This window comes from Capra hircus, chromosome 1 (assembly GCF_001704415.2).
Source record: "Capra hircus breed San Clemente chromosome 1, ASM170441v1, whole genome shotgun sequence".
NCBI classification, from domain to species: Eukaryota; Metazoa; Chordata; class Mammalia; order Artiodactyla; family Bovidae; genus Capra; species Capra hircus.
In genome coordinates, this window is record NC_030808.1 from 94364048 (window position 1) to 94508226 (window position 144179).

At 40.5% G+C, this 144179-nt stretch overlaps 1 protein-coding gene across 1 annotated transcript; it reads left to right on the forward strand.

The window, feature by feature from the left end:
• On the forward strand, positions 722-69896 carry NCEH1 (neutral cholesterol ester hydrolase 1). Its single transcript, XM_005675307.3, has 5 exons — positions 722-1037; positions 43555-43783; positions 46030-46099; positions 63863-64034; positions 65962-69896. Exons 1-5 carry the CDS (start codon positions 900-902, stop codon positions 66577-66579), a joined length of 1227 nt encoding a protein of 408 aa, XP_005675364.1. The 5' UTR covers positions 722-899; the 3' UTR covers positions 66580-69896.

Genomic DNA, 144179 nt, shown 5'->3' on the forward strand with positions numbered 1-144179 from the left:
TTCTGTTACCACTGACCCACTGAAAGAAATTTTTTCACATAGTTTTTCCCATTTATTTATATTAGTATAGACTCCTAGATATTTATTTTATTTAATGGTTTATAATCCATTATTATTATTTATTTTGATGCTAAAATTATCCCCGTTTTTGACATTGGAAGACCCTTAAAGCTGCCAACTGTGTCCTTTTGACCAAGTTCTCATCATTTTTTAGCACTTCCTCATCTTCTAGATCAGGTCCATCCTGTACTTTACCTGCCTCAGCCCTACAATCAGTCTTTTCTCCAAGGAGCCATGGCAGAGTCATGGTTCTTTTGACTGGAGAATGAGATCTGGAAACCAAGATTTGTGTGCTTGATGTATTATACTACTGGCTGATCCTTTGCTTGAGCTATAAGAATTTGTTATCTTCTCTCACTACATATCAGATAGGCTTTACATTCTGTTGCAAATCTGGCTGTAGAAGTCAGTGAATTTTTACTATCGTTTTATTATCTTTCTCACATCTGACTCCATTTTGAGTCAGATGTGCTTTAGACAGAGGGAAACTTAATGCACTTAAACTATTCCGGGACTGTTTCCGTTTGGAAACCTGCAGAAGGGAAGCCCTTGGTCACTGGTGTGCAATACACACCTGTGTCCTCCGGAGTCCGCTGTTCTTCGCCCAGCACAGCCCCACAGCTTTCTCAAACCTGGAGTGTCTGCAACACTCTGCAAGGACACAGTGGAGGGGGTAAGTCAGCGCTCCGACTTCCTCCCGACGCCGCCTCTGATTGGCTCTGGGCACACAAGAAACGGGTGAATGAGCGGCTGGCCCTCGCAGAAACTTGCTTGAGGTCTTTGGGTGGTATTGCCCTTTCCTCCTCGTCCGTCCGGCAGGCCAGCCGAGCCGGAGGAGGATGAGGTCGTCCTGTGTCCTGCTTACCGCCCTAGTGGCACTGGCTGCCTATTACATCTACATCCCTCTGCCCAGCTCCGTCTCCGATCCCTGGAAGCTGATGCTGCTGGACGCCACTTTCCGGAGCGCACAGCAAGTGGTGAGACGCAGCCCAGGGCTGATTCTCTGTCCCTTCTCTTAAGCAATATTTTAGGGGGAAAGAGAATTTCCGGCCTTTGTCCCGTGGGATGCGTATTTTTGTGGCGCAATAAAGCTATTGCTTTCTAAAGTGTTTCAGGCTGACATTTTCAGGATGTCGCATTCGCTTCTTGGCTAGCCAGCGGGTTGGGTCTGTGTCTTCGTCTGTGTTGATACCGGAGAAGGTGAAGTTCTTGAGCAGAATTTGACGACTGTTTAAATCCTTCGTCTTTCCTAAATGTCACCTTCTATCTTGGTTTGCAACGTCAAAAATCAAGGTTCCAGCGTTTTATAACCCACCCCTCCCCCCATTTTGTTCTCTCATAGAGGGCGGCAGAGAGCGAGTTAAGTGTTGTAGCAAGGCTCTGGTTCCTGGGAATGCAGCCACGTTAAGAGCAGACTTGGCATGGTGATCTCGCACTGTGTCCGACAGTGGAGCCCTCCATTGCCGCGGGCAGCAGCCTGGGCTCCCACAGTACTTAGGGAATGGCACAGATCTGCACGTCATGGCCGGCACGCCTCAGCTCAGCCCAACAAAGGAGGCGGAGAGGCCTGGCTGGCTGCGGGAGAGGCTGTGGAGGTAGTGACAGCAGGTGTTTGCATGATGCTCTTGTTTTGCACCCTGCAGCTTTCCGTTTATGTCCTTAACTGTAGAAGAGCTAACCTTTGCCTGAGTCAGGATATCCAGGCTTAGCCTGGCAGGGTGACAGTTCTCTTTACTGTACCTTGAGTGTGTATTTTTTTTAACCCCGTAGACAGAAAAATGTAACTTTCTGGTTTATTCTATGTAAGAGGCATTATTTTTAGTGCCAGACCATCTAAAATCTAGACTAGTCAGCTGTCAAGTCTGATTGTGCAAGACTAAACAGGGTTTTCTGAGCATCCTGCTCTATCTAAACTCCTACCCTCCTCCCAAACGGAGACTCCTCCCCTCCTCCAACCTTGGGCTTTAACCTCAGGTTATTTTTGTAAATTCCTTTAAAGAATGACAGCTAAGGAGAGAGAGAAAAAACAAACAAACAAATAGGATTTTCCTAGAGGATTGATATTCCTTTTCCCTGTGCATTCCAGCTGTGCGTAGGATTACCTAGTCTCTGAGGCGTTGTCCTATCACAAATCCCTTAACTAGGGTATTATAGCACATTTATAGGAAGATTTTGCTATTCTTGAATCCAGCCACGTTTCCACCCTCAAGTCCCCCATTTTCTCTTAGGAAGAGTCTATGAGGCAATAGCCTCTTCCTTCCCTCCTGCTTACTACAATGTTGACAAGACGAAAGAAAGACCATCCCCTTCTCTAGCATGGGCTCCAAGAAAGGCAGTCTTGTGCAGGATGCTCTGCAATCACTCTCTTCCTCCAGAAATTTTGTTGCTGGGGAGTAGCACTCTTTAAAGATTCTGGGATACAATGATATTTACCTGGGTGGCTTAAATGGCCTTCTGCAGTAAAAAGAATAATGCCTAATGATAAGAAAAACAGAAAGAAAGAAAAAATAAGTCACTGTGTTGGCCACAGAGATTATTCTTGCCTTTCTGATCCAAGGAAATCTTCCCTATCATAACTAATTTGAAAAAAAGCCGTGATTGGAAAAATGTCTCTCTTCCCCAACAAAGCAACCAGTCCAGTAAGGCCTTTAGACCTTACGGTCATCTGCAGAGTGTGCCCTTAGCTGGTGTTTGGGAATGATAATGTTTATAGTGCCAGGTCACAGAGACAGATAAGGTAGCAGAGTATCCTCACTGGACACTGGTTGGAGTTGGGTTAGCACACAAGTGGCTCTTATCATTTGTCTTCAGAACTGTAAAACATCAGAAAGATCATTCAGCCCACAAGAAAGCATATTCTACCCAGGAAAGCAGTTTACCAGTGTCGCTTCAAATTGTCCTGGGGAAAAGGCAATGTGCTTGACACTTGGTAGGAAACAGAGCATGACTGTCAGTCATGCCTCCCTGAATCCCTCCTCAGCCAGGCCACTTGCTGGCTGCAAGGCCAGCCCATTAACCAACCTTCTCTGACCCTCAGCTTTCCTTGTATAATAGGGCTGATAGCTATTGATGCTTTGTAAGAGTGCTGTAATGTATTTTAATAGCTGGAATTGGTTGTAGTTATTCTTCTAAGTGAACTTCCCTGGTGGCTCAGACGGTAAAAGCTTCTGCCTACAATGCGGGAGACCCGGGTTCAATCCCTGGGTTGGGAAGATCCCCTGGAGAAGGGAATGGAAACCCACTCCAATATTCTTCTAAGTATTGTCCCAAAGGGCCACTGTGGGTTGTGGGGAAAATCTGTAGTACTGCTTAACTTTGTTGAAACAATAAATGTTGAAACCTGGACTGCTACCACTAAATTGCCTGGCATAAAGTTTGTTGTCCACATCATTTTAGTTTGAATTGATTGGCTCCATTAGAAAAGCTACTTCAGTGGTAAGGCTTGGTCAATTTCCTAATACAGCAGGCACCTGCCTAATATCAAGAAATGTGAAGGCTTGGGACTTCCCTAGCGGTCCAGTGGTAAGACTCTGCGCCTTTCACTGAAGGGGGCATGGGTTTGATCCCTGGTTGGGGAACTAAGATGCCATGTGATGTGGCCAAAAAGAAAAAAAATTGAATGCTACTTTTATTCTGTTGTCATTGGCAAATGCTTCACCACTCCCTGTCCCTTCTCATCTCCTTTATCTTCTGCAGATAAGTCAGTATGGAGATTATGTTCATTGTGCTTTTCTTCCTTGGGGTCCTTCAATATTACCTAAGAAGAAGCTACTTAGGATCTTTCTCAAGTCATTTCAAACACAGATGCTACATTAGAGTCAGCTAGGAAGGCTTCAAAAATCCTAATGCCCGATTAACAATGTATACCAAATTTGTGCAGAATCTCTGGGAGAGGAGTCCCAGGAAGCAGTATTTTAAACAGTTCCCAAGGTGATTTCAGTGTGCAGCAAAAACTGATAACCACTACTCTGTAAGTTAAATACACTGCTGATGTAGATTATATTTTTCTTAAACTGTTCAAGTTATATTGCATACATGTTGCTGGAAAGGAGCCCTTTACTTTAGCATGTTTATCAGATTAGTAATCTGATACTTTGGCTCTAAGGTGATAAAATAGCTAGGCATCTTTCAGTGTGATAGCAAAGCCATCATAAGACTTGAACAGTGGAAAAACACAGACAAAAATAGTCTTGGAAGGGCAGTGGAGAGAGATGTAGATGAAGATTAGGGGAACAAAAGGAAGGAGTTTGGTGGACATTTTGAAGACATTTAAAAATGCTGTGCAAGCAAAAATTTTTATAAAATGGAAATCCTGGTACAGGTAGAGATACTGAGAAGTATACACTGCTGGAAAAAATGTAAATTTTAACAACTTTTTTGATGGCAGTTTGGCAGTGTCCATGGGAAGCTGTGGAAGTATTTATTCTTTGACCCAACAATCCCTCTGGATGAATTCACGTAATTATGCATATAGTCAAAACTATAGCTATAAAGATAGAAATATTTCATAGGTACAATAATCTTTTTAAACTAGTCCAAAATCACTGCCATTTAAGAAATATATGAGAGAACGTTCAGCAACCTTTCTTTTCTTTTTTCTATTTTCAGTGTTATTTAAAAAAATTTAAGAACTGTAAGAGACTATGTAAATATGGTAAACCCATATTTTGGAAACTATGCAGTCAAAAAATTAAGTTGTAAAAATAAAGTTTAATTATGTACAAGTGATTTATACTGGGCTTTAAGTGAGAAAATGCTACAAAAAGCATATATGCCATTATACCATTTGAAATATCTATACATCAAAACAGATAGCTTTATAAATCTATATATAGATTTATAGAAAAAGCAGGACATAATTTAAAATATACTGATTTTTTTTCTGGTCCATAAGATTCTATCTTCAGGTTTCCCATCTGTATAGTCTAGTTTTTCTGCAATGATCATGAAATAAGAAATTAATTAAAAACTTTTTTTGTAGTAGGTTTTCTACTTCTAAAGTGGAATTGAAATGCACATACATATCAATGTGACTAGTATTTCAGTAATTGTTCTATGAAGAAAATAATTTTATTTTCTTTTCTATTTTGGCTGTGCCGTGTGGCTTGTGGGATCTGACCAAAGGTGAAACTCCAGCTATGGCACTGAGGTACTGAAAGCTCTGAGCCCTAACCACTGGACCACTAGAGAATTCCCTAAAATAGATTTTTTTTAAAAAAGGCATCTTGGATCCTTTGACCGCTATCATGATAGCAGGTTTCATGTACAGTCACTTAAATGTAACACAGATTGAAAGCTTAGTGTGTGAGTCTGACCCACAGAAATTGCAGCTTAGTATGATGAAGAAGCTATGCTCATGTATAGCTATTAAAAAGGCAAGAGCTGACAAGTATCACAGAAGAGGTACAGTTACAGGAGCTCATAGGAGGGAGTGGTTTTGTACAGTTTAGAGGGGGTGGTAAAGATGATGACTGAAGGTAATAAAGGGCTAGAGTGTGACTTCTTACCTCAATCACCTCTTAACTTTCTAGTTCTTATCCTATGTATCCTTTCAGTGACATAATGTGAAAGAAAGATTATTGAAGCTGATATTTCTTCTGAATGCTTCCCCTGTTTCTTATAAATAACAGTGATTTTGGACTAGTTGAGCAAGATTTTTCATCCTGTAAAATGTCCTCGAACTTGTTGAAATCGAATGTGACCACACCTGAATTCTCTGTGCATGATGTGTCTTTGGGCTGTGTGGGTATGCTTTGAATGACAGCTCAGCTGGATGCCATGCAGAACTCCAGCTTGGTGACCTTCTTCATAAGCATTCATGAACTGGAATGTTTACTCCTAAATTTAACTTTAAAACGTTAGTATACAATAAGCGTTGCTTATTGCCTTCTAGACTTGCCTTGACACATATTTCTTCATCTAAATTAGAGATTTCACTCACTAAGCACAGTAATTTTTAGCTGATTAAGTGAAATTTTCTTTAAACACACCTGGCAGCAGAATGGCTTTAAGAATAGTTTGATTAGTATTAGTTCTGACAAGTGAGCAAAATGAGTTGGTCTTGGTAGACAGAACCTGCTGGTGGATCCAATCAAATATTAAAGTCAGGTTGATTCAAATACAAGTGTGTAAGATAATGCCTAATTTGTAGTTCTCCTTTTAATTCTTTATTCTTTTAACTTTTTATTTTGTATTGAGGTTTAGCCAGTTTCCTTTTTACTCTTCCTAAAACTCTACAAATATGGCTCTGAGCACAGAAATGCCAACCTTATTACTTTATTTTAGTGTGATATCCTATTGCTAACATGTGGCTTGAGCTTGATATGAAAATATTTCTGAGGTGTGAAAGTGTAATAATTGTTCTTAACCGTCCTATTAATGCACAATTACTTCTTTTAAATTAGTGAGCATATGTTTACTTTTACTTACAAATGAAACTATACGGTAACTGTCTACCATTTATTTTCTCCTTCATTTATGTTTATAAAGGAAGACGTGTAATTAAATTTCATGGTGACAGGCCTAACTATCTTCCCTACCTAGCCTAAGATGTGTCATAGTATGAAATTTTAAGTCTTTTAGTGTTTCCAAAATAAAATCGATATCCTAGCCTAATATCCTATCCTTAATAAAGTTAAAATTCCGAAGTCATCATTAATTCAATGAACAACAATGCTAGGAGTTGATGAAACAATAAAACACATGTCTAATCTTTACGAGTTTACAGTCCAGTGAAGGGAGATAAGTCTACTGACAGTTACAGAATGTGACTTGAATGATAGAAGAATTATGATAGAGGCATTTATGGATTGCTGCCTTAAAAAGGACATCTAATGTTAACCTGTGAGAAGGAAATGGCAACCCACTCCAGTATTCTTGCCTGGGAAATCCCATGGACAGAGGAGCCTGGCGGGCTACAGTCAATGAGGTCTGAAAGAGTCGGACATGACCGAGCAACTAAACAACAACTACAGTGTTGACCTTAGCATCAGGAGCAGATGTTTCCCTTTCACACTGATATCAGCTCTGAATTATCAAGGCTGAATGAGCATTTACAGTAACGAAAGAAAGTCGCTCAGTCATGTCCAACTCTTTGCAACCTCATGGACTGTAGCCTGCCAGGCTCCTCTGATCATGGGATTTTCCAGGCAAGAATACTGGAGTGGGTTGTCATTTCCTTCTCCAGGGAATCTTGCTGACCCAGGGATCAAACCTGGGTCTCCCATACTGCAGGCAGACTCTTTACCATCTGAGCCACCAGGGAAGCTCATTTACAGTAAAAATAACATCTATTAAGCATATCCTGAGCATTTACTCTGTGCCAGATACTGTGCTGTGTCCTTTACATACAGTTCATTTAGTTTGTGCTATAGTTCTATGAGATAGATGTTCTTATTTTCCTTATTTTATAAAGGAGGAAACTGAACTATAAAGAAAAGTAACTTGCTTTTGATAACAAAGCTTGTAAGAGGTGGAGCCTGTGTTACTGTGAGTTTAAGAGCTCAACCATTATGTTAGGTTGACTTTCCATAGGAGCCAGCCTAGTGAAAGAGGTAAGGAAGAGAAGAAGGAGAGAAACGAGGGGAAAAAGGGCATCCCAGACAAAGGGAATGTTCCAGTGGGAGAAGATGTTACAAGCTAAGGCCCTAAAAGTAGTTCCGAGAGGCTGGAGTGTAAAGCTCAGAAGCCAGAGAGGTGAGGTAGAAAGGAAGCACAGACCAGGTAATGAAGTGTTCTGTGGGCCAGGAAAGGAGCTGCTGAAAGGATTTTAGCAGGGAAATCACATGGTCAGATCTGTATTTGGGAACAGTTTTCTCAGTGGCAGTATAGAGACTAGAGTTTAAGAAAATAAATGAGGGAAAAGACCACTTGAGAAGCAATTATCCAGATGAGAGGGGAGAGCATGAACTAATAAAATGGGATGGGTTTGGAGTGAGGCTGGCCAGAGTTGCTGACTACAAGAGTAAAGGAGAGAAAGGAGTCAAAGATGACTTCCGGGACAGACTCTGCCGTAACTGAGTGAATGGTGATGATGAGCCTGATTAGGAAAAGGAGCAGGTCTGAGGGTGAAGGTCATAGAGTTTGGTACCTCGCTTTGAAGTCCATGGGACCAATTTAAGGGTAGCTGTTCATAAATAGTTTGCATATATAGACCAGAATCTGGGGGAGAGAGAGAGAGCTGGGCTTAAGATATGGGCTTGGCAGAGGTCAGTGAATGGGTAATGGTGGGAGCAGTGGGAATGAATGTGTTTAGAGTGAGAGGAGGACTGGGGGATCCTACCAAGAAAACCCCAGGAGCTCACCAGTGAGAGGAAGAGAAGGCCAGCCCTAAGAGAATGAGACCCTGAAGAACATAATTCTTTGGTTATACCTTACATTTTTATAGCACTGCAGGTTTTACAGAGGGTTTCACTTACATGATCTCATTTTATTTTTACAATAAATAACCACCTGATGTTAGTTATTTCCATTTGTTGAGTGAGGAAACAGGTTCTGAAAGGGTCAATGATACTCCCAAGTTCACATGAGTAATAGTCGCAAAACAGGACTGGAATGAAAATCACTAGACTCTTAATTTCGTGTTTTCACTGCTGGGCCAAGTGACCTGAAAACAAAGTCCTGCGTGATGGACTTGCCCGTTTTTGTCTCTGGTGCTGTCTCCCTGACGGGTACTCATAGCTGCAGGTATGCATGTGGGTATGCGCACGATAACTTTATTACAGGTACATTGTATCCTGACTTTTTTTGATCTCCTGCTATTAAATAAATCTACACTGGTGTTTTCCAGTCTTTTTTCCTGTAAGAGATTTGATGACCTTTGTAAAACACGCCAGAGGAACATAGAGGAAATACTAGGGGAATCTGTAAGGACTTGAATGACAGAATTCACAGGATTCATAAAGAAAATTATACAGAGGGTTCTCAAAGAGAATGCCAACTCTGATAGATTTTGAATAGTTATAAAAAATGCTTTTAAGTTTTTACCTCTATAAAACACCTAATTTTCAGTGTCTTATAGCTCATCTGCAACCCGTTAACAGCCTATCTGTTGGCTGCTAATGGTACAGCATGCAAACTGTAAGGAAGCTCTTTCCTATCGTTTGTATTCTCAGTCACTCAGTCATTCTTTGCTATTACATGGACTGTAGCCTACCAGGCTCCTCTGTCCATTGAATTTTCCAGGCAAGAATACTGGAGTGGGTTGCCATGCTCTCCTCCAGGGGATCTTCCCAACCCCAGGGATTGAACTCACATCTTTTGTGTTTCCTGCTTTGGCAGGCAGATTCTTTACCATTGCACCACCTGGGAAGCCCTATAGTTTGTAACTATTTAAATACATGTATATTGCTACTAAACACAGAGAGATTGTCCCCAAGTTCCATGTACCTAGGGTAGCCTCAAAATTTATTATTCAAACCATGCCATGTCCGAGAGTAATAGGGGTTGCTATTAATAATCATGGCAGGACAACCATTTGAAACCAGAACTATTCCCAGACGAATTTGGACGTATGCTCAGCCTGCATTTATGTGACATGCATTCATCAGCATAATCAACTCAAAGTTGTGGAATGATTTCTGTGCTCCCTGCTGTGCTCAGATTTTACTGTTAATCCTCCAGGAAACCAGCTCCCACCCCTCACACCGGTGGAATTCCTGTTCCCTAGGATAGCGGCAGAATGAAAGCACTGAGTTCTTTGGCACTTAGGGCCTGCTCCAAACTGGTACCACTCTGCTGAATCTAGCCTCACAGTGTCCCCATGACCATCGTGACACCTCTCCTCCTGTCGTCACCTCTGCCTCACATGCCCTCCCACCCTCTTACTTTAGCCAACATCCCACACATCTTTCAACACCCACTCAAAGATAATTTCTTTTGGAAACTTCCCCCCTTTCCCCAGTCAACCTTCATCTCTCTCTCCTTCATACTCTGCTAGCATTTTGTTTTTCTTTTATGGCCCTTGTATGTTTCCTAATGTTGATATTTCTTTACATACAAACTCCCCACCAAATCATAAGCTTCCTCACCTATCATAGACATAATTTTTCTCTTACTATTTTAGTATTTTTGGTTTTTGGGTTTTTGAGTGGGGAGAGGGCTTTGAAGATAATGCATGTTAGAGGAAGTAAGAATTCATAGTTCTGCTTTCTTTCAGTCCTCCCTGTTACTTCATTTGCCCCAAACACCAAAACTGGTGCTTTCTTGTGCTTCTGACTCTGAACTTTCCAAAAATGGCTTTTTGTTGTCCTTTGCAATTTTTTCGTTTGTTTGTTTTTTGCAAGCCTTGCTGTTTTCTGGGTTTTTTATTTCCTCAGAATGTTTTTGTAGATTTATGGCTGTTTTTGAATTTGTAATGAATCATGTGTTTCTAGCTAAATGTTAGTTATACTACAGGCCACCTCCTTAAAAGATAACTGGCAAATTCCCACATTCATTTGTTATCATTCTCTTTTTCTCTTTTCTCCAGAATGGATAATTGATGAATGCCCCATGAGAAATTAATTTGGCTGACACTTTTCTGTGCCATCTGTCCTATAATATTGTCCCTGCCCTGGGACACAAATTACCTTTTTCTTGACCATTCTGAAGTCTACTTTCCTAAAACACAAGATGTTTATTTCACTGTTGCTACTTTATGCATCAGTTCTAAAATAGAGTCACTCTATCCTAAGGTTTCAGTCACTTCCATTTCATGGCTGTTGGAGAGAAGCAAGTCCAGAGGAGCCATAATCCCTGCTTCCTTGATTTTCTTCGCAAGACAAATCAATTTTGCTTTTAAAAGATGATTGACTTTTAATAGAATAAGATTACTGGTAGGTGTCTGCATAATAATAGATACATTTATTGAATAATAAACACAGTCACTTTGTGAAATAGTAGTTAATGTCCTCAGTTAAGGGAGATAGAAACTCAGTGAGGTTGAGTGGTTCACAGACATGGGACTGACTGGGAGTCTGGCTGTGAACCTGGTCTGCTGATTTCCATAACCCTTTCCGCTGTCTTCCACAGCTTCCCGTTAGACTGTTCAGTCTCCCTTCTTCCCCTTCTTATTCCACCCACAAATCTTTTGTGTAAATCCACATTGAAAAAGCATCTCGTGGGCAAGGAGCCTGCTATCTACTGTTTACAAATTTTAGTCCTAGAGGGTTTTAGTATATGTTACCCATTGAAAAGTGTTCCATGGTAAGTAAGACTAGGAAATGCCGAGTTAAACAGAGTTAATCAGGATTTCTTTTTTAACGGTGAAACATTTCAGAATCCCTATCATACTGACATGTATTTTGAATTTTAAAGAAAGAATATTTAATTGAGTCCCATATTTAATTGACTTATCAATCCTTATTTGAACTTCATGGTACTGGTGGTATATTTACAGAATTTGGGGTTCCATTTTCATAGTGTTCTAGAGCATGGATTTGGGGGTCAGGGAGACTTATGCTCAAATCCCAACTTGAGCTATACTAGCTGTGTGACTATGACCTTGTATTTAACCTATGAGTGTTTCCTAATCTAGTAACTGGTCATGATACTTAGCTCCTGAAGTTATTTTGAAGGTTGCAAATGATAATGTATACAAAGCTTTATTGTTTGTCATCATCCCACAGTAGTTAATATGTAAAACACTTGGAATAATAAGCTGTCACAAAATAAATATGTTTGGTCCTAATCTGATTTTTGGCAGTCGTCTGCAGTATACTCCAATAGTAGTGTGCAGTTTTTTATTTTTTAATTTTCACCTTTATTCTTGTCAATCTGCTTCTGCTCTTAAATTCGTGGATTTCTATACAACTGTAGATCATTTTTACCTGGCCTGCTGTTGGCTCCTGCTGCTGGGCTTAAATCATAACTTTACCATTTACTAGTCATGAGACTAACAGGGCAAGTTCCTTAAACTCTTAAGTAACTTAAAACTTAAAAGGTTTAGTTTCCTTATCTATAAAAGTGGAATAATGACAGTGCTTCCCTCAAGACTTGTTGTTTTTATTGTTCAATTGCTAAGTTGTGTCCAATTATTCGCAACCCCATCGACTGTAGCATGCCAGGCTTCTCAGTCCTTCACTCTCTCCCAGAGTTTGCTCAAACTATGTCCATTGAGTTGGTGATGCCATCCAGTCATTTCATCCTCTTTTTCTCCTTGTGCCCTCAGTCTTTTGCAGCATCAGGGTCTTTTCCAATGAGTCAGCTCTTTGCATCAGGTAGCCAAAGTATTAGAGCTTCAGCTTCAGCATCAGTCCTTCCAATGAATATTCAAGGTTGATATCCTTTAGGATTGACTGGTTTGATCTCCTTGCTGTCCAGGGGACTCTCAGAAGTCTTCTCCATACCACCATTCAAAAGCATCAATTCTTCAGTGCTTACTCTTCTTAATGGTCCAACTCTCACATCCATTCATGACTACTGGAAAAACCATAGCTTTGACTATATGGACCTTTGTCAGTAAAGTGATGTCTCTGCTTCTTAATATGCTGTCTAGGTTTGTCATAGCTTTGCTTCTAAGGAGCAAGCGTCTTTTAATTTTGTGGCTGCAGTCACCATCTGCAGTGATTTTGGAGCCCAAGAAAATAAAATCTGCCACTGTTTTCATTTTTTCCCCATCTATTTGGCATGAAGTAATGGGACTGGACGCCATGATCTTAGTTTTTTGAATGTTGAGTTTTAAGCTAGGTTTTTTACTCTTCTCTTTCACTGTCATCAAGAGGCTCTTTAGTTCTTCTTTGTTTTCTGCCATTAGAGTGATATCATCTGCATATCTGAGGATGTTGATATTTCTCCCGGCAATCTTGATTCCAGCTTGTGATTTATCCAGCCCAGCATTTCACATGATGTACTCTGCATATAAGTTAAATAAGCAGGGTGACAATATACAGCCTTGAAATACTTCTTTCCCAATTTTGAACCAGTTCGTTGTTCCATGTCCGGTTCTAACTGTTGCTTCTTGACCTGCATACAGGTTTCTCAGGAGGCAAGTGCTGGGAGCCAGCGTGAGGAATCTCGCTCATGGCAAAGGTCATGAGGAAGGAAGCCAGACATACACAAAGGCGTGATCTGGCTTCAGGGGTTCCCCCTGGGTTTTCTTGAATATCTACCCCGCAAAACCAGAGTCTGCCTGCCTTATTGTACTGTGCTTTCCACTCTTCTGACATAACAGGGGGCCATCCCCAATCACCTTCCTCTAAAAGGAATTAACTTAGGGCTCCAGTTAACAGTCTCCTGCATATAAAAAGAATGTCTTGGCTTAAACCCCTCTGATAGCTTTCTAACTTACCTGACTGGTCTGTCCGGACTTTTACAACTTGTGATTGTTTACGGCCCCCCAACCGCGAGAGGCACGAAGCTTTAAGCATCTTAAAGATACAAAGCCTTTTTTAAAGAGCTAAAAATTATATTGGTGACAGGTTTCACTGTTGAGTCAATGACTGCTGCCAGGCCTCCATATTCTTTATCTTTTAGACACCTGAAGGATATTAATCAATGTAATTGGGATATAGAAAAAGGAATATAGTAGTTTTGATGTTAGCAACACTAGACTTTTGAGTTAATTACTTTTCTCTTTGTTATAAATCACTGTACTTCTTTTATTGTTATAAATTGTTGTGTCCTTTCTATGTAAGAATGTAACTTTATTTAGTGCTTTCTGAGAGTGGCACCAGACTTTGGGAAGAACAACACAAATAAGTTCTCTGGTTGACAGACCCTTATCAGAAAAGGGCCGTAAAATGTTAATTGGCCTTCTGGCCAGAAGATGATGTAAATCACCTAAGACTTGTGTATACAACTGGGTATGCAGAGAGAAAGCCTGGTCTCGATAAGAGTCAGGGCTGCTGACGCTGCATAATTTTGTTTTATCCATTGATCTCTATGTACAATCAAAAGTATAAAAGGCCTTTCTGGACAATAGAGGATGGGCCAGTCACTGGAAAGACTGGTTTCCCCCATGTCTCTCTCTCTTCCTCCCTCTCCCTCCCTCTCCTTTTCAGGCTGAATTCCCATCTGGGGCATGGAGGCTCACCATGTATACTTACTTGCCCTGGCTTCTAAGACCCACGAGAGAGGGAGCCCAAGGCGGGGCACCCTCCTCTATTCAAAAGGGTGCCGGTGGCCTAATGTAGATGGTGCAAACCTCTTGTCCTGAGGTTTTATTAGTTCTCCACATAAACCAAGTTATTCAGCCTCTTTTCTCCACTAAATTTTCCTACTATACTATTTTTTCCTAATCTCTCTTATATTTCTAATTAAATAATTCTTTCTAAGATGCCACATCATCTCCCCTTCGAATTACCCTGGGTCCACCAGGGCTGGACCCCAGCAGGCAAGTAAGGTGGTCTGGTATTCTCTTTAAGAATTTTCCACAGTTTGTTGTGATCCACACTCTCAAAGGCTTTAGTGTAGTCAATGAAGCAGAAGTAGATGCTTTTTGGAATTCCTCTGCTTTTTCCATGATAAATGTGATTGTGTATGTAACATTCTTAGCATAGCAATTGGTATATAGCAAGAAGGAAAAACCTCTTCCTGTAGTTAAAATTTTGGCATCTATGGGCTTAGTTTGCTGATGTTCTACCTGGATATGTGAGTCATCATCATAGAGGTAACATATACCATCTAACCGTTTCACATATATATTAACTCAATCTTTATAACAACCCTGTGATTAAGTACTATTATTCCTATATTAAAAATGTAAAGATTGAGGCACAGAGAGGTTAAGTAACTTGCCCAGATTATACTCCTAGAGCCAGAACGCTAATTCAAGCAGTCTGGCTTTGAAGTTAGTACTCTAAAAACTGAAGAAATTGCAGTCTTTTAGACCATTACTGTCTTATGTCAAAGATCTTTATCAGACTCTACCAAGATATTCATTCGTTTTAGCATAATATGTGTCACCTGAAAAGAGTTCCTTAGACTTTAAGAATCTAAGGTACAGTTGGTGACGTGACATTTTGTTACATAAGTGAAAGTCCTTTACTTGAATTCTGCCCTGTTGGTGAGCCATCTGCCACTTGTGAAGATAGTGAAGAAGCACTTGCAAGCAGGGTTGATACTTTCCTAAACAAAGGGCTTTGAATTTGCTCAAATGATTGCTATCTTTTGGGCTCAGAAATCTGACCTATAAAGTTGGAAAATATAACTTTGACCTTTAAAGTTACTAAAGGCAGATGTCTTCAGTTTGACCACCATAATAAAAGAAATTCACCATGGCCTCTATCATTGGTTTAATTGAGTAATGAGTAAATGTCAGGCTCTGGGCTTATAGCAATTCACAAAACAAACAGCACTTGGCCTTCCTAGAGTTAAAACCCTAAGCCAAAAATATGTGGCAAGTAATATAAAGGAATGGAGAAGGAAATGGCAACCAACTCCAATATACTTGCCTGGGAAATCTCATGGACAGAAGAAACAGTCCATTGGGTTGCAAAAGAGTCAAACATCACTTAGCGACTAAAACACCACCAATATAAAGGAAATATAAGAAATAGGAGAAACTTGTTGGCAGGTCAATGTAATTGAAATTCCCTAAAGACCTGGAATCCCCTAAGGAAACAGGGTTGAATAAGAGAGTGGTTTTAGAGTTGGCAAGAAGAGGTGGAGCCAACAAAGGAGACAGAGCAGTCGTGGAACAAAGGAAAACTAGGGAAACAGAGTGTCAAAGAAACCAAAACCCACAAAGGCTCCACCAGGAGGGGGTGGTCAACTGTGTCAGTTTTCTGAGAAATGAGAAATCTGAGGATGGAATCAAGCCCTTTCCTTAGGCATCCTGGTGGACCTTTTAGTGGATCAGCCACAAAACGTACTTTCAGTTAACAGTGGCTTTTACATTTCAGCGTCTCAACCTTTTGCCTCTTTGTTGGAATGATTTCAAGGATGTTTGCCAAAAATAATGTTTTGACTTTGGCTGTGTTATTACTGAGCTATCACTTATGACAGAAGATAGCCAAAAACTCCTTCATAGCTTGTAATTAAAAGAACCTGACATGGAGTTTACCAATGTATATTACTGAGGTGCTAAATAGGTTTATATATAAATATATAAAAATTATCAATATATAACTACTAGTATTACATTAAAGAAGTAAATGTATATTTGAAAATAAAAAATATATTTATAAAACTAAGAAACAAGAGGAAATAAAAAGTCAAGAAGCTCTTCTTCCTCAAATGACTATCTTTAAATTTGGGTTGGTTGATTCAACTATGTGGAAACATATTTTAAAATCTGAACTCTTATAGACTAAGTAGCTTTTCCTGTCTGCTTCCCAATGAGGGTCACACCAGATGAATATTAAACTTGCTCCCTACAGATTGATGCCTATTAATTCTGTAATTAGCAGTGTACAATTTAAATGCATGTACTGTATGTTCATCAAGGAGAGTGGGCCAGAATTTTACCAGACACAGAGTGTGCCAGATTCAGGGCTTAGTGGCCATAGAAGCGCCTACTGACCAAAACCAATACCTTCTGTCTGATTGCCTCACATAGCCAATCCAAATGGCACCATCTTGCAACTTAAATGAAGATGTATCTTGGATGAAAAGAACATTGTTATTGGTCATGTCTACAGAAGGAACCTGTTTAGAAATGATTTTCAATTACTCTAAAACAGTAACATGATTTCCTGGCTCCCTAAAAGCATGTTTTGGGGAAAACCTTAGAATTTGATTAAAAAGTTGGAATTTTATTTGATTGTTGTTAGTGATTAAATATCTTCTGCCATTGTCTTCCCCATCCCCATTTTTTGTTTTTGTTTAATTTTATTTCCATTTTCAGATTTCGGAGAACCTGAAACAGTCCTGGGTAGCATGTTTTAAGTTCCGTATACTTGTGATCCTTAAAGATGTCTCATTAAAGATTGGTTCTTGTGGTTTTTAGTGCATGTGGGAGAGCTAGGTTTCCTTAAGGTCTTTTATAACCACTGAAATGATGCTTAATGTATAGTGTTATGCTCTGTTACACTTCTTTCTGTTTCTGTTTATGGAGGAAAATGGTGCATTGTGCTTTCTCTAAAGTGCCAGTATGCTTTCAGCAATTTATTGATCACCCAGGAGGTGTCACACATTGTGGAGACCTTGAAGTGCTCACATTTCTAGTTTGGAAAAACCAAGGAAACACTTCCAACAAGGCCTACTAAGTGCTATGGTTCGTAGTGGGTGCTGTGGGAGCCCAGCAGAGAAGCCTCTGTGTGTGTGCCACGGGGGAACTCAGGCAGAGGATCCCAGAGAGAGTGCAAGATCAGCTGAGTCTGGAAGGATGAAAAGAAGCACATCACACAGATGTGGATAGAAGGGCATTCCAGGAAAAGAAAACAGCAGGTGCAAATCCCTCAGATGGGACAGCATGGACACATACCCAGGAGTTCTTTCTTTTGTATTTCAGAGAGCTATGAAACATGTAAAGGAGATCTTTGCATAACTAGGACATAGGTGGAACTAGTCTCAGTCTTGTGTCATTAAGATATATTTCACTGTTTTAATTATGGTAACTTTAAGTAAGCCAATATGATAATGAAAACATACAACCAGTATATGATTTTTCAGGAATATGTACTACTTGGTGAAATAAGCTTTAAACTACTTATTAAAAATATTCTGTGGTACAGACTAGTAGAATAACATTTAAATTCTAGTGGCCAAATACATAATTTGATTGAAAAACAGTTTGTCTTTCTACTGTTGTTTGGTTTTAGATGCTTTTTGCCTTAGACCAACTTAAAGAAATTTCTGTTTTTCTTGTTGTGTTCCTAAAGTGCTGCTTCAGAAAGTATTTCTTTGCTTAAAGTTTGAAAGAAACACTGCAGTTGTTGGCAGTTGTTGGTGCCTTATGAGACGAGAACTTCTTGTACGTTCATCAAACAGGTTAGGTGTCTGTGATTAGAAACCTCTTGTTTTAACCACCCAGTCTAATTTCTATCTCACCCCTATTTTCCTCTCTCATTCTACCCTGATTTTTCCCTCCATAGAACATATTGCTATTGGCGATTGTTTATTTTATTCCTTCTAAATAGTTTCTCTCTCTAAGTAATGGTCTCCTCTGCTAGGTTGGAAGCTCTGTGAGGGGAGGAAGGAAGTCTGTGGGCTTCCTGCTGTGTACCCAGCTCCTAAAAGTACCTGGCAGAAAATAAACACTCTCATAATTGCTAAGTGAATTGATGATGAGTAATTCAAAGCCCCTGGACAGCTTCCACAATAAAGAGTATTGGTGATAAAAACCAGACAGGAAATTTTCCCCGTACATCCTACTTCTCAAATAAGGCATCATCATCAATAGGACCAACCAGCAAAATGTGCTTGCTTTGGCCCAGGATTCCTATTTCCTGTCTGTGAAGAGCCCAAATAGAAAATGATAAGGAGTAAAGTTTCTGAGAAAGCAGGAATTTGAAGCAACAGTGAAAGAAAGTATAGTCAGCAATATAAGCCATTCATTCAGCAGTTACTAAGTGGTGTCTGACTTTTTATGACCCCGAACTGCAGCATGCCAGGCTTCCCTGTCCTTCACTATCTCCCAGAGTTTGCTCAAATTTATATCCATTGAATAGGTGATGCTATCTAGCCATCTTATCCTCTATCACCCTCTTTCCCTTTTGCCTTCAGTCTTTCCCGGTTTCAGGGTCTTTGCATCAGGCGGTCAAACAACTGGAGATTCATCATGAGTCCTTCCCATGAATATGCAGGGTTGATTTCATTTAGAATTGACTGGTTTGATCTCCTTGCAGTCCAGGGGACTCTCAAGAGTCTTCTGGATGCCATGATCTTAGTTTTTTCAATGTTGAGTTTAAAGTAGTTTTCTCACTCTCCTCTTTCACTCTCATCAAGAGGCTCTTTAGTTACTCTTCACTTTCTGCCGTTAGAGTGGTATCATCAGCAACTATACTGAGCACTAATCATGTACCAGGCATAATAATAGACCAAGGGGGACAAAGATGGAGACCTTGAAACTCATAATGACAATACAGCAAGTGTCAAAAATAGAAACTTGAACCAGGTCCTAGAGAGCATTGAGGCAGGAGCAACTGTCTGAGAAGTGAGCTGGACAAGGTGTCACAGAGGAGGGGACATTTGAGATGGTCACTGAAGGAGGAACTGGAATTTGGTAAAGCAGGAGAAATTCCGTTAGAAGATGGAGCCCTGCAGTTCAGCTTTCTGTACCTTTGAGGAAAGTAAATACTACGTGGGCAAGACAGGCAAGTTTTACAGGCAGAGGTGTGTACTGGTCAGTGGTGTGTAGGAATATGAGTAGGTAAAAGGTTGCTTGAGCAGTAGGTAGATGTCAGAGGGTGGAGAATGTAATCTCTGACTATCACAGCCACTGAAATTTTTTTCTCCCTTAAAGTATATTTCCTTTAGTAAATAGGAAGACTGAATTATTTTATATAGCATGAGGTACATAATTATGCTATAAAAATTTAGAAAATAGAAAAATTTACCTACAGTCTCACTGTAACACCATAAAGAAACTTTCATTAAAAAAAATGCTTGACAAGTAAAATATCTTTGCAAAACTCATACAGCTGGTAAGCAGCTAAGAAGGAATTTAGACTTGTTTGTTTTTATTTCAGTCCTTTGGTCTTTGCAATCTGCTATGCTGCCCTTCAAAGGGAAATATAGGAGCTTGTTCTTGTTCCTCCAGGTATCTTCCTCTAAGCTTTAATCTAATGATGATACCTTGCTTGTACTCAGAACTTGTCTAAAATATTTTTTAAGAAATTTCATTTCAAGTCATTTCATGAGGTGCTTGTGAACGTCCATCTCATTACTTTATAGTCTTATCTTGTTTATGAATGAAATGTGATCCTCAGCTTCATCACACATCTTGTTATCTAGAGGAACTTTGGCTTTACCAGGAATAAAATCCAACTTCAAGGAAAGAGGATTTACCCCTGTTAAGGGTATAAAGGAGTGAACCAAAGTCTTGTAAAAGTACTTTCACAAGAAAGTAGTTGTAAAAAGTATTTTTGGTCAGTTAGATTACATATATGAACTCCTTACTTCTTTGCAAGGGTTAGATTTACATGCTATGAAAGCTGCTTTGGTTTTCAGTTTGTGTGAGGACTGTCAACTTCCACTCCTGTTGGAATTACGGGATCTGCATGTCCAGAGCACCTGTGGGTTATCACCAAATGCTTAACACATCTGTCAACTTCAATAATCCTATCTGACTGAGTGTTCTAAACCTTTTTGATATTTGTTGACAAAGCTTCCTAAATCATTCTAATGAAGAAGATTTCTAGCTAACTTTGGGATGCTTCAGAGGGTCCATGAAACATCCCAAAGAGAGATATTACACTAATTAGATTCATTTTGTATACAGAATTATATGGAGAGTATTGTCAAGTAATAAGTCTCTGGTTATATTGCATGGTGGACTTCCCTTGTGGCTCAGCTGATAAAGAATCTGCTTGCAGCATGGGAGACCTGGGTTCGATCTCTGGGTTGGGATGATCCCTGGAGAAGGGAAAGGCTACTGACTCCAGTATTCTGGCCTGGAGAATTCCATGGACTGTATAGTCCATGGGTTTGCAAAGAGTCAGACATGACTGAGTGACTTTCACTTTCACAACTTCAAGGAGAAGGGCCAGTGACCCTTAGCACAGTACTGGGCACCGATCATTGTAACACCCAGTTATGAACAGCTGGATGTCACTTCCTGGCATCCTTGGGATGGGAGGGCCAAGAAGGAGGTAGCATTAAGGCAGTTTGGACCTCCTTTCATTCTCATATGTCATATCATATTAGAGTCTCTTAAACATAGTTTCCTTTTATCCTCTTACTCTAACCCAATTAATTGTCTCAGAAAAATTAGTCTTTATCCCTCTTTTTTTTTGTGATCCCTCAAGAATGACCATAATTACTGCTAAAAAGACTGTAGTCAAGGACAAGGAAATCTGTATGGTTTTAAGTGAAAAAGAATTTTTTAATTTGAAGTATAGTTGATTTACAGTGTTGTGTTAGTTTCAAGTGTACAGCAAAGTGATTCAGTTATGCATATTTTTTCAGATTATTTTTGATTATAAGTTATTACAAAAAATTAAATAGAGTTCCCTGTGGTATATAATAAACCCTTGTTGCTAACCTATTTTTTGTATAGTAGTTTGTGTCTGTTAATCCCATATTCCTATTTTTATCCTTCCCCAACTCCCTTTCTCCTTTGGTAACCATAAATTTGTTTGCTGTGTCTGTGAGTCTGTTTCTGTTTTGTGTATACATTGATTTGTATTGTTTTTTAGATTCAATATAAGTGATATCATATATTTGTCTTTGTCTGACTTACTTAGTGTGATATTTTCTAGGTCCATCCATATTGCCAGAGATGGCAATATTTCTTTATTTTTATTGTTGAGTAATATTCCACTGTATATATGTACCACATCTTCTTTAAGGGAAAATAATTTTTAAAAAGAGACAGATGCATCAGCCTGTACAGTCCTTGGGATGGTCCATAGCTCTCATTCAGTTCAGTTCAGTTCATTTCAGTCACTCAGTCACGTCCGAGTCTTTGCGACCCCATGAATCGCAGCACGCCAGGCCTCCCTGTCCATCACCAACTCCCGGAGTTCACTCAGATTCATGTCCATCGAGTCAGTGATGCCATCCAGCCATCTCATCCTTGGTCGTCCCCTTCTCCTCCTGCCCCTAATCCCTCCCAGCACCAAAGTCTTTTTCAATGAGTCAACTCTTCGCATGAGGTGGCCAAAGTACTGGAGTTTCAGCTTTAGCATCATTCCTTCCAAAGAAATCCCAGGGTTGATCTTCAGAATGGACTGGTTGGATCTCCTTGCAGTCCAAGGGACTCTCAAGAGTCTTCTCCAACACCGCAGTTTAAAAGCATCAATTCTTCAGCATTCAGCCTTCTTCATGGTCCAACTCTCACATCCATACATGACTACTGGAAAAACCCTAGCCTTGACTAGATGGACCTTAGCAAAGTAATGTCTCTGCTTTTGAATATGCTATCTAGGTTGCTCATAACTTTTCTTCCAAGGAGTAAGCGTCATTTAATTTCATGGCTGCAGTCACCATCTATGGTGATTTTGGAGCCCCCAAAAATAAAGTCTGACACTCTTTCACTGTTTCCCCATCTATTTCCCATGAAGTCATGGGACTGGATGCCATGATCTTCGTTTTCTGAATGTTGAGCTTTAAGCCAACTTTTTCACTCTCCTTTTTCACTTTCATCAAGAGGCTTTTGAGTTCCTCTTCACTTTCTGCCATAAGGGTGGTGTCATCTGCATATCTGAGGTTATTGATATGCTCCATAATTCCCATGTCCATTGTCACTACTTTCTAGTTAAACTACTATGTGTCACTGCAATTTAAAATGTGAAATAAAACCAAAAAAAGTCAAAGATATCTATTTTTATGCCTTAATTTTGTTATTATTGTCCAAGTTTTGGAATAGGACATTGTCAATTATGCACATGGTCTATGAAAAAAAAAAGTGATCTGACTTTGAAACAGCAAGCTTGAGAACTACAGATTGACATGCAGATATGTTATTTTTGGCCCATACTGCTTATTAAACATTTAAAATTTCATTGCCAACGCCTAAAATTAAAAATATCTCACACAATAATCTGGACTTCCTACTTTCTTGAAAACTCAGATCATCTGATAACACTGGGCCAGAATTGCCACATCACACAGTCACCTGGGAAGGCCCACAGCTTCTTCCTTATTCAGGGCATTTTTTTTTTCCAGTTTACCACAAAACTCCCCACTCCCTGATATATTACATCTGTTTTACTTATTTGTGTGCACTATCTTGACCCCTGAAGACATGAGTTCATGACCTATTTTCTACAGTTAACACTCGTTTAATGTTTCATTTGGTTAACAAATATTTTTCATTTTGCACAAGTGTTCCAAAAGGTTCCCATGCTTGAATGGTTCAGAATCTATGTCTTGGGGAAACAAGACATAATTTACACAGCCAGTAAAATCATACAGATGCATAAACCTAGAGGTGTCAGGAGGCAATAAGTATACATGGGTAATTTTCAAATGGGCAGTGGAGTTAACAAGGGCTGTAAGCTCAGAGAAGGACTGGATCAACCTTGAGAGGGTTAAGATCAAAGATGTGTCTTGAAGAATGGGTCAGAATAACATTGCAGGCAGCCGAGTGGAAGGGGAAAGAGGAAGAAAAGAATATAAAATATGAACAACAGCAAGTTGGTAAGAATGAACAGTTAGTAGTATGAACTGTAAGTAGGCCTGAGAGTTTGGTTGGATAAAGGAGCTGTTTAGCAGACTTTGGGCTGCCCCTCATCAGTGAATACTATCTGACATCCATTCTTTAATTCTTCCCATCATTGTCTATTGTTCTGGAAATGCCCATACCAAAAGTAGCAAGCAGCTTGTGCAAACACTTGGCCCATCTCTCTTTATGCAAAGCACATTTTCTACTTTTTTAAAACTCCTTCTTTGTGTTATTGCTTCTTAGCTCTCCTTCCCTCAAGAAAAAATGGACAGGAGACCTTGATTTTTAGCCTAGTAAGGTCTCTAGAATCAACTAGGAAAACTTGGAGAAAATGAAAAGGAAGTGTGGATAGGAAGGGAGGGTAGTTTGGCAAGCACCAGCAAGTTTTAGGAGAGACCCAGGTTTACCTAACTCTTTCACCTAGAGACTAAAGCCCCTATCTGGAGAGTCACCCTCAAATCGCCTCAAATCGTCAAATGCAGGACATTATGTTCTGCACTTGTTCCTCTAATTCCCTGTAACCTCTGGGAAGGATCCTTAGGATGGCTTTGCAGGCCTGTGTTCCAGTGTTCAGTGTTACATAAAGTTGTATAACTGAGGAAACCCAGCACAGTCCTATATTGAATAGATGTAGGATTAAAATGAAATAATATGGGACTTTGCTGTTGGTCCAGTGGTTAAGACTCCACATTCCCAGTGCGGAGGGCCTGGGTTAGATATCAGTTCAGCTTTGATTGTAAAACAAAGGGGTTGAACTAGGCAATTCTTCCCAAATCAGTTTTTAAGGAAATTTAATAGATACGAAAAAATGAAGGTGGCGCTAGTGGTAAGGAATCCGCCTGCCCATGCAGGAGACGCAAGAGGTGGGTTCAATCGCTGGATTGCGAAGATGCTTTGGAGTAAGAAACTGCACCCTACTCTGGTATTCTTGCCTGGAGAATTCAATGGACAGAGGATCCTGGCAGGCCACAGTCCATGGGGTTGCAAAAAGTTGGGCACGACTGAGCACAGCATGCAACACAGCACAGCAATGTCATAACAAGTTCACATTGTATTTTAATGAAAAACCTGAGGCTTTCTTAAGTCCAGCCATGTTTCTAAATGCTTCAGTTGCGTTTTGTTTTTTCCTTTGGTTTTCTTTCTCTTCAACCTCTGTCCCTTCTTACTTCTCTGAGTCATCAGACACTTCGGAGTGGAGATCCTGGGCTCACTGTGTTTGTCTTCCTCTTCCTTCTCCCACCTCTTTGTCCCTGAGTCCTTAGCCTCCAAGGTCTATGCCTGTCCCTCCATTTTGCCAGTATTCTCGTGGATCTTGACAAGTAAGAATTTATAGACATCATTATGCTTGTTGCCAGAGATTGAAATTCTTTCAAATTTAGCTTCTATCTGATCTTGTTGCTTCTGCAGCTTTTGAAGGGAATGACTCGGCTTTTCACAGAGTGAGTCAAGCTCTCACTGAAGTCATTTTTAGGCTTTGGTATATTCTCTTCCAGGGCCTGAGGCTCCTCTACCAAGTGACCAGCACAGCCTCATCTTCCAGGATGCACTGGGCATCACATCACTACCTCCTTCACCATCTGGCCCGGCTCCGAGGGCCCCTTGTTCCCTGAATCTGTGATGTTAGAGAAGTGGCCAAGGGGAGGGTGGCTCCTGTGGGGGCCCAGCTGCAGGGAAAGAATCTGGTCCAAGCCTGGGAGGGGCTGGAGGACTGGAAGAAGGCAAGCTTGTGACCGGATCTCCTGCACAAAGGAGGCAGGGAAATAGAAGTCTCTCCTGTTCAGCAACTTTGAAGCAGCCCTCAGGCCTGCTCTGCATCCGTTCATCTCTGCGCACCAGCTGCTCGAATATGCAGACGTCTTCAAATGGGTTTCTACTCTCAAAAAGTTGATGGGGGAGCAGGATATAAATCAAACCTCACACTGAAAGAGGAGAGGTGCAGAAATGGAGATACATCTTGACACACAGTCTGACACACAGAGTGCAAAGAAATCAGTTCCGTGCCAAGGGCGGAAGGGGAGCCGACTTTAGAGAGGAAGTGTCTTGAAGGATAGGAAGGGTTCGGGGAAGGGATCATTCAAGCCTGAGGGAGGCCAGTGTGGGCCAGATGTTCCTCTATGGCTTGTCATTTGCAAGCAGCTCTGTCCCAGGACTTTCACACATTGCAAAGAAAATCAGTCACAACAAAAGCAGCCTGATGAGAGACTGTTGCACACTTTGAATGTAGTATGCGTGCATGTTAAATCACTTCAGTTATGTCTGACTCTGCGACGTTATGGACTGCAGCCTGCTGGGCTCTTCTGTCCATGGGATTCTCCAGGCGAGAATACTGGAGTGGGTTGCCATTTTCTTCTCCAGGGGGTCTTCCCAACCCAGGGATCAAACCCACATCTCTTAAGTCTCCTGCATTGGCAGGCGGGTTCTTTACCACTAGCACCACCTGGGAAGCCCTCAAATACATAGTGTCAGTTCAGTTCAGTCACTCAGTCATGTCCGACTCTTTGCGACCCGATGAATCGCAGCATGCCGGGCCTCCCTGTCCATCACCAACTCCTGGAGTTTACCCAAACTCATGTCCATTGAGTCAGTGATGCCATCTAGCCATCTCATCCTCTGTCGTCCCCTTCTCCTCCTGCCCCCAATCCCTCCCAGCATCAGGGTCTTTTCCAGTGAGTCAACTCTTCACATGAGGTGGCCAAAATATTGGAGTTTCATCAGTCCTACCAATGAACATCCAGGATTGATCTCCTTTAGGATGGACTGGTTGGATCTCCTTGCAGTCCAAGGGACTCTCACGTCTTCTCCAACACCACAATTCAAAAGCATCAATTCTTCAGTGCTGTTTTCTTCACAGTCCAACTCTCACATCCATACATGACCACTGGAAAAAACATAGCCTTGACTAGACAGACCTTTGTTGGCAAAGCAATGTCTCTGCTTTTGAATATGCTATCTAGGTTGGTCATAACTTTCCTTCCAAGGAATAAGCATCTTTTAATTTCATGGCTGCAGTCACCATCTGCAGTGATTTTGGAGCCCCAAAAAATAAAGTCTGCCACTGTTTCCGCATCTGTTTCCCATGAAGTGATGCGACCAGATGTCATGATCTTAGTTTTCTGAATGTTTGAGCTTTAAGCCAACTTCTTCACTCTTCTCTTTCACTTTCATCAAGAGGCTTTTTAGTTCCTCTTCACTTTCTGCCATAAGGGTGGTGTCATCTGCATATCTGAGGTTACTGATATTTCTCCCGGCAATCTTGATTCCAGCTTGTGCTTCTTCCAGTCCAGTGTTTCTCATGATGTACTCTGCATAGAAGTTAAATAAGCAGGGTGACAATATACAGCCTTGACGTACTCCTTTTCCTATTTGGAACCAATCTCTTGTTCCATGTCCAGTTCTAACTGTTGCTTCCTGACCTGCATATAGATTTCTCAAGAGGCAGGTCAGGTGGTCTGGTATTTCCATCTCTTTCAGAATTTTCCACAGTTTCTTGTGATCCACACAGTCAAAGGCTTTGGCATAGTCAATAAAGCAGAAATAGATGTTTTTATGGAACTCTCTTGCTTTTTCCATGATCCAGCAGATGTTGGCAATTTGATCTCTGGTTCCTCTGCCTTTTCTAAAACCAGCTTGAACATCTGGAAGTTCACGGTTCACGTATTGCTGAAGCCTGGCTTGGAGAATTTTGAGCATTACTTTACTAGCATGTGAGATGAGTGCAATTGTGCGGTAGTCTGAGCATTCTTTGGCATTGCCTTTCTTTGAGATTGGAATGAAAACTGACCTTTTCCAGTCCTGTGGCCACTGCTGAGTTTTCCAACCTTGCTGGCATATTGAGTGCAGCACTTTCACAGCATCATCTTTCAGGATTTGAAATAGCTCCAGTGGAATTCCATCACCTCCACTAACTTTGTTCGTAGTGATGCTTTCTAAGGCGCACTTGACTTCACATTTCAGGATGTCTGTCTCTATAGGCAATTCTAATGTGCAGAAGAACTACTTGGAGACGTTCCTGGGTCCTACTCCCAGAGGTAGGCCACAAGAATTTGTGCTCAGATGCTGCCAGTCTAGGGAACACCTTTTGTATAATCTCGGGCTAGACAGCTTGCCTGATTCTGTAATGAGGGTAATAGAGATAAGGGACAAAAGAACTGGTTCTCAACGTCCTTCTCTTAAAAATAAGTGTACTCAAAAAAAATTTTTTTATTATAGTATAGTTGATTTACAATGTTGTGTTAGTTATAGGTGTAAAGCAAAATGAATCAGTTATATATATACTTTTGTATTATTGTTAAAGCTATTGAAGTGTGAGCTGATTAAAATGTCATTTATTCTCAAAGCATTCCAAAGCAGCTGATAGGGAGGACCATCAGCTTTCCAGCTGAGAAAAACTTCTTTAAATTATTTGTTTTTACAAAAAGAATTCTCTTTTTGACACAAAATATAGAAGGACATACTATAAAATATAAATTAAATATATTGTGACCTTGCTACCTCTAAGGAACAAAGTTGCCTTAAGACATTCTATTGATTATTAAACTTTTTTATGTATTCCAGCTTTGCCCCACTCTATTATAAATAATAGATACCAGTGTATTTATAGTAAATAATGTAAGGGATCTTCTTTTAGAATTAGCCATCAAAGAATAAGTATAAATTGCTATATTGTATAAGAGTTCTCTGCTCTAGACAGCCATTCCTTCAAATGCAGTTCACAAAGAACCACATTTCCTTGGGGAAAACATAATTTAAACCATAGAGAAGTAACACTCCTTTTCAGGGAAATTACAGTGCCATCCAAGATATTGGTAGAACTACAGAGCTCCCTAAATATCACTGTTGGACTCAAAGATTTTGTTATGTTCATTAACAAGATATGTAAATTTAAAATGCAGCGTGTTAAATGAGACTATATAGCAAACAGGATATGTCTTATAACTTCTAATGTTTTTATATTATAGTTTGGATTTTGGATCTTTTTTTTTTTTAAGTGTACTTTTAAACCAAACAGTTTACTAACCTATTGGTGTGCCAAACTCCTTTTGTCTCTTCATTTGGGCTCTATATCTTTTGTTGGAACCAGACTTTCACTTCCCTAAGATTGAAATGGGGGTGGAGGAGGAGGCTCAAGCAAGAGAGGAGGAATAGATGTTCTTTAAAAATATCATAAAGAGAGATTCAAAGTCATATCATAGATATGGACCATTTTCCTTACGATGGGATATGTAACTTATAAATTCGTGTTAGGACAGAAGTACAGTCAGTCCTTAGTTTCTGCTGTTCCTTACCTGGATCAGTTTTCTATGCTTGAAGCTCTGGTTGTGGAGGGCCTACTGCACTATGCATATAATGGGCTTGAACACCCACAGTTTTTGGTATGTGCTGGGGGTGATGGTGCTGGAATCAATCCCCTGTGGGTACTGAGGACCACTGTATAGTTATCTCATCTGTTGTACAGATATTTTGACTTAGACTTAATAGGTTATACATTAACCACATTAGACTGTTGTAGCTATGAATCATGAATAAATGTTTGTGAGGAGTAAATTGTTTCAATTTCCTGAATCTGTTAAATTGAGAAGCCTCTCCTGGGGTAAAAGTAAAACCTCCAGCAGTAGGGAACCCAGATTCTTTCACAACAGCCCTGCCTTCTGCTGTCCTTCCTGAGCCTGGCGGCTCAGCCTGTCTCCTAATGCCTCAGGCCAACAAGTGACTGAGCTGTATTAACTTGAAACTGCTGGCTGTAGAAATTCCAATTGCTTGTAAAGCCATTGGCTTTTGCACTGATGCCAGTTTTCTTAGGCACTGTTTACCTAGGCAAATTGGTCCTGCTACCCAGCCCAGCAGATCTGCAGGCAAAGAGAACTTGTAGCTGGTAGGGTGGGATACATTTCATGACCTTTTTGCACTCTCCAGCCTGATTTTAGGCCTTTTTTATTTGTTTAGGTGTTCAAAACCTGTGTGATGGGAGAAACTCAGCTTTAAACAGCGGTTTAGTTGTTGATTTTCTTCTGAGCTCTAAGTAATAACATTCAGAGGGATAGGGCAGTCAGTTGGGCTTTTGGTTCTAGTACTTTGTCGCTTGGAGTTTTATGATCTTGGGCAAGGCATTTAATGTTTCTAAGCCTGAAACAAACAAAAAAAATGTAATATCTGCTCTTCTTGTTTCACAGGTTCTTGTGAAATTCAGACAACTGAAAGTTCAAATGATTATAAACTGTAAAGCAATATACAGAATAATTAGTATAAATATTTTACTTTATTATGTATTTTGTATTTTATATAGTGTCTATTAAATTATTATAATCACATGCTCAATATACACAAAGAGATCTTAGCTTCATCTGAATCTGGCTCTTATGACGTGTAGTAAATATCTATAAAAATCATTTGCCTTTTATCTTTAAGGTTTATATGCCATTTAATAAACAGTTTTTCAAAGAAATATCAAATTTTCTTCTCTGCACTTTACATAAAGCAAAAAATTAACTCAACTCCGGCAGTATCCTGTGTAACACACTTGTGAAGTCAGGCAGAGGGCATGAGTGGGCAAGCTCTGTACTGCCTATAGCAGAAGGAAGTTTAGGAGGTTTTGTTGAGAGGCTTAATTCTTTTGTGCTGCCTTGAGTCAGCTGCTATTTGGAACACTCAGATGAAAACAGATACTACTTGTCCTGGCAATAAGGGAAGCTTTTTGCAGCTTGTGTAGCCTCATGAAGGACATTTGTTTATGACCATGGACATGGGACACTGGAAAAAAAATTTGATCTCCAAGTCTCAGATCTTGTTTCAAGTTGCTAAAAGTCTTGAGAAAGAAATGTGCTGGTGAGGAAGAGCTCAGAAAAAAGGGGCAGATGGAGAGGCCTTCTCAGCCCAGAGGGTTCATGGCTAGAGCTGCTGATCTTGGGAGAGTCACATATCCATTCCAGGCCTCAGTTTCCCTTTGTGTAATATGGGAAACTAAAGGGTCATTCCAGATGTAAAAATCTCTCAGTTTAATGAAGTAGGTTTGAGAATCAATTGACTAGTGAGTGACAGTAGAGGATGATGGCTGAGGTTTCCAGAGCCAGAGTAGGTTCCAGTCCAGGCCACCACTTCATGCCTATGTGACACTTTTCATGGACTACTCTTGGCCTGAGACTTCACATGAAGAACAGTGATTTGTTGTTGTTTAGTTGCTAAGTCGTGTCTGACTCTTTGTGACTCCATTTGCCTGTGTGCAAATGTCAATATGTATGAGCTATTATCCCCCTCAAATTTAGAGGACTTTTGGAGCTAAGCAAGTACTTTGGCAATACAGAAATTGTCTTCTGTGCAATAGTGAAAAATAAACAAAAAAGTTTAGGGACTGGAAAGAGACCATCTTCTCCTTTTTGTGCTCTCCCAGCTTGAACTGCAGTGAGAGAACAAACTGAAGGCTTTAGGGAGGAGGGGTTAGGATGTCAGATCCCTCTGAGAGTTCTTGCCTTTCTCTCTTCTAGGCTATCTTATCACTGAGTGGTGATGAGGTTTTCATCAGGTTTGTTTTGTAGCTCTATAAGAAAATCTTAGATGAAGGAATGAACAAGTACAAAATGTAATAGAGCAATCTCATCAGAGAACTCTACTGTTATTAATACATAATTATAGTTGTGCTTCACAGGTTTGCTTAATAATTCCCTCCAGTGCTTTGCTAGAACTCTTTTGGTCCATGCCTATTCTCAGAGTGTGGTCCAGAAGGGTTAGTTTATAAATACTAACTAAAGGAAAATGGTTTTTCCAGTAGTCGTGTATGGATGTGAGAGTTGGGCTGTGATGAAGGCTGAATGCCGAAGAATTGATGCTTTTGAACTGTGGTGTTGGAGAAGACTCTTGAGAGTCCCTTGGACTGCAAGGAGATCCAACCAGTCCATTCTGAAGGAGATCAGCCCTGGGATTTCTTTGGAAGGAATGATGCTAAAGCTGAAACTCCAGTACTTTGGCCACCTCATGCTAAGAGCTGACTCATTGGAGAAGACTTTGATGCTGGGAGGGATTAGGGGTAGGAGGAGAAGGGAACAACAGAGGATGAGATGGCTGGATGGCATCACTGACCCCATGGACATGAATCTGAGTAAACTCCGGGAGTTGGTGATGGACAGGGAGGCCTGGCATGCTGCGATTCATAGGGTCACAAAGAGTTGGACACGGTTGAGTGACTGAACTGAACTGAAAAGGAAAAAAGGGAGAAAAGACAACTATAGGAAGGTTCCTTACCCAGATGAAAGTGAAAGTCGCTCAGTCATGTCCAACTCTTTGAGATCCCATAGACTGTACACTCCATGGAATGCTCTAGGCCAGAATACTGGAGTGGGTAGCCTATGCCTTCTCCAGGGTATCTTCCTGACCCAGGAATCGAACCGAGGTCTCCTGAATTACAGGTGGATTCTTTAGCAACTGAGCTATCGGGGAAGCCCTCCTTAACCAGATGCTGCTGCTGCTGCTAAGTCGCTTCAGTCATGTCCGACTCTGTGCAACCCCATAGATGGTAGCCCACCAGGCTCCCCTACCCCTGGGATTCTCCAGGCAAGAACACTGGAGTGGGTTGCCATTTCCTTCTCCAAAGCATGAAAATGAAAGGTGAAAGTGAAGTTGCTCAGTCGTGTCCGAATCTTCGCGACCCCATAGACTGCAGCCTACCAGGCTCCTCCATCCATGGGATTTTCCAGGCAAGAGTACTGGATGCCTACTAAAGGCCTGAGCAAGAATCCTGCCAATGCTGGTTTCCAGAGAGAAGGGACAACAAGAGATAATGTGAGTTTACTCGTCACGTGCACTCTTTTAATACCTTTTTTTTTTTTTTTTCTGAGAAACTTGGGCCCAGACAACTTAGGAAGTTTGCCTAGGTCATGTAGCTAATAAATGATTGAGCCAGGACTTGGCCTTGGGCTCTGTCCAAGTTGTGTGTTCTTATCTCACTATCATATTTCCTTAAGCCTTTCTGTTCTTGCTCAAAGAATCTCAAGGCAGGATAATGAGAAGTGATTCTTCACAAACTTTTCTTCTGAGGAATCCTTGAGGATGAAGTTTATGTCACTTAAAGGGCTCTTCTACCCTAAAGTCCTTATATAGCTCTCAGTTTAGGAATGTGCAGCTGGTGATTAGAGCTTTCCAGGTGGCGCTAGTGGTAAGGAACTTTCCTGCCAATGCCAGAGACATAAGAGACTTGGATTGGATCCCTGGGTTGGGAAGAACCGCTGGAGGAGGGCATGGCAACCCTATCCAGTTTTTTTGCCTGGAGAATCCCATGGGCAGAGGAGCCTCACAGGCTCCTGGCAGGATCCTGCAGTCCATAGGATCACAAAGAGTTGGACTGCTACTGCTAAGTCGCTTCAGTCGTGTCTGACTCTGTGCGACCCCATAGATAGAAGCCCACCAGGCTCCCCCGTCCCTGGGATTCTCCAGGCAAGATCACTGGAGTGGGTTGCCATTTCCTTCTCCAACGCATGAAAGTGAAAAGTGAAAGGGAAGTCGCCCAGTCGTGTCCGACTCTTAGCGACCCCATGGGTCACAGCCTACCAGGCTCCTCCGACAACTGAAGCGACTTAGCACACTCCCAGCTGGTGATTCAGCCTGGCTTCGAGTTAATGTGAAATTTACTTTGTGAATTACCAGAGCTAACCTAAGGTAGTGAGATTTCCCTACAGGACAAACTGAAGTGCTGTGAAGGCCTGATGTAAGCAAATAAAAAGAGGTAATATTATGAGCACTTATGTACTAAGTTCAATGTCAGATATCTTATGATCACTCCAATTTTACAGGTAAAGAAACTGAGACAAAGAGAATTTTGTGACTTGCCCAGAATTACCCAACTAGCAAGTATTAGAGCCAGGATGGAACCTTGGCTGACTGACTTTACCATCCACACTCCCAAATACTATGCTATGCTCTGGACGACTGGGGATGAGGAAGGGTCAAGCAGAGGCAGTGGAGTGCTCTCTGGGGTTGGGGATGGGGTGGAAACACTGATTTGGAGCTTTTACTGATTTCCATAATATAAATACCCCCACCATGGCTGCTTTCAAGCTACTGAATTGATGTCAAGTGACTTGTACATTTACACTGGTCTTTTGTGACATGGTAAGAGCTGGCTCCAGCAGAAAACTGAAGGGTATTGCCAAAGAGAATAGCTAGGTACAGAAAAAAAGTAAGTTATGCGAATTATGCCCAAAAAGTACAAAGGGTGGGGCAGTAAGAAATGGAGATGGAATGAAGAGAGGGACAAGATTGGAATGTCAAGTTTGGTTTTTGTTTTTGTTTTCCCAGTAAGAAACTAGAAGTCAGTGGAAGTTTTTAAGCAGCCAGGTGTTGTGATCAGTCTTTTTGGATGAGAACTCTGGTTATAGAGAATTAAAGTGCTTCTAGATTCAAGTTAGTTGGCATAAAACAATGAGCATCTAATCAAGGCAGCAGTGGGAGTCGGGAAGGAGGCTGTGGGTAGAACTAGATTCAGTAAATGCTGGCAGGTGTAATTGACATGAATTGATTGCTTGGATATCATATGCGAGAAGGAAGGAGCTGAAGAAAATACCAAGATTTCTAGCTTGGAAGCTAGATTTATGGTCAGATCATTAATGGAGAATTTAATGGAGTGAGTTGTTGAGTCAGGACTGGAGAAAAAAGTATAGAACATATTCATTTTGAAGAGTTTATAGGCTATAATCCTGGAGATGGTTGGAAATGTGGACCTGGAGCTTAAGAAAGATAGACCATGGGTAGGAGATGTGGAAGTCATCAGCACATGGATAGAGATCATAGCCATTTAATTTATTAAGCTGCTAGTTAGCACTTCCTATTTTCCAGGCATTTTGGCACAGTAGTGAGTTGCCTTGCTCAGGGAAAGCAGGAATTATGTAGATGAATAAAATATGTAATCTTGGGGAAAGCCATCATTTACAGGGCCAGTGGACAGGAAAGGAAGAAAAAAAATCAATAAAATATCCAAAAGAGAAAAAGGAGGAATTAATTATTAATGTGGCAAGAAACCAGTGAGACATAGAAGGAAGAAAGCTTCAAGAAAGAACACGTTGTTAAATACCTGCAGAAGCCAAATATGTCATCGGTGTGGGCAGCAGGGTCACGATATCATTGGTGAACCTATTGGGTTCCATCCCTGGTTCAGGAAGATCCCCTGGAGGAGGAAATGGCAACCCGCTCTAATATTTTTGCCTGGAAAATCCCAAAGACAGAGGAGCCTGGCAGGCTATAGTCCCTGGGGTTCCAAAGAGTCAGACACAACTGAACAACTGTGCATGCACGCGCCTTATGGCCTAGAGCCTCCCAACAGAGCCCGTCCTTTCATCAAAGTTGGATTGGATTAGAGATCTCCAACCCTCAGTAAATAAAAGGATGTTTTTACCCTTGTAATCTAGGCGGCAGTAGGAAAGAGGACTTCAATATATTTTCCTTACTGGAGGAGGAGGATGCTGAACATTTGTAAAGCAAAGTAAAGGTGGTGGGCAGAAAGCACCAGTGTAGAACACGTGCTCCACAACCACAAACATCTGTGTGCCTTTCCCCACCCTTCTCTCCTTATCCAGCCTACTGATCACTCACTCAGTTCAGTTAAGTTCAGTTGCTCAGTCGTGTCCCACTCTTTGCGAGCCCATGAATCACAGCATACCAGGCCTCCCTGTCCACCAACTCCTGGAGTTTACCCAAACTCATGTCCATGGAGTCGGTGATGCCATCCAGCCATCTCATCCTCTGTCGTCCCCTTTTCCTCCTGCCCCCAATCCCTCCCAGCATCAGAGTCTTTTCCAATGAGTCAACTCTTCGCATGAGGTGGCCAAAGTACTGGAGTTTCAGCTTCACCATCATTCCCTCCAAAGAAATCCCAGGGCTGATCTCCTTCAGAATGGACTGGTTGGATCTCCTTGCAGTCCAAGGGACTCTCAAGATTCTTCTCCAACACCACAATTCAAAAGCGTCAATTCTTTGGCGCTCAGCTTTCTTCGCAGTCCAACTCTCACATCCATACGTGACACTGGAAAAACCATAGCCTTGACTAGACGGATCTTTGTTGGCAAAGTAATGTCTCTATTAAACTCTGTTTAATCAGCTGATACTGCCTCCAGGCAACCAGATGAGACAGATTCTCTTTTCTCGAAGGCTAGTTATATGGTCGCAAAGAGTCGGACACCACTGAGCAACTGAACTGAACTGAACTGAACTGAGTTATACATACCTGTGTCCTTTAAGTCATGTGTCTCTACTTTTTAAGTTTCTGCATCATATCATAAGCTGATAATGGTGCTGTAATTCTTAGTATCACTTAGCCTGGACTGACACTTGTGCTGCTTGGTTTGAACAGTCATGATCATGGGAATTCTCTGCAGGTTGGAACAGAAGGCATGAGAAGATCTTGAAATACCCAGGAAGTTGGCAATCATTAGATCTCTTAAGGGAGCAGTAGTCAGAGGGCAGAGCTGGCAGTGATGAGACTATTGAAATAATTGGATTATGCCTCCACAGTGTGCCCAAAACTTCTCCTGGCTAGGAGAAAGAATATTTTCCTCCTTGGTCTATTTCCTTGTCACTGTGTTTTATTTCTTTGCTAGATCTCTTGAGTCTTACTATTATCTGCATTATTAACAGATACCTCTGAGCTCTTCCTCCAGGCCTTGCCTCCCTGAATCTCTGACCCTGTCTTTTATACCTGTCTACCTAGATGTTCCATTGACTTTAAATGGAATAATTTTAAAATGGAATTTTCTTGCCTTTCCTGATTGTTCTTCTGCCTGTATTCTGTGTTTCTCATACCCTAAGTGAAGACTTCCAGGGTCTTTCAGTCCTTTGCCTGTGTCCTACGAGCCTGCTTCCTGATACCATATCTTCTCTGTGTGCAGTTACCGAGGTGCATCAACTCTGCCTCAGTGATACCTCTTGAATATATTCCCTCCCCTATATTCTCCTGGGGCAGACCTTCATTTTCTTCCTGTAGACAGTTGCCAAATGCTACGGCTATGGTCCTCTAGTCTCTCACCAATCTACTGTGTACACCTCAGCTGCATCATTTTGCCCAAAATATAGTCTCATGAAAAAGAGTGTCCAAAATCTTTGCTGTTTAACCATTAACAACTAAGAGCATTTCATCTGCCACCATCTTTCCAGCTGCACCTTTAGTCAGACTGCATCATCTTCTACATCAGAAGTTGCAGCTGGTGGTTTAGTCCAGATTTGGCCTGCAGGCAAGTTTTATTTGGTCTGCAGCTTAAAAAAAAAATTGATCTGAATCAATGATTTAAAATCAGAGGATTTCCCTTAAAAGCTAAAGGCAGAGAAAGTTTAGTTAACTTTGAACGCTTAAAGACAGATGGAAATTTGCAGCAGTCAGTCAAGGTTTGAATTCTTAGCTGCTTTAGTTCTGAGTCCGTCTTTCACCTGTCTTTGTGTCACTGTCACATATAGCAGGATCTTTACATATAGTCTGTGTGTGCATGCGCAGTCCTCAGTCGTGTCCAACTCTTTGCGACCTCATGGGCTGTAGCCCACCAGTCTCCTTGCTCCATGGAATTTTTCCAGGCAAGAATACTGGAGTGGGTTGCCATTTTTTACTCCAGGGAATCTTTCTGACCCACGGAAGCAGATTGGCAAGCAGATTCTTTATCACTGCACCACCTGGGAAGTCCTTACACATACTAGTCAGGGCCTCATTAATACTTGTTGAATTATTGTTACCTGACTTTTGATAGTTTCTTGATACAAACATTGAAGTTGTTTGTAGAAAAAAAGTACTGCATTAGTGAGTCACAGGTGATCTGTACAGTGTTAAAAAGTGAAGGTCATGTTATTTGCACACCAATAGAAAAAAATAAATATGCATTTTAAAGTATACTCAAACTTTACAATGTTTAAAAAATGTGACCAGACTATGGCTGATTCTTGTTGATGTATGACAGAAAACCACAAAATTCTGTAAAGCAATTATCCTTCAATCAAAAAATTAAAAAAAAAATGCGACTGGGACTTCCCTGGTGGTCCAGTGGTTAAGAATCCACCTTCAGTGCAGGGGACATGGGTTCTATCCTTGATGGGGTAACTAAGCTCCCACATACCGTGAGACAACTAAGCCCATGCACCATGACTACTGAGCCCGTGGGCCACAACTAGAGAGAAGCCCAGGTGTCCTAGTGAAGAACCCATGTGCCACAGCTGAAGATCCCCAAGTGCTGCATCTAAGACCTGAAGCAGTCAAAAATAAATAAATTTTCTTTTAAATGTGACTTTATGGTCATGCAGATAAGTTTGTTCTATGAAATTGTTGTTCTATAACAGGCAGGAAAATGGCGGAATCTGGAGAGGAGAATATTAGAAAGCTGCTTGACAGGATGAAATGGCCATCACTGGAAAAGTTGGAGAACAACTTGTGTGGGATACAAAATTTTGAATGTGAGAAATGAAGCAGGTAGTGAGTTATAATAGATGCTCCAAGTATCTAATGTGGTTGGTTTGTGTTGAAATTTGATCACACACTGAGTTATTGATGTGTGTGGAGTGTACTAGGACTTTTCCCCACCTCTCCATCCCACTTTGACATGAGCATACAAGTGAACTTTTTAGAGATAACAGTTTTACATCTTTTTAACCTGTAATAATTTCAGAACTTGGTAATCATTGTGGTCCTAATAGCAAATTACGTAATGGGGAGAAAACCAATCATCTCAGTTTCCCTGGAAACATGGGGCTGTCTATCCCTGGGCTCACATTTCATCATGCTGGATTTTCCAGATCAGTGATGTGACAGTAACAATAGAAGGCTTAGTATAAACCAGGTACTATTCTAGTACCTGTTTTCACTTTTGTAAGCATCACAACAATCTTTTTAACCAATTAGCATTATTATTTCTGTTTTATATATGAGAAATTGAAGCACAGAGATTAGTAACTTGCTGGCAGTTGGGGAAGCTGGACTTTTAACCCAAGCATCACTGTGGAGTCTATGCTACTGACTTTGGTGTTTGACATGACTCTTGTTGTTATTGTTCAGTCTCTAAGTCATGTCTGACTCTGCGACTCCATGGACTCAACATGCCAGGCTTCCCTGTCCTTTACTATCTCCTGAAGTTTTTTCAAATTCATGTCCATTGAGTGATGCCATCCAACCATTTCACCTTCTGCTGCCTTCTTCTTTTGCCCTCAGTCTTTCCCAGTATCAGGGTCTTTTCTAGTGAGTTGACTGTTTGCATTAGGTGGCCAAAGTATTGGAGCTTCAGCATCAGTCCTTCCAATGAATATTCAGGGTTGATTTCCTTTAGGATTGACTGGTTGGTTTTCCTTGCAGTCCAAGGATCTCAACAGTCTTCTCCAACACCACAATTCAAAAGCATCATTCAGCCTTCTTTATGGTCCAGCTTTCACATCTGTACTTGACTACTGCAAAAGCCAAAGCTCAGACTATATGGACCTTTGTCAGTAAAGTGATGTCTTTGCTTTTTAATATACTGTCTAAGTTTGCCATAGTTTTTCTTCCAAGGAGCAAACGTCTTTTAATTTCATGGCTGAAGTTACTGTCAGCAGTGATTTTGGACCCCAAGAAAGTAAAACCTGACATTGACATGTCTCTTACATTGAGCCTCAATTGCCATGCTCTGCATACTTCCACTTCCCTTGATTACATTTTCTTCCCATAGGCATTTGTCCAACACTTTGGCATCTTGGTTTCCTATCCTTTTCCTTACTATTCACACTTCATCTTCTGTGTGTGTGTACACTCAGTCATGACTGACTCTTTGTTCCCTACGGACTAGGGCCTGCCAGGCTCCTCTGTCCATGGGATTGTCTCAGGCAAGAATGCTTTAGTGGGTTGCCATTTCATTCTCCAGGGGATCTTCCCAACCCAAGGATTAAACCCAAATCTCCTGCATTGGCAGGTGGATTCTTTACCACTGAGCCGCCTGGGAAGCCCCTTCATCTTCTGTTAAGGCACAATTCAAAATAGATGCCTTACTGAATTTCATCTCGCCAAGAAGAGGCACAAGTAATTCCTTCCTTCTCTGGGCTTGTGCAACCCTTTACCTAGGTTTCTCTTACTAAACTTGTATTACTTAACTAACTAACATCAGCTATTCATTTAGAGTTCTTGGTTCTCTTCTATTTCTCTAAGCTCCAGAAGATTGTCTTTTTCTCCCCCTTAAGTTTCCCTGTCCATTGAATATATTTTCTTATTCAAATGATGAATGAATTAACAGAGAACAATCCCATTCATAAACACAAAAATGAACAGAGTATAATTTAAGCAGAGTATAGTTTTTGCTTGACTTCCTTTCATTTTTGCTTGTCCTCTGACCTTTGGTCATCAGACCCAGGTGGGGAACCAGTGGCCAACCTATTTTGTATATCTGGTTCTACTAAGGTGTAATGAGTATCCTCAGGCAGAATTCCCTTCTAGATCCTGGAATAGTTATGGGGCAAGTTTCAAGACCTCTAACATTGCCTTAGGGTACTTAAGCTAGCCGAGACTGGGTCAATTCACAACCCATGAAACTCTTAACACTTGGAATATTTCTTTGTGCTACTGGAGTTTTCTGGCTACTTCTAAAAAGGTTTCAGGAAACAACAGCTTGAGAATGTCTCTTGGGTGGATCTGAATCTCATTTCATGAACTCAAGAATGCAAGAAGTATAACTTGATCTATATTTCAAGCCTTTATTCTTTAGGTAGAACTTAATTCCAATGAATTTAGGTATTCCTCCATCACTGTTTTCTTTCAGGTTTTGGGGTGTTTTATACATTGAGACATAATACTTTGGGTGGTGGGGGGAAGCATCTGGGTACACATCCTCAGCCCACATTCCTGTTCCACCTGGTCCTTGGTGTTTGGTTCCTACAAGTTGCCCTGGGATATCCTTTGTTCTTACCTATGAGAGCCTTTTAGATCTATTAGTGCTCTCTTCTATTCCTGCTGGACCCTTGAGAATGTGTCATGGGCCATGGATAATGGAGTTGTCTCAGAAACGTCTGCAAGACATTCATGCAACCTTGCTATTTTTGTGCCTTTTGGGCACATGGAATTCTTCTGCTGCTCCTGCCCCAGCTGGAGCCCAAGGAGCTCTCTGAGCTCATTTGAGGCACCACCTTCCTAGACATATCCTGAAGTCAGTCTTCCCAAGAGTCTTGTCTTTTTCCAGGGTTCTGTTTTGGGCATGAGACATATGTCTATTGCTCTCAGATTCCATAGATATATCCGAGGGTTGCTATGTCCCAAGATTCTTTTTTCATTGAATCTCAGATATCAATCCTTACATTCCTCATTTCATCTCCAATACTTTCTCCTTCCATCTCCCACCACCTAGTTTGGAGATTCACTCTCTATTCAGGCAACTTCTTATTCATCATGCAATCTTCTAAATCAGTGTCTGTTTTTTGTTTTAATTTTCCAAAGGATGTAGGCTTTTGAAAATTAAAAGCAGGAAAACACTCCTGTTTCTTTGCTATTTGTTCTCATATCCCTTCCTTGAGGTAACAACTACAGAAAGGCTTGGCTACTGATTTTATCTGCCGGACAGTAGGGATAGGAGCAGAGAAGGCAATGGCACCCTACTCCAGTATTCTTGCCTGGAAAATCCCATGGATGGAGGAGCCTGGTGGGCTGTGGTCCATGGGGTCGCGAAGAGTCGGACACAACTGAGCGAATTCGCTTTCACTTTTCACTTTCATGCATTGGAGAAGGAAATGGCAACCCACTCCAGTGTTCTTGCCTGGAGAATCCCAGGGATGGGGGAGCCTGGTGGGCCGCCGTCTCTGGGGTTGCACAGAGTCGGACACAACTGAAGCGACTTAGCAGCAGCAGCAGCAGCAGGGATAGGAGGGGAGTAGTGAGAAGAGCTAAGGAAAGCAATAGATATTAGAGGGAAAAGTTGGATACCATTCACAGTTTTAGCATGCCACACAATATCACATACACATGTAAATGTCATCCTATCCTGGATAGTTTTCAGAGCAGCTTCCTGGGCTCACACTGTTCTCAACAAGCATCTCTAGGGTAATTCTCTATGTCCTGCAGCCCTCTCATAGTTCCTGGAATCCAGCTTCTATACTGGTTAATCTCTAAGCTTCTTTTCTCTCTTTCCTCAGAAGGAGGAAAATAATAGAACTGTAGCCAGAATTCAACAACTCACACTGTAGGCACTCAGGCAGTAATAACTATTATTAATAATAGTAATAATAAATTGGTTAATGACAGATTACTGTTTGCTTATCTCTATTTTCAAATTTTGAAACAAACTCACTATTATCTGTAGGATAATGATTTTTCATTCTGAAATTTATCAATGAATTCCAAATATTAGCACAGTTTTTACACCCATCTAGCCTTTCTTACATGTATCTACTTACCTTTTTCTCCTTCATTAGCAAACTGTCCCTTCTCCAGTGAGCATTTTTGTCCCCTGTCAATGTTGTAAACAATGCAGATAGTTGTTCAGAAACCCCGTTCAAGTCCGTGATCGTAAGCTAATACAGCAGAAGTGCTTTAGGAAAGGTATGGGCAGATTGAGGAAAGTCTGCATGCAATCAGAGCGTGCAATGCAGAAGGGAAACCAGGGGTGGATGCTATGTAAACTGAATAATCTACTGTAATCTGTTTTGTAAAGACAGTTCACTTGTTTTACAGCTTTCCTTTAATTGAAGAAACTCATATACTTTGCTTTAAATATTTAATAAAGTCTTCATTCAGCTAAAAGCAAAAAATGTAGTCCATAAAATAACTGAGTCAAGCCTGCCGTTTCTTTCTTCATATTTTATTATTTCATGCCTATTGAGCTACTTTGGCTGTGAGAAATAGAATTGATCTTGTGGGTTCTCTGTTAATTCACAAGGGTTTGTCGTGTTAAGTCTAGAAATCTTAGTGAATACAGAGATTCTCAACTAGGCCCCAGTGAATCTCTGTATTCCCCCATTAGACTGATGTGTTACCACAAAACTCAAATGATGATTGCTGCTGCTGCTGCTGGGGCTAAGTCGCTTCAGTTGTGTCCGACTCTGTGCGACGCCGTACCTCTTCCTAATTTGCCAAAGACTTTAAACCTTTAATCTTATGACTAGACACCTCTGTATATGTGTGTGTGCACAAACACATTTGTTTGTTTCATATCAAAAACAGTAAAAGTTGTTTTAACTTTTTCAATAAATTGGTCAATTGATACACACTGAAATTGAGTTATTTTATTAATATTCATTTGCTTTGCTATTGCATATATTGGCAGCTAATAGATATTAATGGAATTGCTGGAAAAACTGTTCATTGTTAGATAAACTGCTTCTGGCTCTTGCTTTTCATGAACACTGGCTAATTGTTCTATAATGCAGTCTTTCCAGCTCTTTTCATGGCAGGGCATATGTGTACAGTAATAATATTTTATATGAGACAGTGGGGTAAACGGCTCAGGAACTTGGCTGCTCAGGGACAGAGAGCATCAGTGTCATAGCACATCTGTGTCCTCTTCAAGACATAACAGTGTGCTCCATGCATGTGCTGGGAAGCTGTATTATGGTGTATTGCAGACTACATATAGCTCTTAATTCTACTCATGACATTGTCTTCTTGATCTTATGATGGCATTAAATATTTCACTAATCATCAGTGTTCTGTTTAATATTCTACAGAAGCACACTGTTAAATCTTCAGCTGCTCCCCTTCAAGGTTTGAGAGCCACTAGGAGATACAGTTGAGATCTTCCCTGGTAGCTCAGATGGTAAAGCGTCTTCCTACAATGCGGGAGACCTAGGTTCAATCCCTGGGCCAGGAAGATCCCCTGGAGAAGGAAATGGCAAACCACTCCAGTACTCTTGCCTGGGAAATCCCATGGACAGAGGAGCCTGGTAGGCTATAGTCCATGGGGTCACAAAGAATCTTTTATGTGTATTCAAATAAAGTACTCTTCCTTCCCTCCTAGTATGTTATTGGAAATGTGGTGTGCTAATTTAGGGTGAGGAAAGGGACTAAAAACTGGAATTTACAGTTCCCAGGTTTGAGTTGAAGAACTTCCAGTTAACCAGCAAGATGGGCACATTCAGCTAATTCCTAAGCCTGCTTGATAAAACAAGACTAGTGACACATTTCCTGCTCAGAGATTATCTGAAGATCAAAGAAGATCTCATATAAGAAAACACTCTGGAAGCTCAAGGAATGAAAGATAGATACATTGTGTTATCTTATTGAAAGTGGCTAGTGAGTCCTCAAGGGTAGTGGCAATTGCATGTAAGAATTCAAATGCTGAGGGTTGGTGAGTGTGGCTCAGGTGACGACAAAGCTGACGCACACTCTCCTTCATCTTCCCCTCATCCTCCAGAGCAACCTGATACACTACCTGGGCCTCAGCCATCATCTGCTTGCGCTGAACTTCATCATCGTTTCTTTTGGCAAGAAAAGTGCATGGTCGTCTGCTCGGGTGAAGGTGACTGACACTGACTTTGATGGTGTGGAAGTCAGAGTGTTTGAAGGCCCTCCAAAGCCAGAAGAGCCTCTGAAACGCAGCGTTGTTTACATCCATGGAGGAGGCTGGGCCTTGGCAAGCGCAAGTATGTCCTCACCTTTAGGTTGTTTGGGGTTGTGGCCGGCCCTGGCAGAGATATATGACTGGGTTGACTTTCTTACTGCGTGAGGAGAAAGGGACCACTGGACTTGGTCCCTTGGCAGTCCCAGTTACCCTACCATCCCAGCAAAGTTATTCATAGCACCCCTTCCTCCCCACTTGTCATTCTTGAAAGGATCCTGGTTTGGATGATTAATTATATAGCTACCCTACACCAAGAGTTTTGCCTGTTTGTTAATTCAGGCAGACTGTTTTGAAAATATTTCCTGTAATCTAAATAATACACTAACTTATTGTGAAGTAGTGAAGTTGCTTTCTATACCCAAACAAGGTAAAGTTGGGCCAGAATATGAGGCAGGTATCTGTAGCTCTAGACTAACTTGTGTTTTGAAGACATCTTTCTATGAAATAGAACAAGGATGTCTGTGTATACAGGTTAATTCGTTAACAGTTCATCTGCTTATGAAACCAAAGATGAAAATATAAAATGTATGCCCCAGTTAAAGGGAAATGACCTTGAAAATTTCAAGAACATTCTTTTTAGCATTGGATAACTTTCATGAGCAGAATACACATTAAAAATGGCAGGCAGCCAAGTGGAGCAGCCAGTGAAAAGCATACTAAGGAGGAGGGATAAGGGCCTTACCTCTGCTCATAATTATTATGGAGCTACTTTCTTATCTTCAGCCCAGAGATTATTTTCATCCATTAAGTTTAAAGGCAATGGGACTTCCGTGGGACTTCATGGGACTTCCTTGGTGGTCTAGTAGCTAAGACTCCACACTGCCAATACAGGGCGCCTAGCTTTAGGGAACTACACTCCACATGCTGCAACATGCCACAGTTAAAATCCAGTGCAGGCAAATAAATAAATGTTGCTTTTAGTCACTCAGATATGTCCAACTCTTTGCAACCCCATGAGCTGTGGCCCACCAGGCTTCTGTGTCCATGGAATTCCAGGCCAGAATACTGGAGTGGGTTGTCATACCCTTCTCCAGGGGGTCTTCCCGATCCAAGGATTGAGCCTGGGTCACCTCCTTTGCAGGCAGATTCTTTACTGGCTGAGCCACCAAGGAAACGAAATAAATAAATAACAGTAAAAAAAAAAAAAAAAAAAAGGCAAAGGCCAAAAAGTGTAACTTTCTCTAGTAATCTCATTTCATTTAACTCCATATTCATCATTTATTCTTTTATTCATTGATTTGTTCATATTTCCAACAGATGATTACTGAATATGTAGGTCTGCCCAGAGCCGAGAGGTTTCCTGGGCTATAGGACTTTGGGTATTAAAACCTCAAACAGTTGTGTGCAAACCTGGACCTTTGGTCACTCTAATGTGTGCTAGATGATGGGAATACAAAAGTGAGTAAAACAGAGTCTCTGCCCTAGAAAGGATAGCATCTGTAGCGTTGGATGCTTGCCAGGAGAGACAGTACACCAGAGGCCAGGATGTGGAAGTGCCAGGAATGGTATGGATTATGAGTCAGCTTAGCCTTTTCCACACAATTTTGACTCATCAGTCCCATCAGAGAAAAAAGGCTTAGTCTGGAGGAGATAATCAAGTGTTTATGTAGTTATTGAACTTCTGGTTCTAATACTGCCTTGGAAAGTCTATAAATAAGGTATTTTGTGGCTTTCTGTTGAGACAATCTAGCACTTAATGTAAGACTATCCAAAGAACAGCTAAGGGATTAAAGTGTTACATATTAAAATATGTAAAAACCTTTAGATTCTCATTCTAAGAAGTGCTAAGACTTCCTAAAACTCTATTTGTTATATGTTGGTTTAAATGGAATACCATAGTCTTCAAATTGGTGGCTTTTCTGAATCACAGCAAATGAGGGTATTAAAAGAAAAATTTGGGGGTTCTAAGGAGGGACTGCTTATTCACTATGATTTTGGGAAAGGCATACCTCTTTGAAGAATTACAAAATCAGAATGAATCTAATGTACTTTATATAGACAATTGTGAAATAATTTTTAGTTAACAACACATTCGAAGGTAATCTTGTATGGATTTCCTGTTATTTATAGCAATTGCATTTTATCAGAAACCAGGTTAATTCTTCTGTATTTATACTTGTAACTCTGCTAATGAGATGTATGTTCATATTTACTTTTTATTGTTCTTACTATTAATAACTTAAGTCTGAGTTAGTTAGCAGAATTTAAGAATGGTCAGTATTAAATAGACTGCATTATAGTGAGTGATTGCTCTCTTGTCTCTTTTAGAAATCAGGTATTATGATGAACTGTGCACAGCCATGGCTGAGGAATTGAATGCTGTCATTGTCTCCATTGAGTAAGTAATTAATAATTTTCATACAAGAAAATTTAACAAATGATCCTTAGTAACTATCTAGTTACTTTATAAGTGATAAAATGTAAAATTAAAGTCCAGAGAGGTGAACTGATCTTCCCGAGAAAAATGATTTCTGATGTAACTTGGAATTTCTTCAACTAGCTTTATAATGCCTCAAATTATCTTTTTTTACTTTAGTTTTAGAATCTTCTGGAAAAGGAATTAACTGAGATTTTGAGAGAAATATGCAATCAGTTATCTATGCAATCAGTTTGATTACCACCTTTTATATCTAAAAACCAATAAGCACTTTAAGAGAATCTGTCCTACATCCAAGAGTTGGAAAAGGTATTCTCCTGGAGTCAGGTTCTATAAATCAGACCTTGTAAACAGTGATGTGTTCACTATTCTTAGTATAGCCTATTATTATCATTGTTAGAATTAATATCAGTGTTTTGAGTTGCTTCTAACAATTCTATATTAGCTGTTTTTCTGGGAAACTAAGAAGAACGTGCCCAAAGAAAAGCAATGCCAAAGAATGATCAAACTACCCCACAACTGGACTCATCTCACGTGCTAGCAAAGTAATGCTGAAACTTCTCCAACAGTACTTCTCAACAGTACATGAACCGTGAACTTCCAGATGTTCAAGCTGGATTTAGAAAAGGCAGAGAAACCCAAGATCAAATTGCCAACATCCACTGGATCATCGAAAAAGCAAGCGAGTTCCAGGAAAATATCTACTTCTGCTTTACTGACGATGCCAAAGCCTTTGACTGTGTGGATCACAAGAAACTGTGGAAAATTCTGAAAGAGGTGGGAATACCAGACCACCTGACCTGCCTCTTGAGAAATCTGTATGCAGGTCGGGAGGCAGCAGTTAGAACTGGGCATGGAACAACAGCTTGGTTCCAAATTGGGAAAGGAGCATGTCAAGGCTGTATATTGTCACCCTGTTTATTTAACTTATATGCAGAGTACATCATGAGAAATGCTGGACTGAAGCACAAGCTGGAATCAAGACTGTTGGGAGAAATATCAGTAACCTCAGATATGACACCACCCTTATGGCAGAAAGTGAAGAAGAACTAAAGAGCCTCTTGATGAAAGTGAAAAACGAGAGTGAAAAAGTTGGCTTAAAGCTCAACATTCAGAAAACGAAGATCATGGCATCTGGCCCCGTCACTTCATGGGATATAGATGGGGAAAGAGTGGAAACAGTGACAGACTTTATTTTGGGGGGGCACCAAAATCACTGCAGATGGTGACTGCAGCCATGTAATTAAAAGACTCTTGTTCCTTGGAAGAAAAGCCATGATGAACCTAGACAGCATATTAAAAAGCAGAAACATTACTTTGCTGAAAAGGTCGGTCTAGTCAAAGCTTTGGTGTTTCCAGTAGTCATGTATGGATGTGAGAGTTGGACTGTAAAGATCGCGGAGTGCTGAAGAATTGATGCTTTTGAACTGTGGTGTTGGAGAAGACTCTTGAGAATCCCTTGGACTGCAGGGAGATCCAACTAGTCCATCCTAAAGGCAATCAGTCCTGAATATTCATGGGAAGGACTGATGTTGAAGCTGAAACTCCAATACTTTGGCCACTTGATGGGAAGAACTTATTCATTGGAAAAGACCCTCATGCTGGGAAAGATTGAAGGCAGGAGGAGAAGGGGATGACAGAGGATGAGATGATTGGATGACATCACCGACCCAATGGACATGAGTTTGAGTGTACTTCGGGAGTTGGTGATGGACAGGGAAGCCTAGTGTGCTGCATTTCATGGGGTCACAAAAAGCTGGACACAACTGAGTGACTGAACTGAACTGAACTGAAGAATGTGAAAAATAGTTTTAACAACTGCAATGATTGTAGTCACACAAAAAATCATGGTGTTCCATGGCAGGCATGGTACAGGTGCTATGTGTACACTGTTTCTCCTCCTTCAGGTCTTTGTCCAAATATTATTCTTTCAACAAGGCCTTCCTTCATACCCCTAAAATTTCAGTCCACTTTTCTTCTGTTTTATTTTTCTCCAAAATTATCAATTATAATTCTCCAAATTTTCAAAACTATCTCCAATTATCAGTGGACTGACAGATCATATATATAACTTATTATGTGTTTATTGTATTAGGTAGAAATAGAAGATGTAAATTTTGTGAAGACAGAGATTTTAGGGAAGGTTGTCTGTTTTGCTCATAGTTGATCATTAGTGTCTGGAATTGTCCCTGGCAGGTAGAAGTCATTTGTGATACTGTGATTTGTAAGAAATATATGTTTGGTCATACAGATGACCAAATATATATTTTTCATATTTACTTGTTCTTCATCCAAAGTTCCTGGCTCACAGTTCCCCAGATCCTTGAAATTTCCGGTATTCAGAGTATAAAGATGTCTTTGTTTTGTGAATGAGATGACCTTTGGAAGCACCTAAGGATGGGGATACTGGTTGCCAGGAGAACCAACCATGTGATTAGAGGGCTGGAACTTTCCTATACCCTGGTCTCTGAGGAGGGGAGAGGGGCTGGAGGCTGAATCAATTGCCAGTGGTCAGTGATTTTATCAGTCATACCTATGTAATGAATCTTCCATGAAAACCCAAAGGACAGGGTTCAGAAAGCTTCCACTTGGTGAACATATGTAAATGAGAGAGTGGTACACCTTTGAGAGGACATGGAAGCTCTGAACCCTTCCCATGTACCTTGCCCTTCATATCTCTTCCATCTGGCTGTTCCTGAGTTGTATCCTTTTATAATAAATCAGTAACCTGGAGAGCAAAATGTTTCTCTGAGTTCTGTGAGCTGCTCTAGCAAATTAATTGAGCCTAAAGAGGAAGTTGTGGAACCCTCTGATTTGTAGCCAGGTGGAAAGAAGTATAAGTAATAACTTGGACTTGGGATTGGCAGCCTGAGTTGGAGGGGATTGTTGGAACCTCCCATCTATAACTTGCTGAGAAACATAGGTGATTGCTTGGGCTTGTGTCCAGTGTCTGAAGTAGGGCGGGTATCTACAGTTTTGTAAGTGGTGGTTTAGTCACTAAGTTGTGTCCAACTCTTTGTGACCCCATGGACTGTAGCTCACCAGCCTTCCCTGTCCATAACATTTTCCAGGAAATAATACTGGAGTAGGTTGCCATTTCCTTCTCCAGGGGATCTTCCCAACCTGACCCAGGCATTGAACCCAGGTCTGCATTTCACGTGGTCTCCTGCATTGCAGGCAGATTCTTTACTGACTGAACCACAGAGAACAAATGTTGATCCTTTAATCTGTGGAATCTGATGCTATCTCCAGGTAGATACTCGCAGAATTGAGTTGAACTGAAAGACACCCAACTGATGTCTGGTGCATTGCTTGATGGAGGTATGGGACAAGCCCCTCCCCTACCCTAGCACCCCCCAACAAACAAACACACATTGAAAATTAGTCACAAAACACCAGAAAAACACTTAACACCTATTTATAGAATGAGTGAAGAAAGAATTTTGCTTAGCTCTCGTAAAGTCATCCAAAATAAGTATTTTGATAATTTTCCTCATAGATGACAAATTTGAGGTCCATAAAGTTAAGTAATCTGCATGAAGTCACATAGGTGGAGTGAAGAATTGAATAAGTCAGGTGGAATCACACCCCAGGTTCCTGTGTTTCTTTGAGCCAGAATCAAACTAACATTAAAAGACTTCTGGTTCAAGATGGTGGAGTAGATGGACGTGTGCTCATCTCCTCATGTGAGAGCGCCAAAATCGCAAATAACTGTTAAACAACCACAGATAGGAGGTTGCTGGAACCCACCAAAAAGAGATACGCCACATCCAAAGACAAAGACGAAGCCGCAGTGAGATAGTAGGAGGGGTACAATCAGAATAAGATCAAATCCCATAACCACCAGGTGCATGGCGTACAAACTGGAGAATAATAATACCAAAAAAGTCCTCCCATTGTTGTGAAGGTTCTGAGCCCCATATCAGGCTTCCCAGACTGGGGATCTGACAAAGGGACTGGGAGTCCCCTGGGAATCTGATCCTGAGGGTCAGTGGGATTTGATTACAGGACTTTCACAGGACTGGGGGAAATAAAAACTCCAGTCTTGGAGGGTACAAAAAAAATTTTGTGTGCACCAAGACCCAGAGGAAAGGAGCAATGACCCCACAGGAAACTGAACCAAAACACCTTCTAGTGTTGGAGGGCCTCCTGGGGAGGTTGGATCAGCAGGGGCTTACCACAGGGATGGGGCGCTGGCAGTGGCAGTCCTGGAAGGTCCTTCTTGGCATAAGCCCTCTTGGAGGTCACTATTAACCCTACCATAGAGCCTGTAGACCCAAGGACTGGGTTGCCTCAGGCACAACTACCAGGGAGGGAGTGTAATCCCAGCCATCAGCATATAGTTGGACTAAAGCTTTACTGAACAAGGTCCTGCCCACCAGAGCAAGACCTAGCTTTTCCCACCCTGTCCCTCCCATCAAGAAGCTTACAGAAATCTCTTAGCCTCATCCACCAGAGGGCAGATAGAAGAAGCAAGAAGAACTACAATCCCACAGCAGCTAGAAAGAAAACTACATTACAGAAAGTTAATCAGGATGAAAAAGCAGAGTTATATCCCAGATGAAAGAACAATAATATAAAACCCCAGAAAAACAACTAAATGAAGTGGAGATAAGCTTCAGAATAATGATAGTAAAGATGATCCAGGATCTCAGAAACAGAATGGAGAAGATGCAAGAAATGTTTACCAAAGACCTAGAAGAACTAAAGAACAAACAAACAGAGATGAAAAATGTTATGCCCGAAGTCCGAGTCCCCAGAACTGAGAGAATAAGATGTCCACAGCAATGCAAAACATAAAGGGGTTTTATTGCTAGCTCGAGCTAGGGCTCCCATCTCATGCAACACAGTGGAGTCTCGAGGAGAACCCCGAGCTCTGAATCACAGCTGCTTTTATACAGGCGGTTCATAGTACAGCTGATGGGTAATGATTGGTTGAGCCTTATGCACGCGCGTGATTTTCAAATCCCGCATCCCTATCCGGATTGGCTCAGGTTTGGCGCCATCGGGGACTTTCCCAGGGTGTGGTTCCCCTGAATCATGACTCAGGTTTTACAAGAATCTGAATCTTAGGCCTAGTATAGCTTGTTGAGCCTGTCATGGCTCAGGTCTGGTCCCTTAACAAAAAATAGCCTAAAAAGAATCAGTAGCAGAATAACTAAGGCAGAAGAATGGATAAGTGACTTGGAGGACAGAATGGTAGAAATCACTGCTGCAGAACAGAGTATAGAAAAAAGAATGAAAAAAAAAAAGACAGCCTACAAGACCTCTGGGACAACATTAAACACACCAATATGTTCATTATAGGGGTCCCAGAAGGAGAAGAGAGAGAGAGAGAATCTGAGAAAATATTTGAAGATGTAATAGCTGAAAACTTCCCTAACATGGGAAAGAAATAGTCAACCAAGTCCAGGAAGCACAGAGAATCCCAGCTAGGATAAAGCCAAGGAGAAACACCCCAGTACACATAGTAATCAAACTCAAAAAAATTAAAGACAAAGATAAACTTCTAAAAACATCAAGGGAAAAATGACAAATATCGTATAAGGGAACTCCCATCAGGTTATCAGCTGATTTCTCAATAGAAATTCTACAAGCCAGAAGGGAATGGCACAATACATTTAAAGTGATGAAGGGGAAGAACCTATAACCAAGAATACTCTGCCCAGCAAGAAGACTCTCATTCAGATTTGATGGAGAAAGCAAAAGCTTTCCAGACAAGCAAAAATTAAGAGAATTCAACACCACCAAACCAGCTTTACGACAAATGTTAAAGAAACTTCTCTAGGCAGGGAAACACAAGAGAAGGAAAAGACCTACAGAAAATAAACCCAAAACTATTAAGAAAATGGTAATAGGATCATACATATTGATAATTACCTTAAATGTAAATAGATTAAATGCACCAACCAAAAGACATAACTGGATGGGTGGATAAAAACATGTGCATGGATGCACTTCCACTTACCACATCACTCTGCTTGACCCATCAAATTGTATGTAATTATTTTATATCGTTCAGTTAATCATATTCCCACTATGGCTTACAGTTATAATTATCTTTTATTTTTTGTCAGGCTATTGATTGTGAAAACTGATAAACTTCTTTTATTATTGTGATTATGTAACTATTACCCACTTAATACCATTGTATCATGATTGATCAACAGAAAAATAATTCTAAAAAGAATTCTATATCATCAAAACTACCATTTAATAGAAAAACTTGTAATCACTTTTTAAAATCCAGATGCATATCAGAATTACCTTGGAATTTTTTGAAAAAATACAAATGCCCAGGTATTGTTTTTATTTCTCCAAAGCTCCAGATATGTTTCTAATGAACAGTCATGTTTAAAAACAACTGGACTGTTTGATGATTTTATACTTTGATCTAGTTTGTTTCACTTTTTATATTTTATATTCAGTGCTCCCATTTCATATAGTTTATGTTTTCCAATTTTTCCAGCTCTTCTTTTTTTTTTATGTTCTTTTTCATGCCTTTTTCAAGAGTAATAGAAAAACTTTTGTGCACATATATACGGGAATTACCTGGTAGCTCAGTGGTAAAAAAATCAGCCTGCAATGCAGGAGACACAAGAGACGTCGGTTCAATCCCTGGGTCGAGAAGAGCCCCTGGAGAAGGGAATGGCTACCCACTCTAGTATTCTTGCCTTGAAAATTCCATGAACAGAGGAGTTTGGTGGGCTCTTTCAGGTCTCAAAGAATCAGACATGACTGAGTGACTTTTAGTTAGTTAGTGTGTGGCTGTCCTGTCACATTGATCTAAGTAGCAGGAAGTATTAGTTATTGTACAAGGTCTGCCTTGTTCTGCGAGAAGGCAACCAAGGGCCAGACAATTGTCAAGAACCACATTAGCCAAGGAAACAAGAGAGGCCCCAAGTCCCATTAAGACTTTACATAGGAGTCAACCTACTACATCATTTTACTTATCTATTGATCAGATTATTTATCTTTTGAATAAGTGTCTCAGGTCTTTCCCTGACTCACAGGTATATTCCTCTGCTGTGACCTGCAGGGTTTCTGCAAAACAGTCAGACCCAACTGAACAACTAAGCACACAAACACATACATATACATAAATAGTATGTATAATATATATGTTTTAGAAAACTTATGAATTTTTGCCTAACTAAAAAATTTATGACATTTTGATTCCACTTGTTTGACTTGGTATGAATAGAATGCTACATTTCTTATTTTTAAAAAGTAGATATGCAACAAGCAACAGAGGTTTACTGTATAGCACAGGGAACTATAGTCAATATCTTATAATAACCTATAACGGAAAATAATCTCAAAAAACAATTGAAAAAAGAAATAAAACATTGAAGGAAGCTAATGATGACAAGTGACAGGTTTATGGCAACATTTGCCACATTCCATGCCCTGACCTTGCCTTACCTTCCCTCTGCCTCTCTCTGCCAGCTGAGATCCCATTCACAGCTTATCTCTTCTTTGCCCCTACTCTAGATCAGGAACCTAAGGGACTCTTTGCCTCTCCAGTCCCTTGGAAGGGCTAGTCTCCAAAGTCACTGAAGCAGCTCTGACCCTATGAACAAGAATCTTAAAACCAGAGTGGTGCTGTGGCAGCCTCCTCAGCAAATTTGACACTAGACAGCCCTAGACAACTTCCAGGCCATCCTGGATACTCATCAGGGCGTCCCAGATCACTCAAGGGGCCCCTGGTGCAATTTTATATTGCAAGAAGTGTCAAGTAAATTTTTATATCATATGGCCTGGGCAGCTGGTCAGAGGAAGACTGCAGCTGTTTAAGCAGATGAAACCCCATTATAGATCAAGGCCCTGAAGCTCAGTGCTAGTGAGCTGGCCTCAGGGCCTCTTCAGTGGTTTCCTGTGTAGCTCCAGTTCCTCAAAAGCCAGAGCAAAGGACAGAAGGTGGTCTTGTTTTACTTGGCACCATGAGGATTCTTCACATGAGCTTTATCTTCCAAGTGTTCTTTTAAGCCTAGGTTTATCATAAAACAAAGAAGGATAGATATGATGTTTTTAAGATTTTTTTAAAAGAGGTTAAATATAGAGCAACAGAATGGGTCTGACTTGTTCAGTTGGGTCTGACAGAAACAGAGTTTCTGCAGGGTTTCTTTTATAGAAACCCTTAGCAGTAGCAGCAGCAGCAGGTCACAGCAGAAGAACAATACACCTGTGAGCCAGTGAAAGACCTGAGACACTTATTCAAAAGACTAGAGAGCTCTTCAAGAAAATTAGAGACACCAAGGGGATGTTTCATGCAGAGATGGGCACAGTAAAGGACAAAAATGGTATGGACCTAACAGAAGCAGAAGATATTAAGAAGAGGTGGCAAGAATAGACAGAAGAACTATACAAAACAGATCTTCATGACCAAGATAATCACTATGGTGTGATCACTCACCTAGAGCTAGACATCCTGGAATGTGAAGTCAAGTGGGCCTTAGGAAGCATCACTATGAACAAAGCTAGTGGAGGCGATGGAATTCCAGGTGATCTATTTCAAATCCTAAAAGATGATGCTGTGAAAGTGCTGCACTCAGTATGCCAGCAAATTTGGAAAACTCAGCAGTGGCAACAGGACTGGAAAAGGTCAGTTTTCATTCCAATCCCAAAGAAAGGCAATGCCAAAGAATGATCAAACTACTGCACAGTTGCATTCATCTCACATACTAGTAAAGTAATGCTCAAAATTCTCCAAACCAGGCTTCAACAGTACATGAACTGTGAACTTCCAGATGTTCCAGCTGGGTTTAGAAAAGGCAGAGGAACCAGAGATCAAATTGCCAACATCTGCTGGATCATGGAAAAAGCAAGAGAATTCCAGAAAAACATCTATCTCTGCTTTATTGACTATGCCAAAGCCTTTGACTGTGTGGATCACAATAAACTGTGAAAAATTCTGAAAGAGATGGGAATACCAGACCACTTGACCTGCCTCCTGAGAAATCTGTATGCAGGTCAGGAAGCAACAGTTAGAACTGGACATGGAACACATTGGTTCCAAATAGGAAAAGGAGTACGTCAAGGCTATATATTGTCACCCTGCTTATTAAACTTATATGCAGAGTACATCATGAGAAATGCTGGGCTGGATGAAGCACAAACTGGAATCAAGATTGCTGGAAGAAATATCAATAACCTCAGATGACACCACCCTTATGGCAGAAAGTGAAGAAGAACTAAAGAGCCTCTTGATGAAAGTGAAAGAGGAGAGTGAAAAAGTTGGCTTAAAGCTCAACATTCAGAAAACGAAGATCATGGCATCTGGTCCCATCACTTCATGGGAAATAGATGGGGAAACAGTGGAAACAGTGTCAGACTTTTTTGGGGGGGCTCCAAAATCACTGCAGATGGTGACTGCAGCCATGAAATTAGAAGACGCTTACTCCTTGGAAGAAATGTTATGACCAACCTCAGTTCAGTTCAGTTCAGTCACTCAGTCATGTCCGACTCTTTGACCAACCTAGACAGCATATTAAAAAGCAGAGACATTACTTTGTCAACAAGGGTGTGTCTAGTTAAGGCTATGGTTTTTCCAGTAGTCATGTATGGATGTGAGAGTTGCACTGTAAAAAAAGCTGAGTGCCAAAGAATTGATGCTTTTGAACTGTAGTGTTGGAGAAGACTCTTGAGAATCCCTTGGACTGCAAGGGGATCCAACCAGTCCATTCTAAAGGAAATTAGTCTTGAATATTCATTCGAAGGACTGATGTTGAAGCTGAACCGCCAATACTTTGGCCACCTGATGTGAAGAGCTGTCTCATTTGAAAAGATTCTGATGCTGGGAAAGATTGAAGGCAGGAGGAGAAAGGGACAACAGAGGATGAGATGGTTGGATGGCATCACTGACTCAAGGGGCATGAGTTTCAGTAAACTCCGGGAGTTCATGATGGACAAGGAGGCCTGTCCTGCTGCAGTTCATGGTGTCACAAAAAGTCAGACTGACTGAGCGACTGAACTGAATGAATAAATACACTTTGAGTTGGGTTAATGACTTCAGAGAGTTGTTACAAGAATCAGTTTGGACATATGAGATGAAAGGGCCTTGGATGCTCTAAGGCATTAGGCAAGTCTGGAGGCTCAGTGCCCTAGCCCATGTACAGAAAGTTCCAACTTTATTCATCAACATGTTTGGAACTCAAAGAACTTTTCTTTGCAGCAATATTGAGCTAAGGTGATTAGGATCCATCCAGGCCAGCCACCCGTGAAGAGCCACATAACGTGTATGTTCTAGTTGAGGTATGGCCAACACCATATGACTGTGATGTTTCTCTTGGAAAGTATGTTCAGAGGTCTGACGTGGGACCATATTTCTTCTCACTGTTCACCTCTTTCTTCCTTCTTCTATTCCATAAATATCTATTGACTTCCTGTAATGTGCCAGCTATTGTGTTAAATTCTGATGCATAACAGTGAGATAAACATAAACTCTGCCCTCAAAGAGTTTACAGTCTAGATAGGAAAGCAAATCTTGAACAAGTAATGTTAATAATGTGATAAGTGGTTTGAAATAGAAAGGGAAGTAGTAATGGAGGCATCTAATAGATAAGATGTTACCTAGTTCGAAGGTTTGAATTGTACTCCTAAGGATGAGGAGAACCTAGTTAAAAGAGTGAGTTGGTCATGGAAGTACAAAGTGGGGAAATGAGAGGAATTGGGAGGAAAGGAGGAGGATGAGAACATTAAGGAAATGAAATATGAGAAGTGACTGATGGAGGGACTCATGCTTCTGGAGATAACTAAGGAAAATAAGAAATATGGTGTATACCCGGAAAGCCTTCAGAAATATGGTGGACTGTTGATTCTCTTGGAATTCCTTCTCCTAGCAGGGAGGCTGTCTGGACACAACTGCCCCTTATCCTTGAGGCTAACAGGAGTGGGCAGTGTTGTCATGGCTTTGTTTCAGTGTGGGGATGGCCTGGAAGGTTATATATAATCTGAGGAAGCTGATAGGCAAGGGTTGAGGATGAAATCACTTCACATGAAGCACAACCATGAGCTGGAACTCCTGAGTTAACATCATTGGTATTGGCTCAAGATTCTGGGGACAGATATAACAACTAAGGTAGATAAAGATCTCAAGGCATACAAATAGGCGGTGACTTCTATTCAGTAGCTTCAACAACACTATGCTATTTTTACACATAATTGCACAATAAGTATTTGTGAAGTAAGTGAAAGAGTTTACCTTATAATATCAAAAATACATGGATATATCCTCATTTACATAACCTGGAAGGGAAGTTTATGTTTATTAGCTTATTTTCATAAACTTCAGTGCAGTTTAACTATAGTTTATATAATGAAACACAATACTAAAACCATAAACCATCAGGGAGAAGGAATATTTAACTTTTTTGAAAGATAAGATGCTAATGTACAGCATGGGGAATATAGTCAGTAATATTGTATTAGCTGTGTATGGTGACAAATGGTAACTAGACTTATTGTAGTCATCATGTCATAAAACATATAAATGTCGAATCAGTATGTCGTACATGTGTGGTCATTGTACTTCAATTACAAAAAGATGTAAGATAATAACAAAGTATTATTATGCTGGATATTATTAAATTCTAGCTTTTTTGATTGTGAAAAATGGTTTCAAGTTGTGTTTTGCTTAAGTCTTTGCTACACTCAAACCTTCTATTTTGTGTTGATGGAGATCTTTTCCCATCCACCAAATATCAGGTAGCACTATGCACAGAGAACTTAAAACTTGACAGAGCTGTAAAGAAGAACGTTGCTCAGTAGACAGAAAGGAAGCTGGAGTGTGTATCTTGGTCTGCTGCTAACAGTTATAAGCAATGGGACTTTTATGACTCTGTCTTCCTCATCCATAAGATTAGATGAGTGCAAGCTGACAAAATCACAAACCTTCCAGGAGGCACAATGAGACATACATGTTGATAGTTGTTCAAACAAGATACTGTGAAAGACACGACGTGACAGTTGCCTCACTGTGACTTGCCCTCTGCTCCTTTTCCTGCTCTTCCTCCCTGTCCTGAGTGGAGAAATCCTCACGTATCACCCTGACTCAGGCAGCCCCGGGAGGTGGGCAGACTGAATTTCTTGAGGGTTCCCTCCAAGAAAGGGAATATTTGTCCCAAACTTTCTTTTTACTCAGTCCAGGCCACTGTATTAGCAAACCTAAAGGCCAGTGTTACAAACAGTTTAATGCTACAGAAAGATAATATTGTGGCTTCTTTTTAAAAAGTAGGTTGTTTTAGATCCTTAACAATCATTAACTAATGAATGTCTCCTTTTTAGACATATTAAGGTAAAGTCTTCTTGACTCTGTTTTGGACTAAAAAAATAAAAATTCACTGGTTTCTCTCTTGTGGTTTAGGCCTTTTAGAATTTGTGGGGAGGAGGGTGAAGCTGTACAGAAAGCCTGTGCTATAAACAAGCAGGGAGCTGGGGAAGCTTAGTTCCACCCACACCTGAGCCCAGAGCTCAGTTTAGCTTCTGAAATCACAGAGAAAGTAGGTCAGAGGGACTTTGCACCAAGCCTACTTGGGCTCCAGTGGCCCCCTGAGGGACTGCTTGGCTCTTTAGCACCCCTTGAAGTTAAAGGTAAGGTTTGTATCTGAATGGGGGAAGAGAGGCTGGGGAGCTCCCAGCTGTGTCCATGGAGAAGCCTTAACTTGCAAACAGCATCAGGGAATCACATTGTTTGAATGGATCATAATTCTAGGATCAGTCACTCCTAGGATTTTGATGATACATCCTGACATCTGTCAGTTCTTTTGAATGTACTTATTGTCCAATCAACCAAGTTTTTGTTAAGCTCAGCTCTCCCTTGCTGAATGACTGATAGTGAAAGGTATCTCTGGAGGCAATTTTGAGAGAAGAAACAGAAAGGAAAACCCTTCCTCAACCTTTATGCGCAAACATTATTGCACAAATGAAAAGAGAAACAATTATATCTATTCACAGTGTTTCATAATTTTATTATAAATTTTATTATATTCTTCTAAAGGAAAGGAAGCTTTACCTATTAGAAGAATAAACAGATTCTTCCTCTGGAGTTGTCTCCCTCAAACAGCACAGTAAGAGAGTAATTGTTGATTTGTTTCAGATAACCCCAGCTGAACATACAGGTTCCTTAAGACTGAGCAAAATATTAACATTTTTTTTTTGTTCTCAAGATGAATCTATTGAGCTCTTCTTGGGAGACAGTAAAAAGGGGGAAAAAAGGTGGGGGCAGGGGACAAAAAAGGAATGTGATTTTGTCTCCCTCTTGAATCAAGTAGGAGTAGAATTTCATTCCAGAATATCATATGTACCTTTCACCCACCTGGCACTACATGAATAGAACTCAGTGTCCTTCCCGACTGCAGAAGGCTGTCCTAGTGTTTCCAGGCCAGGTTATTTTGAGGAAGAATGTACTTTATAACACTCTCAGAACACTACTGTCACTCAGGGATTCGATTTCCAGAGTCATCCCCCCTCAACTCTGGACTCATGTAATCTACCTTTGACTTAAGGAGGAATTTGTCAGTCTTTCTGAGCATTGCTCCATCTCTCTGCTCACTAATAAAGTAGGTAATGAATTAATAGATTGTGGAAATGGCACTGCTTATACCTGGACCACTTTAGTACATAATTATGACTTTCTGTCTATTCCTAGAAGCTGGCATGTCTGTTATGACTTACTATAAGAGAGACTTCGAGGGCTCCAAAAAAGGAGAACTGCATTTGGCTGGGCTCTTAGAAGTTTTCATGGAGGAAGCTGCATTTGAGATGAGACTTAAAGAATGGGAACGTTTGATATGGAATTGCTGGGTGAAGGGCACATGGGATGGAGAGAGGGATCAATGCTTTGGGAACAGGAACAGGAAGATATGTTCAGAGGATACTGATGGTACGGCTGGGTTCAGTGATATTTCGGAACCCTGGCATCACTTGGAAGACTTTTTCTTCAAATACAGATATGCTGGGCTCCACTTCAGATCAAATAAATGGGAATGTTTTGTAGAGGAGCTCAAACCTCAGTGTTTTTTTTTTTAATAAATCTCCCAAGATTATCCTAAGGTGCATACAGAGTTGAGAAACTCTGAGCTATGCAGGGCCTACAGACAGCCCTTGGAGACGTGCCTGAAGAGTAGGTGATTAGGGAACAATTTCTTTTTTTAATGTCTTTAAAGGTATATGGCTTAATATTTTCCCTACTATAACAGTGCTGCTATAATGACAGATTTTACATATAAAAGGTATAAACTAAATACCTTTTATATTAAAAGGTATAAACTAAATATATTAAAGGTATAAAAGTTAAAATTTTGTTTGGGATGAATAAAAATATCATTATTAAATTAAAGATTTATCATGTACGGATAATTAAAGATGTACCATGGGCCAGACGCTGTCTCAGGTGATTTGTTTTGAGAGTATTGCAAAAACACTGAAATCATGAGAGAAGTTCTGGGATGTGAGAAATCTACAGTTTTGAGAATTTGCTGCTTTGACGAGGTAATAAGGACACACATGTACATTTGAAGTCTGCGGGTTTTGAAGAATGAGAATATTTTAAAAGGATGAGGCATGTAGGGTGTAAATTTTGATTGTAGCTTTGCCACTTACTAGCTGTTGTAGGTTGGTTATGCATCCCCTTTGAGCTGCATGTTCACACCCTTAAACCCACAGATTTGCTCTGAGATTTGAGTGTAACCTCTGTAGAGCACCTGGTGAAGTGCCTCACCTAGCAGGAAAAAGTTAATTTTTATAGAGTGTACATATACATTAAATTGAGTAAGCCTCATTCTCAAGTTTACACCAAATTTTGTTCTTCTGGTAGGAGGCACGTGTTGTAATAGGTAGGCAGAAGCTAAACACTGCAGAGTCATCTATCCTTCACTGAGTTAGGCAAATTGAGACTGTATTTGCCACAAATTCATCAGGTGCTTTAACTCAATACAACTGGGGACGGAAAAGGCGGAATCCTCTTTGAGTACTTTGCAGGGACACAGCCTTGAACAAAAGCAGCAGATGCATGTATCTATGCATGCTTTCTTTGACTATACCACTCATAAATTTCCTCCTGACTCTCAGTTTTCTGTGTCTGTAATGCTATTACAGAACTATTGTGATGCTTCTCAGGTCAATTCTGAGCTACTTTGAAGGCTCATCTTACACTAGGTGACCTCAGAAATATCTAGTTTCACTGCATTCTTCAGCCTGTGAAAATAGTATCCATTCTTAGTGACTAAAACCAGAGAATGTTTCCAGAATGAACAAAGATAAGGGGAGGAGCAGTTTAGGAGACTGACGTTCAAGGAAACCAGGAGGACTAGGTTGTTTACTCTGTTACTTGAGCCGGTTATTAATCAACTCTGGAGGAGGAAATGGCAACCCCCTCAAGTACTACGGAGAGAATCCCATGTACAGAGGAGCCTGGCAGGGTACAGTCTGTGGAGTCACAAAGAGTTGGACGCGACTAAAGCAACTTAGCACCATTAATCAACTCATAAGATTTGAGGCAATAGAATGTTTTTTAGATTATCAGTTCCTCTTGGTTCAAAAGTCACTAAGATCTTTTGTGAAACAACATCTGAACATTTGATTCACATGTATGTTCATAACATAGGAAAATATGTTCTTACCCCCTGGGCCACCAAGAAGACAGCCTCTCATGCTGTCTGGCATCTTTCTGAGACAAAACAGCCTGTATTTTCACACCTTGAGTCATAAAATGCATTTATTCTTATTTCATTGAAAGAATTAAGAACTCAATTTGGTAATAATGAAATTTAAAAATTGAAACCTCGTCCCAGAACTGATGGTAAATAGACTCATATGCGATGACTCCACCTATTGGACAAAGTGGTGTACTCCTACTCCTATCACCCATTATTAATAAATGAACCAAAGATGTGGGAGCTTCACTAAGGCACTGTGAAAGTCAACTGGAGAAAAATAATTTCAGATGATTACTTGGTCATCACAAATGGAAAAGTAGAAAAGAAATTAGAAAACTTATTTTATCTGTTACAGGGCAACCACTAAGGGAATTTCTTATTGCATTCTATGTTTTAAAATGTAGTAATTCCTGAAAGACCAAGATATACATTCACTGTTTATCAAAGCATTTCACAAATATTTGTTGATCTGATTGTGTCTGCACAGAATGTCAAGATTTTTTTGGTGGCTGCACTGTGTAGCTTTGGGGATTTTAGTTCCCTGACCAAGGATTGAACCTGTGCCCCCTGAAATGGAAGCATGGCATCCTAAGCAGAAGACTACCAGGGAATTCCCAGAATGTCAAGATATTTAATCAACTAGATATCTGGAATTTAGATGGAGGAAATGAATGGCCTGTGTAGAATAGTATAGAAAAACTAATTTCTGAGAATAAATATGCTAATTATAAATTTGAAATCAAAGGACTTGAGTATTAACTGACTATTATTAGGTATTAATTCATTGTTTTCTATCCTACCTTATTTGATTGGTGTTTGATTTATTTTACAAGTTAAATAACTTTCTATGCCTCAGTTTCATTTGCAAAATGAAGATATATTAATACTCAAAAACAGTTTACTAGATGGATGATTGTGTGCTCAGCACATTGATAAATATACACTGGAAACACACAGTCCCTGATATCAGAGAACACACTCTTAAGAGGAAATACAGAAAGAAGTCATGCTAATATGAGGCAATATAAACAGCAATATACCCCAGCACGTAGAATTATCAAGGAATGGTTGCCAGCTCAGCCCCAGAAGCAAGTGGAGTTATACTCAAGGAAGGCTTCTTGGAGGAAGCAAACTCTCAAGTAAAACTTAAAGGATGAGTGAGAAATAATAAACAAGGAAAGGAGGGTGGAGACCCTTGGGATGCTCCAAGCTGAAACTACTAATGGATTCATAAGATGACATTACAAGAGGGGCATTTGACAAAACCAAGGTTCTTGGGGCTCTTAGGGAATATCAGATTAAGTGTATAGAATAGAATCCCAAAGAGACTCTAATCTTGAAAAGTAAGGTGGTAAAATAAGCCTCAGAAGTGTCCCAGAGGGCCTGCCATGGGCCTTCTGGAAACTTGGTTTCCCTTTTATTGGTTGACAGCTGACATTTTAGTTTCAACCTTCCAAGGAGCAAACACATTTCTTGGGCTTAATGTCAGGAAGGCCTGACCTCTTTATTGGAGTATGATTTTATTTATCAAATAAATCATGAAGAATACCATGTGGGCTTAATAAACATGAGACCAATGAAGTGGTTAGTGCTTCCGAGTCACCTTCTAACCCAGAAGTGTAGTGAATGGAACACTGATTTCCAGAAATAGTATTCCAGAATCTGCTGTGGTTCTCTCTGTATTTTAATAATCCGCATCTGCATTTTACTTCAAAGTTTTGTTATCTTCCTTGGTGATAGCTGTAGATTTTTGTTTTGCTTGTTTGGTTTGGTGACTAATAGAAAAAATTACTATTACAAAATCATTGCATTTTTGGTAAACTGTTTATTTTGTATTGGGTTTTAGCTGACTAACAATGTTGTGATGGTTTCAGGTGAACAGTGAAGGAACTCAGCCATACATATATGACAAAATCATTGTATTTTTTAAGCTAAGCGTTTGAATTGTATGCAAATGGTTTATTTTTATATTTATTATAATTCCTTACCTGTTTGTTCGTGGATTCAAAAGAACCAGTTTCCCTTTAACATTTAAAAGGCCTGTAAAGACTTTGTGTTTTCTTCACAGATACAGGCTAGTTCCAAAGGTTTATTTTCCTGAGCAAATTCATGATGTTGTACGTGCCACGAAGTACTTCCTGCAGCCAGAAGTCTTACGCAAGTATTCAGTTGACCCAGGCAGAGTCGGCATTTCTGGTGACAGTGCTGGTGGGAATTTGGCAGCTGCCCTGGGCCAACAGGTAACAGAGATCCCTGAGGTGCTGGTGAAAGGAGGGTGCATGTTAATGTTCTGCAGACAGCACATGTCCACTAGGCATGGCGAAGGCCTAGCCGAGTAGGCTGGTTACTCAGGGGCCAAGTTACTGAGACGACTGCACTTGGAAACTTCTCAAAGATCTTTCTGAAGTAGGAAAATGGGTCATTGAAAGAAGGGTCATCTCTGAGTCCTTGGAAAGGCCCTGATTACAATGAATGAGAGAGGAGAGCTAGCATTTTAGCATCCTACCCTTGCCCTTGGGGATATGTGTGGAAATTGAGTCTTCTCTGCTCCTTTTCCATGTTGGACTTGAAAAACAGTATTTTTGCTTATGTTTCAGTTGCTAAGATTGTTTCCTTAAACTTTGAGCCAAATTAAAAAATTTAAAAGTGTTTGTTAATATAAAAGAAAAAGTTAAATGTTAACTTTTAAGTTAAATGGTTCAGCCACTTTGAATGTTAAAATATATGTTAACCTGAGCTTGACTTCAGGGACTTCTCTGATGGCTCAGACGGTAAAGCGTCTGCCTACAATGAGGGAGACCTGAGTTCAGTCCCTGGGTCAGGAAGATCTCCTGGAGAAGGAATTGGCAACCCACTCCAGTATTCTTGCCTGGAAAATCCCATGGAGAGAGGAGCCTGGTAGGCTACAGTCCATGGAGTCACAAAGAGCTGGACACGACTGAGTGACTTTACTCACTCACTGAGTTTTACTTGGTTAAATTTTGTCTAGCTCTAATGGCGTCCCAGATTTTGGGCAGCTGTGTAAATTCAAAGATGAGTACATTTTTTTCCTCTCATATAGGTTAAATAATTTAAGAATAGTGTTTCTGTCTTCTTACCTCCAAATTTCTTTTGGCATTCTCAAATAGCATCTGCCTTTTCATTTGTGGAATGTCCTGATTTCTTCTCTTTTGCTGTAATTAAAGAACTTAGTTCTCCACTTGGCACTGGTGGGTTTGCTATCCACATGTCCTGGTGCACTGGGGAGAGAATCATGGGCTTTAGAACCAGACAGAACTGGGTGGAATCCAGGCCCCCCTAGGAAGTTGTACGGCTTTGGGCAAGTCTCAGGAAAATGAGGATCGTGCCATCTGAATGAAGAGCTGTTGCCAGAACTTAGTGAGATGATGTATGTACAGTTCTTGGCATGTATTAAGAACTGCTTTTACAGAGCAATTACATCTTCCCTCAGGATAGGGTTCTAAAGTCTGTTGCAAAACAAAATTGTTTGGCTGAACTTATCTTGAAGATTGTTTAGTAGCCTGTGAAACACAGTGACCTAGTTAGCTGCCTTTTAGATGTAAAAAATATATCATTTTAGACACTAGAATTACAAAATGAGGCAATATATTTGCATTTCAGGGAGACCTGGGGGAATGGAGTTCTGCAGTGGTAGGGGTTCAGTCACATTCCCATCTCAGTTGCACTCTCAGACACACGCTCATGAAGTACAGTGGAAGGTGCACTGCCAGCGTGATTGAAATTCCCTCCCTCTCACCAACCATGAGGACTCGAGGCTCTTCAGAGGAGAGACCATGAGGTCCTGATAAAAGACTTCGGAGTCCCATCATCTGTTCATTTAGCTTTTCATACCCATGTCCTCTGGAAGAGTCAGCCTAGTTTTTTCTCCCCAGTAAGGCACTGCCTTTTGGGGCCTTTCTTGGGAATACAAAACTATCCATCCATAACTCCCAGCATGATGAGTATCATGCCAAAGGATAGAAACAAAGAGTGTTGATGGGCGTTTAAAGACCTAAGAGATCATGTACTTTCGAAGTGTTCACTCAAAACTATGAGTTGCAAACATCACACCTTTCTTAGTAAATATCCAGCAGCTTGAAGGGTGGTGGTGATGGTGGTGGCCATTCAAAGTGAAATGAAATAATGTGTTTGCTTTTTCTTCTCCAGTTTAATCAAGATACCAACCTAAAAAATAAGCTCAAAGTGCAAGCTTTAATTTATCCAGTTCTTCAAGCTTTAGATTTTAATACACCCTCTTATCAGCAAAATATGAACACCCCCATTCTGCCCCGGTATGTCATGGTGAAGTACTGGGTGGACTACTTCAATGGCAACTATGACTTTGTCCAGGCAATGATAGTCAATAATCACACGTCACTGGATGTGGATGAGGCTTCTGCCCTCAGGGCCCGTCTAAACTGGACATCCCTTTTGCCCACTTCCATCACAAAGAACTATAAGCCTGTCATGCAGACCACTGGCAACTCCAGGATTGTCCAGGAGATCCCTCAGCTGCTGGATGCCCGCTCGGCCCCCCTCATCGCAGACCAGGAGGTCCTGCAGCACCTCCCAAAGACCTATATTCTGACCTGTGAGCACGATGTCCTAAGAGATGATGGAATCATGTATGCAAAGCGTTTGGAGAGTGCAGGCGTGGAGGTGACCCTGGATCACTTTGAGGATGGCTTCCACGGATGCATGATTTTCACCAGCTGGCCAACTAACTTCTCGGTGGGAATTCGGACTAGGAATAGTTATATCAAGTGGCTGGATCAAAACCTGTGAAGGAGGGAGATTTCTGAAAAGCTCGAGCCCCTCCTGATGACCTACACCTGCTTTGGAAAGACATTGACTCTTTAGTCGACTAATTTCCTCTCATTACTTATGAATTATGGAATCTCTATTCCCTGCAGACTTCATGTTAATTTAATTTTAAGAAATGCTTTTGAGTAACATAAGTGCAAAAACATCTGAATCTGGTCTTGTAAGTGGGCCAGTCTCTCTGTTCGTGTTTTAACCAAATTACTACTAATGCCCACAGCTACAGACAGCAGGGTTAGGAGCTGGAATTAGGCTTGGGTCTTGCCTCCGTCAAGTTCTTTTTAGAAGAAATTCTACCCACTGCGGATGACCTTTAATGAGTAAAGAAAATGTGGGCTCTTCTTCAACTTGCTAGAGTTTACTTTGAGTTCAGAGCAATGTTAAATATGTGTACTTCAAGGTCAGTGCTGGGTACCAAATGCCCTCTGTTCTTTATGGATGGGTGGTTTTGTTTCCTATGGGAATTTTGGCAAAGCTGTTCTAGCAAGGACAAGTTTCTCAAATGACTTTCTTCCTTTACAGTGTTAATTTATATGATAGCTATCTATAAGTCCAGCTGGATTATGATAATACTTGAAAGTTACTTTCTACCACTATTATTAGAAAATAAGAGGTTGCATGCACTGGATATCTGCACACCATTGTTTTTTGGTTATGCCATCTCCCTGGGGGAGATCTTCTGGGAGCAAATTTATTTAGATTTAGAATAAATGTTCTTTTACAAAACAAGTAAAAATAGACAAGTGAACCAACCCAATGTTTTCATAATGGCTACATCTGATATAAGTTACTAAGAATAGTGTGTATATATTTGGCATAGTCAGAGAAGAAGATACATTTAATATTAAAATTATGAAAAATGCCTTTAGAGGGTCTAGTTTATTCTTGAAAACTCAACCTTTTCACTTGCGTAGCTTTAAAATGGGACTATTTTGGTATATATAATGTATCATTTATTTTTTTAAGTTATTTAATGTTAATATATATAGCTAGACAAGATTTTTCAGGATAAAGTCAGTAAAGAATATTAAAGATAATGATGTTTTTTTAAAAAACTACCTTAAGGTTTAAAAAAGTGACTTTAGAATTATATCCACAAATAATTTTATGGAAAGAGGTAAAATAGCTATTAATATTATTATATATTGAATAAAAAGCCTAAATATTTTGATGTTTATATGTATAACAAGTTAAAATAATGAGACACTATGATTACACCTAGTAAAGTCATCTAAGTTCATAGTTCAGGAACTTAGATGAGATACGCACTGGTCATTTCTGCTGTCTGTGGTTGGAGGAGCTACTTCATACTCTTGTGGTGATACCCTTCATTATCACCTTCCAGCTAGGTCTGAAGTTACAGCAGACCAAGTTTCATTTCATGTGAAGCCTTCACTGCCAGTGGGACATCCTTGGCACAGAAAGAAGCTCCAATTCTGATTCGACTTGACCATGTTTTTGCTCCTTCCTGCCACTCTTCCTACTGCTCCAGTCTGTGCTTCTTTCAGGCACTGCAGAAAACAGACATACAGCCAAGCCTTGATACAGTCAATTCACCAGAGGAAAGAAAGTAGAACCTTTTTACTCATTTGGAAGATAGGTATTTCCTACTTATGAGGATGAAATAACAAATGAGAATCTGCATATTTATTGTTCATTTATTATTTAAGTTACGAGCATTTTATGTACGGAAGTAAATGCAACAGTGAGTATATGTGTGTGTGCCTATGTGTGTATGAAAATAATCATACAGACTAACCTGATAATGGACTCGGGCAAGTCACTTACCATCTCTGGGCCTTTTTGGCCTGTCCTCTAAAATCAGAGAATTGAACAACTTTATGAGGTATCTTCCAATTATACATTCCAACCATTTTGTCAGACTGGCAAATTGTATTGGCTTCTTCTTCAACAGTGTTTTGTTTTCTAGGTCATTATTCCATATACACAGACATATGCAAGACCAGTTGTTTTTTTTTTTCCTAAAAAACTTGGACTTTAGTTCTTATTCTATGATAGCTAACCTCCTCATTTAATACTATTCTTTTTTACATCATTTGAAGAAACCAATGTTTGGATCTTATTTTGAGGTTATCCATCTCTAGGGAAGCAAAGAAAATATAATACATGCACAAAATTCCTTAAAATGGCATTTTTCCCCAAAGTTGTGAGCCAAATTTTGCAGTAACTACAGACAATAAATCTAGCCCTTCTAGATGTCCAAAGGGCTCTCTCAGACGAAAAGAGGGAGTGAAAGAAAAAGGGGGTCAAGCACTGTTTCTGATGAAGCATCTCAAGTTTCATTAAAGCTTATATTGAGAATTCCATGGTGGTCCAGTGGTTACAATTTGGCCCTTTCACTGCCATGGCCTGGTTTTGATCTCTGGCCAGGGAACTAAGATCCTGCAAGCCATGTGGCGAGGTCAAAAATAAATAAAGCCTTTATGTATGTGATAATGACTTACAATGTATCCCACCTTGCTTGAAGTTTTCCTTGGAATAATAATTGGGAATCATGATACACAAGAACCACTAGATGCAAGAGAGGCTTATTGTTGTTTAGTCACTAAGTCATGTCCAATTCTTTTTGTGACCCCATGGACTGTAGCCGACCAGGCTCCTCTGTCCATGGGATTTCCTGGGCAACAATACTGGAGTGGGTAACCGTTTCCTCCAGGGGATCTTCCTGACCCAGGGATTGAACCCACGTCTCCTCAGTAACAGGTAGATTCTTTACCACTGAGCCACCAGGGAAGCCCACAAGAGAGGCTAAACCAACCAAAATCTGAGTGTTAAGAATTCCTTTGGGAAACATACAGAGTTTGTGTTGAAGATACTTTGGTTTGAAATGAGTTTGTTTTGTTCCTGTAAAAAAAGTTTATGCTCTGCAAATTGATTTTTTTAAGTGTTATGGCTTTGTTTTCCCATTTTAAGAAAAGAAGTGGACAGTCTTTTTATAATGTTGTTTGTGAAATGTGAACATAAATATATGATGAAAAAATCTGTACTATAAAATATAGTGAAGTATAAGTTAGTTAATCTTTTATCATTGATTTGTGAAGAAGTTAAAGACTTGTATAATTATATTTGGGAATATAATATTTTGTGCATGATCTTTTAACCTTTGACTTTTTGCTTATTTCTCACTGCAAAGGGGAAGGCAGATTTTATGAAGGATTTTGGTAGCCAATCTATTTTGTAAGACGAAAATCCACTGTGGAGGTAGGAAAGTATAAATCTGTTTGATTCATGTTTGTAAATAAACTGTCTCTGTCTGGGAATGTGCCTCTTTCACTTCCCCTCATTCATTTTCTGGTTCCCATCTCCCTTTCTCTCCATATCCCAGGTCCCTAGCCACAATGGGAAATTGTGCGCAAATCTTCGCCCCCTGGAGTCCTCCAGCTCCCTTTCAACTACTGAGAAGGGCTCAGCGGCCTCCGTTATGGCATTCATTTTGTGTCTGGATACAGTATGTGCTGCTCATACTGGAAACCTGCCTTGAACTGGCTAGAATATTAATAAAAACGAGGCAGACCCTGCAACAATCTGAGGACTTTCAATACACATTAAGGGTGTATCACAGTGCATATGAATTTGTATTTGAACAAGTTCAACCAGAGAAGTATTGATACCACTGAAGGCAAGTTTTCACGCTAACTCTGACATTACAAGCAAAGCTAATAATTTCATGATTGAGTTTGTTATGCTCAGTTTACTTCAATATCATAGGAATTAATAAAAAAATTATTTTTCAAAATAAATTGATTTGGTTCTAAATGGTCACATACGTGTGGATAAATTAGATTTTCCTATTCAATTAGAGTTATTTTCATCTTCTCCAACAAAACCTCTGGTGGGTGGCTATATTTTGCTGGCAGGATCCACTAATGGTTCCTTTGGGGCATTTAAAATGCCCTGTAAGTGTTTTAGTATTGCTTTTTCTTGTGATCTTTCTTTTTTAACCCCCCATTTTTAAAAATCTCATATTTTCCAACAGATCCCTTATTTAAACATCTAGAAGATACTGATATCAGCACGATATTCCCATGATTTCAGAAGTTGGAAATGTAAATATGATTTATAGTAGGCATATATGTATTGCTCAGCCCTGTCACTTAGCACCAGCATTTTGTCATTAGAGAGAGAGGTTGGTGACATTTTGTGTCTTGTTTGGAATGTTCCTCCCAGATATTTCAGATTGAGAGCTCCATCTTCTCACATAGACTTTCTACCCAGACTAGCTATTTGTTACTGTTTTTCTTTCATAAGAGTAGAGTTTTCCAGTTGCTACTTGACATGCAGTGGTTTAATATATGGACTGTGGAGGCAAATATGAGAATCCAGATGGCTCCTGTTAGGCCAGACATTAAAAAGTTTTGTAAACACATAAAACAATGCCACACTTCTCACTCATTTGTGTTTGGAAAATTTAGTAATTTTTTTCCCCCATAGGATATAGCTTAAGGTAACATGTAATAACTAAGTACATTATTAACTATTGAGTTAGCCAGAAATTTTGTTTAAGATGTTATGGAAAAACCCAAATAATTTTTAGCTAATCCAATATGTTTAAAACTTCTCAGTTTTAATTTCTAATACAGTAAACATCAATAAAGTTCATATGAACAACAGTTATTTGGAGTCCTCAGTAGTTTTTATAAATATAAGAAAATTATGAGACCAAAAGAGCTGAGAAATGCTGTCATATAGCATCATTCCTGGGCAAGCCCTGTATATGGTGCTAGGCTGCAGTCAGCCAAAACCAACATACGGTTCTGCACGCACACCATGTTTCTCTTACCTAGTACTCTTCCCTACACTTGCCCTTGCCCTTCCTTGTCTTCCTTTGCCAGTCTGCTCCAGGAAGCGTGTCCTAACTCCTTCCTACTTGGGATTTTTAGAGGTCTCTCCTCTGGCCCCATATTGCACTCAACACATAGCAGATGATGGCCAGTTAGTGGGTCTGACTTCCTCACAAGACTGTGGGATCCTTGATGCGTCATGTCAGCATCAATTTTATAACTTCAGTGCCTGACACAGTGCCTCTCATGGTATAATAACTCAACAAATCTTTGCTGAACAAATGTTTTTATGTTGTCACAATTAAAACAGTGTTATTTTCAATGACCCACCCTTATGGCAGAAAGTGAAGAACTGAAGAGCCTCTTGATGAAAGTGAAAGAGGAGAGTGAAAAAGTTGGCTTAAAGCTCAACATTCAGAAAACTAAAATCATGGCATCTGGTCCCATCACTTCATGGGAAATAGATGGGGAAACAGTGGAAACAGTGGCAAACTTTATTTTTCTGGGCTCCCAAATCACTGCAGATGGTAATTGAAGCCATGAAATTAAAAGACGTTTACTCCTTGGAAGGAAAGTTATGACCAACCTAGAGAGCATATTAAAAAGCAGAGACATTACTTTGTCAACAAAGGTCCATCTAGTCAAGGCTATGGTTTTTCCAGTGGTCATGTATGGATGTGAGAGTTGGACTATAAACAAAGCTGAGCGCCGAAGAATTGATGCTTTTGAACTGTGGTGTTGGAGAAGACTCTTGGGAGTCCCTTGGACTGCAAGGAGATCCAACCAGTCCATTCTAAAGGAGATCAGTCCTGGGTGTTCATTGGAAGGACTGATGATGAAGCTGAAACTCCAATACTTTGGCCACCTGCTGCAAAGAGCTGACTCATTTGAAAACACCCTGATGCTGGGAAAGATTGAGGGCATGAGGAGAAGGGGATGACAGAGGATGAGATGGCTGGATGGCATCACCGACTCAATGGACATGAGTTTGGGTGGACTCCAGGAGTTGGTGATGGACAGGGAGGCCTGGCGTGCTATGGTACATGGGGTCGCAAAGAGTTGGACAGGACTGAGCAAATGAACTGAACTGAACTGAACTGACTGAAAATTATGCCTGGTGCCATTATATATATTTGTTTATTTACTCTTTTTTTTGTTTGTTTGTTTGTTTACTCTTAAGACAAAAATTTGTTTTTGTTCTCCGCGCCTCGCCCCCCACCCCTCCTCAATGTTTTTCTTTCTACTAATTCATTCAAGACATCAGGTCAACAAATGAAATCCTGGTGCCTACACGGATTTTAAAATTCAATGCAACAGCCAGCAGAGGGCGCTCTTGAAAGTAGATGGCATTAGCCATCCATACAGCAGCTTGTTTCATCTGGAATTTAAAAAGAGATTTCCTAACAGCTGATAAAAGGTAATGACTACCCACTCCAGTATTCTTGCCTGGAAAATTACATAGACAGAGGAGCCTGGAGCACTACAGTCCAAGGGGTTGCAAAGAGACATGACTAAGCAACTAAGAACTTTCTCCACAGTGAAAGGTAAGGGGCTGCCCCAAATGGCTTATCGGGCAAAGAATCCGCCTACAATGCAGGAGACACAGAGGATGCGGGTTTGATCCCTGGGTGTGGAAAATTCCCCTGGAAATGGCTACCCACTCCAGTATTCTTGCCTGAAAAAGCCCATTGGCAGAGGAGCCTGGCGGGCTACAGTCCAAAGTGTCGCAAAGAGTCGAATATGACTGAGCGACTAAGCACATATAATAGGTAAATAAAAGGGCATGCTGTATTTAATCACAGAATAAGGTAAACTGAGCGTTTTTAAAATAGAGAGACTTTAAAATCCTCAAAAGTACCTAGAGGGGCTTCCCAGGCTCAGTGGGAAGTGGCAAAAAGTCCACCTGCCTAGCGGGCTACAGTCCACGGGGTCACAAAGAGTCGGACACGACTGAGCATCCCACACGTACCTAGAGTAAATGACTGCATTTTCTTTCGTGTGTGTATGTGTTAACTTTTATTTTTTTACATTCTCTTTTTTTAAATTTATTTATTTTAATTGGAGGCTAATTACTTTACAATATTGTATTGGTTTTGCCATTCATCAACATGAATCCGCCAGAGGTGTATACGTACGTGTTCCCCATCCTGAATCCCCCTCCCACCTCCCTCCCCATGACTGCATTTTCAAAGCAAGGCAAAACTAAAAAGCACTCACACTGATTCTTTGTTAAAGCATGTCTCTGCCCACCAAAGTGTTTTGTCTTTTTTAAAAAAACATGTTTTTATTCAAGGTAGATATTTGCCATCCATTTGGGAAAAGGCTGACAGAAAAACAGTGTTCTTCATTTGTGTACCACTTAGTATCGCAGGAAATATAGGACCTTCATCTTTTGTTGTGCTTGCTGGCCAAACCCAGCAGCCAGTGCTGGATGAATCCTTAGTTGGGAAGAAACTACCTTTGAAAACAATAGCCAAGGCAGAGCTAGGTAGCCTTTAAAAGCTAAAGCACATTTTCAATTCAAACAACATTCAGCAGTGACATTTTCATATTGCTATACTTTAAAAAACAGATATGTTCCATGGGCCTCCCTGGTGGCTCAGTGGGTTAAAAAAAAAAAATCAGTCTGCCAATGCAGGAGACAAGAGTTTCATTCCTGAGTGGGGAAGATCCCCTGGAGAAGGAAATGGCAACCAGTATTCTTGCCTGGAAAGGCCCATGGACAGAGGAGCCTGGCAGTCTGCAGTCCATCGGGCTGCAAAGAGTTGGACACTATGGAGCAACTGAGCGCACGCGCGCACACACACACACACGCACAATATGTCCATGGTTAAGGGAAAAAGCTTGTCACCCAGCTCACGATAGAACCGAAGAAACAGCCTGTGCTAGAATTAAGGAAGGAAACCACAATTCCAGTACTAGCTCTACTAGAAATTTCTCAGTGAATTTAGGTAACTCTTCATTGGTGCTTTGGTTTCCCCATTTAAAATTTATATTTACCTAAACTTTCTTGCTGCCTAAAAATACTTGAAACAGCTAATAATGTAAAAATATAATGAAATAGTGATATAGAAATAGGCACTTATAGCCAAAGAAAAGAACAAAAATATGCCAACTAGAAAAATCAGTAGTGGTTAACTTCTGGTTTGGCTCTGAGTCCCCTGACAGTTAAGGAAAAGAGTAGAAAACGTGATTAGTGATTTGGTGTTTCTATCAGTGTTTCTGAGGCATTCCAGTTTCTTAGGGTTGGTGTTTCCCTAACTGAATTAAAAAAAAAATCCCTCCTTGCAACTTAATGAAAAAAATCCTTAATTATTTTAAAGCAAATACAATAGGAACTCATACATAACTATTTAGTCAATTTTGATGAAAACTGAGGACATTATTTTAAACCTCAGTGTATCCATATGTTCACTCAATCAAAGTAATAGTGCTTACCCTACTGCCCACCTCAAAGGACTATTGAAAGCTAAAGAATATTTTTTTTGAAACTTATGAGTTTGTTGACCTGAAATAAGTAGGCAACCAAATATTTCTCCAGCAAAAAATGAGTTTATTTGGGATCAGCAGAGAATTGCAATTCCTAGCCTGCAGCCAAGATGATCCACATGCAAGTCCCAGCATGGCAGTGAAAGGAGAATGTTTTTACAGAGAGGAAAAGGAAATTGGGAGGACTATGCAGTAAATACCCTGGAGAAGGGAAAGGCTATCCACTCCAATATTCTGGCCTGAAGAATTTCATGGACTGTATGGTTCATGGAGTCACAAAGAGTCAGAGACAAGTGAGCGACTTTGACTTTCATACGGTAAACAAAGAGCTGGTAGCTTTTTGTTGGTTGAATCATTGTGGGGAAGAGAAAAGTCTATTTTCTTGTTGTCCTGTGCTCAGTTGTGTTCAACTCTTTGTAGCCCACCAGGCTCGTCTGTCGAGCTCTTTCAAATCCTAGAAGACGATGCTGTGAAAGTGCTGCACTCAATATGCCAGCAAATTTGGAAAACTCAGCAGTGGCAACAGGACTGGAAAACGTCAGTTTTCATTCCAATCCCAAAGAAAGGCAATGCCAAAGAATGCTCAAACTACCGCAAAATTGCACTCATCTCACAAGCTAGTAAAGAAATGCTCAAAATTTTCCAAGCCAGGCTTCAACAATATGTGAGCTGTGAACTTCCAGATGTTCCAGCTGGATTTAGAAAAGGCAGAGGAACCAGAGATCAAATTGCCAACATCCACTGGATCACTGAAAAAACAAGAGTTCCAGAAAAATATCTACTTCTGCTTTAGTGACTATGCCAAAGCCTTTGACTGTCTGGATCACAACAAACTTTGGAAAATTCTTAAAGAGATGAGAATACCAGACCACCTGACCTGCCTTTTGAGAAATCTGTATGCAAGTCAAGAAGCAACAGTTAGAACTGGACATGGAACAACATACTGGTTCCAAATCGGGAAAGGAGTACGTCAAGGATATATATTGTCACCCTGCTTATTTAACTTCTATGCAGAGTACATCATGAGAAACGCTGGGCTGGATGAAGCACAAACTGGAATCAAGATTGCTGGGAGAAATATCAATAACCTCAAATATGCAGATGATACCACCCTTATGGCAGAAAGTGAAGAGGAACTAAAAAGCCTCTTGAGGAAAGTGAAAAAGTTGGCTTAAAGCTCAACATTCAGAAAACTAATATCATGGCATCCGGTCCCATCACTTCATGGGAAATAGATGGGGAAACAGTGACAGATTTTATTTTGGGGGGCTCCAAAATCACTGCAGATGGTGATTGCAGCCATGAAATTAAAAGATGCTTACTCCTTGGAAGGAAAGTTATGACCAACCTAGACAGCAGTAGGTAAAGAACTCATCTGCCAATGCAGAAGCCAAAACTAAAGTTCTATGTAGGCATTCAAGCTGCTCTAATTAATCTTCCATCTACAAACTGTTTTCTGTTTTGCCTGAAGTACCAGTTCAGTTTCAGTTCAGTCACTTAGTCGTGTCCAACTCTTTGTAACCCCATGAACCACAGCACGCCAGGCCTCCCTGTCCATCACCAACTCCCGGAGTTCACCCAAACCCATGTCTGTTGAGTCGGTAATGCCATCCAACCATCTCATCCTCTGTCATCCCCTTCTCCTCATGCCCTCAATCTTTCCCAGCATCAGGGTCTTTTCCAATGAGTCAGCTCTTTGCAGCAGGTGGCCAAAGTATTGGAGTTTCAGCTTCAACATCAGTCCTTCCAATGAACACTCAGGACTGATATCCTTTAGGATGGACTGGTTGGATCTCCTTGCAGTCCAAGGGACTCTCAAGAGTCTTCCCCAGCACCACAGTTCAAAAGCATCAATTCTTCTGTGCTCAGCTTTCTTTATAGTCCAACTCTCACATCCATGCACGACTACTGGAAAAACCATAGCATTGACTAGATGGTCCTTTGTTGACAAAGTAATATCTCTGCTTTTTAATATGCTGTTTAGGTTGGTCATAACTTTCCTTCCAAGGAGTAAGCGTCTTTTAATTTCATGGCTGCAGTCACCATCTGCAGTGATTTTGGAGCCCAGAAAAATAAAGTCAACCATTGTTGCTACTGTTTCCCCATCTATTTCCCATGAAGTGATGGGACCAGATGCCATGATCTTCGTTTTCTGAATGTTGAGCTTTAAGCCAACTTTTTCACTCTCTCACTTTCATCAAGATACTCTTTAGTTCTTCACTTTCTGCCATAAGGGTGGTGTCATCTGCATATCTGAGGTTATTGATATTTCTCCCAGCAATCTTGATTCCAGTTTGTTCTTCCTCCAGACCAGCATTTCTCATCATGTACTCTTCATATGAGTTAAATAAGCAGGGTGACAATATACAGCCTTGACATACTCCTTTCCCAATTTTGAACCAATGTGTTGTTCCATGTCCAGTTCTAACTGTTGCTTCCTGACCTGCATACAGGTTTCTCAAGAGGCAGATCAGGTGGTCTGGTATTCCCATCTCTTTCAGAATTTTCCACAGTTTCTTGTGATCCACACAGTCAAAGGCTTTGGCATAGTCAATAAAGCAGAAATAGATGTGTTTCTGGAATTCTCTTCCTTTTTCCATGATCCAGCGGATGTTGGCAATTTGATCTCTGGTTCCTCTACCTTTTCTAAAACCAGCTTGAATGTCTGGAAGTTCACAGTTCACATATTGCTGAAGCCTGCCTTGGAAAATTTTGAGCTAAAGTACCAAGCGCCCAATAATTATTTTTTGGAACAATACTATATAAATCCTGAGGGAAGAACTAATAATAATAGATATGATGTATTGAATGCTTACATATGTGATAAGCATATTGCAATATTTTCCCTAACAGTCTATAGTATCTTGCCTACATAATAGGTAAGTAGACCCAACCCATCATGATTTTTTTTTCCAGTTTCCAAATTGGCATGACCTAAAAGGGAAAGAGTTCTGTAAACAAGGGGAAACACTTTGTTGTCCATCAGTGGAGATGTGTCCTATTTCCTCTTTGGCTTACCTTGCCAAATCTGGTACATCAGACACCCAGTGAAGATCAGGATTTACCAAGTCAAAGTACATTATGGAGGAACATGGAGCATACTAAGTATTAACATCATGATCTGGTTTGATTTTTAAGACTTTATCAAATGTTTTGGATACACTTAAGTGATTTTAAAAGAACACTGAACATACCTTAAAAAATACTACATTCAAGCTACTCTAATTTATTTTCCATGTACAAACTATTTTCTGTTTTACCTAAAGTACCAAGTACCCAGAGATTACTTTTTGGAACAATGCTATATAAATCCTGAGGGAAACACTAATAATAATAGATATGATGTACTGAATGCTTATATATGTGATAAGCATATTGCAATATTTTTCCCTAACAGTCTGCAGTATGTTATGCTTTGGAGATGAGGGAATTGAGAGGTTAATTAGCTTATCCAAGATCACATAGCTGGAAAGTGGCTGAGATAAGCGATTTGAATCCAGGTCAATTTAACTCCAAAGTCTGTGCTCTGTGCTTTTTTATCACATCACTCCAACCCAAAGAAAGTGAGTTTCTGATCCTGACTTTAAAGTCCTAAAAGCTGCATTGATTGTTTTGGGCAGTGGAAGGATATTCTATTAAAAAGCTAGTGATGGTTACTTTTGTGTGTCAAGTTAACTGGACCAGGAAGTCCAGATATTTGGTCCAACATTATTCTGAGTGTTTGTAAGGTGTTTGGGGATGAGATTAACATCTGACTTGGTAGACTGAGTAAAGTAGATTGCCTTCCCTAACGTGGGTGAAAGTGAAAGTCCCTTAGTCGTGTTTGACTCTTTGCGACCCCATGGACTATACAGTTCATGGAATTCTCCAGGCCAGAATACTGGAGTAGATAGCCTTTCCCTTCTCCAGGGGATCTTCCCAACTCAGGGATAGAACCCAAGTCTCCCACATTACAGGTGGATTCTTTACCAGCTGAGCTACCAGGGGAGCCCCCAGTGTGGGTAGGGTTCATCTGAACAACTAAGGCTTCACTAGAGCAAAAAGGCTGACTGACTGCCTGTAAATAGAAAGAGATTTCCTTCTGCCTGACTGTCTTTGAGCTGGGACATTGGTCTTCTCTGCTTCTGAACCCCGACTTGGACTGGAACTTACTCCATTTGCTTTCCTGGTTCTCAGGCCTTTGAAATTGAACTGGAATTATACCACCAACTCTCCTGTTTATCAATTGTAGACTACAGATCACGGGAGGCTCAGCATCTGTCATGAGCCAGTTCCTTATTATAAATATCTGAAAATACTTGTTTATATATATAAACATATATGTGTATACATATATTACCCTCACATATTATAAATATCTGAATATATACATGTATATACATATATATATAATATTCAGTTTCCCTTGAACAATTTGAATTATGCAGATCCACTTATAAATATGTGGATTTTTATCAATAAATATAGTGCCTGTATTTTCATTTTACAGATCTTTATATTAACAAAGCATGGGGAAAAGTTTGTGATCCATTAAAGATCACAATATGCAGAATCAGCAGAGCTAGGATTTTAGTCCTGATTTTATTCGAACTGTTTCAGCTTCCTGTCCTTATGTGAGTCATTAATCAATTCTTTGTTTTTGAGGAAGAGATAGCAGTACACAGATTTTTGACTATAGGGGATCAGAGGGTGAGGGTTGGCATTCCTTATTCTCTCACTTGTGCAGGGGTCAACTACATATATTTGTTTGTGTGTGTATATGTATGTTTGAATATATATCTCCTATTTCTTATTGCTTTTCTTTCTTGGGAGGACTCAGACTAATACATAACTCTTCTCATCAAGTGTTCTAAGGTCAGCCAATCTGTTATTTATTTCATCTGGTATTCAGCCGTTGTTTATGTTTCACCTGGTTCACCTCCAAGCCTCTGATGCACTCATCTCTGATAACATTCTGGAAATTTCCACTGTACTTCTCTGATGGCAAAATTCATACCCACTTACCTTTGATGTTACTGAGAATTTCAGGAGATAAAAATGACTTATCATCCAAAAAGAACTAAAGCCTTTTATCTTTTAAACTTTTAAACATAAAATTTATTTTTTAAAAGGTCAAGTTCTTTGGTTCAAAGTAGAAAGTGATTTTATATTGTAGTTTGCATACTTAGTTCAACACTCTTAATAGATAAAATATATTGTATAAATTATCTCAAGTCATATGAAACTCATCTTTAGGTCAGAAAAGGGGACATTAAAAAATTGAAGTGCATAAAAATCAAGATGGATAATTCACCCAATTTCTAAGACCACATTTTGCATTAGATAGTATAATCAACTATGCCACACCTAAGAGGGTTTTCCCACCAGTCTCCTTAACTATATGGAGGAGTCTGTGAAGCAAAGCAGTTGAATAGGATGCTACTGTGGGCAGGAGCATTGTGACCCACCTGGGGAAAGGTTGTCTGCCTACTTGCCACCAATGAGCTCTGGCTTGGCTTTCTGACCCATTTTGACATTCAGGGGATTTTCTGTGACTGCCTTATCTCTGTGGCCTGTAGGAGTAATTATGCCCCCAAAGAGGAGCAAATTAGTTTCCAGTATATTAATGAGATCAGACCCAAGGACAACTGAGCAAGAATCCTGTTTTTAAAAACTCAAAAAATTCTTCATGAATGAAATGCAAGTAGAATCTGCAAGTCATGGGCTGCATTCAAATATCCCAACCAAGGAAAGTATTACTGTGTGTTATGATATATACCCCCAAGCTCATTTCGTAAATGTATATTAAAAACATGTATCTGTTTAGCTGTTATATCATTAACTCATTCATTTATTCAATACACACCCATTAAGCATCTTTCATTTTTAACCATTATGCTGGGTACTATAAGAGATTTCAAGATAAATAATAGAAGCATGGGGGAAGACGATTGCCCCAAATAATTGAAATGCAAAACAGCTTTATAAGTACAAGTAAGAGGGAGAACAAACAGTTATCAGGATTCAAAACAGGCTAAAGTTTAAACAGAGTACTACATGAAATAAATTAGAAAATACTTTACAAAGGATGAAGAATATGATTTTAGTGTTGAAGTTGGCAGGAAAAGGGCCCTATGAATACATGTGTATAAGTGGAAAAGTTCACTGACCAGCACAGTTTGATTGATGAAAACAGCATGGGTGATTGGAATAGGGTGACGGACCCAACTCATATCAATGGAGAAACCGGAGAAGCATATAGAAATTAAAGATTAAACTTAACCAGAAAGAAATTGCCCTGTGCATACCATGGCCAGTGTGACATGGTGGAGCAAGTATTGCCAGGTCTGTGAGTCAGAAAACCTTAGCTCTGCTCTGGTCTCTCCTTGTCTTCTGGGGGCTTGTTTCACCAATCTGGGTCTCAGTGTCTATATGTCTGACATAGGAGTACTGCTCTGCCTACTTCAGAGCCTTTGTATTAGACAATGCAGACGATTATTAATGTCCTGTGTAGATTGGAAGATCAGTTGGTTAGCACCATGCTATTCATTTTTTGAGAGTTTAGAACACTAATTCATTTTTAATGTAAAACCATCCCTCCTTAAACAATGTGACTCCTCGATGTAGAGCAAAACCAATTTAATCATATATCATAATCATGATGATAAAATTTGTTTATTTATAACCCTCTTGATATGGATACTATTATCATCCCTTGTTGTTGTTGCTGTTCAGTCGCTCAGTCTGACTCTTTGTGACCCCGTGGACTGCAGCACACCAAGCTTCCTGTCCTTCACTATCTATCTGAGTTTACTCAAACTCAAGTCCACTGGGGCTTCCTCAGTTGGCAAAGAATCTGCCTGCCAATACAGGAGGCACAAGAGATGTGGATTTGATCCCTGGGTTGGGAAGATTCCCTGGAAAAGGAAATGGCAACCCACTCCAATATTCTTGCCTGGAAAATTCCATGGACAGAGGAGCCTGGCTGGCTACAGTCCATTGAGTCAGTAATGCCATCCGACCATCTCATCCTCTGCCACCCCCTTCTCTTCTTGCCCTCTTTCTTTCCCAGCATCAGGGTCTTTTCCAGTGAGTCAGCTCTCTGCATCAAATGGCCAAAGTATTGGAGTTTCAGCTTCAGCATCAGTCCTTCCAGTGAATATTGAAGGTTGATTTCCTTTAAGATTGACTGGATTGCTCTCCTTGCTCTCCAAGGGACTCTCAAGAGTCTTCTCCAGCACCATAGTTCGAAAGCATCGGTCCTTTAGCGCTCAGCTTTCTTTATAGTCCAACTCTCACATCCATTTATGGCTACTGGAAAAAGCATAGCTTTGACTATACAGACTCTTGTTGGCAAGTGATGTATTTGCTTTTTAATATTCTGTCTAGGTTGGTCATAACTTTTCTTCCAAGGAACAAGCATCTTTTAATTTCATGGCCTCTGTCACTGTCTGCAGTGAATTTGGAGCCCAAGAAAATGAAATCTGTCACTGTTTCCACCTTTTCCCCATCTATTTGCCATAAAGTGATGGGACCAGATGCCATGACCTTAGTTGTTTGAATGTTGAGTTTAAGCCAGCTTTTTCACTCTCCTCTTTCACCTTCATCAAGAAGCTCTTTAGTTTCTCTTCACTTTCTGCCATTAGGGTGGTGTCATCTGCATATATGAGGTTGTTGATATTTTTCCCAGCAATCTAAATTCTAGTTTGTGCTTCATCCAGTCTGGCATTTCACCTGATGTACTCTGCATAAATTAAATAAGCAGGGTGACAATATATAGTCTTATATTCCTTTCCCAATTTTGAACAAGTCAGTCATTCTATGTCCAGTTCTAACTGTTGCTTCTTGACCTGCATACAGGCTTCTCAGAAGGCAGGTCAGGTGGTCTGGTATTCCCATCTCTTTAAGAATTTTCTATAGTTTGTTGTGATCCACACAATCAAAGGCTTTAGTGTAGTCAATGAAGCAGAAGTAGATATTTTCCTGAAACTCTCTTGCATTTTCTATGTTGGCACTGTTGGCAATTTGATCTCTGGCTTCTCTGCCTTTTCTAAATCCAGCTTGAAAATATGGAAGTTATTGGCTCATGTACTGTTGAAAACGCTCTTGGAGAATTTTGAGCATTTCTTTGATAGCGTGTGAGATGAGTGCAATTGGGCGGTAGTTTGAACATTCTTTGGCATTGCCTTTCTTTAGCATTGGAAAAAAAGCACCTTTTCCAGTCCTGTGGCCACTGATGAGTTTTCCCAATTTGCTGGCATGTTGAGTACAGCACTTTAATAGAACCATCTTTTAGGATTTGAAATAGCTCATCACCTCTACTAACTTTGTTTGTAATAATGTTTCCTAAGGCCACTTGACTTCGCACTCCAGGATGTCTGGCTCCAGCTGAGTGACCACACCATTTTAGTTATCCAGGTCATTAAGACCTTTTTTGTACAGTTCTTCTGTGTATTCTTGCCACCTCTTCTTAATCTCTTCTGCTTCTGTTAGGTCCTTGCTGTTTCTGTCCTTTATTTTGCCCATCATTGCATGAAATGTTTCCTTGGTATCTCCAATTTTCTTGAAGAGATCTCTAGTTTTTCCCATTCTATTATCATCCCTTATTCAGAGGAAACTGAAAATTAAAGGGAGTAAACCACTTGCCTACTAGAAATGGACTATAAAAAGGCATAGTTGAGTTTATAAACTCAACCAATCAGTCATGAGTCCATAGCAGGCCACATTGCTTTCATGTAAAGCAAGAAAGACATAAACTTGCATATGATTTTAAAGAAAAAATCATATTCCTTTAGTGTCTGTTGTCCAAAAAAGTATTAGCCCAAAGTGACTTAATAGTCAGTTCTCTCCTTTATTTAAAAAAAAAAGAACACAAAAGGAACCATCTTTAATGTTAATATTATAACTCACTGAATTGAAATTAAATGAGATACTACTTTAGTTAACATTTTAGCAGATACTTTAAGTTATTTGCATATATTTTTCCAATTATAAATTGAGATGCTCACATAGAAAATTGAGAGAATATTGAAAAGCATGAAGAGGACCATAAAAATAACATACAACGCCAGTATTAACATTTTTTTTTCCTTTGGCTATGTGATACAGCTTGCGAGGTTTTAGTACCCTGACCTGGGATTGAGCTTGTACTCTCCCCAGCAAAAACATTGGAAAATCCTAACCATTGGGCAGCCAGGGAATTAATTCCCTAACATTTTGTTAAATGTCATTTCAGTTTTTTTAATTTAAGGATAATATTTTTAGGTTTTCTGTCCCTAGTGAAATATAGCTATTTTGTTAATTGAAAATGTTTATATCTGAAGGCATAGGTTTCTCAGCAACACAATTTTCACTTACTGCTAGCTTTTTCCTTTAATATATATAATTATATGTATATGCAAAATATAACATGTATAATAACATATATATTACATGCATGCTAAATCGCTTCAGTTGTGTCCTACTCTTTGCAATACTATGGACTGTAACCTGCCAGGTTCTTCTGTCCATGGGATTCTCCAGGCAAGAATACTGGAGTGGGTTGCTGATGTATGTCTAACTTACATACAAAGTGTACACATCTTGAGAGTTCAACTCAGTTAATTGTTACATACACCCATGTAACCACCACCATGTCAAAATATAAAACATTCCAGGAGGCTCACTGTGTCTCCTCCCTGTCAATACTGCCTGCCAACCCAGGGTAACTATTGTTCTCATCTCTCAAACAACCTTCCAAGCTTGGCTTAAATGACTTGATCAACCAATCAAAATTTTTATAGTTTGTCTCTTATCGATTGTGGGATATTTTATATATATATATATCCCACAGTGCAAGAATGTAGGTGACAAAATGAAACTTCAATTCTTGCAAAATGTGCAGAATTCTATGACTTGATAAAAGTGATGTTAGAGAACTGTTTCAGTCTCATGTATATTTATGTATCAAAAGACTAGATAGGGCTTCTCTGGTGACTCAGTGGTAAAGAATCCACCTGCCAACGCAGGAGACATGGGTTTGACCCCTGGTCCAGGAAGATTCCACATGCCACTGAACAACTAAGCCTGTGAGCCACAACTATTGAGCCTGTGCTCTAGAGCCCAGGAGCCCCAGCTACTGAGCCCTTGAGCTGCAATTAATGAAGCCCACACCCTAGAATCCATGCTCTGCAACAAAAGAAGCTGCCTCAATGGCAAGCCCACACCACAGCTGAAGAGTAGCCCCTGCTCAATGCAGCTAGAGAAAAGCCCTTGCAGCAACAAAGACCTAACATGCCAAAAATAAATAAATATGTATTTTTAAAAGGCTAGGTAAAAATGGGGCTTTCCCAGTGGCTCAGATGGTAAAGAATCTGCCTGAAATGCAGGAGACCTGGGTTCAGTCCCTGGATTGGGCAGATCCTCTGAAGAAGGGAATGGCAACCCACTCCAGTATTCTTGCCTGGAGAATCCCATGGACAGAAGAGCCTGGCAGGCTATAGTCCAGGGGGTCATAAAGAGTCAAACACGACTTTGGCTGTGTGTACTGATAGGTAAAAACTGAAGAATAAAATAAGAGAACATGGGTAAGGATGATGACACAATAAATGATTCCAAATGGTACTGTCTTAAATACCAAAGAGTTTTAAAAATCTTTTTTGGAAGATTGATTAAAACCATTGGTTTTTAAAAAATCTTGATTTTTAAATTATTTTGGAATAATGATCCCCTTTGATAGTGTGGCACAGGGTAACATGAACTAAAGGATATTGCATTGTGCCATTCTACAATTTTGTCCAAGAAAATGTGTCCTCTCTCTCTAAGCCACATCAGCCCCCTAACATTCTTTGGACTAACAATTAGCACATTGTTGCAAATAATCATATACTCTGTTGACTTTAAGGTAATTATTTTTATTATATACTTTGAACTTTGCTCCTTATTATAAGAGGAGTAACTCAGCTTGATCTTTTGCTGCTGCCTTTTATCTTTAGATGAGGAGTGTTTCTTGTAACTCTGGTCTCTGTGAAGAAGTTTAGAGGAGATACAATTTATTTACAGTGCTGTAACTGGAATGGACAACTTTAGACTTAGGAAAGTGCAGTATCCTTTTCTCTTTATAGCTGTCTCCAACGATGAAAAGAGGTGGGAGAAGTTACTAGTTTGTTGACCATGTCTAACCTTTCATGCAAAGATGGGCTCAATAAAGGACAGAAATGGCATGGACCTAACAGAAGCAGAAGATATTAAGAAGAGGTGGCAAGAATACACAGAAGAACTATACAAAAAAGATCTTCACGACCCAGATAATCATGATGATGTGATCACTAATCTAGAGCCAGACATCTTGGAATGTGAAGTCAAGTGGGCCTTAGAAAGCATCACTACGAACAAAGCTAGGGGAGGTGATGGCATTCCAGTTGAGCTGTTTCAAATCCTGAAAGATGATGCTGTGAAAGTGCTGCACTCAATATGCCAGCAAATTTGGAAAACTCAGCAGTGGCCACAGGACTGGAAAAGGTCAATTTTCATTCCAATTCCAAAGAAAGGCAATGCAAAGAAATGCTCAAACTACTGCACAATTGCACTCATCTCACATGCTAGTAAAGTAATGCTTAAAATTCTCCAAGCCAGGCTTCAGCAATACATGAACTGTGAACTCCCTGATGTTCAAGCTGGATTTAGAAAAGGCAGGGGAACCAGAGATCAAATTGCCAACATCCGCTGGATCATGGAAAAAGCAAGAGAGTTCCAGAAAAACATCTATTTCTGCTTTATTGACTATGCCAAAGCTTTTGACTGTGTGGATCACAAGAAACTGTGGAAAATTCTGAAAGAGACGGAAATACCAGACCACCTAACATGCCTCTTGAGAAATCTGTATGCAGGTCAAGAGCAACAGTTAGAACTGGACATGGAACAACAGACTGGTTCCAAATAGGAAAAGGAGTACGTCTAGGCTGTATATTGTCACCCTGCTTATTTAACTTCTATGCAGAGTACATCATGAGAAACGCTGGGCTGGAAGAAACACAAGCTGGAATCAAGATTGCCGGGAGAAATATCAATAACCTCAGATATGCAGATGACACCACCCTTATGGCAGAAAGTGAAGAGGAGCTAAAAAGCCTCTTGATGAAAGTGAAAGAGGAGAGCGAAAAAGTTGGCTTAAAGCTCAACATTCAGAAAATGAAGATCATAGCATCTGGTCCCATCACTTCATGGCAAATAGATGGGGAAACAGTGGAAACAGTGGCTGACTTTATTTTTTGGGGCTCCAAAATCACTGCAGATGGGGACTGCAGCCATGAAATTAAAAAACTCTTACTCCTTGGAAGAAAAGTTATGACCAACCTAGAAAGTATATTCAAAAGCAGACACATTACTTTGCCGACTAAGGTCCCATCTGGTCAAGGCTATGGTTTTTCCAGTGGTCATGTATGGATGTGAGAGTTGGACTGTGAACAAGGCTGAGTGCCGAAAAATTGATGCTTTTGAAGTGTGGTGCTGGAGAAGACTCTTGAGAGTCCCTTGGACTGCAAGGAGATCCAACCAGTCCATTCTGAAGGAGATCAGCCCTGCGATTTCTTTGGAAGGAATAATGCTAAAACTGAAGCTCCAGTACTTTGGCCACCTCATGCAAAGAGTTGACTCATTGGAAATGACTCTGATGCTGGGAGGGATTGGGGGCAGGAGGAGAAGGGGACGACAGAGGATGAGATGGCTGGATGGCATCACAGACTCTATGGACATGAGTCTGAGTGAACTCCGGGAGTTGGTGATGGACAGGGAGGCCTGGCGTGCTGCGATTCATGAGGTCGCAAAGAGTCAGACACAACTGAGCGACTGAACTGAACTGAACCTCTAAGTAACACCTTCACTGAATACATGGCCTTCTATTGTGACATTTTTTTGAAGTCTCCCTCCTAGAAGGGTGCACACTATCCCTGCAAGAGGGAGGTATCAAGGTCACATTTCCACTCCCCCTGCCCCACCCCGAGGCTCAAGAAGGTTCTAGCATTTGAATTCTGTATCAGAAAGAAAACCAGGAAAAGGACATCTCAAAGTTCATGTCCCACCCAGTGTACTATCCTGGGAAGCCGACAGAGGGCATAGATGCTGTGAAAGTCAACCCCGGAGTTGTTTTATTTCAAATAGCTTTGTCAGTTTTACTTTCTATTTCTTAATCTAAGTTCTCAGTTTCCATTCTTGTCAAGGGAAGGCATACACCAGGATTTATAAACCCTGTTTATCCCTTATTTCTCATAGAACTCTAGGCTCTACAGATCTGTAAGATTTATTCTAATAAGCCTGATCAGTGCACACTTCCTCCCCCTCTGACTATATCTCGTAGTGACACAAAAAAAGCATCAGGGTCAAATTTGGTGCCCCCAAATTGCAGGGCGGGGCAAAATCACAAACCAACAGTTTTACACTTCAGCCTGTGAGAGGAAGCAGCAACTTGAAGTAAAAGCAAACTACCAGAAAATTCTAAATACACATTCTGAGCTCACCTACTTCTAAAACTAGTTTTTAAAAGTTATTATTCCTTTTCCCTTCTCTGTCATGTTTATAAGGATTTTCTCTCCATCCAGGGAAAGACTTTTTTTTTTAAGCTGAAAAGAAATGTGCAGTCTCATAAAATCTTGGACTCAGTTCAAAACTTATCTAAGAACTCCACCCTGTCCTTGGCAAAGTCCAGATTAACTTTCCGTCAGTAGCCCACCAAGCTCCTCTGTCCATGGACTCCTCCAGGCAAGAACACTGGAGTGTGGGTAGCCATTTCTCTTTCCAGGAGATCTTCCCAACCCAGGGATCAAACCAGGGTCTCCTGCTCTGCAGGTGGATTACCATCTGAGTCACCAGGAAGTGGTTAATCAGGCAAGTAGTGTGTTAGCCACCAAGGGAGCAGTTTCTAGATAACTGTACCAGCTTAGCTGAATTTATGGCCCACATGTTCTCTTTACCTGAGGAATAAAGTGTAAAGGGAAAATACTGTTCTCATCTAAACGAACCATAAAATAGACAACCTATTTCTACAGCTTTCAGGATACATACATGTAAACTATATATATATATACATATATATATTCATTTACTATATACATGAATATATAACCTATGCAATATCTATCTATATCTTGATAATTAATTGCTAAAGTAATAATATTTATTTACCTCTGGAGAACTCAAAGTATAATTACTGCTCTTATTTTCCTGTCTGCATTGTCTTTGGTGGAGAAGGCAATGGCACCCCACTCCAGTACTCTTGCCTGGAAAATCACATGGATGAGGGAGCCTGGTAGGCTGCAGTCCATGGGGTCGCTAGAGTCGGACACGACTGAGCGACTTCACTTTCACTTCTCACTTTCACGCATTGGAGAAGGAAATGGCAACCCACTCCAGTGTTCTTGCCTGGAGAATCCCAGGGACAGGGGAGCCTGGTGGGCTGCTGTCCGTGGGGTCACACAGAATCGGACACAACTGAAGTGACTTAGCAGCACTGTCTTTGGGAGGGAGGGAAGGCAGGACAAAGGGAGGGAAGAAGGGAGGAGAAATCAAAACTGAGATTTCTTAAAGGTCACTCAGGGAATTTGGCTGAGTTTGAACAGACAGGAACACCTGCCTGTTAGACTGACACTTGAGGGGAAACTTCCAACACACAGACTCATAAGTTGATTGCCTTAGGTGACTTAGTGTGGATTTGTCTGGGTTGAATTCTAGAATTTTCAGAATTTTGAGGAGAAACAATGAATTATTTCTTGGTCTCTGCTGTGTTTATAACAAAATCAGCATGACAATCACGTCCTCAGGGACGTGGGGAGAAAGTTTTCTCGGGACTGAAACTCTGCTTCGGTGCACATCAGCATATGCACATTTTATAGCTCAGAACTGTGTTCCCATGGTACCTAGATTTGCTGGGCAGAAAAGGGAACCAAACAACCTATCTCTGGCCTCTGGACCCCTGCCCATCTTTCTACCAGGCATCTTTACCTAGGAAAGGCAAAAGATTTAAGAAAAGTTATTCGGTAGAGATTCCAGTGCTAAAGAAAAATCCACTGGGATATTTTGGACTGAAGCTTACTTTCCTTTCATACTATTGTGTGGCAAGAAGTTCATGAGTGAGACTGAGAAGCCTTACCAAAGGTGAATGAGAGAGAGGCAGCTGGACCTAGGAAAGGAATTGATTGACTAATTCTTCCCTCATTCTACCCTAGCAAGTGCAAAACAAAAGAAACAAACAAAACCAAATCCTTTTAACTAAATGCTTTGCCTGTCAAGATTTAGCTCATCCTGGGGCTTCCATGGTGGTCTAGTGGTTAAGAATCTGCCTGCCAATGCAGGGGACATGGGTTTGTTCCCGGGTCAGGGACGCTCCCACATGTTGCAGAGCATCTAAGCCTGTGTGTCACAACTACTGAGCCTGGGTGCTGCAGCTACTGCAGCCCACATGCCTAGAGCCCGTGCTCCGCAACAAGAGAAGCCACCACGATGAGACGCCTGCACACCACAGCTAGAGCGTAGCCCCTGCTCACTGCAACTAGGGGAAAGCCCAAGCACCGTCAAAGACTCAGCACAGTCCATAAAGAAATAAAATTGTTTTAAAAAAGAAAGAAAAGAGGAAAAGACTTAAAAGAGATTTACTGTATCCTGCTTCATGAAAGAAAAAAAAAGTCATAATAATAAGGAATTGACTCTGCATAGAAGCTGATGTTCTTAAACCCCCAGGGTCTTTCCAAAGAATTATCATTATTTCAAAGAAAAAATGCATTGGAGAAAATAAATATCCATGCTTATATATTTAATTTGTAAAGATGAGGAATGTTTTCTTTAGAAAATGGCCCTACTGATTCTTTATAATGTTTTCATCCTATAGTAAACACATTAAAGAGATATATCTCTTATGCTCAGACCTAAATCCTTTTCCCGTATTTTCTCTTTTCTCTCTTCTTCCTTTTTCTGCTCTCCTTTTCTGATCTCTAGTCTCTCTAATTTTCTTTGGTTTCTGAAGATAGAATCAGGAAAAGAAAAGAAGGAAAAAAATTAGGTGTGTATTTACCACACTGCAAGACTTTACAAATGTATTTTTACCAGAGTAAACAAATAAGGAAAGAGATGAACCTAAGTGTACCCAGGTTAATTTGCCTTAAATATTCTCAGTTTAGTCTGAGAAGGATCAGTGTACTATAGATCCATATCCCAGAAGTAAATAAATGCCTGTAGCACTATCTCATGAATTCACTCACACTTCTTTTGAGTTTAAATAAAATAAGGTGCTTTCATGAGGTGGCTTTTCCGTGCGTGTGTCTGGGTGTTTGGGTGGAGGAGTGACTGTAGGGATCTGTTTGAATGTGTACTTATTTTTCCAGTTTTTGAGCTGATTTCCTAGAATTGTTTAGCGTTTCACTTTTACTTTCTCTTGCCTCAGATGACCTAAAGAGGCCTTTGGTTACTTGGGAAATAAACTTGCTGTTTCTCTTCTGGTAGCCTTTGTTGATTTTTATCTGTTCAGTTCCACAGATCTTGATGGCTTATGGTTCTGGATTCAAAAGCTAAATCTGAGGGGTTCTGACATATAGCAACAGGTTCTAGAGCTCCATCCATTCTGTAAGTTTTCAGCATTAAACTTGGCAGTGGAAAACTATAGCCTGGTTTGGGGAAGACTGGTTCATCTCTTCCCCTTACACCATGTTTTGCATCATGGAATGGTTTCTACAGTGGGGGTAATTGTCATCTCTGTCAATAAAAAGAGCCCCAAAAGTTGTGTTAGTGGCTGAGGAATCAGGCTCCTCCAGGTCTCAAACTTATATCCAACCCCTTTCCCCTTTCTTTGCTTCCTCTGACTTTAGTTTAATACAAAGAATCCAGCTTTTTAAATCTGCAAAGCTCAAGTCTGTCATTCAACCATATTGGATTTATAGTCATAGGAAAACGTTTCTTAGATAAGCTGTATTTCCTCCTTCTCTGCCTTTTAGACAGGCCACACTTGGTAGAAGCTTCTCACTCATACGATTTTACTTAAGTTTCCAGGTCGTAGTCAACATACCCTAACATCCTGATGTCCCATCAAGCCACCTCGCCCCCAAATCAAGGCTTAGTACCAGGTTGTATACTATGATTTTATTTAAAAAAAAAACAAACATGGAGAAAATATTTGCAAAAGGTGTATCTGGTAAAAGACTGTTACCCAAATTTTGCAAAGAATTCTTAAAACCAACATACGAAAACAAACAACCTGTTTGGGAAATGGGCAAAAGAGCTGAACAGAAAACTCGCCAAAGATACACAGATAGCAAATAAGCATATGAAAAGATGTTTAACAGCACATCATTAGCAAATTGAAAATTTTAAATAACAAAGAGATATCACCACACACTACGACCAAAACCCAAAATACTGAAAGCACCACCTATTGAGGAGGATGTATAGCAAGAGGAACTCTCATTCATTGCTGGAGGGAATGCAAAATGCTACAGCCTCTTTGAAAGTCAGCTTGGCAATTCCTTACAAAGCTAAGCATACTCTTACTATATGATATAGCAGTCCCACTTCTTGTTTATTTACCCAAGTGAATTGAAAATGTATGTCCACAAAAATCCTTTACATGATTGTTGATAGCAACTTTATTCATAATTGCCAAAGGTTGAAAGCTACCAAGATGTCCTTCAGTAGGTGAATGAATAAATAAACTGGTACATTCAGACAATGGAATATTATTCAGCTCTAAAAGGAATGTACTATCGAACCATGAAAAGACATAGAGGAAACTTAAATGCATAATACCAAGTGAAAGAAGCCAATCTGAAAAGGCTACATAATGTATGATTCCAAATATCATGACTTTCTGGAAGAACAAGAGCTCTGGAGACAGTAAAAAGTCCATTCAGTGGTTGCCAGAGGTTGGAGAGGAGGGAGGGGAGAAGAGAAAGAGCACAGAATTTTTAGGGCTGTGAAAGTACTTTGGTGCTATAATGGTGGGCACACACCATTACATGTTTGTCAAAACCCATATGATGTCCAACATCAAGAGTTACTTATACCCTAATGTAAACTATGGACTTTGGGTGATAAGGATGTGTCAGTGTAGGTTAATCAGTTGTAGCAAGTATACTACTTTGGTGTGGGATATTGATAGTGGTGGAATTTATGCATGTATGGGAGTAGGGAGTATATGGGAACTCCTTCCACTTTCTTTTTTTTTTTTTTTTTGGTCTTGCCATGTGGCATATGGATCTTAGTTCCCCAATCAGGGTTCAAACCTGTGTCCGCTACATTGGAAGTGCAGAGTTTTAACCATTGGACCACCAGGGAAATCCCTCACTCCATTTTTTGCTAGATTTTGTATGGAGTCTATAAATGCTTAAAAAAATAAAGTATGTTTTTTAAAAAGGTGACCATTTAGCCAGATGCTTTGCTTTCACCTATCGAGAATTGTGCTAAGTCACTTCAGTCCTGTCTGACTCTTTGCGACCCTATGGACTATAGCCAGTTAGGCTCATCTGTCCCAGGGATTCTCCAGGCAAGAATACTGGGTTGCTGAGCCCTTCTCCAAGGGATCTTCCAGACCCAGGGACTAAAACCTGGGTCTCTTAGGTCTCCTGCATTGGCAGGTGGGTTCCTTACCACTAGCACCACCTGGGCCACCTGATATCAAGAATCATCTCTTCTCAATACTTTTGTGAATATGAAACCCAGTCAAAATATCAATCTTGTATAACCCAGGAGAGTTTGAATTAATGAGGTATGTAGACCCGTAAGTGAAAATTTTTGCCCCACTTGAGAAGAAATAGTTCCATTTTAGCAAAAGTAAAATTAATTATATGAGTGACTCATCAACAGTTAAGTTCCTTATTAACCAACATTACATAACTGACTTTTTTTTTTCTGACTTATTTGTAACAGTTTGATTCCCAAGATGAAGGAAGCTTCCTTCCTAAGTTTAATTTGAATTCTGTTTCAGGAACAAACATAAGCTGTTTCTTTTTGTATTTTCTTTTAAGGTACTGCTTTTGTTTCTCTGTTGTTTCCCTATGAGAAGTAACCCAAAGAGGAACAAGGCTGTTACATGTTTGTATTTCTATACTTGAGTGAATTCTTAAAAATTCCTTCATGAGAGTAGACTATGTAGTTATAATGTAATTTTCATGTATTTGCAATAATAAGCATGTATAAGGATTCATCTACCATAAAAATACAAAGTAAGCTTTCATTGCTCTATATGAATGATTATTCTACATGATGACCAATATACCAAACCTAAATTGTCTGTATCCTTCTTATTGTTTCTTTTTATTCATTTAGTCAGGAAAGACCTCACTAAACTCATACCCACAAATAGGGGAAAGCGAAACTGAGGATACACCTAAACAATGGTCAAAACAGAAACAGGAAAGCAGTCAAAATTTAAAATAAGCACATATAAACTAACAAAAGAAAGGAAACAGGTTCTTTACTACGTGGAATATTGCTTCTGTATACACACACACACACAAACATTTTTTAAGAGGCTAGATAATTTCCCCCAGTTCAAGCCAGCTTATCAGTGGTATTTTGTTTTATTCCAAAAAATATCACTTCATCACGCAACCTCAGGAGGAACATCTCACAGGCAAAACTAACCTAACTTATTTTAAACTCTTTGGAATAACTTTTGTGCATTCTAATATTTTTTGCTGCATTAGAAGTTGGCTTCTCTAATATAATAGATACGGCAGGCAGAAAAACCACTGTTTGGCTAACCTGCTGCTTGAACAGATGAAGACTGAGAGGTCTTGCTCAATAGTAAGAGAGGCAGACACCTGAGAGCCTTAAGGATCACGCAAAGAATGGGGGAAGGGACTTCCCTGGAGGTCCACATTCCCAATGCAGGCTGCCCAGCTTTGATTCTGGTCAGCAAAGTGGATCCCACATGCCACAGCTAAAGGACCCATGGGCTACAACTAAGACATGGTGCAGTCAAGTAAATATTTTTTAATTAAGGAAAGAATATTCCATTAAAAAAAATGGGGAAGCAGCTCAGAAAACTGTAAAGGCCTTGTAAATACCATTATCTATGCATAATTTGCTCTTGCCCAAGCACCCTCTAAACAACAAGTAGTGAAATTCCATATTTCCAGTGGGGTGGGTAGAGGGGACTATCTTTGCGGCCTCTGTCTGTAAGAGGAGAGTAAAAAGCAACTACCACCTGCAGTGTTATAGTGGAGCCAGGGCCACAGGGACAGGCCATGGTAACAAGGAGTAGCCAGTGAACCAGGAAACAAAGAGGGACTATTTAAAACCGAGATGTGGCCTTATTGACACCAATAGCCATGTGGACACCATGCTTTGCTGTTGTGATAATAATAGTAATATTAGTAATACTCTATCATAAGTGCTTTAAATATAGTCTTATGCTCAAAACAACACTGCAAGGTTAGTACCAGCATTTTGCCATGAGGTACAATGAAATTCAGAAATGCAAATCCACCCAGCAAGGCTGGAGCTGGACTCCTCTCAGGTCCTAGGCTACTTGATTTCTCCAAGTCCCTGCTTGTTACACAGTCATACCAAGCGGAACACATGTGTTATGTGTACCGTTTCACTTAGCACGTACTAGAACACTCAATACATTTTAGCTCCCTTCTTCCTGCCTGTGAATTACCTGCTGGAAAGATAGTTCTTGGGTCTGATTGTCAGCTGTCTTTATTAGCATCCTTTTGCTGCCACACATTTCATGTCTTTAAACAGCACAAATTTATTATCTCGCATTTCTGGAGGTCAGAAGTTCAAAGTCAATCTCACTGGCCTAAAATCAAGATGGTGGCAGGACCAGTTCTTCCTTGAGACTGTAGGAGGGAATGTGTAGCTTTTTCTAGCAGCCAGAGTCTATCTGCCTTTTTTGACTTGTGGCCTCTCATCACATCTCTTTTCCTCCCTCTGTCTGTCATCACGTCTTCACAACTCTCACCCTTTTTTGCCTCTCTTGTTAAACCCTGTGATTGCATTGGCCCACCTGGATAATCCGCAGGCATTTCCTTAACTCAAGATCCTTAATTTAATACCATTGCAAAGTCACTCTTACCATTTAAAGTAAGATACTCACAGTTTCTGAGGATTAGGGTGTGAACATCTTTGAGGGGCCATTATTCAGGTTATCATAGCACCTGAGTGACCACTGGGTGCTCAGGCTTTGCTGCAGGTTAGAGTATAGTATGAGTGGGGCCAAGGCTAAAGGGCAGTCATGTCACCCAGAGAAGAAACCAGTGCGTGATTTGAGGTCACTGAGAACAGACAACGCACACACCAAGCTCAAGTGACACAGCATTTATTCATAGCAAGAGGAGAGAAAACATGCATAAGATCCACCTCCTAGCAATGTGGCAGGCCCCAGGGCCAGCTGATCCACTTAGCAACCAACTCAGGGAGCGTGGTTACACGCCCTCTATTTTGTGCTGCAGTAGAAGGACCCAGACTCTAACCCCACACAGGTGGGCTCTGACTTACAGGAAGCTGAGAGAGTGCTGAAGGCACTGACACAGGCGCTTAAGGAAAACAAAGGCGCACATGGAGGGTCTGAAACAGGGAGCTCTATTCCCATGCAAGATGGTAAACCCAGCACAGGTGTATGGGCTCTTAGGAAAGCCCATCCGTACGTGGCTGGAAGACCACATGCTCGAGGTTGCCTTTCCCAGTGCATTTTTGATCCCCTTCACCAGGAGCTGGTTTGGGAGCTGTAACTAGGAAGGATAGGAAGAGGGAAATTGCCAAGATGGTGGAGTAGGAAGACTCTGAGCTCACCTCTCATGGGCACACCAAAATTACAACTATTTACAGAGCAACTGTGGATGAGAACAACCTGAAGACTAACAGAAAAGGTCTACAACTGAAGATATAAAAGAGGATCCACAACAAGAGGCCAGGAGCAGCAAAGGCATGGTGTTGTTAAGACCCACACCTCCAGGTAAGCAACCCACAAACAGGAAGATAATCACAATTGGAAGGATTCTCGTGAAGGACTGAAGGGCCCAAGCCCCGCATTGGGTTCCTTAGCCCCATCTTGCATGGAGAAGATGAACCCCCCTAGAATTCCTGGCTTTGAAGGCCAGCAGGGCTGACTTTCAGGAAGGCCAGAGTGCTACAGAAAACAGACTCTGCTCTAAAAGGGAGCTCGCGCGCTCCAAGATCCAGGGCAGAAGCAGTCCTTTAAAGGGAGCCTGGGCCTGACCCACCCACTGATCTTGGAGAGGTGCTGGAAGCAACCAAAACTCCTGGCGACATAGATGTTGGCAGCAGCCTTTTGTGGAGTTCATTCTACCGTGAGGACAAAGGTGCTGACTGGCACAATTTTAGAGTCCTTCCTTTAAATTTTTTAGCAGCTGGGACCCAGCTCCTCCACCAGCCCATCTGCCCCAGTCCTGGGAACCCCCCAGGCAAGCAGCCAGCAGGGTGCAGTTGCCCTAGGCCCCTGTCAGTCCCCTAGTTATGACAGGACCCTGCCTTGCCCACCACCAGGCCAACACTAGCCCCATATCAGCCTCACAGGCAGACAATAGCCCCAGGACACACCTGGGGTCCTATCTACCTGGGGGTGCCAGTCATAGAGCACACATTTTGGATTTATTTATTATACAATTTTCCCACAGATAGAAGTGTCTTGAGAAAAGATTTCTTGCACAATGAAAGTGCTGGCAAGCGCTGGCCCTGCTCTGCCCTGAGAAGGAACAAAAGCTCCTGGGGGTGGAGGGAGGAAAAAGAAGCCTTATCACACAGAAAGTTAGTTCCCATAAAGAGTCCCTTAACAAGCAGCTCAAGGAACTTGGCTTCAGTTCAGTTCAGTCGCTCAGTTGTGACCCCACGGATCGCAGCACCCGAGGCCTCCCTGTCCATCACTAACTCCCTGTTTACCCAAACTCATGTCCTTTGAGTCAGTGATGCCATCCAACCATTTCATCCTCTGTCTTCCCCTTCTCCTCCTGCCCTCAATCTTTCCCAGCATCAGGATCTTTTCAAATGAGTCAGCTCTTTGCATCAGGTGGCCAAAGTATTGGAGTTTCAGCTTCAACATCAGTCCTTCCAGTGAACACCCAGGAGTGATCTCCTTTAGGATGGACTAGTTGGATCTCCTGGCAGTCCAAGGGACTCTCAAGAGTCTTCTCTAAAACCACAATTCAAAAGCATCAATTCTTCAGTTCTCAGCTTTCTTCACAGTCCAACTCTTGCATCCATCCATGACCACTGGAAAAACCATAGCTTTGACTAGACGGACCTTTGTTGACAAAGTAATGTCTCTGCTTTTCAATATGCTATCTAGGTTGGTCATAACTTTCCTTCCAAGGAGTAAGTGTCTTTTAATTTCATGGCTGCAGTCACCATCTGCAGTGATTTTGGACCCCTCAAAAATAAAGTCAGCCACTGTTTCCACTGTTTCCCCATCTATTTGCCATGAAGTAATGGGACCGGATGCCATGATCTTAGTTTTCTGAATGTTGAGCCAACTTTTTCACGTCCTCTTTCACTTTCATCAAGAGGCTCTTTAGTTCTTCTTCACTTTCTGCCATAAGGGTGGTGTCATCTGCATATCTGAGGTTATAGATATTTCTCCCGGCAATCTTGATTGCAGCCTGTGCTTCTTCCAGCCCAGCATTTCTCATGATGTACTCTGCATAGAAGTTAAATGAGTAGGGTGACAATATACAGCCTTGATGTACTCCTTTTCCTATTTGGAACCAGTCTGTTGTTCCATGTCCAGTTCTAACTGTTGCTTCCTGACCTGCATACAGACTTCTCAAGAGGCAGGTCAGGTGGTCTGGTATTTCCATCTCTTTCAGATAATTTTCCACAGTTTATTATGATCCACACAGTCAAAGGCTTTGGCATAGTCAATAAAGCAGAAATAGATGTTTTTCTGGAACTCTTTTCCTTTTGTGATGATCCAGCGGATGTTAGCAATTTGATCTCTGGTTCCTCTGCCTTTTCTAAAACCAGCTTGAATGTTAAAATAACAGTTACCATTTGAAGATACCAAGTAGGCTAGCAAGTCACTCCCTTCCTCTGAAATTTTGGCTTGATGGTTTAATTTTCACATTTAAAATTTGTTTCAGTCTTGGGAGACTTGGAGCAATCCCTATCAAGATCTAGCTGAAGAAATTGCCAGATGAGAAACACTGACAAGGTAAAGTCTTATTTCTGTTTTTCACTTCCTTTCCACTCTCCAGGGCTGCCTTCAGTTCAGTTCAGTTCAGTTGCTCAGTCATGTCTGACTCTTTGCAATCCCATGGACTGCAGCATGCCAGGCTTTCCTATCTATCACCAACCCCTGGAGCTTGCTCAAACTCAAATGTCCGTTGAGTGGGTGATGCCATCCAACCATCTCACCCTCTGGGCTGCCTTAACTGGGCTCTAATCCTACACCAGGGCTTCCCTGGTGGCACAGCAGTAAAGAATCTGCCTGCAATGCAGGAGACGCGGGTTTGATCCTTGGGTCGGGAAGATCCCCTGGAAAAGGAAATGGCAACTCGCTCCAACAGTCTTGCCTGGAGAATTCCATGGACAGAGGAGCCTGGTGGCTACAGTCCATGGGGTTGCAAACAGTCAGACACGACTGAGTGATTAAACAACAGCAGCAATCCTGCACCACATTCATGTCAAAAAGCTTTGTCCTCTAAAGGAGGGGGGAAAATGGCTTCTCCCTTTTCCCACACCCAGATAACCTCTGTGTTACTCCACCTCATGTATATTCTGTGAAATCTGTGAAAAGAATGGTTTCTGGCTTGCATCACTGAAGCCAAACTACTTACTATGGACAAACCCAGTGCACAAATTACACGGGGAACTAGACTCAATATCTTGTAATAACCTGTAATGGAACAAAAGCTGAAAATGAATATATGTGTCACTTTGCTGTACCCTTGAAACTAGCACAGCATTATAAGCCAGCTATACTGCAGCAACGACTGTAAAAGGGAGTACTGCCTGTGCTTATCCATGCTGGATGATAATGGTCACCAGATGTGAGATGTTTTAAAATTTGGAGTAGATAAACAGAAGCCTCAGAAATCTCCAACAGATCTTGAAGCATCTAAGGAAAATCATGGAAAATGCTTTTCTTGCCTAGATGGATTGATGGGGTGTGTGTGTATGTAGTTGGGGGAGATGAAGCTTACTACCCAAGACCTCACTGAGAAACTCAAGGAAAAAGTCCAAGTGGACACCTCAAGTACCTTTAAAATTCTGGAAAATGGCCCCCAAGACTATCCTCTGGTCTCCACCCTACTCTACACTTGACTAGAGCATAAATCAGGTCAGTTAGGCTTCTCTCCTTCTCTGCTCCCCAAATCCCCTAGATCCTCCCTGTTCTGAACCCTTAGGAGCCTCTAGTTAACTATTCCCTGAGACTCCAGGATCTCATACATCAGGTTGCCTCATAATAAGTTTGAGCCTTCAAGGCATTATCTCTAAAGTCTCAAAACATTTTGGAAGAACCACTCTGGAAATAATGGACTCAATACCTGGAAGATTTGATCTTCATAGCTGGAAACTAGAAATAGCCAACATGAAGCAGCTTCATCCTCAGGCTAAGCCTAGGATAGAGGATAGAGCAACTGCTTCATCAAATAATTTGAGTCTAACAAGTTGCAATGATTCTGAGACTTGAGTAAGTATAACTGGGAGCAACTTGGCCTTTACATGTGAAGTAATTTTTGTTTTTACAGATTTAATTCCACAGGAACTTAGATATAATAACATATTAATACTTTATAATTATAGAATATTAAAGGCAGAATTGGTTTGCCCTGCTGGGACTTATGCATTTGAATCTTAAACATATCATTCATTTGGTTACTGGTGATGGTGGCTTGAATGAAATTTATACACAGAACTTTACAGATTCAGTAGCTGACTTTTCCCCTCCTGTCTCTTAAGGGACTTTTGTTCTTCTCTGAAATAAAGCTAAAATTCTTCTAAAACCTGAGAATGTCACCAAAGGAATATGAACAACCTCAAATTGAAAAGGAACAAATAATCACACATTAGGTAAGTGTTTTATAACATGTTAAGAAATGAGTGATTATGAGTGATTGTAGGCCAAAACAAGCTGGCAATGTATTCATAGTGAGATGTATAACAACAAGTGAAAGAAAATTGTGAACTTCATCCTATCGCCTCTTTTAAATATATATATATTATTTATTCTCGGCTATGCTGGGTTTTTGTTGCTGCACTCAGGCTTTCTCTAGTTGTGAAGAGCTGGGCTACTTTTTGCTGTGGTTCATGGGCTTCTCAGCACGGTTGTTCCTCTTGTTGCGGAGCATGGGATCTAGGGCACTTGGGCTTCAGTAGTTGTGGCACACAAGCTTAGTTGCCCTGTGGGGTATGGGACATGTGGAATTTTCCTGGATCATAGGCTGGACCTGTGTCCCCTGCACTGGCGGGCGGATTCTTTACCACTGCACAACCAGGCAAGTCCCTATCATCTTACCATTTGTATTAATGGTATTATTGTTTCAGAATCACTTTCTTTTTCTAGTTAGGTAAAAACTATTAGCAATAATATTTATTTTGTTAAAAATCAAGATTTTTGTTTAAGCATAAAAGAAATGGAAATAATTATAGAAAATAATTTAAGAAATAACACAATAGTGTTAGAACTGAATTTGAAAGATCAGTATAAACACATGCCTTAAAAGGAAGCAAAATGTATCTTTTCTAGGATAATCCACTAAAATTGTTTTCTAAAACTGGCATCCAAGATGGACTGCACTACTATGTACATTTAGTATACACGTTATAGTTTATAATGCCATCTTTCCACCAAAACAAACCAGGGCATCTTGGAAAAATAACCAATTCCATGCCTGGGCCTAGAAAGGTGTAAGAGGCAGAAGACAGGGAAACTTCCCAAGATAAACCTGCATAGGTGCTTTAAATTTTTTTTTGTTTTTTTTTCATTTTGATAGAATTTCTGTCTTACAGAGAAGTTGCAAGATTATTACAAAGAATTCCTGAATGCTCTTCATCCCAATTTCCCAAATGTTAATATTTTAGTGCATTTGCTTCACATTTCTCTCTCAATATCCATTCTGAAATATTTGAAAATAAATTTGAGGCATGATACCTATTACCATTAAATACTTTTGTACATTCTTTTGTATAATCACACAATAATGAAAACCAGGAAATTAACACTGATACAATTTTGTTATCTAATATACAGATCTTATTCTGATGTGGCAAGTTATTCTGATAATGTCTTTTATAACAAATGAAAATCCTGGATCATGCATTGCATACAATTAATATGTTATTTATGTCTCCATTAATCTGAAACGGTTCCTCAGATCTCCTGTGTTTTAGGACACAAACATTTTTGAAGTGTGCAGGCCAGTTATTTTGTGGAATGTCCCTCAGCATGGGTTTGTCTGACTGCCTAACCATGGATTACTTGTCTTTGTGAGGAATGTCACTCAAGTGTTGCTGTCTTCTCTGTGCCTCATACCAGGAAGTCCATGATGTTGCTTTATCCCTTTACTGATGATGTTGACTTTGGCCAGTTGTTTAAAGTGGTGTGGTAAAAGTTATTTTCTGTATGTTTCTTCTTTATATTTCAGTTTGCTTAGTTGGCGGTTATAAAGGAGACAACTAAGTCATATTTTTTAGTAACTAAAAGTAAAAAAAAAATCAGAAAATTTTCTAGCAGAAATTATATTTGAGAAATTAGTATATAAACTGGGAAAGCACTTAAATAAATGTAAAGGATTAAAAAATTTAAAAAAATTTTTAAAGAAATAAAACAAACAAAAATAAATAAATGTAAAGGATTGTTATTAGTTTTGATAATTACTCTTTTAACATTTCCCAAGAAAAATTTATTTAATGTGTGAAAGAGTAAACCACTCAGCTTTTTCACCTGGATTTTGTCAAGTAAAACAATCATGTGAAAGTAGCATCAGTCCAAAGTCAAATGCCCTAGAACTCCTGATGAAGGATAATTTCTATTTTTCTCAAAGTCTTCTGTTTCATGATTCACTCACTTATACCTTGGACAAATTCCCTAGAGTCTCTGAGTTTTAATTTCTTTTTCTATAAAACAGAGAAAGAGGAGGGGGAGAGAGAGAAAAAAAAGAGGGGGAGGGAGAGAGAGAAAGAGGGAGAGAGAGAAAGAGGGAGAGAGAGAAAGAGGGAGAGAGAGAAAGAGGGAGAGAGAGAAAGAGGGAGAGGCCCTCAGGTTCCAGAATAGTTGGGAAGAACAAATAAAAAGTACAAGGCGCTGAGTGTGACGCATAATATTTGAAGTGTCACTGTGAAAAAGAAAACAAGTTATTGTGGAAGCGGTTCCTATTCTTAGGTTCTGTGGGTCCCTATAAGATAGGTAGGATAAGCATTTGTTACTGTCTCCATTTTAGAAGTGTGTAACTGTCTCCAAGATGACCTAAATCAAACTAGACGTGGGGCTCATGCCTGCTTTGGGGTTGCTATTTTATTGTTGTTTCTTTTACATTATGGCCATGAACTTTTGTGTTTAAGGAATTCATTTCACATTTGATGCATATATGGTTTTGTTTATGTTTTTTCATAGATTTCACTCAGATTAAAGTGTGATCATCCAGGGGATTCTCTGGTGGTCCAGTGGTTAGAACTCGGTGCTTTTACTGTCATCGCCCAGTTTCAGTTTCTGGTTAGGGAACTAAGATCTGCAAGCCATGAGGCGTGGGCAAAGAAAAAGAGAAGTGATCTTGCAAAAGATAATAATAGCCTCTACTTCTCTATTTAATATAAATTAAACCATTTTGTTCACTTTTCTGCTTTATTGACTAAGCCAAAGCCATTGACTGTGTGGATCCCAATAAACTGTGGAAAATTCTGAAAGAGATGGGAATACCAGACCACCTGACCAGCCTCTTGAGAAACCTGTATGCAAGTCAGGAAGCAACAGCTAGAACTGGACATGGAACAACAGACTGGTTCCAAATAGGAAAAGGAGTATTTCAAGGCTGTATATTGTCACCCTACTTATTTAACTCATATGCAAAGTACATCATGAGAAACACTGGGCTGGAAGAAGCACAAGCTGGAATCAAGATTGCCGGGAGAAATATCAATAACCTCAGATATACAGATGACACCACCCTTATGGCAGAAAGTGAAGAGGAACTAAAAAGCCTCTTGATGAAAGTGAAAAAGAAGAGTGAAAAAGTTGGCTTAAAGCTCAACATTCAGGAAACGAAGATAATGGCATCTGGTCCCATCACTTCATGGCAAAAAGATGGGGAAAGAGTGGAAACAGTGGCTGACTTTATTTTTGGGGGGTCCAAATCACTGCAGATGGTGACTGCAGCCATGAAATTAAAAGACGCTTACTCCTTGAAAGGAAAGTTATGACCAACCTAGATAGCATATTCAAAAGCAGAGACATTACTTTGCCAACAAAGGTCCGTCTAGTCAAGGCTATGGTTTTTCCAGTAGTCATGTATGGATCTAAAAGTTGGACTATAAAGAAAGCTGAGCACAGAAGAATTGGTGCTTTTGAACTGTGGTATTGGAAAAGACTCTTGAGAGTCCCTTGGAAGGCAAGGAGATCCAACTAGTCCATCCTAAAGGAGATCGGTCCTGGATGTTCATTGGAAGGACTGATGTTGAAGCTGACACTCCAATACTTTGGCCACCTGCTGCAAAGAGCTGACTCATTTGAAAAGACTCTGATGCCAGGAAAGAATGAAGCCAGGAGAAGGGGATGACAGAGGATGAGATGGTTGGGTGGCATCACTGACACAATGGACATGGGTTTGGGTGAACTCCAGGAGTTGGTGATGGACAGGGAGGACTGGTGTGCTGCGGTTCATGGGGTCGCCAAGATTCAGACACGACTGAGCAACTGAACTGAACTGTTCACTTATCATCTGCATTGAAAAGAAAGTTCTCAATACCATGAGCAGTGACCTGAATATGACTGCAAAACAAACTCATATATCAGTATTGGAGGTAACAGCAGTAAATAATCCTCTGATCTGAATTCAGGGGCATTCTCACCAATTATGCTGGCAGAAAGTACAGCAACATTTCTGTTACCCAGAGCAATCTCCACTTGACTAGTAACCATGAAGATATGTGATTCATTCTGCTGAAAATACATTAACTTGAAATCTCACCCAGGAGAGACCAGTAAGTATGTTTCTGTGGCATTCCATTTTCTAATTGCAACTTCACTTTTATCAAACTCTTTCTCATATCTAGATCTTTTAACTTATAAATACAGTTGCCAAAACGTGAAGAAAAATTTATTAGTTTTCTTTGGTTGGCCATTTTCTTTGGCTTGGTGTTACATAATCCAGAAGTGAAAGAGAATTAGAACATGGATAAATAGTTAAACTTCAATTGTTTAACAATTTGAAAAAGGCCCAATTAGTACGAAAGAATTCTCATAGAAGGCTCTCAAGTCAGTGTCTATTCCTGGAACTTTCCCTACCTCAGGGAACCCAGGAGCAGGATAGCAAACCCACCCAATCATACCACTTCATTCCCATCCCCCGTGTCACACTCTCCCCCTCCCCCCTCCCCCCACCTCTCTCTCTCTCCCTTTGGCTCTGCTTTCTGTTTCCTGACTAATTCCTCCTTTTGTGAAAACAATCTAGCTGCAACTTTAAAAGAAAGGTTAGATGCTGACAACCTTAAAACAACTTCTGAGAGAAAACTTGTATGTAAAAAAGTATATGTAAACGTTTTTCTTCTTATATGTAAATGCAGGTGTTTTTTTCTTCTTTAGCAACATAAGACTGTTATTATTAGGATTCCTGATTAATTTATACTGACTTGCTTTTCATCACCAAGGCTAGCCTGTAATCAAAGTGTAAAATGGGTGGTTTTGTTTCATTTCCTCCCTTTCAGGAATATGTTTTCTGTTTGACTCTGATAATTATTCACAGGTATTATTCAGGTATTCAGATTCTGTAGATTTTTTTAGTCAATGGCAAAAGCACTTAGACAAACTCATTCCAGGTCCAGGAACCCTAGAGAGCTTTAAATAAGGTGAACACGATGAATCCAAAGAGACCATACTGAAATACATTATATTAAATTGTCAAAGTTTAGAGACAAGGAGAGAATCTTAAAAGCATCGAGAGAGACAACCTGTATATATAAGGGAAAGAAAGTGAAGTCGCTCAGTCATGTCTGACTCTGCGACCCCATGGACTGTAGCCTACCAGGCTCCTCTGTCCATGGGATTTTCCAGGCAATATTACTGGAGTGGATTACCATTTCCTTCTCCAGGGGATCTTCCCGACCCAGGGATCGAACCCAGGTCTCTCACATTGTAGACAGACGCTTTACCGTCTGAGCCACCAGGGAAGTATAAGGGAATCTCCGTATAACTATCAGCAAACTTTTTAGCAGAAAATTTTCAGGCCAGAAGAGAGTGGCAAGATATATTCAGAGTTTTTGAAATAAAAGAAACTGCCAACAAAAATACTATATTCAGCAAAACTGTTTTTCAAAAATGAATAAGAGATAGACTTTTCCAGATTAACAAAAGCTGAGGAAGTTCACCACCATTAAACCCACCTTACAAGAAATACTAAAAGGAGTTCTTCAATTTGAAATAAAAAGATGTTAACCAGCAACAATATGGTAGCATAAGAAAGAGTGCAAACCTTGTTGATAAAGATAAATATACGGATAAATACAGAACATTATTGTAATGATGGTAGATATTAAGAATAACTATAATTTTAAAGATGTTAATGGGCACACAGTACAAACAGATACATATTATGGCATTAATAACCAAGTACATGTGGTGCAAGAGATTGTTCTGGTGCGTCAGATGGTAGAGTGTCTGCCTGCAATGTGGGAGACCTGGGTTCAATCCTTAGGTTGGGAAGATCCCCTGGAGAAGAAAATGGCAACCCATTCCAGTACACTTGCCTCCTGGAAAATCCTATGCATGGAGGAGCCTGGTAGGCTACAGTCCATGGGACTGCAAAGAGTCGGAGATGACGGAGCAAAATCAGTTTCACTTTCACTGTGGTACGGAGAGAAGTAAACATGTAGAGTTTTTATATGTGATTGAAAGTAAGTTCTCATCAACTTAAACTTTATAAGACTATGGTAAGCTCTATGTGAAAAAAGCTGAGCGCCGAAGAATTGATGGTTTTGAACTGTGGTGTAGAGGAAGACTCTTGAGAGTCCCTTGGACTGCAAGGAGGTCCAACCAGTCCATCCTAAAGGAGATCAGTCTTGGGTGTTCATTGGAAGGACTGGTGCTGAAGCTGAAACTCCAATACTTTGGCCACCTCATGCAAAGATTTGACTCATTGGAAAAGACCCTGATGCTGGGAGGGTTTGGGGGCAGGAGGAGAAGGGGACGATAGAGGATGAGATGGCTGGATGGCATCACTGACTCAATGGACATAAGTTTGGGTGAACTCCGGCAGTTGGTAATGGACAGGGAGGCCTGGCGTGCTGCGATTCATGGGGTCACAAAAAGGACACAACTGAGCGACTGAACTGAACTGAACTGATGGTAACTATAAAGAAAATATCTATAGAAGCTACACAAAAGAAAAAGAGAAAGAAATCAAAGCACATCAATATAGAAAATAAATATGAGAAAAGCAAGGGAAAAAGATGAAAGAACTACAAAAGCAAATAAAACAACAAAATGGCAATAATAAATCCTTTTACAATAATTACATTAAATGTACATGAATTAAATTCCCTAATCAAAAGACACAGAATGGATGAATGGATATAAGAATAAGATATAACAAAGTTGATAAACTATCAACAAGAAACTCACTTTAGGTCTAAAGACACACGTAGACTGAAAGTGAAGATATGGAAAAAGATATTCCATGCAAATTATAACCAGAAAACAGCATGAGTGGCTATACTTTTGTCAGACAAGATAGGCATTGAGTCAAAAACTGTCCCAAAAAATAACCTGTAACAAGACTAAGAAAGATGTTATATAGTGATAAAAGATCAGTTCAACAGGAAGATACAATCTCCTTTCAGTATCAAAGCCCTCAGTATATGAAGCAAACATTGACAGAACTAGAGAAGAAGTAGACAGCAATACTCTAATATTATAGTATATAGAGATTCCAAACCTCACTTTTAATAGTGGCTAGAGTAGCCAGACAGAAAAATCAACAAAGAAACAGTGGACTTTAAGAACACTATAGACCAAATAGACCTCACAGATGGATATAGAACATCCCACCCACAGCAGCAGCATATATATTCTTCTCAAGTGTTCACAGAACATTTTCAAGGATAGATCACGTATTAATCACAAAACAAGCAGACAACTTATCTGATTCCACAGGATCATACCTGGAAAGGAATTTTGCTTCAGGATGAATCATACCTCAAGTCTCACCCATACTTGATTTAGATATTTAGATGAGATTTGGGATTTAGAGTTGATGTTCAGAGTCAAGACTTTGGGGCTGTTGGAATTGGAGGGTGAATGTATTTTGCATGTGAAAGGACATGAATTGGGGGAAGCAGAATATTATGGGCTGGATCGCATGCCCCCAAAATTCATATGTTGAAGCCCTAACCCTTAGTGCTTCAGAGTGTGTATGTGGAGATTGGACTTTTAAAGATTAAGTTAAAATGAGGCATCATGCTATGCCCTAATCCAATCTGACTGGTATCTCTATAAGAAGAGAAAATTTAGACTCACACCAGATATGCGCCTGCACAGAGGAAAGATCATGTGGAGACATAGCAAAAGGCAGTCATCTGCAAGCCTAGGAGAGAAGTTTCAGAAAAAAACCTGCTGTTGTACACCCATGGTGGATTCATGTCAATGTATGGCAAAACCAATACAGTATTGTAAAGTAAAATAAAGTAAAAAAAAAAAAAAAAAAAAAAAAAAAAAAAAAAAAACCTGCTGACATCTCAGCCTTTGAGTTCTAGTCTCCAGAACGGTGAGAAGATTCATTTCTGTTGTTTAAGCCATGCAGTCCCTGGTGTTTTGCTATGGTAGCCCTAGTGGACTAGTACAGGAGTCTACTGTGGACCTCTGTCTCACCATGTGACCTTATCAGGACCCTCCTGCTCTCCAGGCTGTGGTTTCCAGTTTGGATTCAGTGGAATATGAAGCCATCACCTTCCCTGGTGGCTCAGACAGTAAAGACTCTGCCTGCAATGCAAGAGACCCAAGTGCGAATCCTGGGTCAGGAAGATCCCCTGGAGAAGGGAATGGCAACCCACTCCAGTATTCATGCCTGGAGAACTTCATGGACAGAGGTACTGTCCATGGGGTCACAAAGAGTTGGATATGACTAACACTTTCACTTTCAGAATTATCATTGATTTTGATCTGATAAATGTTACTGTGAGAGGATAATCACTAAACAGGTGTGCTTCTGTTTTTTAATTTGACTTCCCATTGTTTCTCATCTCTAAAAGCAGAGAGGTTATAATTAGGTGCTTGTGTCTAAAATCCTTCAGCATCTGTACTTATATGCCAGGGCTACTGTAACAGTATCACAAAGTTGATAGCTTAAACAACAGAAATTTGTTGTCTCATAGCTCTGGAGGCTGCATGTCTGACGTGTTAACAGGATTGGCTCCTTCTGGAGGCTGTGAGAAAGAATCTGTTACCGCCTCTCCCCTAGCTTCTGGAGTTTTGCTGACAGTTTTTGGCATTCCTTGGTGTATAGAAGCATCACCCTGATCTCCATTTCTGCCTTCAGCTTCAGGTGGCATTCTTCTGTATGCATGTCTGTGCCAAATGCCCTCAGCACCAATCATTGGATTAACGTGTGTTAGTCGCTCAATTGTGTCTGATCCTTTGCAACTTATGGACTGTAGACCACCAGGCTCCACTGTCCATGGGATTTTCCAGGCAAGAATATTGGAGTGGGTTGCCATTTCCTCCTCCAGGGGATCTTCCCAACCCATGGATCAAACTCACGTCTCCTGTGTCTCCCGCATTGCAGACGTATTCTTTACCCGCTGAGCCATCGAGGGTCTACTCTAATGACCTCATATTAACTTAATTACCTCTGTAGCGACCCTGTCTCCAAATGAGGTCACATTCTGAGATACTAGGTATTAGGAGTCCCCCATAAGAATTTGGGAGTGAACACAATTCAACCCACAAAAAAACAGCATCCCTAATGGTTCACCTCCCATCTACCAAAGAAATGATCGCAGAGAATCTTCCAGGTCAGCTTCCTGCCATGGTTCATCTCACATCCACATGTCCATCCTGGGTTCTCTTGCCTGCTGCTTTGTGTCTATTACCTGATTCTTTCTCTCTGAAAGCTCCAGAGTCAGCAACAACTCAATCCATTTGATAATCATCCTCACCTTCCATTGGAGGTTATGACAGTGCAGGGGCATATTTTCCCCCAGCCTCCCTTAGATCCATATTCTTAAGCCCATGGACATGCCCATTTTCAAAAACCCATGCGGGCCCAAAACTCCCCATCTGAGTCAAAACTCTAGATCCCACCATCCCAACCCCATGCTCATCTGAGAGGAGGGTGTGAACCAGAAAATTCACAGATTCTGAGAAGGTATATTTAAAAATGACCTCTAAACAATAGGCAGATATAGGCCAAGGAGAAACACCTCAGTTTGTAAAAACATTTATTTTGCCATGCCCTATCTCCTTCCTGTTGTTGCACCACTAAGTCCTGTCTGACTCTTTGCAACCCCATGGACTACAGCATGTCCACCTTCCTTGTCCTTCACTATCTCCCTGAGTTTGCTCAGATACGTGTCCATTGAGTTGGTGATGCTATCTAACCATCTCATTCTCTGTCGCCGTCTTTTCTCTTTGCCTTCAGTCTTTCCCAGCATCAGGGTCTTTTCCAATGAGTCATCTCTTTGCATCAGATGGCCAAAGTATTAGAGCTACAGCTTCAGCATCAGTCCTTCCAATGAATATTCAGGGTTGATTTCCTTTAGGATAGACTAGTTTGATCTCCTTGATGTCCAAGAGACTCTCAAGAGTATTTCCCAGCACCACAATTTGAAAGCATCAATTCTTCAGTGCTCAGCCTTCTTTATGGTCCAGTTCTCACATCCGTATATGGCTATTGGAAAAATCATAGCTCTGACTAGACAGACCTTTGTTGGCAAAGGGATGTCTCTGCTTTTTAATACACTATCTAGATTTGTCACAGCTTTTCTTCCAAAGAGCAAGTGTCTTTTAATTTCATGGCTGCAATCAACATCCACAGTGATTTTGGAGCCTAAGAAAATAAAATGTCACTGCTTCCACTTTTTCCCCATCTATTTGCCGTGAAGTGATGGAATAAGATGCCATGATCTTAATTTTTTAAAATATTAAGTTTTAAGCCAATTTTTTCAGTCTCCTCTTCCACCTTCATCAAGAGATTCTCTGTTTCTCTTCACTTTCTGCCATTAGAGTGGTATCATCTGCAAATCTGAGGTTGCTGATAATTCTCCCAGCAATCTTGATTCCAGCTTATGCTTCATCCAGCCTGGCATTTCACATGATGTACTCTGCATATAAGTTAAATAAGCAGAGTGACAATATATATCCTTGACGTACTCCTTTCCCAATTTTGAACCAGGCCATTGTTCCATGTACAGTTCTAACTGCTTCTTGACCTGCATACAGGTTTCTCAGGAGACAAGTATGATGGTCTGGTATTCCCATCTCTTTAAGAATTTTCCAGTTTGTTGTGATCCACACTGTCAAAGGCTTTAGTGTAGTCAATGAAGCATAAGTAGATGTTTTTCTGGAACTCCCTTGCTTTCTCTGTGACCCAAGGGATGTTGGCAGTTGGCAATTTGATCTCTGGGTCCTCTGCCTTTTCTAAATCCAGCTTGAACATCTGGAAGTTTTTGTTTCACATACTGCTGAAGCCTAGTTTGAAGAATTTTGAGCATAACCTTACTAGCATGCAAAATGAACACAATTGTATGGTGATTTGTACATTCTTTGGCATTGCCATCTTTGGGGAATTGAATGAAAACTGATCTTTTCCAGTCTTGTGGCCACTGCTGAGTTTTCCAAACTTGCTGCTATATTGAATGCAGCACTTAAAGAGCATCATCTTTCAGGATTTGAAATAGTTCAGCTGGAATTCCATCACCTCCACTGGCTTTGTTTGTAGTAATGCTTCCTCATGCCCACTTGATTTCACATTCCAGGATGTCTGGCTCTAGGTTGAGTGACCACATCATCATGCTTATCCAGGTCATTAAGACCTTTTTTGTATAGTTCTTCTGTATATTCTTGCCACCTCTTTTAATCTCTTTTGCTTCGTTAGGTCCTTGCCACTTCTGTCCTTTATTGTGCCCATCCTTGAATGAAATGCTCCCTTGATATCTCCAGTTTTCTTGAAGAGATCTCTAGCCTTTCCCATTCTATTTTCCCCTCTACTTCTTTGCACTGTTCATTTAAGAAGGCCTTCTTACCCCTCCTTGCTATTCTCTGGAACTCTGCATTCAGTTGGGTATATGTTTCCCTTTATCCCTTGAATGTAGCTTCTCTTCTTTTCTCAGCTATATGTAAAGCCTCCTCAGACAACCATTTTTCCTACTTGCATTTATATTTTTCTTCTGGATGGTTTTGGTCGCTGCCTCCTGTACAGGGTTATGAACTTCTGTCCATAGTTCTTCAGGCACTCTATCAGATCTGCTCCTTGGAATCTATTCATCACTTCCGCTGTATGAGCATAAGGGATTTGATTTAGGTCATACCTGGACGGCCTAGTGGTTTTCCCTACTTTTTTCAGTGTAAGCCTAAATTTTGTAATAAGGAGGTCATGATTTGAGCTACAGTCATTTCCAGGTCTTTTTTTTGTTGCTGACTGTATAGAGCTTCTCCATCTTCGGCCGCAAAGAATACAATCAACCTGATTTTGGTATTGACAATTTGGTGATCTCCATGTGTAGAGTTGTTTCTTGTGTTGTTGAAAGAGGATGTTTGCTATGACCAGTGTGTTCTCTTGGCAAAACTCAGTTAGTGTTTGCCCTGCTTCATTTTGTACTCCAAGGCCAAACTTGCCTGTTACTCCAGGTATCACTCGACTTCTTACTTTTGCTTTCCAGTTCCCTATGATGAAAAGGACACCTTTATTTGGTGTTAGTTCTAGAAGGTCTTGTAGGTCTTCATAGAACCATTCAACTTCAGCTTCTTTGGCATCAGTGCTTGGGGCATAGACGTGGATTACTATGATGTTGAATGGCTTTGTCTTGGAAATGAACTGAGTTCATTCTATTGGTTTTGAGATTGCACCCAAGTACTGCATTTCAGACATTTTTTGTTGACTATGAGGGCTACTACATTTATTCTAAGGGGTTTTTGCCCACGGTGGTAGATATAATGTTCATCTGAATTAAATTCACCCATCCTGGTCCATTGTAGTTCACTGACTCCTAAAGATGTTGATGTTCACTCTTGCCATCTTCTGCTTGACCATGTCTTATTTACCTTGATTCACCTACCTAACATTCCATGTTTCTATGCAATCTTATATTTTACAACATCAGACTTTACTTTCACCACCAGGCACAACCACAGCTGAGCATCATTTCTGCTTCGGCCCAGTCACTTCATTCTTTCTGGAGCACTTCATAATTGTCCTTCATTCTTCCCCAGTAGCATACTGGACACCTTCTGAGGAGCACCTTCTGGGGAGCTTATCTTCCATTATCATATCTTTTTGCCTTATCATATTGTTCATGGGGTTCTCGCAGCAAAAATACTGGAGTGGGTTGCCATTCCCTCTTCCAGTGAACCGCATTTTGTCAGAACTCTCCACTATGACCTTGGATTACTATGATGTTGAACTCTCCACTATGATCTTGGGTGACCTGAACGACATGGCTCAGAACTTTCCTGACTTATGTAAGCCCCTTTGCCATGACAAGGCAGTGATCCATGAAGGGCATCTTCTTCCTGGCAAGCTTTTTTTAATTGGAGGACAATTGCTTTATACAATGTTGTGTTGGTTTCTGTATAATCATAAGGGATTTGATTTAGGTCATACCTGAATGGTCTAGCGGTTTTCCCTACTTTCTTCAATTTGAGTCTGAATTTGGTAATAAGGAGTTCATGATCTGAGCCACAGTCAGCTCCTGGTCTTGTTTTTGTTGACTGTATAGAGCTTCTCCATCTTTGGCTGCAAAGAATATAATCAATCTGATTTTGGTGTTGACCATCTGGTGATGTCCATGTGTAAAGTCTCTCGTGTTGTTGGAAGAGGGTGTTTTCTATGACGTGTGCATTTTCTTGGCAAAACTCTATGCGTGTTTGCTCTGCTTCATTCCGCATTCCAAGGCCAAATTTGCCTGTTACTCCAGGTGTTTCCTGACTTCCTACTTTTGCATTCCAGTCCCCTATAATGAAAGGGATATCTTTTTTGGGTGTTAGTTCTAAAAGGTCTTGTAGGTCTTCATAAAACTGTTCAACTTCAGTTTCTTCAGCATTACTGGTTGGGGCATAGACTTGGATAACTGTGATATTGAATGGTTTGCCTTGGAGACGAATAGAGATCATTCTGTCGTTTTTGAGACTGCATCCAAGTACTGCATTTTGGACTCTTGTTGACCATGATGGCTACTCCATTTCTTCTGAGGGATTCCTGCCTGCAGTAGTAGATATAATGGTCATCTGAGTTAAATTCACCCATTTCAGTCCATTTTAGTTCGCTGATTCCTAGAATGTCGACATTCACCCTTGCCATCTCTTGTTTGACCACCTCCAATTTGCCTTGATTCATGGACCTGACATTCCAGGTTCCTATGCAATATTGCTCTTTACAGCATCGGATCTTACTTCTATCACCAGTCAGATCCACAACTGGGTATTGTTTTTGCTTTGGGTCCATCCCTTCATTCTTTCTGGAGTTATTTCTCCACTGATCTCCAGTAGCATATTGGGCACCTAATGACCTGGAGAGTTCCTCTTTTGGTATCCTATCATTTTGCCTTTTCATACTGTTCATGGGGTTCTCAAGACAAGAATACTGAAGTGGCTTGCCATTCCCTTCTCCAGTGGACCACATTCTGTCCGACCTCTCCACTATGACCTGCCCATCTTGGGTTGCCCCGCAGGCATGGCTTGGTTTCATTGAGTTAGACAAGGCTGTGGTCCTAGTGTGATTAGATTGACTAGTTTTCTGTGAGTATGGTTTCCGTGCCTCTGCCCTCTGATGCCCTCTTGCAAAACCTACCATCTTACTTGGGTTTCTCTTACCTTGGGTGTGGAGTATCTCTTCATGGCTGCTCCAGCAAAGCACAGCCACTGCTCTTACCTTGAACGAGGGGTATCTCCTTACCGCCGCCATTCCTGACCTTCAACGTGGGATAGCTCTTCTAGGCCCTCCTGTGCCTGCGCAGCCACTGCTCCTTGGGTTGCTCCTCCTGGCCACCGGCCCTGGCCTCAGGGGTGGGTGGCTCCTCCCAGCTGCCGCCCCTGGCCTTGGGCTCAGGGTGGCTCCTCAGGGTCACTGCCTCTGGCCACGGGTGCGAGGTGGCTTCTCCCGGCCGCCCCTGACCTCAGACGCAGGGTGTCTCCTCCTGGCCACCACTAGCCTCGGACGTGGGGTAGCTCCTCTCGGCCACTGCCCCTGACCTCGGTCGCAGGGTAGCTCCTCTCAGCCGTTCCTGCACCATCGCAGCCTGGCACTCTAGGCCGCCGCCCACGCTTAGTGCGCCGGCTCGAGTAGAAGTGAGAAATAGATTTAAGGGCCTAGAACTGATAGATAGAGTGCCTGATGAACTATGGAATGAGGTTCGTGACATTGTACAGGAGACAGGGATCAAGACCATCCCCATGGAAAAGAAATGCAAAAAAGCAAAATGGCTGTCTGGGGAGGCCTTACAAATAGCTGTGAAAAGAGAGGCGAAAAGCAAAGGAGGAAAGGAAAGATATAAGCATCTGAATGCAGAGTTCCAAAGAATAGCAAGAACAGATAAGAAAGCCTTCTTCAGTGATCAATGCAAAGAAATAGAGGACAACAACAGAATGGGAAAGACTAGAGATCTCTTTAAGAAAATTAGAGATACCAAGGGAACATTTCATGCAAAGATGGGCTCGAGAAAGGACAGAAATGGTATGGACCTAACAGAAGCAGAAGATATTAAGAAGAGGTGGTGAGAATACACGGAAGAACTGTACAAAAAAGATCTTCATGACCCAGATAATCATGATGATGTGATCACTAATCTAGAGCCAGACATCTTGGAATGTGAAGTCAAGTGGGCCTTAGAAAGCATCACTACAAACAAAGCTAGTGAAGGTGATGGAATTCCAGTTGAGCTGTTTCAAATCCTGAGAGATGATGCTGTGAAAGTCCTGCACTCAATATGCCAGCAAATTTGGAAAACTCAGCAGTGGCCACAGGACTGGAAAAGGTCAAGTTTCATTCCAATCCCAAAGAAAGGCTATGCAAAAGAATGCTCAAACTACTGCACAACTGCACTCATCTCACACACTAGTAAAGTAATGCTCAAAATTCTCCAAGCCAGGCTTCAGCAATACGTGAACCGTGAACTCCCTAACGTTCAAGCTGGTTTTAGAAAAGGCAGAGGAACCAGAGATCAAATTGCTAACATCCGCTGGATCATGGAAAAAGCAAGAGAGTTCCAGAGAAACAGCTATGTCTGCTTTATTGACTAGGCCAAAGCCTTTGACTATGTGGATCACAATAAACTGTGGAAAACTCTGAAAGAGATGGGAATACCAGACCACCTGACCTGCCTCTTGAGAAGTCTGTATGCAGGTCAGGAAGCAACAGTTCGAACTGGACATGGAACAACAGACTGGTTCCAAATAGGAAAAGGAGTACATCAAGGCTGTATATTGTCACCCTGCTTATTTAACCTCTATGCAGAGTACATCATGAGAAATGCTGGGCTGGAGGAAGCCCAAGATGGAATCAAGATTGCCGGGAGAAATATCAATAACCTCAGATATGCAGATGACACCACCCTTATGGCAAAAAGTGAAGAGGAGCTAAAAAGCCTCTTGATGAAAGTGAAAGAGGAGAGTGAAAAAGTTGGCTTAAAGCTCAACATTCAGAAAGTGAAGATCATGGCATTTGGTCCCATTACTTCAGGGCAAATAGTTGGGGAAACAGTAGAAACAGTGTCAGACTTTATTTTTTTGGGCTCCAAAATCACTGCAGATGGTGACTGCAGCCATGAAATTAAAAGACGCTTACTCCTTGGAAGAAAAGTTATGACCAACCTAGATAGTATATTCAAAAGCAGAGACATTACTTTGCCAACTAAGGTCCATCTAGTCAAGGCTATAATATTTCCTGTGGCCATGTATGGATGTGAGAGTTGGACTGTGAAGAAGGCTGAGCACCGAAGAATTGATGCTTTTGAAGTGTGGTGTTGGAGAAGACTCTTGAGAGTCCCTTGGACTGCAAGGAGATCCAACCAGTCCATTCTGAAGGAGATCAACCCTGGGATTTCTTTGGAAGGAATGATGCTAAAGCTGAAGCTCCAGTACTTTGGCCACCTCATGCGAAGAGTTGACTCATTGGAAAAGACTCTGATGCTGGGAGGGATTGGGGGCAGGAGGAGAAGGGGACGACAGAGGATGAGATGGCTGGATGTCATCACAGACTTGATGGACATGAGTCTGAGTGAACTCTGGGAGATGGTGATGGACAGGGAGGCCTGGCATGCTGCGATTCATGCGGTCGCAAAAAGTCGGACATGACTGAGTAACTGAACTGAACTGAACTGTGTTGGTTTTTGCTGTACATCACTATGAATCAGATATAAGTATACGTATATCCCTTACCTCTTGAGCTTCCCTCTCACCCCACCGCCACTCCACTTTCCTAGGTTATCACAGAGCACTGAGCTGAGTTCCCTGTATTATACAGCAGCTTCCTACTAGGTGTCTATTTTACACATGGGCTGCCGTCTATGGGGTCGCACAGAGTCGGACATGACTGAAGCAACTTAGCAGCAGCATTGTAAATATATCTCAATGATACCCTCCCAATTCGTCCCACCCTTTCCTTCCCCCACTGTGTCCACAAGTCCATTCTCTGCATCTAGCAAGCTGCTTTTCATGTTCTCAGAGGCTTGGATGTGGAGAGTTCTGCAAGTCAACAGCAGCCTCCTTATTTCATAAACAAGAAGAAATGTTACTCAGGACCAGGCAAGAAGACCAATTCATATTCTCTCAGCACTTTGGAAGTTCTGGTTTAAGAATTCATTCTCTCCACTGGGAAACACAGTTTCCACTTTTCACTTAAGGATGTTGGTGCACTGAAGGAGGGGAATTCAGTAACATATGTAAAAAAAGATGATTCCTTCAAAGAAAACTGATCCCTACATAAATGTTCCTTGATACTCAGTCTGCCAAGGCACAATTAGAAATGACATTTTCCGGAGCCAACATTGAGGTTGCCAGAGTAAGAGCAGTTTTTTTAATGCTACCTAGAGTAAAAAAAGTATTGGAAACATGTACAGTTTGTTATGTTCTAAACACTAGCATAGAGATGTTTTTCTTTTTCTACAAAGGAGAATTTAATGGAAAATAAAACTTCCTATCCTAGACCACTATTCCCCACAAAGTTTCAAGGAGAACTGCAAATATACTGAAGAGTGGGGTGGGATGCTGCACTGTATGACATGTCAGTGAGGAAGCAGCAGGGTTCCTTGAGTTTGGCCTGAGGTACTGGAGAAAACCTCACCTCCCTGCCAGGGTTGTTGCAGGCCCATGCAGTCAGCAGCTATCTCCTTTTCCTCTGGTCCTTACATCTGTTATATGTTATCTCTGTTTCATGCTGGGTCAAGCTGGTTTCACAGTTTAATGTCAGTCAACTCTGAAATTGCTAAAGAGAATTCTGTTGCACAAAAGTATGTAAACTTGCCAAAAATATCAAAGAGGAAATGAACAAGATGAGTTTCCATTGCACAACTCCTCTCACTCCTCATCTCATTTTTTTTTTTTTTAATCTCTAGTAGGTATTTCTTTCTTCAATGTTCCTTCTGTAGCTGTTTTAGCCACCAAAAACTTGACCCATGGACTCTCTGCTCCCTGGCCCAGGTGTACTGGCCACTCTTTCTGTTTCTCCCGAATCCCTTCTCACCATTTTCCCACCTCCCTTCTATTTATATTTGGTGGAGGAATTCAGCACTGTCTTTACTCTTACACCCAAAGTTGCATAATCCAAACTGTCATGAGATTCGGGAAAAGTCCTCTGTTACGGAAAGGGTAGAAACACCCTGTGTTATTTACTCCCTAGCCCCTGGTAGGCCCTTAAGAGACTAGGGTTAGTAGGCTCCTAAGGCATCACCTTCCTAGGGTCACCACTGAAGCCCCAGAGGCTACAAATGTCCTTTCATTCAGAGTAGCTGGGAACATCTTCCAGCTCTCCGAATCTCTAATAGTTGTTCAGCTCACAGCTCCCTGGCGGTTTTTCTTTCCTCAGCGTAGTTCTCCTTTGTCTAGCCTCATGAAACTGCATCCAGGGAATGAGCAGGCTAGGACACAGAGAGCAAGGGACCAATGTGTAGGTTTTTTCATGTAGCTCCCTTCTCCCTGGTGGTACTCAGCTCTGGAGGGGGCCATGCTGTACTTGGGTTTCCCGTTTGTGCGGCAGTCTCAAAAGTGCCTCCAGGCACAGAGTTGGGTGATCTCTGAGTTCCTCTTGTTTGTTTCCTTCTTTCAGGGATCACTACAACTCCCTGCTGTTCAACATCTGAAAATAGTCATTCATGCATGCATCCAGGTGTTTAATGGTAGAAAGATGGGTCGAGGACAAGTTACCCCATTGTGGTTGGAATACAAAGTTTTATTAATTTAAATCTACATTCTATCTGAATTGAGCATATACTCCTGAGATTTATAGTAACCTTTAAAAACCTACAAGTGCTTCTGCTGTGTTTTTCTTAGAACAAAAAAAGGGACCTGGTTAAGTAGTGTAATTAACTTGTAGAAATAAATTTTTCTTCAGTGCAATGAGTGGTGGTCAAGGTGTTCAGGCTCTCTGGGGATTTTGTACCTGTATTTCTGTGCCAGCCTGAACAAGCTCAAAGTATTTAATGAGACCAGTAGTCCACACCCTTTGTCATTACCCCTTAGATTTAGGATCCCAATGTACTCCTTGCCCAGTAGATTTCCCTGAGTATTACTGTTCATTGACTCTCCCTAGGAAGTGAGGCTGAATTCTGCCATTAGAATTTATTGAGTTTACCTGAAGTAAACTGTTTATGAAAGATGCGGGTTGAGCCCATTTTTGATAGAACAGAGTTTGGACTTCGTCAAGCTAATGAGGGCAGCTGCAATAACCATTGCTGGTGTTTGTTTGTGTAGCAGAATGCTAACTGATCCTTGATGTCATTGTTACCTGGAAGGCAGGTTATGAGAAGAGGAGAGTTCTAGCCCTGAACTAAATATTAGAGGTTCCCCAAAAGAATCTGATATCTGTAATCAGCCAAATATGCTTAAGTCAGTTCACAACACTCATTAGCACATAGAACAGTTAGAAGTTTTCATTTTTGCTTACCCTGGGGTCCATGAATCACAGATGCATTAACGTGGCAGCAGCACTATTTTCTTCTGACAATTCTATCATGGATGGAGTCGAGAGGATATGTGGGAGTTGTGGATATCTCTGACTAATTTCCAGACAGGTGCCCTGGACAAGTCCTCTACAGACTCATTTTCTCTAGCCATTGTCTTCTGCCTGAGGTAATACAAGCAGAGGAACTAATACATAATCATTTGTAGACTCAGGGGAAGTCACGCTTTTATCTTCACCTTATTTGGAATTCTTGCCTCAGATATCACCCTTCACTTATTCACCTGTACTCTCCAATCCATAACACCTGTTGTTTTTTTTTTATTGTTGTTGTTGTTTTAAATACTGTTTTGCAAAGAAAATTTGGGAATGCCTGACTCTCAGTTTTTTCAGTAGATAATAGTAGTCACTGAAAAAGGTTGCAGTGAGTGAGGGTCATTAACTCCATGCAACTTTGCTGCCAGGTTATAATGAAAGCCAAGTATCAGATTGTAGCCAATTTACGTATCCTAAAAACCTTCATTTCAGCAGTGAAAATTCATTTCTATCATTTGTTAGGCTAGTTAATCAGCCATTGTTTTCATCAAAAAATGTCTAATGTTTACTATGCCAAAATTGGTTTTTTGGGTTTTTTTGGCCATGCCGTGCAGCATGTGGGATGTTAGTTTTCTGATCCCATGCCTGCTGCAGTGGAAGTGCAGTCTTAACCACTGGACCTCCTGGTAAGTGCCAAGAGAAGCATTTGAAATAATCACTTCTGGCATTTAAAATGTTGGCTGATCAGCAATGTTGGCTGTGGCCCATTCTTTTAGGGCCACTGTTTGAGTCCATGCTGAAGTTAAAGTGCAGATATCCTTACATATTTTCAGACCCAATTACAAGTATTTCTATTGTAAAAAGCTGTGCTCAATAAAACTCAACAGATTTGAAGCGTCTTAAAACCTTTACAATGCTATCTCTGCACAATGTAAATTTCCAAAAGGATAATCAGGAGGGTGGTGGTGGATCCAATATGCAGGGTTTCCTAAACTTGGCTGACCATGGAAACCTTTTTGATAGTGTGGCTTGTGAAATTAGTGTTCCTTAGAAACCATGAGAGTTGGGCCACAAAGAATTGCACTGAAGAATTGATGCTTTTGAATTGTGATGTTGGAGAAGACTCTTGAGAGTCCCATGGACTGCAAAGAGATCCAACCAGTCAGTCCTAAAGAAAATCAGTCCTGAATACATTGGAAGGACTGATGCTGAAGTTCCAATACTTTGGCCACCTGATGCAAAGAACTAACTCCTTGGAAAAGACCCTGATGCTGGGAAAGATTGAAGGGAGGAAGAGAAGAGGATGACAGAGGGTGAGATGGTTGGATGGCATCACTGACTTGATGGACATGAGTTTGAGCAAGCTCTGGGAGTTGGTGAAGAATAGGAAAGTCTGGTGTGCTGGAGTCCATGGGGTTGCAAAGAGTTGGACACAACTGAGCAACTGAACTGAACTGAGAAACATTTTGGAAAATGCCAGTCCAGCTGAATTTTGTAAATAGATGTCAAGAAAAAAAACCCTAAGGACTGGCAGACTGGATATAGTGCCATAGCAGATACGACATAATAACTTAACTCAGAGTGGGGAAGTGAGACATCTTAAAAAATCCAATTAGAAACTTAAAAGAGAGAAATGAAATAACTTGGCATATTGGCATAACTCTGTGACTGTAGAGACAGGCTAAGCCTTTAGAGTTATGCAAACTGACATGCAATGTTATCTAAGTATTTATAAGTATTGTGATCCAGCTATACAGGGATAACATAAAAACAATTCAATATAGAATCCAGAAGTTACCATATGAGATGGATTCAATCAAGTGGTGAAGCCTGGTGAAGCAAGCTCTGTGAGTGTGTGTGTGTGTGTGTGTGAGTGTGTGTGTGTGTGTGAGTATGCTTAAGATGAGATGTGAAGCAGATTTAAATTTTCTCCCCTTCACAACAAACTCCTCAATAGAACTATTTCTTCTTACCATCTATTTATTTTCCTCCCATCCACTGTTGCACTGAAATCAGTCTTGTCAAGTCATCAACTACCTAACTGCCAACTCAAGTGGGTGATTGTCAGTCATTCTGAGTCCATTCAATATATTATTTGTTTTCAGAAGTTCATCTACTTCATTTAAATTTTTACATCTATTGGCATAAAATATTTCACAGTGTCCTTTTATTGTCTTTTAAACCTCTACAACAATCTCAAATTAGTTGTTGATCTCCACTTAGGTCTAGCTTCTGTGCCTGTGTGCTAAGTCACGTCACTCATGTCTGACTTGCTGCAACCTCATGGACTGTAGCCCTCCAGGATCTTTTGTCCATAAAATTCTCCAGGCAAGAATACTGGAGTGGGTTGCCATTTCCTCCTCCAGAGATCTAGCTTCTAGACTCCTTAAAATATGCATATTATCATTCACCATGGTATCTTTCCTTTAGTTCTTTGCATCATTTTCAGCAGTATTACTTATACAACTTTAGTGAACCATTAATGGTTTTAAGTATTTTACAAAATACCAAATAAATTGCAGAAAAAGAAGTTACAATGAAGTAAATTACATGTGTTACAGAAATCAGAACTCAGACTAGCATGCCAAAATGTTCACTGGTTAATAGTCTTTGCATTTTCAATTAAAGCTCAATGGCCAAGAGTGTACACAACATCTGTTATCCCTGTTTTTGTTTCCTGAAAACATACATAGCACTCAAAAGAACATATAAATGTTAATATACAAATAAATATGCTACATTTGCATGAATATACACATATATTTAAATAACATTTCTGAGATAAATAGTATTATAACCAATTAGTGCTACTTCAACATATAATGAGGTATGCTTATATATATGAAAGGACAAGAATGTCTGAAAGACAAAATTTTTAAAAAAGCCCTGAAGACCTCATATGTACAGAATTCTTATGATAGTGCCCAGACACTGAATTCCCTTCATGGATCACAGCCTTGTTGTGGAGAAGGGGTTTGCACAACTCAATAAAGCTCTGAGCGGTGCTGTTCAGAGCCACCCAAGAAGGACGAGTCCTAGTGAAGAGTTCTGATAAAACGTAGTCCGCTGGCAGAGGAAATGGCAAATCACTCCTGAATCCTTGCTGTGAGAACCGCATGAAGAGTGCAAAGGACCACTGCAGTCCAAGAGTCAGACATGACTTAGCATCTGAAACAACAAAAGACACCGAGTAGGGCCTGGTTACTTTAGGTGACTAGTTTTTCCCTTTGCATTTTCAGCCCATCCAATTCAACTAACAATCCATGCATATTTAGTATAAGGCACTGGCATTTGTAGTATACCTTGCACGCTTCGATAACAATCGTTCCTTCAGCATAAAAGGCAATAGTATCTGTTCCCCGGGTGTAGGATACTAACATACCCCAATCTCGACTTATCGAGTTACCCCTCCTAGGTTTTGCCATGGAGTTAGTGCAGCCATGGTGAAAGCTGGGAATAATGATAAGGCTCTTCTGTGCTGGACCCCAGGCAAGTGTGTGGCCAAAGCCAACTTGTCATTAGGCATAATGAGCGCCATAACTCAGGTCCACTGTGCTTTTACAGGCCCATAGAAATGGAAATTAACTTCTTTTAAAATCAGAAAAAAAAAAAAAGCTTAAACTTTTAGGTTAAATTAAAAAGTTTAATATGTAATATTGATGCATTCTTCTTTATACCAACATAGTCATAAATGTAACAATACTTTGATGAAGGAAGGGCCCATCAAGCCAAAGTGCCCTGAGCCCAGGAGAGTCATTGTGTAGTTCTGGCTGTGGCCCGAGGGGAAGGTGATTCTTTGACCTGCAATCTTTTGTAGTAGAAGACAGGCTTTCCTACAGCAAAAGGAAGAAGTAATGCTTTAACAACATCCCCATATATTGGCTTTTTCTGCCCCAAATCACAGGGTTAATCCATAGCATGTTGCCAAAGTATAGAGTATACAGAGCTGTTTCCTACTTAGAGAGGTGGCATGACTCAATGAGGGATAAAGAGTGGATTGGCTAGTGAATGGAGTGTGCAGTGGCAAAAAGAACACCCATGACAGGTGTGGTATAAGCATCATCATCAAATTTTTACACAAAGAGAATCAAATATATGATATTAATCATTTGAAATGGTATGTGAGTTGTGGGGATGGGGGTGGTATCCAAGAACTATTCTGTCCAGGACTAAAGCCATCCAAGAAATAGTTAGGTTAGAGCGGAAGAGAGGAGTACAGTGCAGAACAGTGTTGCTGGATGAGCTGTTCTACCCTATCACTCTCCTGGAAGTAAGTGGATATCAGAATCATCTAGAGAGCTTTTAAAAAGTGAGAGAACTCCTCCTCCCACATAGGAAGTCTTGTACCCTCCTTTAAAAGTCACTGCCATAATAAGCAACCATTACTGACGAGCATACTGTAATTCTCACTGTGATGAGAAAAATTAATGACTGATATAGAAGACAAAGGAATACTGAGATACTGAGAGCCAATACTCCCCTTTTGTTTGCTATGCCCAGCTATTACAGTGCTTTACATATTTCAACTCATTTAGTTTTCACAATAATCCAACAAGGGGGTTATTTATTATAACTACTGCCATTTTATAAATAGAAAAACTGAGACACAGTGAGGGTATGGTCACACAGCCAATGAATGGCTATGCTGGTATGCAAACCCAGGCAGTCTGGCTCTGGAGTTAGTTCTGTTACTAGTCCCTGACTAAAGAAATCAGTAGTTAAAATGTTACTCATTTATGTTAAAATAGCTGTCCATATGAATAACTTAGCAAATCACTGTGTTTTTCTCAACTCTTTGTTTTATTAAACCATAGGAAAGAAACTTACTTTACTATCACTGAAAGAAGAATTCCGAAATTCCAGGTGGATCCAGCAGTTTATCTGAAGGCCCTAGCAGAGAACTATCTTGTTTCAGTCTTGCCAAATGATGAAGCAACTAAATTCATGCTTTGAGATGTCACACGTATTGAAACAAGAATAGAATTATTCATATTTGTGATCATTTACCCTAATGTTTTGACATGTTTATACGGTCTCCAGTGAATTTTGGGATTTAGTCCAAATAGATTTCTCAACAACTGGATCTAAACCTAAGTATTCAGAGGGACTCCAATATTTTTCTCTAATATCCCAACTTGAAGAGGTATTAGAAGCTCATTGCTCTTGTTCATTTTATTTTCTTATTTTTTCTGTTGCTTTACTGGGACCTCGAGTAGGTCTGCAGTGGCACCAACCTGCTCTTTCTCAGCTTTTCCTGCCCTGCCCCCTATACTACTCTTGTATTGGCTTCTGATCAGTCTTTGTGCACGAGCCCCATGCCCTTCCCCCAATCTAATGAGAATTTTACCTCTCAGGGAAGAAGCCTGTCCTGTTGAAAGCTTCTCCTCTTTTAAAGATATTTCAACCATCTGAGAAGCATAGAGAATGCTCTTTCTGAAGGCACATTACCCCTCACCTAATTCTGTCTAAACTAAAAGCCAACCTTGATTTAAGGGTGGACAAGGAAATCCAACTAGTCAGTCTTAAAGGAAATCAATCAATCAGTCAAGCCAAAGCTCCAGTATTTTGGTCACCTGATGCGAATAGCCAACTCATTGGAAAAGTCCCTCATGCTAGGAAAGATTGAGGGCAGAAGGAGAAGAGAGTGTCAGAGGATGAGATGACTGGATGGCATCCCCACTGCAATGGATATGATCTTGGGCAAACTTCGGGAGATAGTGAGGGACAGGGAGGCTTGGCAAGCTGCAGTCCATGGGGTCACAAAGAGTTGGACATGACTGGGCAACTGAACAACAACAGCAACAACAATAAATTATTTTATGTCCATGACAATCTGCCTACTTGCAAATGAAAATGGCCCCATGACAAGAGTTGTGGAAAGCTGTGCGGGAAAGCAAAGTACAAATACACTCCCATGTCTTTTTACTGAGTTGTATGTACATATTGTTATTGTTGTTTTTAGTTGCTAAGTCATATCCGACTCTTTTGCGACCTCATGGACTGTAGACCACCAGGATCCTCTGTCCATGAGATTTTTCAGGCAAGAATACTGGTGTGGGTGGCCAGTTCCTTCTCCAGGGGATCTTCCTGACCCAGGGATCAAACTTGCATCTCCTGCTTTGGCAGGTGGATTCTTTACCACTGAGCCACCAGGGAAGCCCAATGTTTACAAAAATAATACATGATTACCAGGAAGACAAAGTCATAAAGATGAATATAAAATAATCCATAGGTCCACAGCCAGAGATAATACGTTAAGTCATAGATGTATATCTATCCAGTCACTAAAAAAAACATGTCCTATTCACTGTTTTGTTGTGATGTTTTTCTCTAATCAGTATGTTGTGATGTTTTTTCACATCATTAAGCGTTTTTTAAATACATGATTCTTTATTGAAGTATCTTCTTTATTGAAGTATCTGGTCTAAAGATCTAACACAATATATTTAATATATATTTAAGTTGAACTACATAAAATTGCCATTTTGCAGGTCAAAATAGTTGAATATGGGAAGATCCCTTGGAGAAGGAAATAGCTCCAGTATTCTTGTCTGGAGAATCCCATGGACAGAGGAGCCTGGCAGGCTATAGTCCACTGGGTTGCAAAGAGTCAGACATGACTGAAACAACTTAGCACAAGTTGAATAGCATCAACTTTATGTGTTTCAACCCAATATTTCCCTCTTCCTGGATTCCTAGGTTATTTCCAGTTTTTTATTTGATAAATAATGATGCAGTGGGAATTTTGCAGATAAATCTCTTTGAAGACTCTGTTTTCTTAGGATAAATTCCTAGTAGTGAGATTGCTAGATTAAGAAAGATGGATGTTTTGGGCCTGTATTATGGCCTGTGAAAGTTATTATGTTATTGAGTTCAACTAGGAACCCTCTCCAGTGTTCTTGCCTGGAGAGTTCCATGGATGGAGGGGTCTGGTGGCTACAGTCCGTGGGGCCACAAAGAGTTGGACATGACTGAGCAATTAAAAATTAGTCAGTCAGTCCTCATACTAATATCACGAAATCATGCAACTATTAGTCACCTTCCCAGCATAGGCTTCCAGTTTAAATTTTAGGAAACAGTATTTTTGTGTGTCCAGAACCTTTCTAAATCCTTAGTTAATGTAGATCTGAGGATGAAACTTGCTCATATACAGTCATGCAGCTATTTAGTTCTTGAGAGCCTCTTTAAAGAACTGGAAAAATTGCCTTATCTTCAAATCACTTCCTCTAGTTATGCCCTCTAGACCAGATATGATTCTAAGCATAGTGTCCAGTGCTTAATTTATGGTTATCAAGTTAATCTGCACTGGAAGATGCAGAAGCCACACTTTTGGCTTGCTTCTTAGATGCCTTAAATGGAGACTGGTGAAGGAAGGCTGAGGGGGATATGGTATGGTAAATGCGTGTGCATAAATATGTGTATGAGTGTATATTAGGGAATCCTGGAGTTCATTCTTCTACAGGTAACAAATGACTGGGTATAAAGGAAAGCTGTTATTCTCTGTAAAGTATCAAGTACAAAAAAATTTCTTTTGAAGTGTGAACCAGCCATGAAAGGTCAAAAGCTTGGGAGAAAACCTGTCTGAAATTTCACATGGAGTTACCCAGTCACACAAAGAAATTAGTCAACAGAGTATTTCTCCTTTCCTACAGTAGGTTAACTCACACTAGATATTTTTCTGATAAAGAATGTTTTTAAAATCATCGGTTCTCTTCCAACAAGCTGTGCATTTGTAAATCTGAAATAAAAGATGAGTGACAGCTTTAATCATCAAAGCAGAAATAGAATTTATATCTTAAAGCTGGGTAAATCATCATTGAGATAAACTATCACGTCAGTAAAGGTTTTTAAAAAATGCAATATTGAGATTGGTATTCTTATGCAGTGCTGGTGAGAATGTGAATTAGTATAACCTTTCTGAAAATAACTTCACAGTATGCATCAATAAACTTAAAATTTTTCTATCTCTCAACCTACTAGTTCTGCTACAAGGTAATTTGGTATGTGGGGAAGGAAATATTCATGAATAAATAAAATATTCACAATAATATTTTAGTTGTATTATTTGGAAGCAATCCAAATTTTATCAGAGAAATGAATAAAAAGTTAAGTCACATGATAGCATATTATATAATAAAAATGATATCTTCAAATAGCTTTATAAAATGGAAAATTAAAATATTAAGTGGGTAAAGCAAAATGTATGATATTCATATTATACATATATTGTATGTATGTAAATATTTCCCTTCATTGTCAATTTCTTATCACAATTTTGTTACTACAGACTTAAATGAACAGGAAAAAATCTTGAAGGAAATATATCAAAGAAAAAAAAGAAAGACATATGGCAAGTACAATTACTGATTATTACTTTCTTTTACATTTTTGTCCATACTAATCCCTTAAAATATATATATATATATATAAAATTTTATTAAATAAAAGTTGTAAAAGACAAAGACAAAGAATGAAAGAAAAGAAGGAAGTGTGGTAAGGAGGGAAGGATGGAGGGACAGATTTTCATCTGATGGAAGACGGAAGGAAATATTGATTTCAGAGTGGTTTGGAAGTAAGTAAATATCTTTTAAAATTTTGTTTGTTTATTTTTGACTGTGCTGGGTCTTCATTGCTGCAAGGGAGTTTCTCTAGTTGTGGCAAGTGGGGGCTACTCTCTAACCATGTTGCACAAGCTTTTTATTACAGTAACTTCTCTTGTTGTGGAGTGTGGGCTCTAGGGCATGCAGTCTTCTGTAGCTGTGGCACATGAGCTGAGTAGTCGCGGTTCCTGGGCTCTAGAGCACAGGCTCAGTAGTTGTGGCACGTGGGCTTAGTTGCTTCAAGGCATGTGGGATCTTCCCAGACCAGGGATTGAACATGTGTCTCCTGCATTGGCAGGCAGGTTCTTTATCACCAGGGAAGCTCTACATCTTTTTTAAAATAATTTTTTATATTCTGGAAAAGAAAACATGAAAATTTTGGTTGAACTGCTAAATGTGGCAATATGGATAAGAGTATTTCTCCTTTTCAAAGTGTTTCGTGGCATGAGGAGGAAAGGCACACGAATTTAAATGAAATGGAGAGCCAGTAGGTGGACTTTGGTCCCTGAAGTTTATAAGCAAAAGATGATGGGGAAATATGGTGTCAGTGTTTGTTTGTAACTTCAATAACAAGATATCAACTATCTTGAAATAGTCAAATCTCTTCCCTTTAATGAGGTTCTTCCCAACCTGGTCAGGTTATATGAATGCCTGTCACATGGATTCATTTCCTTACACTATCTTGGCTTGGTAATTCTCTTTCTAAAGGTCATTCTGCATCTGTTATCTAACACTACCTACCTTTCCAGTTTTCATTGATATTAACAAAATAATGGATTTGTCATGATTCTTGCAAAACCAGAAACTGATTTTAGATAACTTAGTAAGAAAAGGAAATCACTGAAAGAGTCTTGGGTTGCTAACAGCATTGGAGAGAAGGCCAAACAGCCAGATCCCAGCAAAATCAAGGGAGGAAAGCACAGCCATGACCTTTTCACGGGAACTGCCTTTTAGGACAGAAAAGAGGTATCTTTTTCTTAGATGTAGAAAAACATTCTACTTCTGCTTTATTGACTATGCCAAAGCCTTTGACCATGTGGGTTGCATCAAACATGTGGAATTTTCCATGTGGAAAATTCTTAAAGAGATAGGAATACCAGACCACCTTACCTGCCTTCTGAGAAGTCTGTAGGCAGGTCTGTATACAGGTCTGTATGCAGTCTGTATGCAGAAGCAACAGTAAGAACTGGACATGAACAACAGACTGGTTCCAAATCAGGAAAGGTGTACATCAAGGCTGTATATTGTAACCCTGCTTATTTACTTATACATAGAGAACATCATGCAAAATGTTGGGCTGGAGGAACACAAGCTGAAATCAAGATTTCTCGGAGAAATATGAATAACCTCAGATATGCAGATGACACCACCCTTATGGCAGAAAGTGAAGAAGAACTAAAGAGCCTCTTGATGAAAGTGAAATAGGAAAGTGAAAAAGTTGGCTTAAAGCTCAACATTCAGAAAACTAAGATCATGGCATCTGGTCCCATCATTTCATGGCAAAAAGATGGGGAAACAGTGGAAACAGTGAGAGACTTTATTTCTTTGGGCTCCAAAATCACTGCAGATAGTGACTGCAGCCACGAAATTAAAAGACACTTACTCCTTGAAAGAAAAGCTATGACCAACCTAGACAGCATATTAAAAAGCAGAGACATTACTTTGCCAACAAAGGTCCATCTAGTCAAACTATGGTTTTTCCAGTAGTCATGTATGGATGTGAGAGTTGGACTATAAAGAAAGCTAAGGACCAAAGAATTGATGCTTTTAAACTGCGGTGTTGGAGAAGACTCTTGAGAGTCCCTTGGACTGCAAGGAGATCCAACCAGTCCATCCCAAAGGAAATCAGTCCTGAATATTCATTGGAAGAAGTGATGTTGAAGCCGAAACTCCAATGCTTTGGCCACCTAGTGCAAAAAAGTGACTCATTTGAAAAGACTCTGATGCTGGGAAAGATTGAAGGTGGGAGGAGAAGGGGACGACAGAGGATGAGATGGTTGGATGGCATCACCGACTCCATGGACATGAGTTTGAGCAAGCTCCAGGAGTCGGTGATGGACAGGGAAGCCTGGCATACTGCAATCCATGGGGTCACAGAGTCAGACACAATTGAGCAACTGAACTGACTGAACTGCCTCTTAGGACATCATTTGTTGTTGCCAATGCTGCTGGCTGACTGATCTCTGCTTTCTGTGCTGCAGGACTCTTCCACCCCCAGGCCCTGGAATCTAGACTTTGTAGCTGTAGCTGCAGTAACTGAGAGCTATCTGAGTCTATTTTGAGAGTCAAGAACTGGTAGAGGCATCTGCTTGAACAGTCCAGCTGCTGGGGCTAGGGGAAGTGTCATGTCTATTTCCCCTGGCTTCGGTAGCAGCTATTGAAGCCTGATCTCTCACTATCATTGATAGTCTCCATTAGTGTCCACCAAAAAGCATCCATCACAGAAGAAGCACTAAACAAACAAGTGGACAGGATAACTCAGAAAGCAAATGTTAGCCAGCAACTGTCTCAACCAACCCAACTGTGCAATGGGCTCATGATAGCAGAAAGGGAGTTACACATGTATCCAACTGTGCAGACACTTTCATCAAAATGCATGACTGCTGAATATCCACCCTGTTGGTACAGATATGAATGCAGAGCCCCTGACCTGAAACCATTCCTTGAAGGGGGTCACCAGTCACTTGGTGGCAAGTGGATAACATTTTTGCTTTTGATATTTCAATCAGCACCACCACTCAAGGCTTAATCTACCAACATGGGATCCCATATAATATCACCTCAGCCCAAAGGATTCTCTTTATAGTATAGGGAGTGAGCTGGCAGGAAAATGGCAATGAGACCCACTGACCCTACCACATAACATTCCATCTGGAAGATGCTGGCCATTAAGAGTTCTAGGATGGCTTTTTGAAGCTAAGACACCAGTTTGGAGGTAACTCCCCCCCCCACCACCACACACACATACACACACACACACGATGGTGAGGCACTAAACTTCAAGGTGCAATATATACCCTAAACCAATGGCCAGTATGTGATGCTGAACTCAGTAAGTAGAATACATGAGCCTGGGAAACAAGATGTAGAAATCAGAAGGGCCCCACTTGACATCATTTCCAAACATTTGGGAAATTTATACTTACTATTCCTATAGCTTTAGTCTCTGTGGGTCTGAATATCCTGGTTTCCCAACGGTCAATTACACTATTCACATAGTAAGAGTACCACTAAGTTTGAAGCTTTAGCTGCACGCTGATCATTTTAGGGTGCATGCACAAATGGAGCAATAGCTACAAAAAGAGCACACCAGCGAGAGTTCAGCTTAGTCGCTCAGTTGTGTCCGACTCTCTGCAACCCCATGAACTGCAGCACGCCAGGCCTCCCTGTCCATCACCAGCTCCCGGAGTCCACCCAAACCCATGTCCATTGAGTCGGTGATGCCATCCAACCATCTCATCCTCTGTCATCCCCTTCTCCTCCTGCCCTCAATCTTTCCCAGCATCAGGGTCTTTTCAAATGAGTCAGCTCTTCGCATCAGGCGGCCAAAGTACTGGAGTTTCAGCTCAGCATCAGTCCTTCCAATGAATATTCAGGACTGATTTCCTTTAGGATGGACTGGTTGTATCTCCTTGCAGTCCAAGGGACCCTCAAGATCTTCTCCAACATCACAGTTCAAAAGCATCAATTCTTTGGTGCTCAGTTTTCTTTAATTGACAGATATTCCCTAAGATGGAGAGCTTATACTACACAATGGGAATATAATTGGTTCTCGTGTGTTCTACTGGGGCATATATTAGCACTCTGTGCTGAATTTTAGCTGTATGTGGGCAAGGGTAGCAACCACAACCTGTTTTGGCCACGGTCACCAGTGACTCAGATCACTCCAGAGATGATGGTCTGGGACACTTAACCAGACCACCCTAAGTATTAATAGACAGGGATGGCAACTAATATCAGTGGGGGAAAAAGATAACTGAGCATTATTTACTGTCCCAGGACCAACTGCAACAGTGACACTGTAGTTCATCCCATCAAATCTTTTTGTAAACTTTCCCAGGAATTGTGATCAATGAGGACCCTAAAGAATCTATACCTAGACAGAATGAAATTAATACAAGGAGCAAGTGGATTTGACCAGTACATAGAGAGGACAGAGTGGGTGCTCTTGATATCTCAGATCTCCTCTAGGGAGCTGGTGACTCAGTCACCATCCCTCTGCCTTATTGGCTGTTCAGTCTCCAAAGAATTTTCTTTAGCCAATAGGAGCTGCCTTAAGAAGATATGCCCTCCCATCTCTCCTCCCCATAGGAGCAATGTGAAACAAATAACTGACTGATATGGTACAAAAAGACAGTCCCCTTGTCTTGGTGGGCTTCCCTGGTGGCTCAGCTGGTAAAGAATCTACCTGCAATGCAGGAGACCTGGGTTCGATCCCTGGGTTGGGAAGAGCCCCTGGAGAAGGGAATCACAATCCTCTCCAGTATTCTTGCCTGGAGAATCCCATGGACAGAGGAGCCTGGCAGGCTACAGTCCATGGGGTCACAAACAATCAGACATGACTGAGTGACTAACACTTTCACTTGTCCTGCTGTGGGATAAATGATGTGGTGAAATTCATGCTCCAGAGCAGCTCTTGGGATCAGCTCAAAGCTAAGCCTGTGCTGAGGCTTCATCCATGCCTAACTTCTTCCCTTGTTCTGTCCTGCATGCTCAGGGAACCCTTTCCCTCTCCTAAGAACACTCTTTTATCATATCCCTTGCATAAGAACCCCCATCTCAAGTTCCACTTCCAGGGTGACCCCAAACAGTCACCATTCATGTTACTTAAAAAGACTTTCTGATTAATTATATTTTAATTCAGTTCAGTTCAGTCACTTAGTCATGTCCAACTCTTTGTGACCCCATGAACACCAAACCTCCCTGTCCATCAACAACTGCCGGAGTTTACCCAAACTCATGTCCATTGTATCGGTGATGACATCCAACCATCTCATCCTCTGTTGTCCCCTTTTCCTCCTGACTTCTATCTTTCTCGGCATCAGGGTCTTTTCAAATGAGTCAGCTCTTCGCATCAGGTGGCCAAAGTATTGGAGTTTCAGCATCAACATCAGTCCTTCCAATGAACACCCAGGACTGATCTCCTTTAGGATGGACTGGTTGGATCTCCTTACAGTCCAAGGGACTCTCAAGAGTCTTCTCCAACACCACAGTTTAAAAGCATCAATTCTTCAGCCCTCAGCTTTCTTTATAGTCCGACTCTCACATCCATACATGACTACTGGAAAAACCATAGCCTTGACTAGACAGATCTTTGTTGACAAAGTAATATCTCTGCTTTTGAATATGCTGTCTAGGTTGGTCATAACTTTCCTTTCAAGGAGTAAGCGTCTTTTAATTTCATGGCTGTAATTACCATCTGCAGTGATTTTCGAGCCCAGAAAAGAAAGTTAACCACTGTTTCCCCATCTATTTGCCAAGAAGTGATGGGACCAGATGCCATGATCTTTGTTTTCTGAATGTTGAGTTTTAAGTCAACTTTTTCACTCTCCTCTCTCACTTTCCCCAAGAAGCTCTTTAGTTCTTCTTCACTTTCTGCCATAAGGGTGGTGTCATCTGCATATCTGAGGTTATTCATATTTCTCCCGGCAATCTTGATTCCAGCTTGTGCTTCTTCCAGTCCAGCATTTCTCATGATGTACTCTGCATAGAAGTTAAATAAGCATGGTGACAATATACAGCCTTGACGTACTCCTTTTCCTATTTGGAACCAGTCTGTTGTTCCATGTCCAGTTTTAACTGTTGCTTCCTGACTTGCATACAGGTTTCTCAAGAGGCAGAGGAAATAGAGATCAAATTGCCAACATTTTAATTAGTGGCATTTTAATTGTGCTTCTATTAAAAGATACTTGTCACCCATTAAAACTGGTATATTTGCATCATTTGTTTTCTCCAGTTTTAAAATTTCTCTAGGGTATGCTTTGTGGAAAACATTTCTCAGGATGATTTGACACTCAAGAAAGAAAAGCAAATTAGTAAAATATTTTGCGTTAAGTGGCAGATTTGTGTTCAAATCCTAACTCAGCCATGAATCATTAGTTAGGATCATCATTTAACTTTTCTGATCCCAGGTTTCTTACATATAAAATTTATTAGCACATGACTGATAAATACACTGCAAGAATTAAATGATAGAATGCATAAAAGGCACTTAGCACAGTGTCAGACACAAAGTCAATCAGGACAAGTGAATAAATAAAAGTAAGTGCCTTGGGTTACAGGGGCAAGAGAGGACTTTTTACTATTCTTAAGCAATAGAAACCTTTCTCTTTTAAAATACAACACAGAGAAACTCCACAAGGTACATTTTACAAAATACTGATTCAGTAAAATTGAACCATGCTTTCTCATCACAAAGTGGAGAGTATTATCTGAAGAATTTGAACTGGGTAAACAATTAAGCAAGATAACTTTGGACAGATATCCCTATTGACAATCCAGAGATCTCTGCATTTAAAAAAAGAATTATTATTTTAATTCTAGAAAAATTAGCATCTACCTTGCTAGTGTTTTCCAAATCAACATCAACATCCCACCTTGGCCACATAATATTCTGGCAAAAATATTCTTGACTTTTGTTTACTTGGTAACATATGTGTTGATTTGAAAAACTGCAGTCCTCCTGCATCTCAGGTCTGAGTGACCCTACCTTTACAGTATCCCCTGAACTCCTGAGAGGAAACCCAGGGGACACGGAGGCCAGAGTAAGAGGCTCCACTCTCAGATAGAGTTTGGCCCAAGATACATACATCAGGAAAAGCAATTAGCCAGAGCCCAAGACAGCCCGGTGAAGGTTCTTGTACTTTGTTTAATAGAGAAAGGAGACTTCAGACAGAATATTTTTTATAGAATTAAGACAATAAAACATTTAGAGGAATAATGAGTAATTTTTAGATAAGGAGATTCAATAGATATTGTATTCATTTCTTAGGGCTTCCATAATAAAACATCCCAGACTGGGTGGCTTAAATAACAGAAATTTACATTTCTATATAAATTTGCATTCTCATAGTTCTGAAGGCCAAACATCTAAGATATGAGCAGACTTAGTTTCTCCTGAGGCCTCTCTCCTTGGCTTATAGGTGGGCGCCTTCTCACTGTGTCTTCCTATGGCCTTTTCCCTGTGTGTGCCCATCCCTGGGGTTTATTCTTTTTCCTATGAGGACATCAGACATATTAGATTAGTGCTCCATTCTTATAACCGTCATTAATTACCTCCATAAAGCTTCCATTTTCATTTCTAAGGTAGTGGAGATTAGGTTTCAACATATCACTTTGGAAGGAACACAATCAGGCCCGTAACAGATATTAATATAGATCAAACGTATTTTTTGATGTACTGCCAAAAATTCTATCTCCTGAAAAATATTTATTAACCTTGAACTCAGACTATAAATATTTACTTCTGTGTTGTATGAAATACATGATTTCCCTCTCTGCACTCCTAGGAAAATGCTATCGCTATCTGCATTTGAAATACTTGTTTTAATAAAATTTAGGAGAGAGTGTATTTCCTGTCTCACACAGGCTTCCCCCAAAGGCTATATGGATCAGATTTATTTATTTCTATGTGGAGAAAGGGGGCTTCTCTGATGGCTCAGTGGTAAAGAACCCACATTCCAAAATAGAAGATGTGGGTTCAATCCCTGGGTCAGAAATATCCCCTAGAGAAGTAAATGGCAACCCACTCTGGTGTTCTTGCCAAGGAAATCTCAATGACAGAGGAACCTGGAGGTTTTCCATGGGGGTGGTGGGGAATAGCTGGATATGACTTAGTAACTAAACAACACTAACAGTGTGGAGGAAGAGCCAATCAGTAGTCTGGGAATCAGAATTCTAGTCATGGTTTTACCTCTGTCTAGTTGGATAATCTAAGGAAAATTACCCTGCCTCTTTAGGGCAAGGCAAAGTCACCCTGCAGCATTCACTTGGAAAGGAGGCTCCCTTTCAGCATCTTTTACTTAGGTTCAGAATATTTCAAAGATCATTGGTGCATTACTATTTTCACGCCGTTCCTTTGTCATCATACCTAACATTTGGATGGCATACAAAGCAGGAAAGCAGATTACTATGGCAAGAGTCCAGGCTCCTTCCTAAACAAACAACATAATTGAGACTCTGATTTAAACAGAGAGAAGAAGAGAACACAAAGGTTGTTTTTTTTTTTAATTGGCACAGATGTGGTGGGTTATTTTTCTGTTTCCTAACTGTTTCTTTAAAGGAGAGACTATCTCTTCCAAGTTTTTCTTTTTTCTTCCCTAGATGAATCACCTTGCAGGTTATCTGTTTTTGTTTGTGTGGTTTTTGTTGGTGGTGGTGGTTTGGGCTTTTGTCTTAAAAATGAACATTTATATCTCGCAGTTCTGGAGGCTGGGAAGTCCAAGATGAAGATTTTGGATGACTTGGTGTCTGGTGAGGGTGTCCTTGGTTTGCAGACAGACATCTTCTTGCTGTGTCCTCACATAGTACAGAGAAAGGTAATCTTTCTCAACACTGTTTCAGATGTACAACAAAGAGATTCAGTTATACATATATATTTTTTTCTGATTCTTTTTCACTATACATTATTATAAGATACTGAATATAGTTCCCTGTGCTATGCAGTAAAACCTTCTTGTTTATGTATTTTGTATAGAGAGTTGTATATTTGTTAATCCCATATTCCTAATTTATCCTCTTTCCCCTTTGGTAACCACAAGTTTGTTTTCTATGTCTGTGGGTCTGTTTTGTGTATTCACTTGTAAAATAGCTTAGATTTCACATATCAGTGGGCTTCCGTTGTGGCTCAGCTGGTAAAGAATCTTCCTGCAATGCGGGAGACCTGGGTTCGATCCTTGGGTTGGGAAGATCCCCTGGAGAAGGGAAAGGCTACCTGCTCCAGTATTCTGGCCTGGAGAATTCCATGGACTGTATAGTCCATGGGGTCGCAAAGAGTCGGACACGACTGAGCAGCTTTCGCTTTCACATATAAGTGCTATTGTACAATATTTGTATGATACACTACATACAATATTTGTCTTTCTCTAACTTCAGATGATAATCTCTAGGTCCATTCATATCACTGACAATGGCATTACTTCATTCCTTTTTATGGCTGAGTAGTATTCTATTGTATATATGTACCACATCTTGTTTATCCACTCTTCCATTGACAGACACTTGGGTTGCTTCCATGTCCTCCATGTCTTATGTGCTGCAATGAACATTGGGGTGCATGTATCTTTTCAAGTTAGATTGTTATCTTTTCTGGATATATGCTGAGGAATGAGATTGCTGAATCATATGGTAACTCTTTTTAGTTTCAGAAAACTCTATACTGTTCTCTATGGTGGTTACACAAATTTAGTTTCCCACCAACAGTGTAGGGGTGTATCTGTTTCTCCACACCCTCTCCAGGATTTGTTATTCGTGCACTTTGTAATGATAGTCATTCTGATCAGTGTGAGATGGCACTTCTTTATAGTTTTGATTTGCATTTATTTAATAGTTATGTTCAGTATCTTTTCATGTGCCTGTTGGCCATCTTTATGTCTTCTTTGGAGAAATGTCTGTTTAGGTCTTCCATCCATATTTTGATTGGGTCATCTGTTTTTCTGAAATTGAGCTGAATAAGCTGTTTGTAAATTTTGGAGACTAATTCTTTGTCAGTTGCTTTGTTTGCAAATATTTACTCCCATTCTGTAGATTTTCCTTTCATTTTGTTTATGGTTTCATTTGCTCTTCATTTAAAACTTTTCTTGTGTTTTGAGGAAGGCCTGGGGCTTCCCAGGTGGTGCTAGTGGTAAAGAAACCACCTGCCAGTGCAGGAAATGCAAGAGACACAGGTTTGATCCCTAGACTGAGAAAGTCCCCTGGAGCAGGAAGTGTTACCCACTCCGGTATTCTTGCCTGGAAAATTCCACTGACAGAGGAGCCTGATGGATTATGGTCCGTAGGGCCTCAAAGAATCAGACACAGCTGAGCGTGAAGTCCTGCTATAAACACCCGTCTTAAAGTTGTTTTTGCTGCACTCTATGGACTTTTTATGGTGGTGTTTTCAATGTTGTTTCTCTTAAGCTATCTTCTGATTTCCACATTGACCCATTAGTATTTTAGCAGCATGTTGTTTAGTCTCCATGTAATCTTTTCTTTTCTCATTTATCTTTCTGTGGTGGATACTAGTTGCATACTGTTGTGGTCTCTTCCTGGAATCCCTATTATGTGTAGGTTGGCTTGCTTTTTAAAAAAATGGAGTCATCGTTGGCATACAATACTATATAAGTTTCAGGAGGTTATCTGTGTTTTGACAGCCTTCTGATGGGCAGGGTATAGAGAGAGCTGTTGTATGTCAATTCATCAAATATGAGGGCCTAAAAGGGGCATTTTTTCAAATAAGGAACAAAAACACAAAAACCTGAGGTCCTGAAAATTTGTTGATCAAATCCAGATATAGTCAAAGGTAGCACTGTATCATTGCCATGTCTCCCCAGTTAAAGTATGTGTTATTCCCCATCAGACAGTGATACATGGTTCTTTGCATTTCCTCTAAACCCCAGGCAACTGCTGGGCACATGTAATACTCTATAACTACTTGTATATCAGCAATGCCACTATTCTAAAATGGTGTTGAGGCTAAGAGCATTAAAATCCTCAAAAAAGGAGAGGTATTAATTTAATAACCACAGAACCATGTAAAATTATTTTAAAAGATTAATGTAGTTTGGCAATAATTGGTATATCCAGTGGTACCATGAAGAAAGGCAACCATGTTATTATACAGCATAATGTGATATAAAATATAATATATCTTTTGGATCTAGAGAGAACCATAGGGATGATCCAGTACCAACTCCTAGTTCTGAAGTTAAGAAAACCAAAGAAAAGACAAGAATATCCAAGACTGTCTTGAAGAAGGTGAAAGGGCTTTCTATCAAAGACAATGTGGCATTCCCATGGCAACAAACCAATCAATGAACAAAACTGGGAACTCAAAAGACTTATGCATATAAAGATGCTCAGTATGTGACAGAGTTAGTATTTGAGATAGATAGGCAAAGTGTGGATTTATCAATAAAAGATTCTGAGACAGTTGGCTATCCATATAAAAGGAACCGAGACATCCTACCACACTCCATACCAAAAAATTATAATGTGTTTGCTTAGTTGCTCAGTTGTGTCTGACTTTTTGCAACCCCATGGACTGTAGCCCACTAGACTCCTCTGTCCATGGGGATTCTCCAGGCAAGAATACTGAGATGGGTTGCCATGCCCTTCTCCAGGGAATCTTCCCAACCCAGGGATTAATCCTAGGTCTCCGGCTTTGCAGGTGGATTCATTACTGTCTAAGCCACCAGGGAAGCCCCAAAATAATAATAATAAATTCCAGGTGATTGAAAGCATAAATATCAAGACCTAAGTAAATGGAGTTTCATACCATAGTCGCAATTTGGAGACAGAGAGGGTTTCTTAAACAAGACATAAAACACAAGCCATAATGGAATAGATTAATAAATTTGACTATATAAAAATTAGGACTATCTGCTTATCAAAAGGCATTATTTGGAGAGTGCAAAGAAAATACAGAAAAGTACCAAACTGTGATGGTTTGATTTACATATACTATAAAATGATTATTATAATATGTTCTGTTAACAGAGACCTTATCATATAGATACCAAAACAAGAAAGGGTTAAAAAAAAAAAGGAATCTCCATATGGAGAACAGTGTGGAAATTCCTTAAACAATTGCAAATAGAACTGCCTTATGACCCAGCAATCCCACTACTGGGCATACACACTAAGGAAACCAGAATTGAAAGAGACACATGTACCCCAATGTTCATTGCAGCACTGTTTATAATAGCCAGGACATGGAAACAACCTAGATGTCCATCAGCAGATGAATGGATAAGAAAGCTGTGGTACATATACACAATGGAGTATTACTCGGCCATTAAAAAGAATACATTTGAATCAGTTCTAATGAGGTGGATGAAACTGGAGCCTATTGTACAGAGTGAAGTAATCCAGAAAGAAAAATACCAATACAGTATACTAACACTTATATATGGAATTTAGAAAGATGGTAATGATAACCTTGTATGCGAGACAGCAAAAGAGACACAGATGTTTAGAATGGACTTTTGGACTCTGTGGGAGAGGGAGAGGGTGGGATGATTTGGGAGAATGGCATTGAAACATGTATACTATCATGTAAGAAATGAATTGCCAGTGTATGTTCGATACAGGATACAGGATGCTTGGGGCTGGTGCACGGGGATGATCCAGAGAGACGATATGAGATGGGAGGTGGGAGGTGGGAGGTGGGAGGGGGGTTCAGGATGGGGAAGTCATGTACATCCATGGCTGATTCAAAAAAAAAAGAAAAAGGAACAAAAATCTTTCTCTGTAATGAGTGAGAACTCTTAGGATTCACTCTTTTAACTACTTCCCTATATGTCATACAGCAGAGTTAGCTCTAGTCATCAAGTTACACAACTTCTATGCAGAGTACATCATGAGAAATGCTGGACTGGAAGAAACACAAGCTGAAATCAAGATTGCCGGGAGAAATATCAAGAACCTCAGATATGCAGATGACACCACCCTTATGGCAGAAAGTGAAGAGGAACTAAAAAGCCTCCTGATGAAAGTGAAAGTGGAGAGTGAAAGTGTTGGCTTAAAGCTCAACATTCAGGAAACGAAGATCATGGCATTTGGTCCCATCACTTCATGGGACCAGAAATAGATGGGGAAACAATGGAAACAGTGTCAGACTTTATTTTTTGGGGCTCCAAAATCACTGCAGATGATGACTACAGCTATGAAATTAAAAGACGCTTACTCCTTGGAAGAAAAGTTATGACCAACCTAAAGAGTATATTCAAAAGCAGAGACATTACTTTGCCGACTAAGGTCCGTCTAGTCAAGGCTATGGTTTTTCCAGTGGTCGTGTATGGATGTGAGACTTGAACTGTGAAGAAGGCTGAGCACTGAAGAATTGATACTTTTGAAGTGTGGTGTTGGAGAAGACTCTTGAGGGTCCCTTGGACTGCAAGGAGATCCAACCAGTCCATTCTGAAGGAGATCAGCCCTGGGATTTCTTTGGAAGGACTGATGCTGAAGCTGAAACTCCAGTACTTTGGCCACCTCATGCGAAGAGTTGACTCCTTGGAAAAGACTCTGATGCTGGGAGGGATTGGAGGCAGGAGGAGAAGGGGAAAACTGAGGATGAAATGGCTGGATGGCATCACTGACTCGATGGACGTGAGTCTGAGTGAACTCCGGGAGTTGGTGATGGGCAGGGAGGCCTGGCGTGCTGCGATTCATGGGATCACAAAAAGTCGGACACGACTGAGCGACTGAACTGACTGAACTGACTGACTGACTTATTTATAACTGCAAGTTTATGTTTTTTAACCACCTTCTCCCAATTCCCCCTCTCTATATCGTCCTCTTCTGATAACCACAAATTTCATCTCATTCTCTATGAGCTTTTACTTATTTTTTTAAGATTCCACATATAAGTAAGTCATAGAGTACTTTTCTTTCTGTATATGACAATCAGTTTTAATTAAAATAGAAATTTACTAAAGTAGAGTAAATATAATGTGGATAAAATATAGATGTTTTATGTTGTTTTTAAAAGAAATGACATTTATGTGTTCATAAGGTCCTATCGCTTCATGGCAAATAGATGGGGAAACAGTGGAAACAGTGGCTGACTTTATTTTTCTGAGCTCTAAAATCACTGCAGATGATGATTGCAGCCATGAAATTAAAAGACACTTACTCCTTGGAAGAAAAGTTATGACCAACCTAGACAGCGATTAAAAAGTAGATATGTTACTTTACCAACAAAGGTCCGTCTAGTCAAGGACATTTGGACTATAAAGAGGGCTGAGCACAGAAGAATTGATGCTTTTGAACTGTGGTGTTGGAGAAGACTCTTGAGAGTCCCTTGGACTGCAAGGAGATCCAACTAGTCTATCCTAAAAGAGATCAGTCCTGGGTGTTCATTGGAAGGACTGATGTTGAAGCTGAAACTCCAATACTTTGGCCCTGATGCGAAGAGCTGACTCATTTGAAAAGACCCTGATGCTGGGAAAGATTGAGGGCAGGAGGAGAAGGGGACAACAGAGGATGAGATGGTTGGATGATATCACTGACTTGATGGACATGGGTTTGGGTGAACTCCGGGAGTTGATGATGGACAGGGAGGCCTGGCGTGCTGTAGTTCATGCGTTGCAAAGAGTTGGACATGACTGGGCGACTGAACTGAACTGAACTGAACTGAACTGAACTGAAGTGAAACAAAATATAGTAATATCTGGTGTGTTTTACTCCTTGATACAATTTGTATAGAACATGATTTTCTTCTCCTGAGGATGTAGGGTAAGCATGACCATTTCTGTCAGCACCAAGGTGAGAATATTAATCTCCTCTGAACTGAGAAGGGACTTTGAGACTGAAAAATGAACAGGCCACTGCATAAGTGCAATTTTGGAGTTTATTATGAGTAACTTAGCTGCAGGCAGGATGGAGCAGAAAACAATCCAGAGGTATTCACAGCTGCATCCATGTCTGTGAAAGAGATACATGGGTATTCCAAGGGACTGAAACTAAAGATAGAATCTGACTACCAGTGAGAGTCAGAAGCACCCCCGCCTCCGGCAGGGTGTCTCATAACCATTAATCATCTTCATTAGCTAAAGGTATTTTTCCAGATTTCATATCAAATGAAAGTAAGGGTAAAAGCTGATAGGCCACATCTCCAGCTGGGGAGCTTCCCTGCAACTAGTCTAAAGCTCAGGCGTGAAAAGAAAGAGGGAGAGGCAGGACATTGGGCCTCATGTGGGGCTAACAAAATGAGGTTGTCACTCATACATATCCCGGGAGCTAAAAGAGTGAAGTGAAAGTGAAAGTTACTCAGTCATGTCTGACTCATTACTCCATGGAATTCTCTAAGCCAGAATCCTGGAGTGGGTAGCCATTCCCGTCTCCAGGGGATCTTCCCAACCCAGGGATCGAACCCAGGTCTCCCGCACTGCAGGCAGATTCTTTACCAGCTGAGCCACAAGGAAAGCCCAAAAATACTGGGGTGGGTAGCCTATCCCTTCTCCAAGGGATCTTCCTGACCCAGGAATCGAACCAGGGTGTCCTGCATT

Bases quoted from the DNA above. Each gene is read 5' to 3' on its own strand.
- NCEH1 (XM_005675307.3), top strand. From the start codon at position 900: ATGAGGTCGTCCTGTGTCCTGCTTACCGCCCTAGTGGCACTGGCTGCC. The intron at 43,784-46,029 runs GTATGTCCTCAC...TGTCTCTTTTAG, and splicing joins CTGGGCCTTGGCAAGCGCAA to AAATCAGGTATTATGATGAA. The intron at 64,035-65,961 runs GTAACAGAGATC...TTTCTTCTCCAG, and splicing joins CAGCTGCCCTGGGCCAACAG to TTTAATCAAGATACCAACCT.